This window comes from Protopterus annectens, chromosome 4.part1 (genome assembly GCF_019279795.1).
Source record: "Protopterus annectens isolate FY-2018-M chromosome 4.part1, PAN1.0, whole genome shotgun sequence".
NCBI classification, from domain to species: Eukaryota; Metazoa; Chordata; order Ceratodontiformes; family Protopteridae; genus Protopterus; species Protopterus annectens.
Window position 1 is genome coordinate 447224973 of NC_056734.1, and position 144179 is coordinate 447369151.

Sequence of the window (144179 nt, forward strand, 5' to 3'; positions counted from 1 at the left end):
TCTGTCAACCATCTGTTTCCATGATGACAAATATTGCACCCCCTTAGAATGACACCAGAACCTAAGCCAATTACTAAATTCAGTCATCTTTTGCTCATATTGTGGCATTATCCTTGGAGAAGGTAAAATGCTGCTCAATGCTAGCCTCATACCATCCCTGGGCACTCCAAGAGCTCCACAATGTCTCTCGTCATATAGTCTAGAGAAGTATATCTCATGTCATTTACACTTTCATGGACTATGACTAAGTTATACTGGTGCTTGTTGTCCAATGGCTTGAGTGTGCATTTAAAGTTGTGGATCCTGTCCTTGATAAGCAACTAGCTGTGACTTTCTCCTTACTCAGCCAAGTGAGAGGGACATCAGTGTTTCTCACAATGAAGTGTCCAATGACTAGAATGTTGGATTCTGTGGTGGCTTGCCTTATGGGCTTAGAAGTAGAGGCTCCATGAGATGTGGATGTATGTGCTGATGTGGATTATTGTTTTGAAAGAGTGCGTTTGGGGTTGCGGATGGTGTTTGTTATGTGTACTTCATCTAGAAGGTCTTTGGATTTAGGGAGATTACATTTAAATGCTTCAGCATGTGTGGGTCTATGTGTCTGCTTTGAATTTCGTGTGATGGGTGCAGTGTGTGTGCTACTGACAACCTGATTGATATTAGGAGTGCTTTTATGTGAGGGCTTTGCCTCTAGTGACATTTAACTACATCTCTCACATACCATATCAGTTTGTTTGAGAATTAACTGGTTGTCAGTAAACATGAGGCAATTTCTACATTGCCTCAGGATGTCCATATCCACCAAGCTGGTAAAGGAGATAATGGGAAAGTTCATATCCATGGCAACAAACCCTTTTTTATTGATTAGACAGCTGGAGTGAGAATATAAAGTAATGTTACGAGTATCTGGTTTGCAACTCTGGGGGCAGTGCTTGTCACTGCAAACTAGTTGTCCTGTGTGCAACTAGGTATTGGTGAAATTTCAATGGTGCTTTTACAGGAAGAATGTCAGCTGAAGGTTTCTGTGGCTATACAGGGTGCTGCAAAACACTTGAGGGGAAAATTATTAAGTAGAACCTGATGATTTATGGATAAATACTTAGGCAGATATTCTGAAGTTAGAAGCAAACCAAACAGTACTTACTGAAAAGAAGGAATTAGCTTGTCAGAAATGATGAAAAGAGAGGAGTCACCTGAATGGCTACTGCCTGACTGCAACTATTGTTGGTGTCACCACAGCTTCACTCTGCTGGCATCCAATGCTCCTTTGCTTCTTCTCTCATCAGAAGCAAATCCGTAGCACTAATCCCAAGATGAGAAGGAGGCCACAGCTTGCTTGATGATCCACAGTCTTGTTCTAGGTGATGTAAGGGTCTGTAAGCTTCTTGTAGCCTTTTCCTGGTAGATGCCTTGAATAGCAACCAGACTAATCAGAAAGGCCAAGCACAGACACTCACTTCACAACCAGAAAGAGTCATGAATCTATGCACTCTGCTCATTCTCTCACCAGGAGTAAAATATAAGGACAAACTTCAAACTGGCACCTATGAAGCCATTATTAGGCTTTCTGGTGATTAGCAGTATCCAAGAAATAATGTTCCTATGCTCCTACTCTCATCAGAAGCACTAATCTCAAGATGACTACTGAGAGGCAGAATGTGGACTCTCTAGTAATTCGTGGTCTTACAGCAGATGATGCAGATTTTAAAGGTAGAATGGAAAAAGGGTTTAATATCCTAAGAGCTGCAGTGTGCATGAAGCAGTTAGATATGAAAGAGGAGGTAACTTAAGCTTTAAGCTCCATTCTAAGTGGAGAGCCACTAATTTTAAGCCAGATAGATAGATTGGAAGAGGTGGGAACTTTGTGTTCTGATAATATGGAATACAGTGGGATGGCCAATAAATTTATATAGTTGAATGGGAGTGATTGCACAGAATGATAATGTTGTGCTTACTTACAATAGCCAATGAAAGAGGAGAGGAAGTGGGATATGTTGTCAAATTAACACAAGGGGCAGGCAACTAAAAAGACAGTTGAGTTTAAAAACACAACAGCATCAGGGTGGGAGAGTGGGGAAAACTTAATTTCTGTGTGACTCACAAGAGACACAGCTGCGGTCTCTTTCCTAGTTTAAACATGTAATTAAAAACAGAATACAAGTAAAGCACAGTATGTAGAAAATAAATCACAATATTCAAAATAGAAGAAGGCAATAAAGTCCTGACACATGCTGTTTTGAGGCACTGCCATTCTTCTGCATCTCCTCATATTTCCTTTTCTTTGTCTTGAGATGTTAGAGCCCTAAGTAATGCTTTGAACTGCTGTGTTCTCTCTCCAGTCAACTTCCAGGTCTTCAGCCTGATCTCTGTCCACATTGCGCCTTCTCAGATGACTGCTTGCAGCTGATTCTGGCAGTCAGTGGTTTATGGTGTGGGCTGACTGTTTCACTGGGAATTACTCTGCAATCACTGATTTTATCCCACTGTGCTTTCCTTACTATGAGGAAGTCTACCTGAGTTGCATGTTGGCCACTCTTGCATGTGATCTTGGGACTGCCTGTCTTACTGAACCATGTGTTAGCCATCATCAAGATAATTGCCAGGCAGAAGGCTAGAATGGCCTCTCCTTCTTTACTCCTGTTGCCCCAGCCATATGGACCTAGGCAGTCCTCATATCCTATTCTGTCTGTTCTGATATGTGCAATCAGGTCACCCATTATCAACAGCAATTCATGTTGCTCTACTTTATCTAATAGGTTCTGCAACTCTTGTTTGAATGCACTCTTTTCCTCACTATCGCAACCCTGCTGTGGGACATAGACTGGGATTATGAATACTGCCCTATCATTTCTGGTGGTTTAAACCTTGGCTCTAGATGACCCCATGTTCAAAAAATGGGAAAAAGGGTTGTTGATGGATGGATGGATTGCACTGCAGTTTGACAGCCATGAGTCTGTCACTAATTCTGATGACATCTCTCACTGTCTTCTGAAGCATCCTCCTTACAATTCCCACACCATTTCTAATCTGTCCTCCTCCTCCTAAATAGTACACTCTAGGTTCCAAGCCAAGTGGATATGCTGCACTGCCCTTCCATTTTGTCTCCTGGATACATAGGATATCCAGCCTCTCCCTTATCATCATGACATCCACTTTTAAGCTTTAGCCTATCAGTGAACCTACATTAAATATAACAATTTGTATTTCATGCTTGTTAGATTGATTGGTTTTATGTCCAGTTTTCACCCAACAGAGCTATCCCAGGTAACCCAAGCTGGGCAACTGGACACAGGCCAACCAGTAGCTTATTGACCCAGGGCTGCTGAGCATTATAGTAGGTACACACTGGCCAATAGGAGCACGTATGACCCTCCCTCCATTAGCATGGGTCCTTGGCATAGATCAGAGTAGGCCAGTTCCTCAAACCACTTATCACTGACAAATATCCATGCCGATTTGTCAACATAAGTCAACATGACGGAATAACTTAGAGCCATCATTTTACACCACTGAGTGGCTAACCCTGCCATGGTGCACAGTCTGTGACCTGTCTTCTCCTATTTTGAGGATACTGAGCACGACATTAGATGCCCAGAGCTATTGGTCCAATCAACTATCTCCCCCTATAAGGCACCATGTAGAGTCCGTGCTGCTGCTCACAACTCCATTCTTAGGTGAGTTTGAGATGGAAACCCTTAGCCTGTGATTTAGGGCATCAAATTCCAAGCACTAATTAGACATACTGGGCCTTCCGGGAATGTGTGTGTTTTAAGCTGATTGCAGATGTTAACTCTGCTGATGGTCACAACAGATCAGCACAGGTCCATGCACAGGGCACTGAAATAATTCTGCCTGCCTACATGCATGCATGAGTACATATATGAAAGCCCAAACCATTTCACATGTGAGGATGGCCAGACATGGTTGCCCAGCACTGCAGACCAAACTCAACAACATAGAAGAGTTCCTTGAGTCATTGTTTGGAGAAAGAAAACAGATCCTGATACCCACTGCAATTCTTTGGATGGAGATGTACCCATGGCCAGTGAGATTCAAAGTCCACATGATCTCATCTGAGGTAAAGTAACATCAGTCACAGCCATGAACACATTGTGCAACAAAATCTGCAGGAGCTTTGTACCTAGATCCAGTACTGAGCAACTGCCTGCAATACTTGGTTACCTGCCTTTGTCAGTTAGCACCATCCCTCAGTGAACAACATGTCCAGCTCCCCTAATCACCCAGAAATGCCATACACTCACTTCTTCATTCTCACTCCCTCCTTTTACCAATGTGCTCATTGCTGATGTCTGTCACTGTGCAACTCTCCACCTATGCAAATGATGATAAGTGTGTCCTGCTGCCCCTACTGCTGTTTATGTTTGTTAGGTAATATCTGATGTGCATTGTGGTCAATGAATGCACTGTACAGCAAAGACTAGGTGCTTTATTTCATCCTTCAGTTCTAATCTTTGTTTGCCTACACTGGCACATAGTTGTTGACCAGGTAGCATCTCTTTGCCAGTGTTGCAGGGTATTGGGCCTGTCTCTGCCTTGCATGCTCTTATAGATTCATAGTTTCATAGATGAGTACTAGGCTAGCTACCCTTGTGGGGCATTTTAAGCCTAACTGCTTTCCCTTTCTGTGCTTGAAATAACGTAGCCCATTTAGTTATAGACTGGCTTTACCCATCCCACTGTTGATAATTACATATTATCCATAATGAGAATAACTGGAATCATACTATAGATAATTTGAGGGTATTTATGCATGAGATAAAGTGCTTAGCAGCAGTCTCTGTCCATTAGTAATACAGGGTGTAGTCCTGGAGTACATTTTCTGTTACCCATCCATAGATTAAAGATGTGCTTGAATAAAGACAGGGATGAACTTTGTTTTATGTGGGTGGTGAGTCTGTTCCATAGCAGTGGTATCCACTATGATATATACCTGCCCCTCTAAACCATTCTGTTGATGTTGCAGAAGAGGTTTAGATTTATAGACTGAGTACTTCTAATGTCATTTGACTTGCTGATGTGCAGTAAACCCATCAGTAATGGGTCAGAGGATGTTTAGAAAAACATCAATGAATATAATGCCATCTTTGGCGTGTATCTGTCCAGACACATTTAGCAAGTGGAACAGCCACAAAGATCTTCTCTGGCAGTGGGGGGGGGGGGGGGGGCAGTAAATTGCTGTAGCTGCCTGCATACCACCATATTGTACAGTGTTGTAGGGACAATAAATATTTTGCTGCAGGCCTCTGAAGCATACTGCAGTACACTACCAGATGAATTAAAGCAGTGGAAGGAATCCATCAACAGTCCAAGCACCCTTTCAATGATATTCAGGGATCTGAGATACTGTGCAGTTTTATGTAATTTCAGCTGTGTTGTATGGGTAATGTATCACTGTCATGAGCTACGCCTCTAGGGAAAATCTAGCATTGCCAATTAGATGTCACTCTGCAGAAATTACTCGTCTAGGCTGGACACATGCTAAGTATGGGAAATATGAGAACTTCCTCGATTGTGCATAAAGCCTGGCAGGTGATGAAGTGGAAAACATTCTAGTTGACATACCAATATTTATGTGGGTCAGATGAGGCCTAGATGGTAATGGGGTACAGACAGTGGCCCCTAGAACTTCTGGGGAACAAGCTATTATACTAAATGCCCACAGGTGGTATTTATCCCCTATAGAGACTGTGGGGTTCACTTTATAATTTCGAAATACTGAAATACCGAATTTCAGTATTTCAAAATCACAAAGTCGAAAACTGAAAATCGCGGAAGTGCATAATCGTGAATTTGAATATCTTGAATTTGTGGTTATGGCTTACTGTACGTGACTTGCACTGTTGGGAGTGTATCGTGTATGGATGTAGGTGCAATTGAAGGTGAATGTTTTGTAAGGGTTATGTGTGGGAGTTTGAGTGTGTCTGAATGTGTGGATGTATGTATATGTGTGATGTTTTTTGTGTGTGTGTGTGTGTGTGTGTGTGTGTGTGTGTGTGTGTGTGTGTGTGTGTGTGTGAAGAACTGTGAAATGTGTGGGTGTGCATTTCCTTTTTGTGTCTGTGCGATCTCGGAGTTAGTATATATAAGTAGGGGGGTGGGGGGGCACAGCCCCCCACATGGTGGGTGCAGGGGGGGCTTGCCCCCTTTTTTCATGTAGTGTAGGTTTGTTTGTTTGTGTTTTTGTGTTTGTGTATGTTTTGTTTGTTGTAGTGTGGGTTGGACGATGTATGTGTTGTGTGGTGTATGGTTTATATGTGTTCGTGATTGTGTGCTTCGCGATTGTGTGCTGTCGGGATTATGGGTGTTCAACTTTATGATTTCGTAATACTGAAATTCAGTATTTCAGTATTTCAAAATTATAAAGTGAATCCAGCCTGTGGGGAATACATATTCCTCCACACTCTGCATCATTTATCAAGGAACTGGCTTAGTATTTATGAGGCAGATACTAGTGATGCACCCACTGTGTCCTTTGAAGCAAGGATATTCAATGTTACATGTACCACATTGTCAACAGTGAATGGTATTCCAATAAATTTACTGGATTCCATATGAGCATGGCACATGTCTACAGTCTCCTGTATGATCCCTATGTCCATGTGATAGTGTTTGACTATGTTCCTGTCATAGAAGTGATGGCATGTTATTCACTATCAGATCCATCTAAGACATATGGGACAAAAATGAACACCAGCATGGAAAATGACCAAAAGAATTGTCCACAGCATATACTGTTCAGCTAGCACAGATGTTGTTTATCGTATCTTAGAATAGTCTCTGTCTCTGTTCACCAAAAAATGATTGTGTACAAATTTGGTTCCCAACATGGCACAATGCACAATGTTTATATATTTCAGATACACCATTATACAGTTTATCCTCAGCTGCAATTGCAGTCTGCCTTATTCCCCTGTTGTCGGGTACTGTTGCTCATTTCCATATCATTATACTGTCATTTGCATACAACACTGGCCATGCTATTTTCCAGAGTAGTAGAACAGCTTTACTAGTTTACTTGTGTCTTTGACTCAGCCCCACCCTGCATGTCACTGCTCACTGTAAAAGCAGGCCCAATGCATTGTACTATTTGTTTACGAATCCTGGCCTGTCTCTGTATGGATATATTCACACTAACACATATCAATTATTTATGATTTTGTAAAAAATAAATCAGCTATTATCACAAGCGCATTAGATACAGGAGACTGCCTTAAGCAGGATTAGTAATAATGTAGTCAGCAGTATATTATAAATTGTGGAAATTCAAGTGTATGATATAGTAAGAATTTAATTATGCTGCCTTTTGTTAATTTTTTTTCTATTAGGACTATAACAGGTGATACCTTTTTCTGTAGTAGCTTGAATTTTACATTTGAGCAAGTCTTAAAGACACAATATTTTATTTGATTCATTGTTATTAATTATAACACCTAATACGTATTAAAAATGCCTGCTTATGAGAATATTTTTCTTCTCTCCATTTCCTTTTCTTTTCTTTCTTTCTTTCCTTTTTCTTTCCTGCCTTCCTTCTTTCTTTCTTTTAATTTTGGACACTTCATCAGGTCATTTGGTAGAAAGGTACATAATATGCCAGACAGACCCTATGTATGCTTAACAAATAAATACAACAGAAAAGCAGATGCTCTGTAAGATAACAATGAGTTCCTATGGAAAATTCTGCTAAAGTAAATATCTTTGCCTGAAGATTATTAATAGAAAGGCAATATATCAGAGGATGAAATCAGTTTCAAGGATAACTCAGATGTCAAAAGCAAACAAATATCTACAGAATGTAGATGCCATTGAAATTCGTACCAAATAGACAAGTTGTGCCAACATTCCATTTCAAAAGTAGAACACTATTTAATTGAGATGCGCACAAAGGAATGAAACAGAAAATTATCAGAACGTCTGCACACAGAGAATATGAATACATGATGAAAATAGACCTTTTTTGGTTTAATTTAAGTGTCTGAACTATGGAAAGTCAAATGAGACATAAAGACCCATTTCAGCCATAGCTGAGATATATGCTCACAAGTATTCTATAGGCTATCATAGACCTACCAGGAATGCAACAAATTAGTCTGAACTACAACAGAGTTATAGCTAGTCAAAGGGAGGTATCTCTGTGCTATGCACTGTCTATTGCCAGTTATACAAAAGAGATGCAAAGATGTACAATATCTAAAACAAGTTGTATGTTAAAAACAATTTTCAGGATTTAAGGATATAAAGGATAACACAAAGGGCACAGACTGCAAAAAAGAAGAACTACATCTAAATAAATATTGTATCAGCCAAACGAGTTTTAAGAATTAAAGCATTATTAGGCAGTAGATCTGCTAACTGTTGGGAAAGACAATTAAATGACAGCAGAAGTGAGAGAAAAAATGAGGTATAGCAGGAGGATTATTTAAAATGGTTAAGAACAGCGAGTATAGATCACTGTAAAAGGAAGCAGAAGTGAAAACAGAAAAGTGAAACAGCAGGCTAATGTAAAAAAAAAAAAAACAATTCCTCAGAGAAGGAATGGGCTGTAAACAAAATGAAATATGTTAATAAAAAGGTTGAAGCATGTGAGTGAGAAAAGTGCTAAAATACTATCATTACCAAGTGGTAAGGCAAGTTAGGAGTCCCAAAAAGAATATAATAATTCATTAATAAAGTGAATACTGGGTTGAATCTATCTATCTATCTATCTATCTATCTATCTATCTATCTATCTATCTATCTATCTATCTATCTATCTATCTATCTATCTATCTATCCATCCATCCATATATCTATCTGGCTATCTGGCTATCCATCCATATGTCTATCTATCTATCTATCTATCTATCTATCTATCTATCTATCTATCTATCTATCTATCTATCTATCCATCCATCTATCTATCTATCTGGCTATCTGGCTATCTATCCATCCATATGTCTATCTATCTACCTATCTATCTATCTATCTATCTATCTATCTATCTATCTATCTATCTATTTATCTATCTATCCATAGCATATGTTGACCATGGTAGAACACTGATCCAGGTAGACTATTTTCAGGCTCAGCCTGAAAAAAAGTGAGTATAAAGTAACACTAGACAAAAAAGTAGTTTATAGTGTAGATGAAGAGTGCAGATACAGTAATAAACATGCAAAAGCATTACAGCAGTATCATACAAGTCAGTCTAACATTGAATGTCTAATGCTATATCCAGCATGCAAATACATTTTAACAGTGAAGTAAACATCTGTTTAAGAAAATATAACAGTATATGCAGCTCTATTTCTAGAGTTACTGTAGGTTAATCTGTGCTATAGTGACAAATAGTATGACAAAGTGAATGGTTAGAGCCAGGTAGAAGTGCAAGTGAAATACAATAGAGACACGTGAGTGCAGTGTGGGTCAGGAATGAGTGGGGATTGGGATAGAGAGATAGTGTGCAGGGTGGTAGAAGATAGATGAGAGAGATAGGGGTTAACTGAGAGAGATAGGGGTTAATATATTGTGGCACTAACAGGTGAATCTAAGGAGGTAGGACAGAGTGAGCATAGCTGACTTACAAAGTTAAGTAATACCTTGTGGAGAAAAGCATTTGCAGGCAGCACTTTTGTGTAACAAATTACTCAGCTGATATGTAAGTTTTTTATTTGAAGATTGTAAAATTATTGTTCTTAAAATGTTTTGTAACAATTCGGAGAGATTTTCTCCCTGAAAATGGGTTTCTGCCCAGTCGGACTTTCACGGTAATTAAATATCAATAAATAAATAAGCAAGTCTGGGGACGGACATGCCAACTCTTAGGTTTCTGAGGTAATATTACTGAGAAACTGTAGTCAATAAATGGAGTTTTATAAGTGTGGTCAACAGGGAGAGAGAGAGAGAAGAAAGTGATGTATGGTTCTTGGATGTGGTTTTTCATGCACTTAATTATTAATTTATCCAAAAAAAATCCTCCTACAAAGTTTTATGTCAAAATACTTTAAAGTGATGAATGTTAGTATTCCATCTCTGTGTAACATCAAATCATTCCCTTGTTGTGGGGTCAAGGAGTGAGAATGAATGGCTGTTGTTCGTGAATTTTCTTATTGATGTGTGGGTTATTTAAGGACCATAAAAAGACTTTCGGCTTTGCCCTGTTAGGGGTCCCCACAGCGGAACTCCAGTCTGCTCATGATTGGCAGTGGATTTTTACGGTGCCGAGTTGCCAGCCCAATGCCCAACCTTCAACGAAGGCATGCCCATTCACACTCACACTTACCTGCATGTCTTTAACATCACTCGACTGCAGGGAGGACATGCAGACTCCACACAGAAGGTGCTCCAGCCAAGAATCGAACGGGAGAACCTCTTGCTGTGAGGCGACAACGGTAACCGCTGCACCACTGACCATTAGCTTTGTAAATGTTAGTTAGTATTGGAATGTTTGTTGAATTACTCTATGGGACACTGGGGGGGCAGTTTCAGGATGCTTTAACTGCATTTGAGTATGCAAAACTGCTGGTCTGATGTGTCAGAGATAACTAACCATATTGCTATTCTTAGTAACTCATTATGATGTTCATGTTGAAAAGCCAGCAGAATGAAATGACAGACTATTAGACAGCAGTCTATAAGCTGTATGGGTTCTGTTTTGAAACATTTGATATTAAAGACGTGACAGGCTCCATTTGTGACATCAGTATCTCTTTTGCATGCAACAGTTTTGCTTCTGGGGTCACACAGTAAGACGAATTCATTCAAAACTACAACATACTGTTAAGTGTAGACATGTGATGGTCAACATTTGTATTCATATGTAGAAATGGGACAATAACAGAACTAAGTATAATAAAGAGAAGATGTTTTTCCCGGTAGATAACATGGATAACTTTGAATTAAATACAAGAACTCAAAACATGTATAGATATTTTTGCAGCATCAATCACCCCCCTCCCCCCCCCCATGTTCGAGGCAAGACCTAACACCTCTAAATTTATGTATATATCATTTTCACATTCACAAAACACTGGGCAAAGAAAAAAGTCCACATAACAGTGAATTGCCCACATTTTGCTTTTTTATGACTGAGCATGTCATTCTCAAGATGTGAAGAAATAATCATGTATACATGCAATAGCTAATGCTATCTTTTACAAAGAACGTGAGAAATCTGTCTCATGATAAAATAGATCAGTTTTGTAATTACTCCCATTGTTATTAGATTTATTAGATATATCTGCATACTGCTCCTGTTTTGAATGGTATCGACTGATGAAATGGTCATAGAGAAATGCATCTTCTGCTTACAATCAGTTTAAATTTCAAAGAAAAAAATTGTTGTTTCATTTTATTGTGTTAATTCCATACCTGAAAGTACATGGCAAGTTGTAATTCTATTGTATTATTTTTTTCGAAGAAGCAAAATCAGTAATGTTTGCATTAGAATATAGATAATGGCCACTTAGGTAACATGTCCTTATTTGTAAATATTGGACTTGATATTAAACAGGCAATATTATGTAACATTTCAGGAAACTGATAACACTATTGTTTAGTTACTTATCAACCACTATAATGCAAAAGTGAAAGAGAATTTTTACTACACTGCCATTTCATTAAGCAATAAAAGCCTCAAGTAGCATTAAGTTAAGAGACAATGAATTATTCCCTGAAGCCAAATGATGCTTAGCTGTGCTTTGTACAGCATAAACATGAGATCATAATTAAGTTATTAATGGCCCCTTTATTATTGTCTTGCTGATTAGATTCACAATTTTGCAAATAAGAACACTAAAATAATGTAATTATAAGAAACACAAAACCATGTTAATATGAGGATGCAATGGCAAAACTCTACACCACAGTTTCATTAAAACTGAATGGACATCATTGTAGAAAATTAAATTTGATGAAGTGAAAAAATAAAGACTACGTTGAGAATAGCATAAAGAAAAAAAAATAGTTGTTGGGACACCTTCACCAAAAAATGTAATGTCAATTCACTTTCAGAAAAAATATAGATACTTCTCTTTCATTTCAATCACTGTTACATTTATTTGTATGCTTTACTAGTTATTTCGCACTCACTGACTCCTTCATTGCTAGACTCTATGCTTTTGTGTACTATTTTTTTGTTTTGCAGCTGTCACATCTTTTGTACAAGCTTAAGAGAAAACAGTTATAAAAAGTGTACCGTTAGGCGAATGACTAGTACAACTTCCCTAGCTGAGTTATTCTTTAAAATAATGTTTTTTTTAATGACAATACACACTAATAAATGCAAAATCACATTATTCAAGGTTGCACAGAAGGAAGCAGCCTTATTTTAAGAAATCTAAGAGAAAAGGAGTATATGCCTACCTGAATGAATCTTTTAAGCCCAATATTTTCATTCTGTGCACTGTGGGGCATTATCGGATTCCATAGCTATAAACCAATGTAACCAGAGAATGCCTGATATGCCCATTTCTGTTCATCTATGGCAGACCATGCAATTTTAATTAAACACCTAAAATAATACATTTCTGAGAGCAGCGTGAAAGTAGAAAAATCTTACTATGTTAGATGTTAAAAAGTTGCTGTTGAAGAAAGATAGTTCCAACAGGAGTAGGAGCAACAGGGCTAATAAAAAAGAATTTACAATCATGCGTTAATGTGTTATGAATACACATAATCCCACATGAACTGAAGAATGAGACAGTTCTGGGCACAATGCAGCTGCTGAGAGGAGCACTTCTTTGGCTAACATCAAAGACTGAAACAATACTAACATCATGAGCTCTAATTGTACCCTGATTTTGATATGTGGTTCATTCCTGTCATGGCATTAGACACTCAAAACAGCTGGAGAAATTAAACCAATGGAAACAAAGGAGTAAGATGCATTCCAACGATGTGCTACCCAACTAAGATGTGAAATACAGAATAATCTCTGAATGGAAAGATGGATATGTGGTCCAAATGGGGGCAGGGAATCAGCAAGAAAAGGAGAGTAGTAATGCTGGACTGAATTCATCCTTGAGTCTTGGTGAGCATTTTAAATGGTGAGCCCTGTTTTTACAAAATCTTGCCAAAATGGCATTGATATATTGATTGTTTATATACAGTGGAAAATATCGATAAAAAAAGTAAAAATAAAATTAAAAAAGGAAGTCCATGTGCACATGTCCCAGGAAAAACAAAGAGTGCCCACTCTTGGGGTATGCACCAGTGCCAGGACTGCAAAAAAAAGGAAATGTAGAATCCTTAGAACATGGAAACATTGCTGCCACAGAGCAGTGTAAGTCAAAGGCCATGTATGTCTCCCCATGGTAAAAAAAGTAGTATACAAAAAACAAATACACTGATATGACAAGCAGGAGGTACTGAGACAATAAAGTGGAATGTTCAGGACAAGGATAGGATTATATTTTGTTACTTTTATCCAAAAAAAAAAAAAAAAAAAAAAAAAACACTTCCAAACAAAGGCTACTGATCAAAGAAATTAGAGGAAAGAAAATATTTGCAAGAGACAAATGGTTAACATTCACAGACAGTAATTTAAAATACTTAATGGACTGGATCAGAATAAAACATTATATAGATGCAGAAATATTTAGCCACCTGGAAACAGAAGTGACAGAGGAAATGTGGCAAGATAAGGATCAAAAAACAGAGGTTATTAAAAGATATAAAAATGAAACATGGACATTTATTTATTTATTTGTCAGTTCATTAATGGGAAAGTCTAACTGAGCATAAATCCCATTTTCAGCGGAGTTCCAGGGAAAAGCTCCATAACACAATTCAACTTGTATGCATATGGAGTGGTATTTGTAGTCATTAACACAAATACATTAGGGAACTCAAGGGCAAGCACAGAGAGGTGCAGCTGAGCAGTGATTTATAAAAGCAATTTACACCAACTCAGTGTCCTCTAATTTAGTTATGCAAATGAACAGCTAACAAGATGGTTAATGAGAAGTGATATAACTGTTCTTATGATAATTAATATTTTATGTCATTTGCAGTTCATAGTCACTTATTTCCACTTTCTAGCACTTGTAGATGAGGTATAAAATGCATCACAGTGACAATGATTAGTTGCTTTCACACATATCTTGCCCAAACATCCATAGGTTCTTATTGTTTGTATTACTGATGTCAGGCTATAATGGATTGGAAAAGAAATTAGATATATTGTAGCATGTGAACACATACAATCATAAGCCATAACAATGATCATTTTACACTATCAGCAAGTAAAAGTAATTGGTTCACTCTATCTACATCTAGCAAATCATGCCAGTTTCTTTTTAACTGTGGTCAAACAACAACAGGCATAACGTTTCATATTCATAAATTACAGGCACTTCATAGATGGTGCATGCATCAAAAGTGTAATGTTAATTTGAAATGGCCATTGTAATGCATACAACTTGCTTCACAAATGCATACTAGTTTGATGAAGCCAGATTAGTGTCTGTTTAACTCGATCATGACTGCATAATCAGTAACTCTCATCTACAGACTACCCTCAGACCTGGCCATTTAAGGTACTTTGCTGATTTGGTACACCTCAGATGTCAGACTGTGATTAAAAAGGCCATATTAATGCATTCCAACTTTATTTCATACCAGTAGTGACCACAGTAAATAACATCAACTTTGTTTCACATAAATGCACATTAGTACTGCAAAAGCTGATATGACTAAACTGCTCATGTGACAGCTAATTTTACCTGCTGACAGCCTCTGTACTCAGCCCTTATAGCCATTCTGTTGACTGTATAACAATAGAAAACAGTGACCACAGTAAAATATTCCAATTGTGTTGCATACAAAGAGTAGTCACGGTAAAAAATTCCAATTAACTTTACACAAGTGCACACTACTGCAGCAAAATCCAATTAATGACTGTTTAACTTAACCAAAGCAAAGTCAGACAGTTTTATCAATAAATAATCTCCATATTCAGCAACTCTGTTCCCTTTGTTGACTATTTATACCTCAGTTTTCTAATTATAATAACATAAGAGTAAAAATTGGGCACAGTAATATATTGTAAACTTACACACACTCACATACTCAAACACACAGGCACATACACACACACACACACACACACACACACACACACACGCACACACGCACACATGCACACACAAAAAAAAAGACCACCTACAAAGCATATCTGTATTGACTGAGTACAACAGACTGTGATCAGATTTATTTATTTATTTTCATTTGTTGACTGGGTAGGTGGTCTGGTATATTGACCCTTTCAGTCATGACCCAGGCTCACGAGGAGCACAGAAAATACCCATTGATTCAATTAAACAATTGTGAGTACTATGTAGTAGTGACAGTACAATTACATTAAAAAAACTGCAAGGCAAACATTTAGCAATTATAAACAACACAGGAATGTATATCAATAACTAGTATACAATATTTAAATTGCTAAGCTTACTTATAATATTCACAAATGAATAGTGGTTACCACCATCTCTGAAACATTTGATGGTAGATTCATTACTGAGGTAATAACGCTGGAAATTTTTGAAGAGTTTAATTGCTGAGAGTGCTTTAATTTATTTTTGAAGATGATTTTAGGACATGAAAGAATAAATACATAATAACTCAGTATTATATTTTCTGTAAGACAGTGCAACCCATCACAGCCCCCCTTACACACAAACCCAAAAGCTATGACCACAAAATACAGCTACTTTATTGATTGTTTACCATAAAATGTCTGATTGTGATCAAGCAAATAAAAATATAAAAAAATAGCATCAGAAAAATATTTTAGCATGTTAATGTCAGATGCATACTCTGAAACTGCAACACCCCCTACATGTGCACTTGCATGCACACACACACACACACACACACACACACACACACACACACACACACACACACACACACATACAGACACACACACACACATCGAGACTCACACACCTACATTTTAATTTACTCATCTGTATTAAAATAAAAAAATCCTATCCACTACAGATGGTTGGCAGTAGCAGCTAAACATGACCGCAATAACACATCACACAATAGTGTAGTTTATTATTTTATTAAAAAGTGTTCAAGTTAGAAAAACTCACTAGTTTTTTTATTCTCAGGCAGCCTCAGTTACTAGTCAACTGATGTAGCCCAAATCAATAGGAAATAACTGATCTCTGCTAAATCCAACTTCCCAACTACACCCACTGAAGTACCATTTCTTTACTATTCAAACAGCAGAATGCCTGTAATCAGACATAAGCATCTTATTCTCTGTTGTGGAGAAATAACTTAACTGAGTATTCCAATATGTTTTTGTAAAAATCATGAAAGCTACATGAGCTACTGTGCATGCACGAAGTTCTGAGACTTGAAATGGGAAAGTCAACATTTTTAAATAGAAATAAAAAAAAATAAAATAATTTTATTCTCTATTGCAGAGCAAATATTAATGCATGAAATCTGCACAAGTTACTGTGAACAATTTGTACACAAACTGGCTCCCCACTTAAGCACCATGTTCAATAATAGCCTCGCATCAGGCTTTGTGCCCACTGATTGGCATACAGCAATAGTTATCCCACTCCACAAAGGGGGAGCCACCACTGATCCTGGGAACTATCGACCTATTAGCCTGACGAGCCTGGTCTGCAAGGCCATGGAACATATCCTCATGGAACGCATAAACAAAGACATTGGTAACCTCAAAACTCTGGATCCCACCTAGTTTGGGTTTGTGAAAGGCAGATCATGCCTCTTGAACCTGATCAACTTCTTTGAGGCAGTCACCAAAACCGTAGATGAGGGTAAGGTGGTTCATACAGCCTATCTTGACCTCAACAAGGCTTTCAACACCATCTCCCATTCTGGAATTATAGCTAAACTCACTAAACTAGGTATAAATCCCTACATCACAAGATGGGTTGCTCACTGACAGAACACACACTGTAAAAGTGGCAGACTCCAAATCTGACCTCAAAGCAGTGACAAGTGGAGTACCACAGGGTTCCGTCCTGGGACCTCTCCTGTTTGGTATCTACTTCTCTGAAGTACAGACTAACACAGAAGGCCTCTGGCTAACGAAGTTCGCAGATGACTGAAAACTAGGAGCCATAGTCACATCCCCAAATGATGTGGACATCCTACAGAAGGGCCTCGCTGAGACAGATGCCTGGTGTCAGAGCCATGACCTCAAGCTCAATGCCAAAAAGTGCAGTGTCATCCCCTTTAGAAAAAACTCTGTACCCATGAACTACCACATAGACAGCAATCTACTTAGCACCAAATGTGTGATAAGAGACCTTGGGACCCAGGTGGACAGTAGTCTCTCCTTTGATAGTCACATCGCCACAGTAGTCAGAAAGTCCTTCTACATGGCACACCTCATCATAAAAGGGTTCTCATCCAGGAAAAAAAGAGGTAATTGTTCCCCTCTACTCGACACTCATTAGACCCATTATAGAGTACAATGCCCCTTTTGGAGTGTACCTCACAAGACATCTGCAGCAGCTGGAAAGGCCATAGAAGTACCTCACAAAGAGGATTACTGGCCTCAAACAGATGCCTTGCACTGACCGCCTCAAAAATCTCCAGCTTTACTCTGTAGCATATCGCCTACTCTGAGGTGATCTCTGCCTAACATATAAAGCTATGTCAAACCAAGAGCTGTTGGACATGCTACACCTAAAGAAATCCCAATCCCTCTGAGCTACATGCTCTAGGGACCTAAACCTTGTCACCACAATAAACAGGACATGCTGGAGGGATAGATTCCTGTCCCAGAGACTTTCCATACTCTTGAACAGGCTACCCATCTATGTCAAGGAAAGTTATTCATTAGTACTCTTCAAGAAAAATCTTGATGAGTGGATGGGAAATAGGAAATACACCCTGGGGATCACTTCTGTCTCTGCTCGACAGTGGCACAGGAAAATAACTTTCTTGGGTGGCGTAAGCCAGGGAACCTTGTTGGCTAGGCTTACATAGGCCCTTGGAACGATAGCCTAGTACCTACCTATGAACCTATGTGACAAGGATGATCTCTGAGGAAGAAACCTATCTTTATGAAAGTGAAATACTGGGCAATATCTTTTTTGCCTGGGGCTATCCCCAGGATCTAGTACAAAGTGTAAGAACTGAGGGTAGAAGGGAAAAGACAAAAAGGTATTTTCCACCCGTTACTGAATGGGGAGTACAACAACTTGGCTGTAAACAATGACCGAGTGAGTGGAGATAAATCTAGTTATAAGTTGACATTTATTGCCACCTACACCCCTGATTGTGATCATATTTATGAAATACTAAAAAAGAACTGGATTTTTTTTTCATGTTATCAGGAAATGTAAAAACTTTTCAGGGAAGCTGTCAAAATAGTCTTCAAAAGAGGAAGGGACATCCAGGAAATATTAGAGAATGGAGAGGGTGGTAGTTTGCATAAGATGAATGGTAAGAATGGTACCCACAAATGTGAATGTTGCAGTTTATGCAAGTGCATATTAGAAGGTAAGGAGGTCATTGTTAATGGTATTTACATCCAAACTGGATTTTTTTTTTTGTAATTGTAACAGCACTTGTATTATTTATTTGGCCACCTGTAAACAATGTAAGGGGTTCTATACTGGGAAGACCCAGCAAAGTTTCAAAGACCATATATATGAACATATTAATGACATCAGGAAATAGAACCTTAATGCACTTTCTAAACATGTGGGTGAAAATTTAGAGCATTCATTTGGATTTATGGGTTTGGAAGTAGTGAATAAAATTGTTAGAGATGGCCCATGGACTGACACGATTGAATATAAGGAATTAAGATGGCAAATAAGATTAAATGCCTGTTTGCCACCTGGACTTAATGAATATGTCTCAATTGCTAGTCTTTTGAAGCTTTGTTCTTATATTGTATAAACAGTTTTTTAAGTTTGTGATTTTTAACAAGATGCGTAAATGTTGGAAATTTGTTTGGTTAAGTGCATTTTTAACCAGAACTTCAACTCTATTGGTCTTTGTATAGCATGTGTTTTTTTTGGGGGGGAGAGGAAAGTTTGGTATTTAATTGAATTTTGTGCAATAATGCTTTGTTTCTGAAGAAGTCTTGTGTTATATACAGATGAAAGCACTAAAACTTTGATATTAAACTTGGATCGTCTAGTATCCTGTGTGGTTGCTTCCAGCTTGTTTTTGTGTATGGATCACCAGTTTGTTTTGCTATAATGTTTACTTTTCTATACCCACACTAGCTAGCATTATTACTTACACATTCAATATCTACTCATGAAGTCTATTTACAAGTTCATAATCTTACAACACATGCCACAATGCTTTATGTTATAGCCTACTATAGGTACAAATAACACAAAGTTCCCTTGGGATAGTTTGAATACTATGAGTATCATCATCATGAGTATATTAAATGCAATTAATGAACTAATGATATAGAGACATGCGTGAATGGGCGTACCTTCATTGAAGGTTGTGCGTCAGGGCTGGTAACTCGGCACGTAAAAATCAACTACCAATCATTAGCGGACCGGAGTTCCGCTGTGGTGACCCCTAACCGGAAAAAGCCGAAACAACAACTAGCAATAAGATTGGGCTACTAAGAGTATTTCCTTTACTAAAGACTAAGAAATGTATGTTTCTGTGGATTTCTGGCTCAAGTGAAGTTGTTTTATTGCATAGATCAAAGAGTGATATGGTTGTTTGTTGCAACAGCATTTCCATAATATTTATTAAAATAGTTCTATAACATGTACAATATTTATATAACTTTGGACTATCCCTTAAGCTTAAGTAGCTACAATGTTGACTTCTTCAGGCTATAAATAGCTGACACTATCATGTGGAGCAGTGTGTCTCATGGTTAATTATGACATTGACGAGATATAAAGTAACTGGATATATCAGAATTGCTTGATTTTGTCTTCTATATAAACAGCACACAAACTGAATATTTCTTTTGTGAAAGAACTTTTCAAAGAATAAGAATTTGTATAAGCTTTAGAGCTGATAAACAGATGTGTACTTTCAAAGGTTTTACGCATATTCTCACAAAATGTATTCTGTCTCTTGACTTACAGGACTGACTAGTTCCTGGATGACAGAACAGTTGCACAGGACTCACAAGCAACAATAAGCCATTGGACATGGGAGGGTTCACACTTCACACGTGTTAAATAATGCAAGGAAGCATGTTTATAAAGTGTAAAAAATTACAAAGTAAAACGAACTGCTGAATAATAAAATGTGTACACTGTAATTTCTATTCTTTACTATTAATCTGTTTGCTTAACATGGCACTGTTTGTAGACAAATGCTGTTATGATTTCAAATGCATTTCTATATTTTGTCTAGTGACATGTAAATCTTTAAATGGAATACATTTATCCAGTCCCTGGATGGTTTGCTCTAGTAGTGTCACTAGCCTAAGTCACTATTGAAGAGTCTCATTTTGTTTTTCTGGCCATTACAAAGTACACCAGACATTCTGATCACAGAAGCCTAGAGCAGTTCATATTCTGATGGCAGATGATCGAGCCGCATTATAATTTCTTGATGCTTGTCTCACAGGCTGAACAGCTATTCCTTCTCTTAACACTGAAAGACAGCAAAAATGTCAAGAAGTCTAGCTACAATTCTCTTAAAAGGTTTTATAGGATCTTAATGATTATTTTTCTCCTGGCCTTGGATAAAATATTGTACTAGAGCTTAAAGGACTGTATGGGTGTTTCATGAGCAATATAGCTGCCCCTTTACCACCAAACTAAGTGTTCTTCCTCCTCAATCATGCCAGCTTGGAGTTAAGAATAACTTAGTTCTCCATTCACAAAAGAGAGTGCAGAACTGTTGAATGCATCATTCAGAACATGTTATGGACTTTTATTCTAGTGCTTACATGTTGCAAAGTAACCTAGACTCATTTATGTGCAAATCGCATCTTTCCTTTAGGGCTACTTTGGTATATAGTGACCAGATGTTGTAAGTTTCTTTACAAATCTCTGAATAACACATATATAAATAATAAAGTCATTGTGTCTGAATACTGATCTCATGGAGATTATTACAACAATAGAATAGCTGACAGATGTTGTATGGAAGATATCTGGTTTTGGTAGGTGTGGTTTGGAGGTAAAAACTTGGCATTAAATAAGTAATGACAGTAGTATGATATAATCATCTAATAATCACTACTTATTGAATACTGAATACATTAAAGTTTAAAACATAACATCTGCAAAATAAGCATAGTTCAAAGATGGACTCAGTAATGTGATTCAGCTTTTATTTCTTACAAAAGGACATCAGCAAATTTTGTGGTACCACTAGAATTTTCAAATACAGAAATACAAGTTCTGGGAGGCTGTATAATTTTTTCTGTGTGTATTAATGAGGTATGCAACAGAAACAAACAAAAAAGAAAATATAATGGCTGTGCTCACATTATTAATTTTTTCACCTTGAGCAATGCACTAAAACTTGAACAATAGTACATGGCATCACTATCATGAATATGCATTTTGAATGGGCTATACTTTTTTAAAACAAACAAGATATACACACACAAACACACATACAGAAAATACTGGATATAAATGTTGCAAATAGTTGTAATGTAGATGCTGTAAAGTTTTGGTTGTGTTCTGGAAAATCTGAGTTTAAATAAATAGTAGCTTGGACACCAGTAGGGGCTGGAAGGGGAGGGGGAGCAGCTATTGCTGCTGCACTGTGCTGAGGACAGATAGGCAGTTCTAACTTATAATATGAATGATGCCTATCAGGAGTCCCATGAAACTCAAACCTGCAAGTTGCACAGTAAGTTGAGGAGAATTTAGAGTACAGAGAGATGCCTCCCCTTAGAGGGCAGCACATAACAAAGCTTGAAAGAGTTGCCATAGAAGAGGGGAGATGCATTGCCTGGGGAAGAGGTAGATCACCAGGAAGTTGGCCCCTCCCTACCTTCTGACTTTCAACTAGAAGCAGATTCCTCGGCAGGTAGGAATGGGCCATAGGGCTTTCACCCACCTTGTAGATTCCCAACACTTGCTACTAAGAAAGGAAACAGACCAGTTTAATGCAGATAGAGGAGCCATCAGACATAGTCCTGTGGGGAATAAAAAAAAAATAGCAACATAGACTCAGACCAGAAGTGAGTATTATTTTTTTTTTTAATTATGCAACAGCATTAAGCATTTTGGTAGATGATAATCCAAATGCTTTTCCTTTGCACATGACAGCATGCCTATGCCAGATACAGAGGAGTAGCAGGACCTGATGACAATTTTTGAGATGCAGGAAGTCCTTATGAACTGAAGAAAACTGCTGATAAAGTTCGGGAGTGCAAACAAGAAGAAAGATAATTTCTCATAAATGTGCTACACAAGACTTAGGGCCTTAGCAACAAATTGTGAGTTTATCGGCATCAGCAAAGAAACACTAACTCAAATCATAATCTTGTAACAGTGGAAACATAAAGAGGATGATCTCTGCTGAGCTAAAAAAGACACTAGACTTGCTATGAAATTTTGCCAAGTTATTTGATTTCTCTAGTTTTCCAAGGAATGTTTGTTTCATTGATATTCCTGCTAAGAGTGACTTTTTAATGGGGGGGGGGGGGGGTAATCCTCCTTCTTCAATTTGTGCAACCTTGGAGTTTATTGTATAAAGTGAGAGTCAGCAAGTATGGCCCCAGTTCATTCAGGAAAGAAAAAGTTGTTCCAGTAGAATTATTGATGAAACAGCCCATGATCTCATCTGATAACTAGACTGGTGGGCTGGAACCTGTTGATTTTCAGTCAGAACTTTGATAATAGTCATAAGAAATATGACTTCACAACATAGCAATGCAATTTAAATAAAGTCGCATCTTTTCAAGACATGAAAGATGCAAAGGAAAATAATACATGTTTTAAAGTGTACATAAAACTATTATACAACAACCCCCCATTAATATTCAAAACCGTGCACACTGATTGGTCAGCGTGTACGTTGTAAATCAGAGTTATAGTAATGGAAAAAGATCCAGTCCCCCGGGCTTTTTCCATTACTATAGCTCTTTTTTTACAGCAACGGAGAATGCAAGATCTACGTTGCTTCACACTGTCTCGCTATGTTAAACGAGTTTAACATAACGAGACAGCTTTAAAAAAAGCAACGGAGATTTTCCGTTGCTTTTTTTAAAGCTGTCTCGTTATGTTAAACTCTTTTAACATAGCAAGACAGTTTGTAAAAAGCAACAGAGATCTTGCTTTCTCCGTTGCTTTTTTCAAAACTGTCTCGCTATGGTAAATGGGTTTAACATAGCGAGACAGCTATGGTAAATGGGTTTAACATAGCGAGACAGAGATTCTCTGTTGCTTTTTTTAAAGCTGTCTCACTATGTTAAACCCATTTAACATAGCAAAACAGTTTGTAAAAAGCAACGGAGATCTTGCTTTCTCCGTTGCTTTTGCCCACAGCTCTGATGTACTGCGTAGGCATATGCATGCGCAGTACATCAGAACTGCCGCAGAATACCAGATAGCTGCAGAAGGGCAGCAGGAGGCATTATACAATGCCATTATTTAAGAAAAGTAATTATTTTTTTTCTTAAATAATGTCATTGTATAATAGCAATAACCCACTTCTGGGTGTGGGTAATGCTGGATTTACCCACGGTTGGCTTTGTTTGGCCACTCGGGCTTCACCCTCATGACCAAACCACATCAACGGTGGGTAAATCCAGTATTACCCACACCCAGGCGTGGGTTATTGCTATAATATCAGATATAGAGAAGGCAAACTACACTCAGTACAACATAACGAAAGCCAATGCAAGTACCTGAAACAGCAGCTATAGCACTGACTCAGGTATTAAGGGTCGTCTTTATGGTATATTTGGTTGATAATAGAAGGAAACAATAAGCCTATCTAGATAACTTTTCAGTACATTCAACAGTTTGCCCCCCCCCCTTCACCTCTTTCCTTTTCCTGTTTGTTTCTGGAGTCTATCACCCTAAGTATGTACTGTTGGTACATTGTAGATAGAATTAACACTCCCAGGTGTTTCACTCCTGCTTTGTTATTGTGACACGACTCACTGCAGAGGGGAGGACAAGGAGGTGTATGGCCATTTAGATAGGATTTTACAATATCAGAACATTATTAATTAATACTATCATTTCCATGACAGTACATTTCTGTAGTTCCTGAATATGAAAGCACAACATAAGAAAGGACATGCATACTATAAATCACTAAACACACAACTACTATTATAACTCTCAGTAGCTAAAAGAATAGTTCATACACGGTTACTAGGCTAATGGCCCTAGAGCCCTTACAAGCCTAGCCATATTTATCCTGAGTTGCCCCTATATTCAATGGTTAAGTGAGTGAAGCTCACAGAGGTAAAGGTCTATGGTAGTTAATACCGACTTTCTCTGTCCAGGAAGGATATGAGTGCCAGCCCATGAGTGAATCTGCAGTCACCCATCCATTGATACAGATTGCATTTGAAGAGGGTCAGGAAGGGGCTTTGTTTCATGTGAATTAAAAGCTTGTTCCAGAGACGTAGCAGTTTCTGCAAGCTGTATCTATCTGTCCAGCATGATCTGTTCATTCCAGAGGCTAGGATAAGATCCCTGGAGTATGTGACTCTCATGCAGTTTGATTTACAAATATGTAGCATTTGCATCAGTGTCAGTTCAGAGACTGCCCTGTAATCCAGACACAGGCCAACCCTTAGCAATCTGTAGGAGACAGAATACAGTGACAGGGCTTTCAGTATTTCCATGTAAGACTTGTTTTGTGTACCCTATAATTTCTTGGTGAAATACCTCTGTCGTCTTGCCAATTGTTCCAGGTGTCTGGTGAGGTACATGCAAAAGGGGGCATTTTACTCCATTATTGGTCTGATGAGGGCCGAATATAATGGAATTATAACATCTTTAGATTTACATGTGATATTGTTAATTATAAGATGTACCATATAGAAGGATTTCCTTACTACTGTGGATACTTGGTGATCAAAGTTCAGATTGCGATCATCCCAAATACCGAGATTATGTATCACTGGGTCTACACTTAGGGGGATGCTGTATATAATGTAAATAGCAAGGATGTCAGCTTTCCCAAAGGGAATAATAATGTATTTTTTTTGCATTTAGCTTTAATCTGTGGCTTTGGCACCAATCATTTGTCTGCATTAACCCTGTCTGCAGTAAATTAACATCACTGTGGGACTCAATGATTATTCACAATTTGCAATCAGTAGTGAACTTAGTCAGCCACAGGCCATCCAAGTTTTTCTGGACTTCTGAGAAATAAATTCCAAACAGTAAGAGGCTCAGTACAGCAGTCTATCGTATGCTACTGGTGACTGGTCTTTTGCTACAGGTGAAGTCTCCCACAGTATGTGTCCTGTTGGTGAGCCAGTTGGCTACACATCTGGTAATGTAAGGGTTAATTCCCAACTGGGAGGGTTTCTGTATAATACCTGAGTGGGGAATGGTGTCAAATTCCTTGGCTAGGTCAAGGTAGGTGGTATGCACTGTCTTTCTCTCAATAAGGGCCTTTGTAGGTTTCTCAAAGAAGTCAACCCTATTTAACAGACATAGTCTATCTTTCATGAATCTTAACAGGATTGGTTCCAGAGTTTGGAGATTACCTATGTCCTTGTTAATAAGATCCAACATGATTCTTTCCATGGCCTTGCAGATGAGGCTAGTCATGTTTATGGGTCTATAATTCCCACGGTTGGTTGATGCTCCCCTTTCATGCAGAGGAATTATTATTGATGTCCTCCATTCCATCAGAACACAGCCAGTTCGCAGGCTGAAATTAAACAGGGAGCCAAGTAGGCCTGCAAGATCATGTTTTAAGTTGTTTAAAAGGCCAATTGGGATGTTGACTGGTCCCACTGATGCTGCGTTTTTGGCCTTGGAGAGCACTGAGGTGATCTGCTCTCTTCAGATAATAGGCTGAGGAATGGTGGCAGGTGTACTTTGGGGGATGATTGGAGGGGAAGGGGGGTGAAGTTTGCTCCAAATCTGTCAGCTCGCAGGTTGGCCATTATTTCTGGTTGATTATGGGCTGTGCCATCCACAAACAATTCAGTGCATAGGTGGGTATTCCCTTTTAGATTTTGGACGTAGTTAAAAAATGCCTTGTGATTATCCTTAGCTAGAGAGACTGTTTTTGCGTCATAATTTGCTATGGGGGACTTGGCAAGATCTCTAATTAGTTTGTTTAAGCTAGAGAGGGATTTCTTCCTCTGCTGAGTGAGTTCCCTCTGGTTTCTGGATATTAATTTGTTTCCTCTTGTTGTATAGCCTGTTTATACTAGGGGTCCACCAGGGTAGCTTATTTTTTTGGTAAGACCTGGTTTTAATCTAGTCAAGTACAGCCGATTCTATACAACTGCTTATGTGGTTATACAAGGCATTGGTGTACACCTCTGCATAGGAGTCTGTGTTATCTGCATTTGAGAGGGCATTGAAACTTCTTATACCAAAACTTAGTAGGAAGTAATTTGTCGTTGAAAAATTCTTAAGTGTTTTTGAGCTTGATGGGGTAACTGTTCTTATAATTACATCAAACCAGACTGATTTATCGTCCAATCTTAACAAAGAAGACATTACACAGTGGGGGTAAAATGCTCTCCCATGTTAGTAAGTACTATGTCCAGGACATTTGAGCTTCTTGTGGGTGTGCTAACTAGCTGTTACAGTGGGATCCCTTTTAAATCTTGAAATAGATCGACTTTCAGTATCTCGAGACCAAAATTTCAGAAATGCAGTTAATCAAAACTGTACTTTACCACATTTTATATGATTGAATCTGCTGTTGGGATGGTGTGTTGTGGTTTGAGTTTGTGGTGCATTCTTGTCTGTGAGTCAGATATGGCAGATGACCAGTGGCTGCGTATGGAGATTCAGGTAATTTGGAAGCGTTTAAGGGTTTTGGGTAGGGTTTTTATGTTTTAGTGTTGTGGGAAGTTTTGGGTGTTGGATGGGTTAGATGGGTGAGTAAGTGTGTGTGTGTGTGTGTGTGTGTGTGTGTGTGTGTGTGTGTGTGTGTGTGTGTGTGTGTGTGTTACTGTTGAAGGTGGTGTATTTTTTGAATGTGCAGTATGTGTGTTTTTCACGTGTATGTGTAATGGTGTGTGAAATACGAGTAGGGGTAGTTTTTTTGTGTATTTTGTGGTACTGTGACCTCGAAGTTGGATATATAAGTAGCGGGTGCCCCCCTACATGGGGGTTGCAGGGTGGCTTGCCCCCCTGCTTATGCTTAGCTTTTTGTAGGTTTGTGTGTTTAGTGTTTTAGTTAAGGTTTAGGGGGAGGTGGTGTTTGTGTTTTTGTGGTGGAGGCTATATTAAAAAACTGAATGTCTCATGCTGAAAATTTGGTATTATGAATTTTCGGTATAGTGTCATTTTTATAAATATTTCAGTATAGTGGGTAGGGTTTTTATATTTTAGTGTTGTGGGAAGTTTTGGGTTTTGGATGGGTTAGATGGGTGAGTATGTGTGTGTGTGTGTGTGTGTTTGTGTGTGTGTGTGTGTGTGTGTGTGTGTGTGTGTGTGTGTGTGTGTGTGTGTGTGTTACTGTTGAAGGTGGTGTATTTTTTGAATGTGCAGTATGTGTGTTTTTCATGTATATGCGTGATGGTGTGTGAAATACAAGTAGGGGTAGTTTTTCTTGTGTATTTTGTGGTATTGTGACCTCGAAGTTGGTATATATAAGTAGCGGGTGCACCCCTACATGGGGGGGGTGCAGGGTGGCTTGCCCCCTTGCTTATGCTTAGCTTTTTGTAGGTTTGTGTGTTTAGTGTTTTAGTTAAGGTTTAGGGGGAGGTGGTGTTTGTGCTTTTGTGGTGGAGGTTATAGTAAAAAACTGAATGTCTCATGCTGAAAATTTGGTATTATGAATTTTCGGTATAGCGTCATTTTTATAAATATTTTGGTATAGTGGATGTTCGGTATTTATGTCTCAAGATACTGAAAGTCAGTATATCAGTATTTCAAGATTTAAAAGTAGACCAATTACAATGCATTTGCTTTGTCAAAGTCCATGAACTTCTGAGCCAGCATGTTTATGGACATGTATGTTTCCCAGTCAATGATAGCATAATTAAAATCACCCATGAATAAAGTGTTTGGCTGTATGACAAGTGACTCAAGTAAGTCCAGGTATGCGGTATGCTTTTCCTGTTTCATGGTAGGGGGGGTCTATAGCTAGCTATGATGTAGCAGAGGGCTTTAGCTATTGTTAATTAGACATGGAGTAGCTCAAGAGAGTCATATTGTTTGACAAGTCTTGAGATGTACTTTATTTTAGTTATTTATTTAACATTTATTTACTGAGAAAGTCCGACTTGGAACAAAGCCAATTTTCAATGGAGACCCAGGGAGAAATGCTCCAGGTCCATGTCTCTGAGACATAGGAGGAAACTGGAGCAAACCCACACGAACGCAGGGAGGACATGTAGACTCTGCACAGAAGGCACTCCAGCCAAGAATCAAACCAGAGAACTTCTTGCTGTGAGGTGACAATGCTACCATTGCACCACTGTGCTATCCAAATATTATCCTAATCTTACTTAGATCATACTTATCCTTAATGAAGATGGATACACCTCCTCCTTTGATTCTTTCACACTCAGTTTGTGGTCTGAACATATGGAAGGTATTGTAGCCCTACACAGCTAGGGTGCTTTCTGTACCTTTGAACCATGTCTCAGTGACTGCACAGACATCAGCATCTTCCAAAGTGAGGATTGCTTCCAGGGAGTGCAGTTTCTTGTTCAGACTCCTAGAAATAAGCAGCAGTGCCTTGAGTTTATCTACAGTGGATTTTTGTTATGTTGGGAGGTTGGTTATTTTGACACTGCCTAAAAAAAGGCACAAAAGGGGTGGCTAGTGCCTTTGCCAGTATCCAAAAGAATACAGGCGACAGGTGCAGACCATTTCTGGCAAAACAGCTTGGCCTGTCAACCATGTCTTCCCAGCCTGACAGATATTGGATCCCCTTGGCCTGACATAGAAACTAAGCCAATTGTTAAAGTCAATCAATTTTTATTTGTATTGTTGCATCATCCCTGGAGAAGGTAGAATACTGCTTAAGGCTCATACCTACATGTGACGCATAATCTAAGAGCTCAGTCGTGTCTCTCTTCATGTAGTGCAGTGAGGTATGTCTCAAGTCATTCACCCCCACATGGACTATGACACAGTTGTACCATTTCCTGTGACTGAGTGACTTGAGTACTTGAGTGACTTGATGGATCCTGGCACCTGACAGGCAGATAACCATAACCCACTCCTTATCCAGCCTGGTGAAAGGAACATCTGTGTGTTTCACTATGGAGTCACTTATGATCAATACATTAGGTTTTGTGGTGCTACACTTTATGGGCTTATTGTTGAGAAACCGGTGTGTGTGTGTGTGTGTGTGTGTGTGTGTGTGTGTGTGTGTGTGTGTGTGTGTGTGTGTGTGTGTTTGTGTGTGTGTGTGTGTGTGTGTGTGTGTGTGTGTGTGTGTGTGTGTGTGTGTGTGTGTGTGTGTTATTTATTATGTGTTGTAGTTGTTTTTTGCATTGTTATGTGTGTAAATGGTTTCCATTTGGGAGGCCTCTGATCTTTTGGTAAGTTACTAATGAGTACCTCCGCATATGTGGTTTATTTGTCGTGTATTTAGTATGGGAAGTGTGTGTGTGCTGACAACTTGTTTGGCATTTGTTTTGTCCTTATTTGAGAGTTTTGCCTCCAGTTTCATAGTGTAACTACATCTGTCATGTAAAGTATTTGTTTCAGGAGTAAGTGGTTGTCAGTATATATTGCCTCAGGATGCCCATGTCTATCAGGCTGGACAGAGAGATGATGGGAAATTGCCACTCCATGATAGCAGGCTCTTACTTTATGTTTTTTTTTATTAGGGAAGGGAATGGGTTAACGTGACAGGACTGTGCTGGTGGTGGCGGGACTTCAAGAGGGACCTATAGTTTGTATAGGCTAAGGCTGATTAATAAGATAATGCTGCTTGGTACGCAACTGAGTTGCTCCTAGAGCAGCAGAAAAGCTTGGAAGGGTTTCACTGACATCTGCTTAGGGAAAACTGAGCTTCTAGGCTTTTACATCTATACAAGGGCATGGCTAACTGCCTCTGAGTAAAGAGCAGCACTACGTAAAAGTGAGGCTTAAATATGAGGAAAGAGAAACAAGTTTTAAGCTAACTATCAATCAGGAAAGCACACAATAAGCCTTCCACCACCAATCCCCAACTCAAACAGGTCAGATTAGCATGCTTGTGGCACAAATTGTGTAGAAAACATCTTCTTAATGGAGAATTTCTTGTTTGGAGCCCAAGTCTAACAAGACCACAAAACTACCTACAACCGCCATACGACTAATAGATATAATTGAATACATTGCAATTAATACTTAAACAGCAGTGGACAGTACAGTTTTTTTTTTTGCAATAAAGTGCAAAACTAACAGCAAACAGCTTAAGAAACTGTTAAGGTACAGTCACAGTATATAAGAGAATTGCAAAAAATACTTATTTATGTCCTTTCAGTAGTGGATTGCTCCAGGTGAAAGCAGATTGTCAGCAATCAGTAGCAAATTCACCAAAAGATGAGCAGCATCCATTGATGAATTCCTAATGATCAATAAAACAAGGGTTCACCAAGAGATGTCCCTCTTGGGTCTGCATAATTTGCCTGTTGAGATATCGACCCAGGCAGAACATTTACAAGATCACTGACAAATTTACTAAGAGGGAGAAGTGAGATGTGGAAGGTGTTTCTGGGTCAAATCAATGGGACCTCTTTTTGGCAAACAGACTTCTGATGTTCTACAGCTATACACTGAAGCTCCCACTTCATTGAGTATGGGCAGTTACCTCAGGGGGTGATGGTTTACAGCAATGTGGCTCTTTACATTTGGCAAGACCACTATAGAGGCAAAAAGTTATTTCTAAATTCAGACAACCAGGCTGTAGTACAGATTCTCCAAAGAGAGTCCAATCTGTTGTGAGACTACCTGTACTTCTTAACTTGAATATCAATTTAACTTTTTTAGTTAAACATGTCCCTGGTATCCCAAACAACATAGCTGATAGCTTATCACATCTCCAGTATTCCAGGTTCTGACCCCTGGCACCCGAGGCCCAACAATTACCCACACCAGCTCCACCACAGGTTTGGCTGCTTGGAGATGATTAAGGGCAATCCTCATGTGCAGTTTATGAGCCATGAATACCAGGTGAGCCTATGCATCTGCCTGTGTACAAATTCAAGGATTTTTATTTGCAACTGCCAGTTAACAGAAGTTGGATATTAGATGTCTTTATATGATACATTTTATTCAAATGCTTACTACAAGATTCCCCCATTTCTTTACACATTCAAATTCCTGCCCTTGGCTGGTTCATCAAATGTCTAAGGCTGCCTAATTTAGCTAATCACTGGTTGATTGAAAGATTATGGATAGGATGGAGTCACATGCAGGATGAACACAAGGATGTGCGATGCTCCACAAGGGTCACTTACTGTGTGTAGTGATTAAAGTGGTAATGTTATTGGTCAATGATTTTTCACTCTTTTGTCAATGGGCAACATTATTTATGTGTCTTTTTGTGGGGGGCTTTAGAGTCAGCAAATTACTGCACTACTCTGCATAGGGATGATGTGGCAGTAACATAGTTTTTGGTAATAATATGAATAAAGAAATTCAAAGCTGACCAAAGGGATTAGGCCAACAAGTATTGGTGCAACATTCAGATATTTTGACATTAAGCCCAGTACCCTTGACTACAGTAAATTAACACCTGGTAAGAGAAGCACCTTCAAGAGATTCAGTTTTCAGATTGCCTTTGACACTTCACAAGCTAATGTGATGTTGCAGAAAGCCTTGGTAAGTCAAGGCATTACACAAAAAGGTTTTAGTTTACACTCTCTTAGAATAGGTAGAGCGTCAGATGTAGCCAGGGAAGGGAAACCTATGGAATTAAATAAACATGCTGGCAGATGGAAGTCAGATGCCTTTTTGAATTATGTTAGATGATTCTATTCATCATCATCATTATTATTATTATTCCCCATTTATGAATCTATTTATTATTATTTTTCTTTCCCATATAGGTCTCCACCTGTCCGTGATCATAGTCCACTCCTTCATCAACAAAGCAGCATCCTGAGTGACTATCAGGCCTAAAGGATTGAACTTCAGCATTGATCCAGCCCAATGGGAAATACTATGGTAAGGCTTACCAGGTCTGTCTTGGCTATAGCTCTTTCTACTCACTGGGGGATGCTTAACTCTATCCGAGTGCTGGATGCTTAAATAATCCGTCTAGATGGCAATGACGTATGCTACATTCCCAAATGCATATTGCTAGGTAAAATGTTGGCAGATTTAGATTTACTACATAAAAAAATTCCAGGCACTGAAATAGCTCGGTCAGCCACTATTCCTAGATTATGCTGGAGGGATGCTTATGAGCCTCCTGCCACAGAAATTATCAGGGAATTTTCATATTGGTGGATATCCAGAGCAGCATCACAAACTGGGTTTCTACTAGTTGAGCACCCTGACTTAAATAGACTTGACACAATTTTTTACCATCCTGATGGCCTCCGCTTTAATGAACTAGGCTGTGATCTGTTTAATTTACAGTGGCATTCTATGCACAACACTATTTATAAAAAAAAAAAAAAGCTAAAGAAGGGCAGAATAAGAAGTCATCAGCATTGCAATGAGCTGAAAGGGTGTGGGGGAGGTAACAGCATTCTACACATGCTGGTGCATGATGTCTGATGTGTCCTCACCCCCCTCCCAGGTTTTTCACAGCCACAGTTAATTTGTACCCTACCATAGTTAGAGAAGTTGGATTTGTAAAATCATTATTCATGGTAAGCAGAGGAAACACTGTACACCACCCTGTTGTTGGAAAAATGTCTGGCATGGGTGAGTGGATGTCAACTGGTATAGTTCAGTTGTTTGTTATTAAACAGGAATTTGTATGGTTTGAGTATAAGTGGATGCAAACATATTCATTGTTTTTTTTTTTTTGTATTACATTACTGAATAAAATGGTCACAAAGGCTAATGTCTGTGTTAATTTTGTTCAGGAAGGTCTTCTGGAGTTGGCAGACAACATTTTGCAAGCTGATAGGCTCCATTGACTCAGGGAAACAAGTTGTTTATCTTTATCTTTCGGCTGCTCCCATTAGGGGTCGCCACAGCAGATCATCTGTTTATATGTATATATGGGAATATATCTGTATATATGTATATATCTGTATATATGGGAATTTATATAAGGATCTAGCCTACTGTTTAGTTTTATTATTGCTGTAAATTCCTTGCCAAGTAGAAAAAAACATTCCTTTCTTACTGCTGTAACTGCTGTGCATTTTTCTTACATATTTTCTGTTATCTCATTGTAAATACTGCATTCTTCACTTTCAGAAATTACATACTATTTCCTTCAGCAGTTCAACAGTATCCCGTGTTTGTTTCTTACTTTCCTGCTGCTACCATTATTTTTGCCTGTGCCTGTCTCACTTCCTGTTTGCCTAGCTTTTATCTTGTGCTTGGCTGTCTGCCTATTGTCACTGCAGACACAGGTGTCCTATTGTGTGTACTCGTATTTCTTTTTTACCGTACCCTAGCTTTGTTCTAGCTAGTCAGTTGTCCTCATCTCATTTTATTAATTCCTCTCGTTTATATTTTACTTGTGATTGCCTTTACCATTCTCTTTATTTCTTCTGCCTTTTGTCCTATCTTTAACACCATATTGCTGGCCATTTACATTCTGTCTGTGTTCCTATACTCTGCAATTTATTTTTCTTGATCTATTTTCTCCACAATATCACCCACCTCTTTCTTCATTCTACTTTTAGCCATGGCAGAAAGGCAATGCTACAACATGTTAATTTTCTGGACTCTACTTATTTTCATTGTTATATAGGCTGTATTATTTGGGAACCATACTTACTGACATTGCCTGGTTTGACCCTGCTATGGTTAACCTGACTACTCTTGGCTTTGCTTCACTTCCTTAGCCTACTCTCAATCCCCACCCTCCTTCCCTTATTCTACATTTGTAACAGACTCTAAGGTAACCAGCCAATGCAGTTACACTATTGGCATAATAACATCCCATCACAAAAAGCTACATACCAGCACCACAGCTCCTGACCTTCTTAACAAAACATACAACAACTTCATGTTATCAAATCAATACAGCATAAATTCCTCCACACTGTGTTGCAGCTAAATTCAGGCTCCCACACTTACCTGTTTTGTAATGAAAAAAGTTCATCAGTGATAATTCACAATCCAGCATTTACCTCCTATCCAGCACATTAGCTATATCAATCCATCTGCATAACTATTCTGCCTTCAATCTTCACAGTACTAACTCTATACTACTGTGTGCATATTTAATTGATTAAAAGCCTAGTGAGTGCATATTTAATTGATTAAATGCTAAGCCTTCATCAATGAGTTATTAGTGGGGAATGGTGTACTTTAAGTTAGAATAAGAAGGTGTTGTTTCCCTTCTGGTCCATTGTTTAAGGTGGATTCTGAGCCTCCCTGCTAGTCTGCCCCAACTCATACCTGGGGATTATAGTCCAGATTCCTGCAATTTTACTATGAAGTTATTATTTTGCATTATAAGTATGAATTATAGCTTAAAGCCAATATATGGTCTGCTGTCCTACTGAGCCTATTAATAGTGTCTTGCTACTTTATAATGTCACAGTGCTACTAGCTTAAAAGTGATTCCAATAGCTTTTTTCAAAAATAAGGGCATGAATATAAGCTACTTTATTAATTGTGTCTTCATGTAAAGCTATTTTGTTTGTTTATTTGTCATAACTACCTGCTATGTGCTAACTCTTTTTTCTCTCCTCCACATTTGTCTCTCTTTCTCCCTAAAGTACCCTGCTCTCCATTGCACTGTTCCTCATATAGTCTCTAAGAACCTACCTGCCTACCTGGTGACAAAGGATCCTATCCAAACACCTGCAGTCTCATCTAACAGCCTTATATTTCCTGCACCCTCTCTCAAGGAAGAAAATAAGTATGTGGTTGTCTAAGTCCTGTTTGTAAAGCTGACTTCCGTCCACTATTGCTTTAGGGGTTCTAAAGTATGCTATGAGTCTGAACAGCCAGAAACCTTTACCCCACCTATCTACCCTGTATCCAACAAACCTCTTCTACTTTATAATAACTCCCTTTACTAGCTATCACTCCTTCCCTTGTTCTAAACCAGCTAGCTCCCTTGCATACTTTCCTGCAATACTAGATCTTATCCCATCCGCTATCTCCTGCTTATCCCTCTGTATTTCTTCTGTAATTACACTACATCTCTTAAGTCCTAGACCTGCTCTTATTTTCTCACTTACCCTTTACTTCAACTGTCTACACCCACCTGTTTTTTTTCTCATAGACTCCTGATTTATCTCTAATCTTTCCCACTCCTGACTTACCTAACTTATCTTCAGTTACCAGCATTGCTGATAGTTTCTTCTCTAGCTTTTCCTTCACTTGTCTCTACCCGCTCCGTTCGCCCTACGGGCTCACTCCACTCCCCTACCCTACCCCCAAATCTCACCCACCCACAGAGGTCCTACTCTTATACCATCTAACCACACCTCTTCCCTCTTCCACCAATCATAAACCCTTCACCATTGGCCATTTAACTCCAATTCCCTCCTTTCACTTACCACTCCCTTTCTCTCCCACCACACACTCCGCCTATTCCTTTCCACACATAGTATACCTCTGAGCCTATAACAGGAACCTAACAACTTACCCTTCCAGATGTATAAGCAACCCACCCCAACCCTCTTACAGAGGTTACTCATACTTACACTTCTACCACCTCTAAGTTTAGCTTACCTGCTAACCTCCTATGAACATCCATTATATCCACACCTTCTCTACCCCAATAAGCTATCTACCTCTCTTTCTCTACCTATTTTCACTAACCATGTTAACATAACATCTACTAACAAAATACCATAAGATAGCCCACATTAGATATGACTATCCCAATCCCAGAAAATCTCTAACTCTATATAGTAAATTCCAAAATCCAAGACCTCAAACAATACTCCTCTCTTTAAAAGATGGAGCCATTCACCCAAACCCCAGCCCAACAACTGCTACTACCAATCAACTCCTCAACCCCAACCCCTCTACTATCCATCCCCTTACCAAACCACTGAACTCACTCTTATTAGCTCACCTCAACATACGTAGCATTAATAACAAAGTTGCACAAATCCATGCTCTCTTGGAAGTCTACTCCTTTGACATTCTTTGTTTAACAGAAACTTGGTTAAAACCTGTAACTAAAGACAATGAAGTAATCCCACTCAGTTATATTTTGCGACTTGACCGTGCAGCCAAGAAGGGCGGTGGGGTAGCTATCCTATTTAAATCTGGGTTATAGATTACTACCTACAACTATAAACCACCTCAAGACTGTAACGCTGAAATTATTATTACCAAGTTTCAACTTTACACATTCAAATCCATTTATATTATCTGTATCTATCTTCCTCCTGGTAATAACATTGCCACCATAGAAAATATATTTTGTTGGTTATCTCAAAACTTACCCCAAGAAACCATAATCCTAGGTGATTTTAACATTGACTGGAAGTGTTGTAGCAGTAGCCATCCAACCAGCCTTATCAACCTGTTTTTTTTTTTTTTTTTCAAACCATTACCTCTCCTACCAGGATAAGCAAGCCTAATAAGAAAGAAAGTACCTTAGATTGGATTCTCATAAATAATCATCCCCAGACATATGAAGCTGGAACCCTCACTGATGATGTAAGTGACCACTCACTAACCTATATCATCAGGCTTAAAACCAATCTACCTAATCCAACCATATTTAGGACAATTAGAACCAAGAAAAAACGTCAATCCCAATCTCTTCCAAAGAGAACTAAGAGCATGTAACTGGTCTCCCTTAAAATACCTCACACTGGAGGAAGCTGTTAATTACTTTAATTCTAACTTCCTAGCCATACTAGACCACCATGCACCAACCCACTCTATCAGAATGAGAACTAAATCTGCCCCATGGCTTTCAAAAGAAAAAAGGCAAAAAAATCCATCTCAGAAATAAATACTGGAATAAATCTCATTTAATTAAAAACCCAGTAGACCAACAAAACTTCAGACAGCTGAGAAACAAAACTAAAAAAGCTATACTGCCTGACAAAAGAAACTACTACCTACAATTCCAGCAGACTCACCATAATAACCACAAAAGTTCTGGGCGAGTATTAATCAATTATTACACCCAGGTTAATCCATCACACCAAACCCACAAGGCACAGACCAGGAGAATCCCAAGCAGACTGCTAATGCCTTTAATACCTTTTTCACTGAGGCCATTCAAACTCTTGCCAGTCAGTTATCTACTCAGAACTTAACTATATCCAACTCTAACTCTAACCCACCCCCTATATTTCTCTTCCAGCCAGTCCCAACAACATATATTCTTACCCTTATCCAAACACTGAAACCATGCACTCCTTCAGCAGACCAACTACCCGTTGAATATCTACAAAAGGCAGCCAAATCCATTGCCTATCCCATTTCCATTCTCATCAATAGAACCATCAGTGAAGGACACATCCCTAGAATATGGAAAGTTTCCCATATTATCCCCCTTTATAAGGGTGGAAACTCTACTGAACTCTCCAATTACTGTCCCATAGCCCTACTTTCTCCCATAGCAAAGATCATGGAAAAATGCATCCACATACAATTGCTAGACCACCTAATTCAAAATAACTTACTTTCCAACTCTAAACATGGTTTCAGACCTTTCCACAGCACTACTGCTGCCCTCCTTTCCTTTACTGACAGTATTAATAAAAAATGTAACCTCAATATGCTTTCCTCTGCACTGTTTATAAATCTGTCCAAGGCTTTCGATATGGTAAATCACCAGATACTTATAAATATCCTGAAATCTCTGTCACTAGATACCTTAGCCATAAAATGGTTCCAATCCTATTTGGATAGTGGTGGATAATGGTGGATCCCCCCTTGTGGAGTGGGATAACTGTAGCTGTGTGCCACTCAGTGGGCACAAAACCTGAGGTGAGGCTATGATTAAACATGACACTTAGGTGAGGTGCCAGTTCATATTGTAGTTCATGTAGTACACAGCCCGGGATGTCATCTGGTCCCATGGATGCTGTATTCTTAGGTTTGTAGAGTGTGTTTTTTTACCTGTGTGGCCGTTATTACCGGAATTTGGCAATCTTCCGGTATTGAGATGGGCCATTTATGAGGTGAGTGAGGGGTGAAGTTGGCACTGAATCGATCTGCCAGGATATTGGCAATATCCTTGGGATCAGTATATTTAATGCCATTCTGTTTTGGATCAGAGCAGTTCTGAGTATTGCCATTTAGATTCTTGACATAGTTATAGAATGCCTTGTTGTTGTCCTTGGAATCTTTGGCAATTTTATTTTCGTAACTAGCTTTGGAGGATTTTATGAGGGATCTCAATTTCTTACTGAGGCTGGTAAGGAAGTTTTTTGCATCCTGGAATTTTCCTCTTTTCTACAAAAGTTTCTTCCTTTTGTTGTAAAGTTTGTTTATGGCAGGGGACCACCAGATTGGCTTCTTTTTTTTGGATGAGAGCATCTTGGTTCTATTTGGGATGGCACGATTTATGCATGAGTGGATGTGCTCGTACAGTGCTTTAGTGTAGGATTCAGCAGTTGAACTTTCAGCTCCCGTCTGCATGGGTATCATGAAGTTTGTCACCTCTGACTTGAGTAGCATGAAGTTGGCTTTGGAGAAGTTTTTTATGGAGGTTTCCTTACTGGGTGGTGGGGGTGGGATGTGGATGTTAAAGGTGATTAGCTTATGGTCAGACGTGACTAACGAGGGGGTGACCATAGGTGTGGAGCATCGATTTCCCATGTTGGTAATGACCAGGTCTAGGATATTGGAGCCCCTGGTGGGACTATGGATTAGTTGATCCAGGGCGTTGGAATTTATGAATTCCAAGAACCGTTGGGCAAAGGTGTTGGTACATGAGTAGCTTTCCCAGTTAATGGCAGGGTAGTTAAAATCAGCCAGTATTAGGGTGTTTGGTTCTATCTTAATATTTTCCAGTATGTTTAGAAAGGTATAGTGAGAATCTTGGGGTATGGTGGGGGATCTGTAGCAAGCTACAGTTTGGATTGTAGTCTTACCTAGTGTTAGTTCCACCTGGAGAATTTCAGGCGCATTGTGTTGGCAACTAGCCTGGTGGTGTGAATATCCTTGGTGAATACTGGCACTCCTCCACCTTTAGTGTTTCGGTCCTGCTTTGGTGGCCGAAAAGTGTGGTAAGAGTTGTAGCCTGGTATTGCAGGGGTGCTCTCTGGAGCCTTGAACCAGGTCTCAGTTACTGCACAGATATCGATGTTCTCCATTTTTAGGAGTGCCTCGAGAGAGTGAATTTTGAGGTTTAGACTTCTAGCATTGAGTAGCATTACCTTCAGATTTTGCATGCTTGTGCCTGTTATGGTGGTGGTTTTGTTCTTTGAACTTTGCCTAAAAAAGGCACTATAGAGGTGGCAAGAGCCTTAGCCGGTAACCTGAATCCCAGGGGCGACAGGTGCAGACCATCTCTGGCAAAGAATCATGGTCTGTCAATCATGTCATCCCAGGCAGACAGATACTGGATCCCCTTTGAATGACATCAGAAGCTTAGCCAATTCTTGAATTCTATCTACCCATCTAACCATTCTATCTACCCATCTGCCTGTTAATATTGGTGTCCCTCAAGGGTCCATATTAGGACCTCTCCTGTTTTCTATATTTATCAACGACCTTCACCTAGCAATCCCCCAAGCTACATGCATACAATATGCAGATGATACCACACTTATATGCTCAGCCACATCTATATCTGAACTTCACTCCCTTACCCAAAATGTGTTTAACACAGTTGAACAATAGTTTACACAGCGCTGTCTCCTTCTGAACCCCCAAAAAACTAAACTCCTCCTTTTTACTCCTACTTGTAAGTCCCCCCCAATAGACTCCACAGTAACATCCAGTAATGGTACTCTCATATCCCCAGATCCAACTACCAAACTACTAGGTATCACCATAGATAACAACCTTAACTTCGTCACCCATATTAACAATACTCTAAAATCTGTTAATATTAAAATAGGCTCTCTCTCTACAGGATCAAACCCTTCATCTCTCCTGCAGCTAGATTAACTATTGCTCACACCCATCTAATTTCTAATCTCCTCTATGCCTCTCCCATATATACTAATCTCTCTAAAAGCAACCTTAATAAAATGGAAAACTCCTACAATAACATAGCCAGATTTGCTACAGGTAACCCTTTCAGAACCCACCACTGTTTTAATCTAAAGCAGCTAGGATGGCTTGAATTACAAACTCACCTTAAATTCCACCAACTAACCATTGCCCATAAAACTGTTTACCAGCCTACCAATACCCTTGTACTATCTACCCTCATTACCCCCTACAACAATCTAAAGACCTTATGATCACCACATAAATGTCTTGTAAATATTTGTAAATCAAACAACAGGGCTGAGGACTCTCTATTCTCTAATAGTGTTGGAAAATCCTGGAACCTTCTTTCTAGCGAACTTTCTTCTTTTCCCTCTATATCACTCTTTAAAACCAAACTGAAACTTTTCCTCAGAACACACTGGTTGTGCCCTTGTACTAAACCTGACTGATCAACTAGCTCTTCTTATTTGGTTCAACCAACCTTCTTCTTCTCAGTAATCAAGTTCCTTTTCTTAATAACAACTTACCTTGTCCTTCTAGATACTATTACTTACATCTTCAGAATCTCATTAAGGGGACTACTTTTATTAATATATTGGATAATTCAGCTCCTACTTTTTCTTTATGACTACTTATATACTAATATATTGTATAATTCAGCTGCCATCTTTTTCTTTATGATGTATTGCAACTACATTTTGTATTGTACTAATTGTATCTGTATATTTTACACTGTGTTATGAACGAATGACCTCTTTGATTATTCTCTGTACTATACCTGCAATGTTCATTGTATACATTAATTTTTGTATATGTGATTTTGTTTTGTTTCCTCGGAGCTTATCTCCCCGGGCCTCTACTGAAAATGGACATATATCCCGTTAGACTAGCCCGGTCAACAAATGTAAAATAATAAATAAATAAATAAAATAAAAATATACTGACTTTGAATACCTTTACACCACCTTCCACTCAGAATCTGTTTTTATCAACTACTCTTACCAAATTTTCCAACAACGAAACTATAGAATACTACCTATACAGCTAATCATTCCATGTATTTTTCTTCTTGCACACACTGCTTCTTGCCATCACTGATTAGCATACCATCCTAAAAATGTTCACCCTTCACACTCATCGCCCTCCATCATCAACCACCATCCATTTTACATGATGTCTTAACTTTATAATTCTCAATAAATACATTACCTAAAGATCAGATATCAATTCTTCATGTTCACACACTGGTACTTGCACTCATCCCCACTTTGCTGAACACCTACTAGTCCCTTCCCCACAGTCCCTACAATCCTTATAAGACTGCAACGTTCTGAGATACACATCAGTCCTGATTCCAACCAAATGCAAAGCACTCTGTCCAGCACTAACAGTCAAAAACAAACAAACAAAAAAACAAGCAAAATAAATAAATAATAGAATAAATTCAACCAGACCCTAGAATATAACTTCAGGCCTAAACAGTACTGACCTAAAGATACAAAGTCTTTGTAATACAATATTGGAACTCCATTCATGTATAGCATATCACACCCCTGATATCCTAATATTCACAGGAATCTGGCTAAATCCAGCTATTAAAAATGAGAACATTCTACCACAAGGGTACACTGTCTTAAGGCCTGAGCATAACACAAAACATGTTGAGGTATGTGACAATGTGAGGTATTGCCAACTGTGCCAGGCAGAATAAGACAGCGCATGTGTAACATATGCCAGCACAAATAGCTGGGGTTTTGTAAATAATTTTGTCATTTGACTGTCACAATGACTTCCATAGATGGTTGTACTGGAAATGTATCAACAGTGTTGTACCTGACTGAATGTATATGTTTGGACAGGCAATTCTGAAGGGAAAGCATGGAAGTAAGTTTTTGAAATTGTTCTGTGGTTTTTGGGTACTGCAACAGATCTTGGCAAGGCTCTGGGTGTGTGTTGTGCCAAATTCAAGTGAGCAAATGCAATGTCATTCTATAACTAGCACTGAGAGGATGGGGCTCTCACAGCAGCTTGTTTTGTTTTCTATGGAACCTCATATAAAGATCTATGGCAGTTATCACAGCCAGGTCAGTTGAGTTAGTTGAGTTGATTTCAGTTTAGTTAGTTGGAAGTTCATTAATTTGCCTTGTGGAAGTAAGCATTTCAGCATCTAAATTTTGCCTTGCTGTATTAAGTTAGCTAGGGAACAGTTTTTCTTTAGTAAGTCAAGAAATACAGTGAGATTAGTTAAGTCATGATTTCCTGCATCTGTTTGAATCTGTCCAACAATATTATTTTTATCTCTCCTGTGATTGAAACTCTGGTGTTTATCATACTTAGATATTTCATATTCTCGTGTTTCCTACTGTATTATTTATTATTAAATATTTTTATACCTTTCATTGTGGATGGTCTTTTAGAGAATACTTTTAAAATATTGAGAGTATTTGTGCTTATTTTAGTGCGGTGCCAGAATAATAGTGCAGCAGTTAACATTGTCACCTAACAGCAAGAGGTTCTCAGGTTCAGTTCTCAGCTGGGTTACCTGTTGTGTGGAGTCTGCATGTCCTCCTTGTGTTCATGTGGGTTTCCTCTGGGTGCTCCAATTTCTCCCACATTCCAAAGAAATGCATCTGGAGCATTTCTCCCTGGGTCTCCACTAAAAATAGGCTCTGTCCTAGTAGCGATTTCCTGGTCAGCAAATGTTAAATAAATAAATATTGACCCCTTGGCCACTCCAAAAAGCCTTTCTGGTTTGGTTACACTTTACCATTTATATTAGTAAGGATATTCCTCAATATAATTGGATGCTATTGTAAGAAACTGGGAGTAGTTGACTAGTGGCAGCAAGGTTACCTTATATTCTGGGCAGAAGGGGTACAGCTATTAAATCTGTACCAGCCTTTCCCAGGATTGTGTGTGTGTGTGTGTGTGTGTGTGTGTGTGTGTGTGTGTGTGTGTGTGTGTGTGTGTGTGTGTGTGTGTGTGTGTGTGTGTGCATGTGTGCGTGCGTGTGCACACGTGTGTGTCTGTGTGTGTGTGTGTGTGTGTGTGTGTGTGTGTGTGTGTGTGTGTGTGTGTGTGTGTGTGTGTGTGTGTGTGTGTGTGTGTGTGTGTGTGTGTGTGTGTGTGTGTGTGTGTGTGTGTGTGTGTGTGTGTGTGTGTGTGTGTGAAAATCAAATACCCAGGTGTGGGTCTGTCAGCTACATGGAACTGGGAAACAATGTTTCAAAGTGAGTTTTGTTAGGGATCTGGAGAGACAGAGAGTCCAGTCCCAGGTCTGGAGCATATTCTCTGTGTGCTCTTGGGAGAAATTGTGTTTGGTGCAGAGAGCTGCATTTGAAAATACTGTGTTAATCCATTCCTGTTTTTAGTGACCATCTCTCACCAGTGTCAGTGGTGAGGACTGAGGCTCCTTGATACTGGCCTGGGGTAAAGAGAGGATGTCTGTCATAAGTTGCAGCAGTCATGTATCAACATGCAGTACAAATCCAAAGATATCTATATGATGTCTATCTTCTTTAATGATGAACTTCTAATTGGCCTCCTTAAATTAGCACAAACAAATTTGCATCATATCCCTATATATTCCACCAAAAATAATCTACAGACTCTTGAGGATTTTATGCCCTGTTTTTCCAGAAACATTCCTGTGAAAATATTTATTTATTTACTTACATTTATTAATTAGAGTAGAGCACCAAACACAAATGTCCAATTTCAGCCTCATTCCAGAATGCATCTCTGGTGCACTTATGGAACTTCTATAATTTACCTAGTTGATAAATACACCAACCAGAATTAACAAGGCCTAACGCACCTTCACAACTATAGAATATACTCTTACCTCTAATCTGGACAAAATTCAAAAGGAAGGTATCACCGCTGCTACCCTAATTATCGTTACATCACGATTCACTAAACAATGCAGTACTGCCCCTGCTTTTACCACAACAGTCTAGTGTATAATTTAACAAACTTTAATTCTGAAGCTTTCATATCCAACCTACAGTAATATGGCTGGTACTCACTAAGGTACTTCTCTTTAGACAAAGCAGTTGAAAGCATCAGCAGTATCTTCCTAACTATTCTGAATGCAAAAGCACCATAAAAAAGTTTTGCATCTAGCCCCTTAGCTTATTAGGCCAAAAAAGCATCTATTGAAAAAAAGATTTAAAGCATGTAAGCAGCGGCAGACCAATAAAATCTACTACATCCACCAAAACTATAGACATTTATGTAATAAAGTCAAAATCCTAGTAAACATGGCAACATTGACTACTATAGGATACAAAATAAACACCCAAACTAACCTTAAATGTTTCTGTGTATCTATTAACAAACTCCTAAAATCAGTAAAACCTTCCCAGCACAATCCATTGCCATAGGCAAATGATACAAAACTTGTAGCAGCCACATTTAATACCTACCACATTAATGCAGCTTCATCTTTGGTCAAAAATGTATCTACAACTACTGATAGCACACTTAAACCTACATACTATCCTATGTTCATCCTTTCAACCAATCTCTACAGCAACAATTAAAAAAATGCTGCAGAGACTGAAGCCAGCTACCCTAAAAGCAGACAATATACCTAGAGAATACAGGAAGCTGTTAGAAGAAGCACAAAGTGGTCATTTTCAGCCAGTCAAACACCTTGAAAATAACCATCAGAGACCTACATGGCATTATTTCTGACCAAACCATAGTAAAACAACTGCCACTCTTCTCTTTTAACACACATGGTAACAGCAATAAAGTTGTCTTTGCAATCTTCCTAGACCTTTCAAAAGCATTTGACAGAGTCTTCCACCCCTGCCGGCTCCAAACCTACAAAGACCTCTGCCTTATCTGATGACATCCTCTGGAATTCATTAGCTACCTTGGTGAGAGAAGCCAATGCATCAAATGACTAACCACATTCTCAGCTTTTCTCCCTGTGAACATCTGCATTCCTCAGGGATCTATACTTTGACCTTTATTAATGAATATATTCATTAATAAGTTACACACACACTACCACACCACTCTGCTGCTATTCTACACACCATAGATTCTACTCTCATTTGCAGTCATTTCCTACAATGAGCTTCAATCAGTTGCTCAAGCTTCACACTCTTCTACTGAGTATCAGCTGCAAAAAACTGACCTAATACACAGTGTTTAAAAGACTTCTTCTTCTTTCCCAAAACCTCATCCCCTGACCCAATTAATTTTGGTGTACTATCCTCAAAGAATATAAAACTAGATATAGTCTGAAATTCCAAGCTACTAGGTGACACTATTTACAATAATCATTGATTTGACCTACATATCAGTAATACCATTTATAAAAACACAACAAATAGTAGGGACCCTGCACCAAGCCAGGTATTACCTGACTTAACATGCCAGAAAATCACCTGGCACTGCCTACCTGCTTCCCAGTATACCTTATGCACCTCCAATATTCATTAGTCTACAGTCTACACCGTTATATAGACTGACTCCATGCTATTATAAAATAACGAATGTTACTACTGCTCTCCCCAATATAAGGTAGCACTATATTGTGGCTAACATTTGTACACTTTACTGCCTACCAGCACTCAAAGTGACCACTCACAGCACCACTGCTCAACTCTCCCACCAAAGAGCTACACTCCCAAGACAAATACCTTGCCATTCAACACAATGTTCATAACACATTTATTGTTGCACTGTGCTCCTATATAATGTGACCAAATTCTGGAACCTGACTTCCCTTTCTCTCAGGCAAATTAAGAACTCTTCTACTTTTAAGAAGCCCCTGCACACTCACATTCTAAACATTTGGTTATGCCACTGTTCTTTCACCCCTGGCTAGTCTTTTCTACAACATCCTCCTTCTCCCACATTTCCATGAAACTGCTTTACAATAATTTAAAATGTATAAGCATCGTATCCTGCATGTACCAGACAAAAAGAATATTTTTTTGTTTCATTTAACATTTGTTTACTGGGAAAGTCCAACTTGGATCAAAGCCAATTGTCAGCAGCAGCCCAGGGAGAAACACTCCAGATGCATGTCTTTACAACATGGGAGGAAAGTGGAGCACCCAGAGAAAACACAGGCAGTACATGCAGACTCTGAATAGAAGGCACCTCAAACAAGAATTGAACTGGAGAACCACTTGCTGTGAGGCAACAACAACTGCTGCACCACGGTTTGCAGTAATGCCTTAGAAAATAAAGCTCACTTAAGCACGACATAATATACATTGTATATGTTGTGCATACCCTCCTCAGTCTATGCATCATATTAATACTAACAGATCTTGTGTTATTAGACTTATATATTAGGGTACAGTATTCTGCAGAAATGCACAGTGTTTACATTTCTGTGTGCAATAAATTATTATATTTGCAGTTTATGTTACTGTGCACTTTACAGTGTTTTCTGGATTATTATTATTATTATTTTTACGACTACTATTTGCTTATGAATTGTTTTGGAGTTTCTCTCCTCACGCCTTTCCTGTAAAGGGGTCTTGCATGGCCCAGTCAAACTTTCTCAGTAAACAAATACAAATACATATACAAGTAAACAAATACATAAATCTGGTAATAGTGTTGCTGCTATTATGCTGAACAACTCTTTCAATAGAGTTTTACTTTATTTCCCCAAAACAATAGTGAAACTATAAAAACAGTGTACTGCAATATGAATAAAATAATTTACTTCATGAACAACATGCATTCAAACTACATATAATGTCCCCCCATTTTTTTTTTACCTTTATTATGTATGTCTGAATGAAGTCCGTACCAGACTTGAGGAAAAGGTAATTAAAATGAACTCAAGCATGGCCATACAAAAGCCTGATGGTTCCTTAGAAAATTAAGAATTAAAAGACAATCTTATTTTTATGCTATATTGTGAAAATACACTCTTTCATTGAATGTAATTGTAAGACATGTATGTGCTTATATACCATGCATTTCAAACCTAGCACTACGTGCAAACATTGCTAAGTTTTATAGACTAGAAGAAATCATATGTCATTCCCATTATGTCAATTATGTTGCTATACAATAATTTGAAATGCATAAACCACTTACCCTGCATGCATCAGGTTTTGGTTTAGAATAGTGCTTCAGTGAATACAGGGTTAATACAAAAGAGGCCTATTACAACCAACATAAAATGCAATGAAGAAAGTGCAAGCAGCAAACAGATGCATCTGTCAATGGTGCTATAACAGGCATGACAAGCCATCTGCTTCTGCAATGCACATCACTAGAATTTCATCCAGAGGGGAGGAAACTTTGGAATAATTAGACTGTTATAATAACTACTGTTTAAGCTTAAAGAATGATTCTTCAATACCAGTATCTTCTCATGTGACCTGAAGGCAAATGTTAGAGGTAGATGACAGAAATAATAAAAAAGTGGTAATGTTTGCATTAATCAAATCCTAGAAAACACAGCAATAAAATATCCATTGGAGCTTCATTTATTGTTATTTCATTTGCTTAGTTTTATTGCATTGTGTAACACAGTACCTTATATTTCATAGTGCATGTGTGCCCACACTGACAAGCAGTGCATTCATTACTGGAAGTTGCATTATGGCCTTTCTTTAAGGTCAAGCACTTGACTATATGTCACTGTAGTTTCTCTGTCTCTTAAATGCCAATGTCTCATTAGCATAGAAAGCAACATGCAAAGACATATGTAATATGTAAAAACAGCGCAACTGATATCCATAACAATTGTTGTACTGAATATTGTAGCACAAATATTCAGTATCAAACCTTTTTTGTACAAAAGAGTTTCCAGTCTATCATTATTTTGGATTGAAACTGTGGTGTTCTGCGATGAATAAAAGCCTGGGGTACAAGAACACACGTTGGTAGAGTAAAACAAAACTAACATCCAGTACACTTCTCTCATAATCATAGAAATTATGTGGTATGTTTGTCCACAGCAAAACTCTGAATTACTTATTTAGGGATTCCATTAAATATAATTCTGGTTGTAATGAAGCTGTGTGGTTTCCAATAAGCACAATATTACTCCTATCTACAGCTTGTTTTTACAGTGCAAATTAATAACACAGGCTATAAGACAATTTTGACACTGAAATTATGCTCAGTTACTTTCTATACTTCATATTTCTGAGAAGAATATGAATGCAGGAGTTCCTTTGCTTAATAGAAATGACTCATAATCTCTCTAGAGATTTTAGGAATCTGCCGCACTGTGGAAAAGAGAATTTAAATTACATAACCTTTGAACTAAAGTACAATATTGTGACAAGAAATAGAACAGCATTTCTGCAAACTATACTGCCACATGCTATGAAAGGTTTGGCCTTCATTTATCACATAAGTAGGATTTGCCTAATTAAGCATATCAAGTAGTCAAAATATTATTAAAGTGCATTATTCATAAGAAAAAAATAAAGTGATATTACAGTGCAAAACTAATAGAAAGATGAACTTAATTAAGTATTCCATAATGACTTTACAGAGGAAGAAAGCCTCAGAAGTACTGTTAAATGGCTGAGGTTTTGATTAATAAATTAATATATGTGCATAACTAGTACAAAAAGATGACTCTCGGTATGTTTGTTGCTATTGTACTTGAGGACAACAGCTTCAGCTAAGGATACTATTATCTTGCAGGTACATATTTGTTATTGGGGGGATGAGAGCATATCCTGGGCCAAAATATAATATGCAAATTTCCATTACTTGAAGATAGATGTCACCATTGCAATCTGTAAGAAATGGGCCATTGGTTCCAGTTTAGTAACACAACCACTTTCCTAATATAGGTTCATAAGTAACTATAGGCTAGCTGTCCTTGCAGGCCATTTTAAGTCTAGAAAATTTCCCTTTTTGTACTCAAAATAACATATCCCATTTAATTATAGACTAGCCTTCCCCATCCCATCATTGATAGTTATGTTACTCCTAATGAGAATAACTGGGATCACACCGTAAATAATTTCAGGTACCCAAGCATGGGGTAAAACATGTAGGAGCTGCATCTGTCCATAATCTATACAAGGGTCAGTCCTGGGGTAAATTTTCTGTTTCACATCCATGGATCTAAGTTGCAATTGAATATGGACAAGGATGAACTTTGTTTTATGTGGATGGTGAGTCTGTTCCAGCTGAACGGTATCCTCTGTGCGATATACCTGTCCCTCCAAACCATTCTGCTGATGTTGTGATTAGGTAATCTTATCTTTAAAATACTAACACAGACCTACTGTCCTCTTCCTTAAAAGAATGCTTGAAGTCCAAACTGTTCCCTTAAGTGAAGATACGAAACCTCAATCACACTTGCTTGATCTAGATTCGGACTTGCTGATGGAGGAAAATACTTGCTTAAATTGGATCTGCCATGTGGAATTCATTACTCACAGACATAAGAATTCTGAAACATTAGGATCATTTGAAAAACAGTCCCTGTGAAAGAAGCAAACTAAATGTTTCTGTGACACTGACAGCTACAATTCAATTCTGCTATATAATGCTGCTTAACTAACAGCTTGCAGAGCCATTACATACTGTAAATATAATTTCCAACCTCTGTGGCCTTTCCAGTTGGTGCAGATGTTTGGAGAGGTACATACCAAATGGGGCATAATGCTCAATTATAGGTCTAATGAGGGAGGAGTACAGAGAGATAATAACACCCTTTTTTCTGGATGCAATCCCTTTACTTATGAGATGAACCAAGTAAAAGGCTTTTCTGACCACTGCCGCCATATGATGGTCGAATATGAGATTGTTATCAACCTGAGTACCCAGGTTTCTCACCATGGGTAGTGTGCTTAGGGGGTTGCCATTGATGTGGTAATCAGTAGGGGCCGTGTTTTTGCCGAATGATATAATACATTTTTTTGCATTTAAATTAAGGCCATGACTTTGGCACCAGTTATTTGTAGCTGTGAGACCCTCTTGCAGTATGTTAATGTCATTTGGGGAGTCAATGACAGTGCCCAACGTGCAGTCATCCACAAACTTGGACAGCCCCAGGCCCTTGGTCTTTGCCTGGACCTCTGAGAAGTAGATACCAAATAGTAGGGGTCCCAGGACAGATCCCTGGGGGGCACCACTAGTGACAGGTCTGCTGTCAGAGGTGATGGTGCTATTTTGACCTTGTGGACCCTATCTGTGAGCCAGGTGGCCACCCATCTGATGAAATAGGGATTAACACTAAGTTGCGCTAGCTTTTCAATGATGCCCGAGTGGGGGATTGTGGCAAAGGCCTTGGCCAGGTCAAGAAAAACTGTATGTACTGACTTTCCCTCATCCAGGGCCTTGGTGACAGTCTCAAAGAAGTCAAGTAGGTTCAATAGGCAAGACCTAGGTAAGACCTGCCCCCGATGAATCCAAATTGGGTGGGCTCGAGTGTTTGGAGATTGCCTATGTCCTTGTTTATGAGATCCATAATAATATGCTCCATGGCTTTACAGATCAGACTTGTCAAGCTAATGGGGTGATAGTTTCATTGATCAGTAATGGCACCACCTTTGTGCAAGGGGATGACAATGGTGGTTCTCTGCTCTGCTGGAATGAAGTCTGTAATTAGGCTGTGGTTGAACAGGGTGCTCCGTGGCAAAGCTAGTTCTTGCTGGAGATGATGCAGAATACAGCCTGGGATATTATCAAGTCCCATGGAAGCTGTGTTCTTTGCCTTGGATAGGGCCTTTAACACTTATTCTATGGAGGTATGAGGTGTGGGACAAGTATCGGGGATGTCGACTGGGCCTTTGGGGGGTGATAAAGGGGTGAGGTTTGTGCTGAACCTATCAGCTAGCAGGCTGGTTAAGTTGGCAGGATCAGTGTAAGTGGTACCATTAAATATTAATTCAGAACAAACTTGGGCGTTGCCATGGAGGTTCCTAATGTAACTGAAGAAGGACTTGTGGTTTCCCTTTGTTTCAGAGGCTAGTTTCAACTCATAATTGGCTTTGGAATTTTTCACTAGTGATCTAATTTGCTTGTTGAGGCAGAGGATGGAGATTTTCCAGTTTGGAATTTGTTCCTTTTTACCCTTGGACAACAGTTTCTTCCTTTACTTGTAAAGCCTGTTGATAGAGGATGTCCACCAGACAGGTTTGTGTTTCCTTGAGGAGCAGGCAAACTGACAACAACAATAGTGATTTATTTTTTATGATTTATTTATGTTATCTACTTTCTGGAGCTTTTCTCCTCAGATCTCTTCTGAAAATGGGCACACGGCCAGTCAGACCAACCTGGTCAACAAATGTCAAATAAATAAATAAAATAAATAAATAAAATTAATGCTGAATATACAGTTTTTCTATAAAATAACTTTTTTTTGCTTTCTGATGTGATTTGCTGTTTTTGAGTGACTTTAACTTATGTGCTGTGAACATGTGTCTCCCAATAATGTAGAACCCAGCAGGAAACAAGTGATTAGATGCACCTGTTGGAAGATATTAAAAGAAATGACTGTAGCCCCTCAGGTCAAAGATGTTTCCCTGTCAGTGTTGGGGGCATATTGATAGGGAAGACAGTATTGCTTGGAAGACGAGTTTGTCTCTCACCACAGAGGGAAAATTGCTGAAAGAGACAAAGACATATTTACCTCTTGATAGAGAATTGCTTGAAAAAAATATTGCCTGTTTGTATAGAAGAGAAGGTATTTGTAGGATTGGAGACAACTATTATTTCAAATCGCTACTTTCTGGAAGTAGAAACGTATAGAATCAATGAAAGACGTGAAATTTCTGTTTCTAAATGTAGTTTTGCTTTGTTTGGTCTTGTCTTATTACAATAAATCAAGTGAACAGAATTTCAGATATCCACCTTCAACATGTTTTATACTTTCCTCTCTATCTGCCTGTATCGTAGCATCTTGTGCCAACAATGATGCTGTGTAAATATTATTGGAAATAGTACTTTGTTATAATGTGTTAAAATGTCTTGTAAATATTGCTTTAAATATTCTGTACAGAAAATGTTGTGTTGCTCTTTCAGAAAAAAAGGACATTCTTCTCTATTACATAGCGAATATCCATTAAAGAATCCTGGCAGTAAGCAATTGCATTGTGAGCATAATATATAAAAAAGGAGGCTGCTCTCCTGGATATCTAAGCAGTTGAACTCTCAGCACAGGGGATGTTCTGCCTATAACAACAGCTTTATGAAGAGTACTGTGGAAGTGAAGAAAAGAGAAACTTGAAGGAGCCTGAGATACTGTGGAGATATTCTGCCAAGATTCCATTCGGGGAAAGCTACCTGAATTTATACTGGAAATTGACCTAAATGTATTGGACAGATTGCAGAGTCTGCATGTTATTTCACTTCAAGTCCTGAAGAATTTGCATCACTGGACTGTTATTTTGCCTTCTTGTTTACTTCAAATCCACTGCTTTATTGACAAAGTTCAATAAGCATGTTACACTTTTCCCTTTGGAGAAGCATTTAACAAAATGCCTCCATATTTCTGTACTCAGCTTGAATTACCATATTTGTATAATAACTTGTGAAGGACAGGATTAAGAATGCATCCCTGATTTTAGAAATTACTCCTACCACTCCATGACATGAGTAAATAGCTTTGCATGCTTATATGTGTGTGTTTGTGTTTGCTACCTTATATATATATATATTTTTTTTTACAACAATGTCCAGTAATTCTTTTTTCTCGTTTGTTATCCAGGTTAAACTGCAAAGTACAAGTGTTTCCTTTTTAGAGCTACCCTGGAGTATTGCCCAGTAATTTGCAATACTCAATGTCAAGCAGTATGTAAGTGGAAAATGATGGAATCAGCAACAGTGATATAGAGAAAAACTCATTAACATTAGCCTTAGCATTCTTTGTTGTACTGCAGTGTACCCCGTGTAGGTTTGAGACAAAACCTCATCTCTGTTAATTGGCCCTTTTTCAAATGACATATCAATTGCTATGTCATCTGTGCACCTTGCTAAATTAGTGCATTCCTAGCCCCACGCGCCATTCTCAGAAATAAAGAAAAACATCACTGATGAGATGCATGTGTATGTCCCAGTCATTAGAAACACATGGACTGTTTACCCTATGTATCTCTGCCTCATCATTCCAATATCTGATCATGTATTACCAGTGGGTGTTCGTGCTCCCTGGCAAAGACATTTCATGTGATGTTTGCAACTTTTTTTTCCACCCTAGTTGAAAATGGAATTATGTTTGGCAATTCATTCTTGGATTCTATTCCTGTTTTTGATTGCTGTAGGTCTTCAGTTTGGCTGTTGCAATTATGACCAGCATTTTCTGTAAAGCAATTACTCACATGAGCTCCAATGAGCTATTCATCGTATATTTTCAAATCCTCATTTCTTCTTATCATTCACCTCGTTTTTTACATGTCATTGATATGGGCTTTACTGATATATTTAAAATGCAATGGTCACTTTTGGCAGCACCTTTGTTTTAGAATTAATTTCACTTTGAATTATACTCCTAATGTTACAATTACTAGAGTTTTATTTTTTCAAACAAAACAAAACAAAACAAAAAAAGATGATACTGTTGGAACATTGAGGTAATTGATTATATAATTTTTCTGCATAACTGCAACCACGAAAAATATGCTGTGGTAAGCATTGGGCAATGGTTTACATAGAATGGCAAAGCATTGTGGGTATGTAAAGTAACTTACCTCTTTAGAAAAGCAGCTTTTTGCTTGCACTGTTGTTTCTCTGCTACACCATCACACATGCTATTATTTAGTGTGAGTTGTACTACCTGAAAAAAATCTGTGACAGCTTTCCTTTCTGGGATGCAAGAAACTACTGCTGCTGCATTTACTATTTAAATACAGTAATGTATACATTAATTTAGATAGTGAAGCATTATGGATTCAGTTCTTTGTTATGACAATGATTTTCATTTCTGAGAAAAAAATTCAAGGGGACAGCCACATTAACAAAACAAAATTCAAAACAGCTCACTGTTTGCAAAAAATGTATAATTTGGTATTGCATATGGTAAGGAGCTTATATCCACCTCCAAAGGTATATTATTTAGACCTTTATCAGAGTGTGACCAATGCACTTCAGCATAGGATTATATTTTAATATACACCCATTGCACACCAATTTACTTTCTTTCTCCAAGACTTTCAATGATAAGCTCTTTTTGTCTCTCTTTGTAAGATTTCTGCAAATCACATAACATTTTCTTGCCTTCTTTCAGATGCTTTTAAATAGTCTGCATTTTTAGCACATGCTTAAAAGGACTTAATTTCAGTCTGCAAATAGTTGATAAAATATTGGAAACCACTATTATTTGTTTTCTTTTTTGTAATAATAAATGTCTATAACTGCTCTTCTCAGCCCAGCCATATCCTTACAATGCAAACTCAGTACCTAACTGGAAGATATTTATCATCTAAGATTCAGGAACATTCTTTCTTAAGAAATAGAAAGGGGGAAAATACATAAGCATGTAAAGAAGAAAGGAAAGAAAGAATATATGTTTAAAATTTGAAGCTGTTTATGACAATTTAGAGAAACAGAGAGAGAAAAATAAGTCATGTTGAAGGCAATTTGATTATGTATTGTTGGGGGTCTATAATTTCAGAATCCAGTTCACTAAACTACTGAAATAACCATGCAGAAAAAGTTATCTTATTTATTGTAATGGTAAGGAGAAGAAATGCAAACCAAGACTTTATATTCCAGTTTTTATGGGTGAAAATTCAATTGGTTATGCTGAGTAATTTCACAATTCTGACATCTACATTAAAGTGTATTTTTTTCCAAACTCTTCTTACGATTATAAATCACTACTTAACAATCCATTATCATGGCAGCAATTCCTTTGGGGAAGATTGACCTTGTTCGTACTTAAGACAAAAGGATGCCTGCCACAAACTCACATTTTCTCTGCTGCTTTTATCCATATTTACATTGGCATAATTTGATTAATTCCTGAGAAAAGTACTTGAATTCATGTTCCATGTTTAGGAGGTCCCACTAAGTATGCAATACTCTATGCAGCTTATGAATGCATAGTTATTGCAATGCATGTAACTACCTGTTTATGTAAATGAGGGCCAGTGCTGATAAACTGTGGGCAAATTTGCAGTTACAGAACCAGTATTTCAAATTATGTTTGAAAAGTGTAAAATAAGTACTCCGCTTTATATGGCATGGAAAACTGTTCCATAGAAGCGGTATTCTCTGTGATACATACCTATCCCTCCAGCATGTTCGGCTAATTTTGAGAAAGATTGCCATCTCTTGATAGGTGTTTATGATATAATTTATATTGTTTTTGTGTAATAGGTCTGCTAGAATAGGGTCTGTTGAGGTTCTATACACAAGGCAGAGGTCACCTCTCAATAGTCCATATAATACCAAACAGAGAGACAAGGCTTTGACTCAGTCTGTATAGTTTTTATAATTTAGGCCATTGATTTTTTTTTAGTGAGAAAGTGTTGTGTTTGTTCCGGCTGTGATAAGAGTTTGGACAGGTACATACCAAAAGGGGCATGAAACTCAGTGATCAGCCTAATGAGTGCAGAGTAGAGTGGAAAAATTACATTCCTGGACTGGATGCCTTGTGTTTATAAATATGCTGTGTATTTAAAAATGATTTATTTTTATCCGCAGATATGTGGTGATCAAAGTATACTTCGTTGTCAACAGAGGTTCACATATCTCTACATGGCATCAGTTTTCTGGGCGGAGGTGTTTTTAATATGATAGTTTCAAGGGAAGTCAAATTTGCCAATTGATACAATTATACATTTCTTAGCATTTAGGTTTAGTCCATGGTTTTAACACAGGTCCTCTTGTAGAATCCTGGTATCTGAGGAGTTTATGATGCTGCTAAGTTTGCAGTCATCTGCAGTCTTGGTCAGTCACAAACTCTTAACAATAACCTCCAAGAAGCAAACACCAATGAGGAATGTCCTAAGGACTTGACACTTTGGCACTCTGCTAGTGACAGGTCTTTTGGAGGTGTTAGAGCTGCATACCCTTATGTATTGGGTTCTATTTCATGTCTATATTAAGTGATCAAATGATTAGGTGATGGAACACCTAATCATCGACCATGTAATATCGAAAGCAAAAAACAGGGAACGGACAATTTAACGCAGGGAAAGATTTCCCTTGGCCGTTCACTAGATTTTGCCATTTTCTCCACTGTAGAGTGATCTTGGAGTTGCTATATTTAGTTCAGGGGTGTGTAGGGGGCACAGCCCCCTATGTCAGGGGGGTGCACTTACTTTGGCTGTAAAGTAGTTTTTTTTTTATTTTGGCTGACGGTAATGTTTCCCGGCGGCGTTCGCTATTTTGTAGTTCGATATTACGTGGTCAATGTTTAGGTGTTCGATCACCTAATCATTCGATCACATACTAGAGACCCTTCTATTTCTGAGCCTTTGTGAGCTTATTTGCTGTCCAACAAATCACACACAGGGAGAGTTTATTAATAATGCCTGAGTATGGGATGGCATCAAATGGCTTCGCAATGTCCAGATAAGTATATGCATGCATGCACTAATTTGCCTTCATTCATTGCCTCAGTGACTTTTTTCAAAGACATTAACAGTTTAAGTAGGCAGGACCCACCCTTTAAACTAAACTGGGTTAGGTTGAGAGTCTGTAGGTTACCTATAACCAGAAGCATAGTTGGCTTATCCAGTGCCCGGAGCAATCCTATGATCTGGTACTCCTTAACATGAGGAATGAGGAGCCAGGCAGCCAGCTAGGTCCTGCTTCTCACCCCCACCACTCGTTATGACAGATTAATAAAAAAAAAAATGCCTACTGTCTGGTATCTGGTGCTCCCAAAATGCAGGAGACAATAAGAACCTGTTTCTGCTCCCTGCCATCAACTCTCTCCCTGCTTTCACCTATATCCCTATTTATTAGTTACATAACAATCCTTTCCATAGCCTTACAGATGAGAATGTTCGGGCTTGTTTGTCTATAATTACCTTTGTGCAAGGAAATAGTTGCTATCCCATATTCATCTACACAAAGTTTGTTTTGAGGCTGATATTGAATAGCCTCTGTAGGGGTTCCTACAAGTCATGTTTTAGGCTGAACAGTAGGTAGCCTGGTATGTTATCCAGCCACATAGTGTTCTTGGCCTTAGATAATGCCTTTAGAATATGCTCTTGGGAGACTTTGGTGGGGGGGGTGATAGGTGGGAATATTTGTTCTGAGAATATTAGAAGGAAGAGGCAGGTTAAGCTAGAGCTGAATTTGCCTACTAGTAGATTTGCTATCTGCTCTAGATCTGAGTATCTGATATTATTTTCACTTAGCTCTGTGCAGTTTTTGAGATTTCTAACACAGTGAAGAAGACTTTGTGGTTATCTTTCACTTGGGTGGCTATTTGTAGATCATATTTGCCTTTGCTTGATTTGATCAGTTTCTGTAGCTCCTTGTTTAGTTTAACAGCAGTGTTATGAGCTTCTTGCAAATTTGATTTATTTTGTGTGCTATGAGTTTTTTCTTTTATTATAGTTCTTGTTTATATTAGGCTTCCACCATAGGGGTTTATTTTTAATTTGGTGTTGTATTTGTTTCTGAAGAAGAAAGATACATTAATGGAACTCTGTTCACATGCAAAGAATTTGCCACAAAGGATTCATTGTAAGTAACAAGATCACTGTGGTGGAAGGGGCTTTAGAATTTAGCCAGGTCATCACTCAGTTTCAAGAAATTAGCTTTTGCATAGTCTCTGAATACTGAGCTATTGGGGGATGTTTCCAGCTATGGTCTTATGGTGAATGTGACTGACTTGTGGTCCAATATGACCAGGAAGGAGGTTACAATTTGTGTGGAGCACAGCTGTCTTCTATTGGTAAGAACCAATCCAGGGTTTTATAACCCTTGATTTAAGCGTGGACTAACCGGTCTAGAGAGTTTGTATTGATGATCCAGAAATCTCAGGGAATATATGTATCAGGACAAATATTTCTCACACTTTAAAGAGCGGTAGTTGAGCTATCCTAGGATGATGGCGTTTGGGTTCATACATGGGAACACCATACTGGATAGGTAGGAGATGTGGGCCAAGGGGGGGTGTCGCTTGTCCCTCTCTAACATAGGTGACGAACAGGTGGGGTAGTTCGTTTAGATGCTTTATTACATAGTAATATATCAGGGTGGATAACAGCATCATAAAATGCAAACAGACTGATTAACTGACAGACCTTACAGACATATATGCTTACATCTCAACAGCTTACTACAAAATGGCAGTCAAGCTCACAAATGCCCAGTATTTATACACTTGTGCAAGTCCAAAGATAGCTTCTTAAAGATGTATACACACACATTAATCTACATCCTCCCTCTTAAAAGATTGCCCCTAGTTTTAAATAACATTGGAGTTAGACATGCATTACTATAGACATTAGAAACAAACACAATGTTCATGTCTAAGTTGTCATGTATCTATAACATGGTGTGGAGATACAACAGAATCTAGTAACATACCAATCTGGACTGGGGTTAGCAACAGTGGCAGTCTTCAGTGAACAAGTCATATCAAGAACTTTGGGATTCATCACAGGAATGGGAATATTCTCTGGAACTTCTTCTGGAACTAGAACATTGGACAACTTACTCTGAGATAAAGAATCTTATTCACAGGCTATGTGCTGTGGTATAGGCTCAGACACCGGCATCAAATGTTTCCGATTCCACCTAAACTCTACTCCTTGTGATTCCACAATGTATGATCTCGGCTCTGAGCAAATATTATTTACGACTCCAATTTGATCATAACCTTTGGAAATGTGCATCCTTAACACTTCTCCATCTCATAATGGATTGAGCTGTTTTCTGGTCTTATTGTAGTAGAACTTGTGGGTTAAATGCTTCTTCAACCGATTGGTTTTCACTGACCTGTTGTTCTTGACATATGGAACCAACAACTGACTACTAATTAGTTATGTGGTTCTGATTTACATTGACAGAAGTCTCTGGGCAGGTGAACCAATATATTTATCATGAGGATTTTTTCTGAGATTCAAGAGATTCAGGAAAACATCACTGTTGTCTCATTTTGACTTCTCTAATACTGTTTTGCACTTTGAACTGCACATTCTGCCAAACCATTTGACTGCAGATACTCTCGGCTACTTGTGACATGAGTAAAGTCTTACTCTTTGGTAAATCTTTTAAATTTTTGGCTTGTAAACTGTGTGCCATTGTCAGAAATACTTTGTGCAGACTACCATGGACTGCAAAATGATGCTTCATCTTAGTAATGACAGTACTGGATGCTAGATTAGGAAGTAGGTCAATCTTGAAGCAATTTGAATAAGAATATACTACCACCAAATAATGTTAACCATTCCATTCGAAAATGTTGGTAGCTAATGTTGACCAAGGTAGTTCAAGAATCTGGTTTAGTTGACGTGGTTCTTTCTGTTGATGTGACTTAGTACTGCTACACACAGAACAAGATAATTGTACTCTCTCAATATCTTGTGACATAGAAGGCCAAACTACTAGATCTCTCGCTCTTCTTTTGGTAGAGTCTGCTTCTGGGTAACCACGATGCAAGATAGTAATGTACTCTTGTTGCAAGACTTTGGAACAATTACTTTCATACTTTTCATAATGATACTATTATCAGGCAAAATCTCATCTCTGTATGGAAAATAAGGTTGCACTTCTTGAGGTAAACTAGATTGTACTGACTGCCATCCTTGACTAATAAAGTGGTTGAGCATCTGTAAAACTGGATCTGTGGCTGTATGATCTCTCAGCTCATCAAGATGTGTGGAAGAAAAGTTTCTCACTTCCATGACTTCAAAATGAAGGTTCTCATTCTCATGCTCTTCAGTGGTGTTTCTGGGCAATCTGGACTATGCATCAGCAAGATAAAGAAGTTTGCCTTTCTTGTAGACAAGAGTGAAATTATACTTTTGCAATCTGAACACCATGTGTTGCAATCTGGCTGGAGCTGAATGCATAGGCTTTCTCAAAATAGTGACTAGAGGTTGGTGGTCTGTTTTGATCTGGATAGGTCTACCATAAACATAATCATGGAACTTTGAACATACAAACACAATTGCCAAAAGTTCTTTCTCAATATGAGCATGCTGCAATTCAGTTTGGGTAAGAGTTCTCGATGCATACACAGCAAGTTCATCTGGAATGAACTTGGCTAGGTAGTTAACTTGCGCAGAAAATGTTGCAGGGCTTGAACATTGTCTGGAGCTGCCATCTCAAGAATGGATGTTTGCTTGGAAGGGTCTGATCATAGGCCTGAATTGTCAAATAAATGACCAACATAAGTGACTTCAAATAACCTGAATATGTATTTCTGTGGATTGAGCTTAAGATTCACTTAACGTGCTCTTTCCAGAACTTTTCTGAGGTTTCTGTCATGCTCAACTTCACCATTAGCTCCTACTAGTATGTTGTCTACTATAATAACCCAAGGATCCCCAGACAAATTAGCTCCATTGCATGCTGAAAGACTTTACTTGCAGAATTTATCCCAAATGACATTCTCAAAAATCTGTACTTTTCAAACGGAGTACTGAAAGTAGTTAGCAATGAGGATTTCTTGTCAACCAAAATTTACATCTAAGACAGAAAAAACAGTGACATTTGGCATAAGAGCAGTGACTTCTTTGACCGTGTGCATTGGATGATGAGATCTTTTTAGTGCTTTATTCAAATCTCATGGATCAATACAGATTGCAATGTCATCTGAGCTTTTCTTATGAGCTACTACCATGGAAGATACCCACTCATTTGGTTAATCTACTGAACAAATTACACCTTGATGAACCATTTTATCTATCTCAGCTTTGACTCTGTTCTGCATAGCTATTGGAACTTTCTGGGCTGGCCTGATAATTGGACTTACATCTAGGTCTAACTTCATGGAGTACACAACTGGAAGCTTTCCTAGTTTGTCTTCGAAAAGATCAGCATAGGTAGAAAAAATATGTTGGGCAAAGTTAGAATAGTGGTCTTTCAAGCTAACATGATGGACTTCCTTATTAAATGAAATCAACCTTAATAATGACTGGATGTGCCTCTTGACCACATAAAATAACAAGTCGTAAATTTTCCTAGCAGACTAACATGAAAGCACTACTGAGCCTTCAGTCTGACTCTTTTCACCATCATAAGTAACAAGCTTTGCACGCTTTGCCAAATTAAGCTTTTCACCATTACATACTCTAGCAAATGTTTCTGCTAACATAACATTGCACTTGAGACCTGTGTCAAATTTGAGCTCTATGGGTTTTCCATTTATCCGAACAGTACAAAATGCTTCATTCTTTGTCCATAAATCTACTTTGTTGACTGTTTCATTAAGCACTGACACACCATCAACATAAAAAGTATGTGATGTAGGGTCACAGCTTTCTAATTTATCAACTTGTTTCTTGAAATGTTCCTTTTCAATAAAAGAACATGTGCCTTTTGATTTACAAAACCTCTTGAAATGATTCCACTTATTGCATTTGTGACATTGTTGACCAAAAGCTAAACATTTTTACTTTTTAGATTCATGATTTTCATCACAGTTACAACTGGCAATGAAACTAGTTTGTGGCCCATGCTTTGAGTTTTGTGAATCACTCTTATGCTTCACTGAGACTGTGAGAACTCTGGAATTTTCTGGAAAGCTCTGTGATTTACCAGTGAGTACTGCATGAGCTACAGATGCTGCCATGTGCTTGGGTCTGTTTCTTTAAACCACATACTGCATACTATCAACATGAGCTCCAGAAGTTACTGGAAGCATGCCTTTCTCATTTGTAAGTATATTTGTGGGCTTTTCTGTGAGCTTGTATATCTGACAAATCTCTATGGCCTTATTCATAGTTAAATCACTGTCATGAAGCAAAGTCTTTCTCACAGCATCATCATTAATACCACACACAAGTCTTTCTCTTATCAACTCATCCCTTAAATCACGAAATCTGTACATTTTAGCCTTATTTCTCAAATCAGTTATACATGCTGCAAAAGTTTCACCAGACTTCTGATTCCTAGTGTTAAATGCTTTTCCATTGTAATGTTTGTCTAGGGGTTACATGTTTCTCTAAATTTACATTTTAAGCACTCAGTGTCCTCCCTTGACTCAGCTGGTACAACAATATGATGATTTCCCTCCCCTCTCCTGCAACAATAGCAGGTGCATACTGTTAAGAGAAAAAGTTTTAAAAACATACTGTTATTTGTCTTTTTCCTCATCTTACAAAGTGAACATGTTATTTGTTGGGATATGCCTATCAAAGATGGGCCTCATCTGTGAACAAAATGCAGCATTGCTTATAAATCTGAATGATATTTGTTTTCTGCATTTCAGAATAAAGAGATAGCTTGGTGAAGCCTGGGATAAGGACACACGGCCAAGTAAGAGTTAATTTACTGAGGCAGGCTGTGTGTCCTGGAAAATTTGAGCTACCATTGTTGAACTGAACATTCTGTACTTCTTGAACATTCTGTACTAACTGTTGGTTTGAGGTGATTTGTGATAAACATGTTTATCCTATATGTTTTTCATAGCCAACTGTCAACGGTCAGAAATGTAACAAAAGGTTGTTTTGCTTGCAGTATAAAAGTTGATGTCAGTAAACAAGTTGACCAGAGGAGATCATCTTGGCCAACATGCTGTGTAATCTGGTTAGCTGCTAATAAAGAAGATTTTTCATCACCTGAGGCAGATGCGACTCGTTTGAATTTTTCTTCTGACATTTTGGTCCTTCGGACCGGAAACCTCTATGAAGATACGGATCAGACCGACAGAGAGACCGAAAAATCTGTGCAGGTGAGGGTTTCTCATCTTAAGATTCCCTCGACTGAAAGCCCTCCGACTGATTTGTCATTGAAAGGAGGCCGGCCGATCTCTGATCCCTATCTGAGGGACGGTTTCTGAACGAAAAGGGGAAACGGAGTCTCATCTGGTTCAGGTAGGATGAAAAATACATTTTCTTTTAATTTAATTTAACCTTGTCGACAAGGGTTTTATTTTTAGTTAAGGGTGGGTAGGATTACTTGTTAAGATTCTTTTGTTAGGATCACCCATTAAGATAGCCCCATTTTATAATAAGCCCTGTAAAATAACTTTGATACAGTCCTAAAATAAGAAATCTAGGGGAAACATGGGTTCGAGTTGCTGCAAGTGTAAGAGTGATGCCTGTTTAAATGTTGATGCTAAGTATATGAAAGGTTTAAACAAAAATAATGTTAAATTTTTGAAAAAGTGGAAGTTGAAATATGATTTCGATGGTACTCTGAATAAGAATGCCTGTGCAAAATTGGTTAGAGATTTGAAAAGAGATGCCGGAACTAGAACTAAAAAGCAAAGACAATTGGGATTTCCCCAAGCACAAAAATGGTTAGAAGAAGCAAATAAACGAGCTATAAAAGAAAAACAGTGCCAGGAAAAAGAAAAAATAAATCAAAAGGGATCACTGGTGCCAAGTGGAAAAGTAGCTTTATTTTTAGATAAGGAGGATGAGCATACAGTTTTTGCGGTACAAAGGCAGGCAACTTCCCCACCGTATGGGGAAATTGCTGCTGCCATACTGGCGGAACCTCCTCAATATCAGTCTGAAGATGTGGGATCTGTACAGCAGGTTGGGTTATTGGCTGCTCAAGGAAATGTTGTGACCCCTCCAATTTACCCGCAAATTCCCGTAGTACCCAAGGTTGCCTTGCAACAGGTAGACCAACCTATGCAGTTAAGGTCAGGACCAGCAGGGCAAGGACATTGGGCCATTAAACTTTCTAACTACTCAGAAGCTCTTCCCTTAATACAAGTTGCAAACCCACAAGCAGGGGATGTTGGACAAGAGCCAACTATTTTAGTTTATCGTCCCTGGGCTAGAGAGGATATAAAACGAGCTACAGATGGTATTCTTCATCCCAAGGTTAATTTTCAAAAGTTTTCTGAGGACATAGTTGGTATGCATTTAAGTTGTCATCTAAATGGTTTAGAAGTAGAACAAGTAGTGCGACAAATCCTGGGTCCAGATTGGCACTTAGTTTGTGGTACTTGGACATGTAAGGCAGATGATGGCACTACATTAAAGCATAATTCTGGGGTGTTAGACACGCGAGTCACTGATCTGTTAAAGAGAATTTCTGATAAGTGGCATCCAAGAGCAGATTGGACAGTAATAAATCAGTGCATCCAAAATGATGATGAATCTATAGATCACTATATTGTAAGATTGACTGAAGTGTTCAATAACTATTGTGGAATGATGATTCCACAGGATCAGACCAATGATAGTCCGTATGAACAGCAATTGAAAAATGCTTTTCTTAAAGGTTGTAGGGCTCTGATAAATAGTTTTATAACTAAGCATATGGTAGATCATAGAACATGTAGACTGCAACCTTTGTTTGAATATGCACGGCATGCTGAGTGACATTTCAATTTAAAAAAGAAAAAGAAAGTACAAGTGTTAGCAGTAGGGGATAATGGTGGTATATTCTTGGTACAGGACCAAAGGGGACAAGGATGCCGTGGTGGCGTAAAAAAATGTGGGGGCCTGAAATGGGACATGTTAAATAAACCGGGTGGACATTCAGAGGAATATGAGGGGAGGTTAAAACGTGGAGAATGTTTTAAGTGCGGTAGACGTGGGCACTTCACTGCCGACTGTGAAGAGTGGCAACATCCCCCACAGCTTACGAACAAGGGCTCCACATGACTATATGATAGTAAAGGAAGGCGCCAAATTCATTATTGTGATTATTGTAGAGAAGAAGAAAGTGAGAATGATTGTGATGATGATGAGGCAGACACTCTCTGCGATGAATGTCAGAACACTCAGAAGGAAGGGTGGGATTGTGACTGTGAAGTCATAAACCTGGCAAATTTGGGTATTGCTATGCATCTAGATCAAACACCCATGATAGAGTTTTTGGTTGAGGGACAGAAAGTGGAGTTTTTATGTAATTCAGGTGCATCGCGTACACTTTTGGGTCCAGCAGTTCTGCCCCAAACTGTGAGATGGACGAGTTTGTCTTTGTGAAAGCGGCAAATGAGAAAATCTATAAGGAACCACTGTCTCATCCTCTATTGTTCACAGATCCGCAAACAAACCAAACTGTTAGGTGTAGGGTAATTATATCAAAAGTTTGTCCAGTTAATTTGCTGGGAAGAGATTTGATGCATTTGTTTGGAATAGCAGCAATTCCCACACCTAAAGGCATTGAGGCAAAAAGGTTAGCAGATGGCTTGGTGGTACAAGGAGTACAAGACTTGTTTTACTGGTATAGCCAGGACTTGATTTCAAATGGGCCGGGGAGGGTTGATACAGACTTGATCAACCTAGCTTTAAGTAAATCTAGGAGCGGGTCACCGCAGGTTGCGGCGCACTTACATTGTACAATGTTCTACAGAAAGGCCCCTGGTCCGGATAAAGAATTTGAAAAAGAATTCTTTAAGCACAAACGTGCAAGGATCATTTTGAATGATATGTTTTGGGATACGCAAGGTAATACAGTAGTGACCTGTACTTTGACCAAGGAAATGAGTTCTTTATATTGCTCAGGTTATAGCCCACATATTTCAATTACTAAAGCGGTGGGGACACATTGGGTAGATTTGGCGAAAAAGGTAATGAATTGGGACACAATGTCCGAAAGTCAATTGAAAGATCAACAGATACAGGTACAAAGATTAAATTGGGTGACTTGGGCACAACCAAGTGTGCACTTCAGGGATGACAAAACAAAAAGGGCATGACAAATCCTCCTAACTCAAGAGGAAGATAGTGCGTTAAGTGCCTTACCTATAGATTTATGGTCAAAAGGTAAAGGGGATGTAGGACTGATGAAAACAGCAGGTGAAGTTTGTATACCTCCAAAGTCAGGTTTTAGACCTCATAAGCACCAATACCCGCTAAGTAAACAAGCAGAGGAAGGAATTAAGCCAGTCATTGAGCAGCTAAAACAGGTAGGAATTCTTGTTGAATGCCAAGATTCACCCTGCAATACTCCGTTGTTTCCTGTAAAGAAACCGGATGGGTCATGGAGGTTGGTTCAGGATTTACAAGCAGTTAATTCAGCTGTGATCCCAAGAGCACCGGTAGTCCCTGACCTCTATACATTACTTAATGATTTACTACCTCAGCACAGATATTTTTCTGTCATAGATATAAGCACTGCTTTTTTCTCCATACCACTACATAAGGAGAGTAGATTTTGGTTTGCATTCACTTATCAAGGTAAAAGATACACCTACACCAGATTGCCACAGGGTTATTGTGAGAGTCCGACAATATTCGCACAAGAAATGGCTGCAAATTTAGCTCAGTTTGTTCCCCCAGAGGGAAGCCAGGTTCTGTTGTATGTAGATGATATTTTGTTGGCCTCACCCATGCTGGAAGGTTGTAAAAGGGATACCCTTACCCTTCTTAGTTTTTTAGCTGAGCAAGGGCATAAGGTAAATAAAGAAAAGTTACAATTTTGGAAAGCACAAGTAAAGTACTTGGGTTATTTAATTTTGCAGGCAGGTAGACAATTGGAGAACAAAAGAAAACAAGCAATTCTTGAGGCACCTATGCCTATGACTAAGTGGGGAGATGATGTCCTTTTTAGGTGTGACTAATTTTTGTAGAAGTTGGATCCCTAACTATGCTGAGGAAGTAGGGCCATTGACCGCACTGATCTATGACACTCCCATGGCAGCTAAAAATGATATACAGTGGACAAATATGGCAATACAGGCATTTAATAGAATTAAGCAATTGATAGCAGGATCCTCTGTTTTGGGTTTTCCGAACTATTCTAAGCCGTTTATACAAATGGTTGATTGTAAGGGAGGATATATGACTTCGGTTCTGGTACAAGTACATGGGGATAAACAGAGACCAATAGCTTTCTACTCCTCCAGATTAGATCCTGTTGCAAGGGCATTGCTGCATTGTGTTCAAGCTGTAGTGGCAGCTGCCATGGCAGTACAAGCCTCAGCATCATTAGTTTTGTTTTACCCATTGCAATTGCGGGTTCCACATTCAGTAGCTACTATACTTTTGCAAGATAAGATAATCTTTTTATCTCCTAGTCGACATTTGTCATGTATGACAGTGCTGCTGACACAGCCTCATATGACCATAGAAAGATGTACTACTCTTAATCCGCCGACACTTTTGCCGACTCCAGAAGAAGGTACTCCACATGTTTGTTTAGAGAGCATTCATGACAAAGTGCTTCCCCAACCAGGTTTAACAGATATTCTGTTGGTAGATTCTGATCTCATTTTGTTTGTAGATGGATCAGCAAAGAAGGACACTGTAGAAAAAATACTAGTAGGGTATGCTGTCACCACAGAAACTGAAGTTTTGGAGGCAAAAAGATTGTCAAACATTTATTCTGCACAAGCAGCTGAGTTGGTGGCTTTGACTCGAGCTTGTACCTTAGGGGAGGGTAAAAAAGTGGCAATTTATACAGATAGTCAATATGCTTTCTCCACTGTACATGTTTTCGCTCAACAATGGAAGACTAGGGGAATGGTTACTGCGACAGGCAAACCAATAAATCACAGAGATTTAATTTTACAGTTGTTAGATGCAGTGCTACTACCACTTCAGATAGCTATATGTAAATGTTCCGCACATACCAACAGAAAAGATCCTGTCTCCAGGGGAAATGCACTTGCTGATATGGCTGCAAAAAAGGCAGCTCAAGAAAATGATTTGCTTTTACATGACAATGATTTAGAGCCCGGACACCTCTTAGACTTAGAGACACTAAAAGTAATGCAAACATTGACAACACAGAAGGAAAAATGTCATTGGGTAAAATATGGTATCACTCAACAGATGGCAAAATGGTATTACCCTCAAACCTTTTTAGGTATGCGGCATTGGTTAGCCATGGACCTGCCCATGTAGGAGTACAGACGATGATTCAAATAGTGTCTAAGGTGTTTTGGTGTAAAGGGTTTTCAACTTATGCAAAGCAATTCTGTTTATCTTGTTTATTATGTGCAAAGTATCATGCTCAGGGGGGAGTTAAGAAGTCTCAGCAGGCATTCCCTACCCCTCCATATCCATTCCACACAGTCTGTATGGACTTTATTGAATTGACAAAAAAAGTTTTAAAAACATACTGTTATTTGTCTTTTTCCTCTTCTTGCAAAGTGAACATGTTATTTGTTGGGATATGCCTATCAAAGATGGGCCTCATCTGTGAACAAAATGCAGCATTGCTTATAAACCTGAATGATATTTGTTTTCTGCATTTCAGAATAAAGAGATAGCTTGGTGTAGCTTGGGATAAGGACACACGGCCGAGTAAGAGTTAATTTACTGAGGCAGGCTGTGTGTCCTGGAAAATTTGAGCTACCATTGTTGAACTGAACATTCTGTACTTCTTAAACATTCTGTACTAACTGTTGGTTTGAGGTGATTTGTGATAAACATGTTTATCCTATATGTTTTTCATAGCCAACTGTCAACGGTCAGAAATGTAACAAAAAGTTGTTTTGCTTGCAATATAAAAGTTGATGTCAGTAAACAAGTTGACCAGAGGAGATCATCTTGGCCAACATGCTGTGTAATCTGGTTAGCTGCTAATAAAGAAGATTTTTCATCACCTAAGGCAGATGCGACTCGTTTGACTTTTTCTTCTGACACATACACAAATGAACACTCCCTTTCAATGGCTTCTGACCCAGCTAAATTAAGTAGAATAAATGCCTTTGCATGACCATCTTTATCAGAAAATACAGCCTGTATGAAAATGTCATACTTTTGCTCAAACAATCTTCCGTTCTCTGCAATATTATTGTCAAACACAAGTGCACTGCTTTTTGAACTCCATCTGCCATGGCAACAAAGTATGCACAACCACACTGAAAATATGGCCCTTGTAATTATATAAGAACACACTGTGCTGTCAGAGCTCGTAATAACAGTCAAATTCACAATAAACTCTTCAAAATGCTGTACTTTGCAAAATATGCTCTGAAATGGCTGTATCTTGTGAAATAACTTTACTATAATACTGCACAAACATGCAAACACTTCATACAATTCTGATAACTCGGATATCTTTAATTAATGTGAAAAATACATGCTTAGTGAAAATGCAGTCATTTCCTTTTATTTTATTAATTTTATGCAATCTGGACCTCATTCCAAACATTTTCCATAGTAATGTGAATATTTTATTAATATCTGACATTTTGGTTTATTTAAATATCATTTAGAGTATTCTATATGCTTTGTTTCACATTTTCTGAATAAGAAATTATTTGAGCAGGTTTTAACATCTGATGTTCATTTATGACCTGTTTTGCAAATTATAAATGCAGTAGGGATGATCAGCTCCTGTATATTCCTCTAGTACCAACTGGATACCTCTCGAGTTGGGAGGGTGGCCTAATGGTTAAGGTGTTTGCCTTACAAACACCAGGTGCAGGGTTTGAGTCTCACAAGGGATAATTGGCTAGGCTTACAATGGCTCACAAGGGCAGTTAGCCTAGTACTAACCTATGACTCAAACTGTTTAAACTGGAACTCTTTCTGGCAGCAAGTCGTTTTAGCCATGCATCTTCTGACACCATGTCCATTTAGACATTCCACTTCTGACACCATGTCACTCAACCCTCTCTATCATAGAGGATGAACAGGTGGGGTAGTTCATTTAGGCACTTTATTACATACAAACACATCAGGATGGATAGCAGCATCATGAAATGTAAATGAACTGATGAACAGACAGACCTAACAGACATACATACTTACATCTCAACATCTTACCACAAAATGGTGGTCAGGATTGCACGTGCTCAGTATTTATACACTTGTGCAAGCCCTGAGATAGCTTCTTAAAGATACATACATACACATTGATCTGCAGGGGACAGAGAAGGGGCCGTGTAGTAAGCTATATTATGATAAGATGTTATGTTTATAGTAAACTGGACATGGGGGAGTTCCAGGTCATTATCTGTTCAACAGATACAGAAGTGAGATTTTTTAAAAATTACTTACTATTATCTGAATTCTGTTTAGCTATGCTGGAATATTGAGAAGAATGTCATTGCCTCAAACAGGCACAATTGGGGCAAACAAAGTTTTAGCCAATATATGGAAGTCATGGGGGATGAGGTGCAGACCACCCACAGCAAAGCAGTCAGGATCATCTATCATCTCCTCCCAAACTGATATATATATTGTACCTTTTTTGAATAACACCAAACGTTGAGCCAATTATTGAAGACAATTATATTTGCTTTATATTGTGGCATCATTCTTTGTGATGGCAGAATACTGCCAAGGCTAGATTCATACCTGCCTCAGACACATATTCCAGGAGCTCCATCAGGTCTCTCTTTATATAGTCCTGGGAGGTACATCTCAAGTCATTTACACCCAAATGTACAATGACTGTGTCATATGTGTATATTTTGTATATGACTTGAGTGATGTAGTGAATCCTGGTGCATGATAGACAACTGACCATGGCCCTCTGCTTGCACAGCCTAGTGAGTCATGCATTGATATGTCTTATTATGGAGTCAACTATAGCTAGGATATTGGATTGTGCAGTGCTTTGCCTTATGGGCGTTTGATTTGAGACAATGTAACTCTTGGATCTTTAATTCATAGTGAGTTCTAAGGGTACTTGTTTTTTAGGTAAAATTTAGTTGGTCTTTGTGACTCAATAGGTTACTTTTAAGAGCCTCAGCACATGTGGGTGTATGTGTTTGATATGAATTGCATATGGTTGGTTTAGTATGGTGATGTGTGGTAGTGACAAACCTGCTTGTTATTTCTAATAGCTAAAAGGAGCCACTTTTGTGATTTTAAGTATTTTCTTCTGATTTTTTGTTAAGTTTTACTGCTTTGCCACCTACTTCTTGCATTTCCCGGCTTGTTAAAGTTTATATCTGTAACAGTAACAGTACTTGGAACACATCTAGAGCCTGTTTACTGCATTTCCTGTGTTGCACTTAATTTAAAATAGTTTTTTTCTCTAAAAACTGCATTTTACCTGATTTTGGCCTAGCACTCAAGTGTGGGGTCATTTATTGCACTGTTGTGATTATTTTTGCTGCTTGTGTATCTCTGTTACCTTTAAACTACAACAAAAAGAAAAAAAAAAAAAATCTTGCTTTTTTCCCACTTTCTGAAAGTTAAGAAAGTTCAGATACAGATTTGCTGTTCTGAACTGTTTGGAAGTTTCTAGAAGGCCAGTGCTTACTTGGGCTAAAGGGAAGTCTCTGTGTTCACCAGTGGGAGTGGTTAACACTAAACAGCCTGCCTGTCCCTGGAGGAGTGGTTACTGCCTAGAAGCTGTAGTTTTATTGGCCATTTTGGGTCAATTCTAAACTCCTTGATCTCTCTCTCTCTTAAAACCCTACAACTCTCTTTTTGTGCAGTTTTGCACACTAAGCAGCATCGGGCAGCGCCTCCTAAACAGGTTTAAACTATTCCAGGCTCCACAAAGTCTGCTCTTCACTTTTTCCCTTAGAACTGTTCAAACTCTCAAAGTAATCACTCTATTCTCTTTCTAAAGCCCTGCACTTGCTCAGCTCTTATAAGGAAACACTAACTAAAGCACTACACCCTCCTTGACTTCTCATAAGTATTAGGCTCCCGATTGGTCCTTCCTGATCAAGTGAAAAATCAGTTCCCTTCACTAATCTGATCAGTAAAATAACAGTTCCCTATACTAATCTGGTATGTCCAAGGGTCAGTTTCAAGGTTACTCTCCAGTCCAGCTGGTGAATCTGGGAATTTTGAGGCAATGTTACAATTGCCTTATGTACACAGACAACCCTCTCCTCCTTCCAACAAACTCTAATACATGTGAGAGATGCAGTTACACAGCCAAACTGGAGGCAGAGCTCTCTCAACCCAAGACTGGCACAGTCAGTCAGGAGGAAAAGGTAACCACCCACACCACAAATCCAGTCTCACACAGACCTATTGCATCTGCATACCCAACACATAAACACACAAAAACATACTCGGAGGGTGTAAATAAAAATCTGCCTAAACAGCAAAGACCTCCTAAGTAGACATCCAAGCAACAGCCACCCCTCAACAATACCCATGAATCACATATCTCACAAAATCAGTGTGCCTCACAGTCACAGCCCTTAAGGCCAAACAACACACCAAATACACTTGTTATAGGAGACCCTATTGTCCAGCACACTGATGTCCCGCTCACCAGACTGAACAATGAGAAGGTCACTGTAAGCTGCCTGTTGGGTGCCAGGATCTGCCACATAACGCAAGCACACAGGTCACTCCAAAGCAAGTACAAGTATGACTCCGTCATTGTCCATGCTGGTGTGAATGACCTGAGACGTACCTCCCTGGACTACATGAAAAGAGACATAGAGGAGCTCTCTGACCATGTAGCCCAGGCTGGTATGACCCTGACCTTGAGTAGTCTTGCCCTCACCAAGAATGATGCCACAGTATAAAGACAAAATGATCAGTTTCAACAATTGGCTAAAGTATTGGTGTCATTCAAAGAGGATCCAGTGTCTGTCAGCCTGGGATGACATGCTCGACAAGCCACGTTGCTTCGCTAGGGATGGCTTGCACCTGTCACCCTTAGGCTTTTGTATACTGGCCAAGGCTCTTGCCACCCCCATAGTGCCTTTTTTAGGCAAGGCTCAAAGGACAAACCCACCTCCATAGACAACCCAAGGATAAAAAAACTAAAGGTAATGCTACTCAATTCCAGAAGTCTAAACCTCAAGATGCATGCACTCGAGGCTCTCCTCAGTATGGAGAAAGTCGATGTCTGTGCAGTAACAGAAACCTGGTTCAAGGCTCCTGAGAGCACCCCAGCACTACCAGGTTATAACTCATAACATGCATTTTGGCCCCAAAACTCGGACCGAAGCACAAAAGGAGGGGGAGTATCTATATTCATCAAAGATACCTACAACTCCAGGTTAGTGGCACTGCACAAAGCATCGGAAACCATCCATGTGCAACTAACAGCGGGCAAAACTGCCTTTCAGTTTGTAGCCTGCTACAGAACACCCTCCCTATTACAGGAACCCCACTTGGCATTCCTGAGAACACTGGAGAATATGAAGGTCTCTCCAAACACTATGTTATTGGGTGACTTCAACTACCCAAACATTGACTGGGAAAACTACTCAAGGCCAAACACCCTCGCCCAACGGTTCCTTGAATTTATAAACTCTAATGCAATGGAACAACTGGTCACCACTCCCACAAGAGGGAACAACATATTGGACCTGGTCATCACCAACATGGGGACTCTATGTTCCACACCAGAGGTAAACCCCTCATTGGAAAGATCAGACCATAAACAAATTTCCCTGGACATCCATATCCCGTTCCCAACCCCAACCAAGGAAATCACTGTAAAGAACTTCTCAAAAGCCAACTTTGCACTTCTCAGGACTGAGGTGGAATCCTTCAAAGCCCTCGGGCCAGAGGATAATACAGCCCAATCCACAGAATCCTTTACAAATGCATTCTATGAGCACCTGCAGGAATGCATGGATCGTGCTATCCCAAATAAAACCAAGACTCACTCCTCCAAAAACAGGAGACTGGTCTGGTGGACCCCGGACATAAATAAGCTATACAACAGAAGGAGGAAGCTACTACATGACAGAGCAAAATCCCAAAAAGAGAAGGCATCTCTGATCAGTATTAGCAAGAAACTTCGATCCCTCATAAAATCATCAAAGGCCAGTTTCAAAAGAAACATTGCCCTAGACACTAAAGATAATCACAAGGCCTTCTTTAGTTATGTCAGGAATATGAGTGGAAACTCCCAGATATGCTCTGAATTGTTGCATAACGGTACAAAATATACCGATCCTACAGATGTAGCCAACATCCTGGCAGACAGATTCAGCGCAAACTCCCCCCCCTTCCCCCCCAAAGGAGCAAATGCCTATCCCAACTGAACGTTACCTCCCTGACATCACAGATGCACAGGTGAAAGCTTCCCTCTCCAAAGCAAAAAACACAGCATCTATGGGACCGGACGGTGTCCCAGGCTGTGTCTTACATGAGCTCCAAGAAGAACTGAACCCTCACATTAAGTCACTGTTCAAACTTAGCCTTACTACAGGATATGTACCCAAAGAATGGCATACAGCTACAGTGGTCCCACTCCACAAAGGTGGTGCCACAACGGACCCCGGGAACTATCGCCCCATAAGCCTGACTAGTCTGGTCTGTAAAGCTATGGAGCGTATTATCATGGAACTCATAAACAAAGACATTGGGAGCCACCAGACACTGGACCCTACCCAATTCAGCTTTGTTAAGGGCAGATCTTGCCTCTTAAACCTAGTTGATTTCTTTGAAACAGTTACCAAAGCCATAGATGAGGGCAAGGTAGTCCACACAGCCTACCTGGACCTTGCAAAAGCCTTCGACACAATACCCCACTCGGGTATCATAAATAAGCTTACCAGCTTAAATATCATCCCCTATATCACAAGATGGGTTGCAAACTGGCTCAGAGATAGAACCCACATGGTCAGAATCGCAGGTGCCATGTCCGAATCCAAACCAGTTACAAGTGGCATCCCACAGGGCTCAGTTCTGGGACGTCTCTTGTTCGGTATATACTTCTCTGAGGTTCAGGTTAACACGGGGGGATTATGGCTGACAAAGTTCACAGATGACTGCAAACTGGGAGCCATAATCGAAACTCCAGCTGACACAAGCATCCTCCAAAAGGGTCGCACAGAGATGGATGCTTGGTGCCAGAGCCATGGCCTCAAGCTAAATGCTAAAAAGTGCATAGTCATCCCCTTTGGGAAAAACAAGGTGCCCACAAATTACCACAGAGGTGGTAATCCATTAAGTACAGAAGAAGTAATTAGAGATTTGGGGACCAACGTAGACAGTAATCTCTCCTTTGATAATCACGTTGCCAAAGTGGTTAGAAAGACCTTCTATATAGCCCACCTTATCATGAAAGGGTTCGCATCTAGATCAAGAGAGGTCATTGTGCCCCTCTACTCATCACTCATCAGGCCCATAATTGAATACAATGCCCCTTTTGGGATGTACCTTACCCGACACCTGCAGCAATTGGAGAGACCCCAAAAGTACCTCACCAAGAGGATCATGGGCTACAAACAGATGTCCTATGCAGCTTGACTAAAGAAACTCCAGCTCTACTCAGTTGCTTACCGCCTACTCAGAGGCAATCTATGCCTGACGTACAAAGCCATGTCAAACCCAGAATTAATGGACATGCTCCACCTCAAAAAATCCAAGTCCCTTAGAGCTACACGCTCCAGGGACTTAAAGCTCAGCACAAAAATAAATAGGACATGCTGGAGAGACAGATTCATTTCCCAGAGGCTCCCCTCACTCTGGAATAGAATCCCAATTCATGTTAGACACAGCCCCTCGCTGACCCTCTTCAAGCGAAATCTGGACGCGTGGATGGGAAATCACAAATTCACCCCTGGGATCTCTTCTGTGTCCCTGCTAGACAGAGGCACAGTAAACTAATCTTAAAAGGGTACCTTCTGTGACCTACTTTACAGAGGCACAGTAGGCTAATCAAATAGGGAGGCAGAAGCCAAATACACTCTGGCTAGGCTTATAAATGCCCTAGGGCAGATAGCCTAGTATCTACCTATGAACCTATGAACCTATGTGAGAGTTTTGCCTCCATTAACATTATATAGCTACATTTCACACATACTTAGTGTCAATTTGTTTAAGTTGTAGGCAGTTGTCAGTAAGCATGATACAGTTGCTACATTGTTTCAGAATGTCTATTTCAACCAGGCTGAATACAGAAATGGGTGAAAAGTGCAAATCCAAGGTTACATTTGCTTACTAATGTGGACTGAAGGGGGATTAATGCCTAAGAGATTGGGAGCCAATTTACTGAAGTACTATCTGTCGCGAATGAAGTGTAGTCCAAAGACCTAACATCTACGTCTAAACAAAAAAAACAATGCACCTCATTGTGCAAGCCAGATGCTCTTTGGGCAGCTACTAACTATTAAGTAGACTTGGAATTTGAAAAGAAGTCAGACGGAGAGAGTCAAGGTTCTAAGTGCCTGGGTCTATACAGTGCACTGTTTAATGTGGCTGTGTGGGTAACTAATAACATTGGAGAAAAGGTAGAAATATTCAAACAAGCCCACTGGCTAATAGCAAAATAGAACCAAATGGTTTTATAGCAATCAGAGGTCTAGAGATTGCTAGGCTCTTTTTCTATTCTCACTAGAGTACAAATAAAGCCAAATCATAGTCAAATTGCAATAATACTAAATATAATTATAATAAATATAAAAATAAGTGCAGAGCTATCATGGCAACTCTGTAAGAATTCAAAAAGGACTTATTTGAGAAATTCAAGACTGATAGTTAGTCAAATCTGGTGTAAAGTTGCCTCAATCAGTAATGTGGTTGCTTAGTTATTGAGCAGCTCTTTGCAAATGAGCACATTAAGTGACTCAACACTGGGCACTTCCACTGAGTTATTTATAACACTTTTATTTTACTCACTGTGTGTGAGGTATTAAGTAGAATTTTTTACAATTGTTAAGAATCTGGTTGGGTTTGTTTGTTCTGATTTCCTGCTAGGAGTGCATCATATAACTTGTTTGTATTTAAAAGCATTCTCTAGAGTCTCCTTGATCCTTTATCTCTTTAAACATTTCTGCAGTGTTTCTACCTAAGTAGTGTTGGTAGTGTAGCATTGTCCATATTCAGGCTTGTGTTTTGGGACTAGTTGTTTGTTAGTAGAGGCTGTGTCTCTGAGCACATGTCCCAGGCCATCATAGCTAGGCCAAGGTCAGTATAGCATTTCAGTGAGAGTGAATTTTTTGTGGTCATTGGCTGACTGGGGTTGCCTGGACTACACTTTGGAGTAAGCACCTCATTGGTTCTTTCAAGCTTTTTTTAAAGTTGTTTCAGGTTTCAACTTTGTTGCTTAAGAAGTTAACTTGTGACTGTTTCTGCCATTTCATACTGAGCTAATCGGAGGATGTAAGAGGAAGGGCTCTGAGCTAACTAATCTGTGATATATAACATTAAGTATCCTGTTTTTTGCTTATTTCTGAGTTATTTATAGCACTTTTATTTTACTCACTGTGTGTGAGGTATTAAGTACAATTGTCTACAATTGTTAAGCATCTGGTTGGGTTTGTTTGCTCTGATTTCCTGCTAGAAGTGTATCATATAACTTGTTTGCATTTAAAAGCATTCTCTAGAGTCTCATTGATCCTTTATCTGTTTAAACATTTCTGCAGTTTTTTTTACCTATGTAGTGTTGGCAGTGTAGCATTGTCCATATTCAGGCTTGTGATTTGGGCCTAGTTGTTTGTTAGTAGAGGTTGTGTGTCTGAGCACATGTCCCAGGCCATCATAGCTAAGGCAAGACCAGTATAGCATTTCAGTGAGAGTGAATTGTTTGTGGTCATTGGCTGATGGGGGCAGCTTGGACTATGCCTTGCTTGTGACTGTTTCTGCCATTTCACACTGAGCTAATCAGAGGAAGTCAGAGGAAAGGCTCTGAGCTAAATAATCTGTGATATATAACATTGAGTATCCTGTTTTTTGCTTATTTCTGAGTTATTTATAGCACTTTTATTTTACTCACTGTGTGTGAGGTATTAATTAGAATGTTTTACAATTGTTAAGCATCTGGTTGGGTTTGTTTGTTCTGATTTCCTGCTAGGAGTGTTTCATATAACTTGTTGGCATTTAAAAACATTCTCTAGAGTCTCCTTGATCCTTTATCTGTTTAAACATTTCTGCAGTTTTTTCTACCAAAGTAGTGTTAGTAGTGTAGCATTGTCCATATTCAGGCTTGTGTTTTAGGCCTAGTTGTTTGTTAGCAGAGGTTGTGTGTCTGAGCACATGTCCCAGGCCATCATAGCTTAGCCAAAGCCAGTATAGCATTTCAGTGAGAGTGAATTGTTTGTGGTCAGTGGCTGACTGGGGTTGCCTGGACTATGCCTTGGAGTAATCATATCATTGGTTTTTTCCAGCTTTTTTTAAAGTTGTTTCAGATGTCAACTTTGTTACTTAAGAAGTTAACTTGTGACTGTTTCTGCCATTTCACACTGAGCTAATCAGAGGAAGTCAGAGGAAGGGCTCTGAGCTAACTATTCTGTGATATATAACATTAAGTATCCTGTTTTTTGCTTATTTCTGAGTTATTTATAGCACTTTTATTTTACTCACTGTGTGTGAGGTATTAAGTAGAATTTTCTACAGTTCTGGTTGGGTTTGTTTTTCCTGATTTCCGGCTAGGAGTGTATCATATAACTTGCTTGAATTTAAAAGCATTCTCTAGAGTCTCATTGATCCTTTATCAGTTTAAACATTTCTGCAGTTTTTTCTACCTAAGTAGTGTTGGTAGTGTAGCACTGTCCATATTCAGGCTTGTGTTTTGGGCCTAGTTGTTTGTTAGTAGAGGCTGTGTGTCTGAGCACTTGTCCCAGGCCATCATAGTTTAACCAAGGTCATTACAGCATTTCAGTGAGAGTGAATTGTTTGTGGTCATTGGCTGACTGGAGTCGCCTGGACTACGCCTTGGAGGAAGCACCTCATTGGTTTTTTCAAGCTTTTTTTAAATTTGTTTCAAGTTAAGAAGTTAACTTGTGACTGTTTCTGCCATTTCACCCTGAGCTAATCGGAGGAAGTTGGCGGAAGGGCTCTGAGCTAACTAATCTGTGATATATAACATTAAGTATCCAGTTTTTTGCTTATTTCTGAGTTATTTATAGCACTTTTATTTTTCTCACTGTGTGTGAGGTATTAAGTAGAATTTCCTACAATTGTTAATAATCTGGTTGGGTTTGTTTGTTCTGATTTCCTGCTAGGACTGCATCATATAACTTGTTTGCATTTAAAAGCACTTTCTAGAGTCTCCTTGATCCTTTATCTGTTTAAACATTTCTGCAGTTTTTTCTACTTAAGTAGTGTTGGTAGTGTAGCAATGCCCATATTCACGCTTGTGTTTTGGACCTAGTTGTTTGTTAGTAGAGGCTGTGTGTCTGAGCACATGTCCCAGGCCATCATAGTTTAGCCAAGGTCAGTGTAGCATTTCAGTGAGAGTAAATTGTTTGTGGTCATTGGCTGACTGGGGTCGCCTGGACTACACTTTGGAGTAAGCACCTCATTGGTTCTTTCAAGCTTTTTTTAAGTTGTTTCAGGTTTCAACTTTGTTACTTAAGAAGTTAACTTGTGGCTGTTTCTGCCATTTCAGACTGAGCTAATCGGAGGAAGTTGGAGGAAGGGCTCTGAGTTAACTAATCTGTGATATATAACATTAAGTATCCTGTTTTCTGCTTATTTCTGAGTTATTTATAGCACTTTTATTTTACTCACTGTGTGTGAGGTATTAAGTAGAACTTTCTACAGTTATGGTTGGGTTTGTTTGTTCTGATTTCCTGCTAGGACTGTATTATATAACTTGTTTGCATTTAAAAGCATTCTCTAGAGTCTCATTGATCCTTTATCTGTTTAAACATTTCTGAAGTTTTTTCTACCTACATAGAGTTGGTAGTGTAGCATAGTCCATATTCTGGCTTGTGTTTTGGGCCTAGTTGTTTGTTAGTAGAGGCTGTGTGCCTGAGCACATGTCCCAAGCCATCATAGTTTAGCCAAGGTCAGTATAGCATTTCAGTGAGAGTGAATTGTTTGTGGTCATTGGCTGACTGGGGTCTACTAGACTATGCCTTGGAGTAAGCACCTCATTGGTTCTTTCAAGCTTTTTTTAAAGTTGCTTCAGGTTTCAACTTTGTTACTTAATAAGTTAACTTGTGACTGTTTCTGCCATTTCACACTGAGCTAATTGGAGGTTGTTGGAGGAAGGGCTCTGAGCTAACTATTCTGTGATATATAACATTAAGTATCCTGTTTTTTGCTTATTTCTGATTTATTTATATCACTTTTATTTTACTCACTGTGTGTGAGGTATTAAGTAGAATGTTTTACAGTTCTGGTTGGGTTTGTTTGTTCTGATTTCCTGCTAGGAGTGTATCATATAACTTTTTTGCATTTAAAAGCTTTCTCTAGAGTATCTGTTTAAACATTTCTGCAATTTTTTCTACCTAAGTAGTGTTGGTAGTGTAGCATTGTCGATATTCAGGCTTGTGTTTTGGGCCTAGTTGTTTATTAGTATAGGCTGTGTGTCTGAGCACATGTCCCAAGCCATCATAGTTTAGCCAAGGTCAGTATAGCATTTCAGTATATTGAATTGTTTGTGGTCATTGGCTGACTGGGGTCGCTTGGACTATGCCTTGGAGTAAGCACCTCATTGGTTCTTTCAAGCTTTTTTTAAAGTTGTTTCAGGTTTCAACTTTGTTACTTAAGAAGTTAACTTGTGGATGTTTCTACCATTTTACACTGAGATAATCGGAGGAAGTCGGAGGAAGGGCTCTGAGTTAACTAATCTGTGATATATAACATTAAGTATCCTGTTTTCTGCTTATTTCTGAGTTATTTATAGCACTTTTATTTTACTCACTGTGTGTGAGGTATTAAGTAGAACTTTCTACAGTTCTGGTTGGGTTTGTTTGTTCTGATTTCTGCTAGGACTGTATTATATAACTTGTTTGCATTTAAAAGCATTCTCTAAAGTCTCATTGATCCTTTATCTGTTTAAACATTTCTGAAGTTTTTTCTACCTACATAGTGTTGGTAGTGTAGCATAGTCCATATTCTGGCTTGTGTTTTGGGCCTAGTTATTTGTTAGTAGAGGCTGTGTGTCTGAGCACATGTCCCAGGTCATCATAGTTTAGCTGTGGTCAGTATAGCATTTCAGTGAGAGTGAATTGTCTGTGGTCATCGGCTGACTGGGGTCGCCTGGACTATGCCCTGGAGTAAGCACCTCATTGGTTCTTTCAAGCTTTTTATAAAGTTGTTTCAGGTTTCAACTTTGTTACTTAAGAAGTTAACTTGTGACTGTGTCTGCCATTTCACACTGAGCTAATCGGAGGAAGTTGGAGGAAGGGCTCTGAGCTAACTAATCTGTGATATATAACATTGAGTATCCTGTTTTTTGCTTATTTCTGAGTTATTTATAGCACTTTTATTTTACTCTGTGTGTGAGGTATTAAGTAGAATTTCATACAGTTTTTAAGCATCTGGTTGGGTTTGTTTGCTCTGATTTCCTGCTAGGAGTGTATCATATAACTTGTTTAAATTTAAATCATTTTCTGGGGTCTCCTTGACCCTTTATCTTTTTAAACATTTCTGCTGTTTTTTCTACCTAAGTAGTGTTGGAAGTGTAGCATTGTCCATAATCAGGCTTCTGTTTTAGGCCTAGTTGTTTGTTAGTAGAGGTTGTGTGTCTGAGCACATGTCCCAGGCCATCATAGCTTAGCCAAAGCCAGTATAGCATTTCAGTGAGAGTGAATTGTTTGCGGTCAGTGGCTGACTGGGGTTGCCTGGACTATGCCTTGGAGTAATCATATCATTGGTTCTTTCCAGCTTTTTTTAAAGTTGTTTCAGATGTCAACTTTGTTACTTAAGAAGTTAACTTGTGACTGTTTCTGTCATTTCACACTGAGCTAATCGGAGGAAGTCGGAGGAAGGGCTCTGAGCTAACTATTCTGTGATATATAACATTAAGTATCCTGTTTTTTGCTTATTTCTGAGTTATTTATAGCACTTTTGTTTTACTCACTGTGTGTGAGGTATTAAGTAGAATTTTCTACAGTTCTGGTTGGGTTTGTTTTTCCTGATTTCCGGCTAGGAGTGTATCATATAACCTGCTTGAATTTTAAAGCATTCTCTAGAGTCTCATTGATCCTTTATCAGTTTAAACATTTCTGCAGTTTTTTCTACCTAAGTAGTGTTGGTAGTGTAGCATTGTCCATATTCAGGCTAGTGTTTTGGGCCTAGTTGTTTTTTAGTAGAGGCTGTGTGTCTGAGCACATGTCCCAGGTCATCATAGTTTAGCTGTGGTCAGTATAGCATTTCAGTGAGAGTGAATTGTCTGTGGTCATCGGCTGACTGGGGTCGCCTGGACTATGCCCTGGAGTAAGCACCTCATTGGTTCTTTCAAGCTTTTTATAAAGTTGTTTCAGGTTTCAACTTTGTTACTTAAGAAGTTAACTTGTGACTGTGTCTGCCATTTCACACTGAGCTAATCGGAGGAAGTCGGAGGAAGGGCTCTGAGCTAACTAATCTGTGATATATAACATTGAGTATCCTGTTTTTTGCTTATTTCTGAGTTATTTATAGCACTTTTATTTTACTCTCTGTGTGTGAGGTATTAATTAGAATGTTCTACAATTGTTAAGCATCTGGTTGGGTTTGTTTGTTCTGATTTCCTGCTAGGAGTGTTTCATATAACTTGTTTGCATTTAAAAACATTCTCTGGCGTCTCCTTGATCCTTTATCTGTTTAAACATTTCTGCAGTTTTTTTCTACCTAAGTAGTGTTAGTAGTGTAGCATTGTCCATATTCAGGCTTGTGTTTTAGGCCTAGTTGTTTGTTAGTAGAGGTTGTGTGTCTGAGCACATGTCCCAGGCCATCATAGCTTAGCCAAAGCCAGTATAGCATTTCAGTGAGAGTGAATTGTTTGCGGTCAGTGGCTGACTGGGGTTGCCTGGACTATGCCTTGGAGTAATCATATCATTGGTTCTTTCCAGCTTTTTTTAAAGTTGTTTCAGATGTCAACTTTGTTACTTAAGAAGTTAACTTGTGACTGTTTCTGCCATTTCACACTGAGCTAATCAGAGGAAGTCAGAGGAAGGGCTCTGAGCTAACTATTCTGTGATATATAACATTAAGTATCTTGTTTTTTGCTTATTTCTGAGTTATTTATAGCACTTTTATTTTACTCACTGTGTGTGAGGTATTAAGTAGAATTTTCTACAGTTCTGGTTGGGTTTGTTTTTCCTGATTTCCGGCTAGGAGTGTATCATATAACTTGCTTGAATTTAAAAGCATTCTCTAGAGTCTCATTGATCCTTTATCAGTTTAAACATTTCTGCAGTTTTTTCTACCTAAGTAGTGTTGGTAGTGTAGCACTGTCCATATTCAGGCTTGTGTTTTGGGCCTAGTTGTTTGTTAGTAGAGGCTGTGTGTCTGAGCACTTGTCCCAGGCCATCATAGTTTAACCAAGGTCATTACAGCATTTCAGTGAGAGTGAATTGTTTGTGGTCATTGGCTGACTGGAGTCGCCTGGACTACGCCTTGGAGGAAGCACCTCATTGGTTTTTTCAAGCTTTTTTTAAAATTGTTTCAAGTTAAGAAGTTAACTTGTGACTGTTTCTGCCATTTCACCCTGAGCTAATCGGAGGAAGTTGGCGGAAGGGCTCTGAGCTAACTAATCTGTGATATATAACATTAAGTATCCAGTTTTTTGCTTATTTCTGAGTTATTTATAGCACTTTTATTTTTCTCACTGTGTGTGAGGTATTAAGTAGAATTTCCTACAATTGTTAATAATCTGGTTGGGTTTGTTTGTTCTGATTTCCTGCTAGGACTGCATCATATAACTTGTTTGCATTTAAAAGCACTTTCTAGAGTCTCCTTGATCCTTTATCTGTTTAAACATTTCTGCAGTTTTTTCTACTTAAGTAGTGTTGGTAGTGTAGCAATGCCCATATTCACGCTTGTGTTTTGGACCTAGTTGTTTGTTAGTAGAGGCTGTGTGTCTGAGCACATGTCCCAGGCCATCATAGTTTAGCCAAGGTCAGTGTAGCATTTCAGTGAGAGTAAATTGTTTGTGGTCATTGGCTGACTGGGGTCGCCTGGACTACACTTTGGAGTAAGCACCTCATTGGTTCTTTCAAGCTTTTTTTAAGTTGTTTCAGGTTTCAACTTTGTTACTTAAGAAGTTAACTTGTGGCTGTTTCTGCCATTTCAGACTGAGCTAATCGGAGGAAGTTGGAGGAAGGGCTCTGAGTTAACTAATCTGTGATATATAACATTAAGTATCCTGTTTTCTGCTTATTTCTGAGTTATTTATAGCACTTTTATTTTACTCACTGTGTGTGAGGTATTAAGTAGAACTTTCTACAGTTATGGTTGGGTTTGTTTGTTCTGATTTCCTGCTAGGACTGTATTATATAACTTGTTTGCATTTAAAAGCATTCTCTAGAGTCTCATTGATCCTTTATCTGTTTAAACATTTCTGAAGTTTTTCTACCTACATAGAGTTGGTAGTGTAGCATAGTCCATATTCTGGCTTGTGTTTTGGGCCTAGTTGTTTGTTAGTAGAGGCTGTGTGCCTGAGCACATGTCCCAAGCCATCATAGTTTAGCCAAGGTCAGTATAGCATTTCAGTGAGAGTGAATTGTTTGTGGTCATTGGCTGACTGGGGTCTACTAGACTATGCCTTGGAGTAAGCACATCATTGGTTCTTTCAAGCTTTTTAAAGTTGCTTCAGGTTTCAACTTTGTTACTTAATAAGTTAACTTGTGACTGTTTCTGCCATTTCACACTGAGCTAATTGGAGGTTGTTGGAGGAAGGGCTCTGAGCTAACTATTCTGTGATATATAACATTAAGTATCCTGTTTTTTGCTTATTTCTGATTTATTTATATCACTTTTATTTTACTCACTGTGTGTGAGGTATTAAGTAGAATGTTTTACAGTTCTGGTTGGGTTTGTTTGTTCTGATTTCCTGCTAGGAGTGTATCATATAACTTTTTTGCATTTAAAAGCTTTCTCTAGAGTATCTGTTTAAACATTTCTGCAATTTTTTCTACCTAAGTAGTGTTGGTAGTGTAGCATTGTCGATATTCAGGCTTGTGTTTTGGGCCTAGTTGTTTATTAGTATAGGCTGTGTGTCTGAGCACATGTCCCAAGCCATCATAGTTTAGCCAAGGTCAGTATAGCATTTCAGTATATTGAATTGTTTGTGGTCATTGGCTGACTGGGGTCGCTTGGACTATGCCTTGGAGTAAGCACCTCATTGGTTCTTTCAAGCTTTTTTTAAAGTTGTTTCAGGTTTCAACTTTGTTACTTAAGAAGTTAACTTGTGGATGTTTCTACCATTTTACACTGAGATAATCGGAGGAAGTCGGAGGAAGGGCTCTGAGTTAACTAATCTGTGATATATAACATTAAGTATCCTGTTTTCTACTTATTTCTGAGTTATTTATAGCACTTTTATTTTACTCACTGTGTGTGAGGTATTAAGTAGAACTTTCTACAGTTCTGGTTGGGTTTGTTTGTTCTGATTTCTGCTAGGACTGTATTATATAACTTGTTTGCATTTAAAAGCATTCTCTAAAGTCTCATTGATCCTTTATCTGTTTAAACATTTCTGAAGTTTTTTCTACCTACATAGTGTTGGTAGTGTAGCATAGTCCATATTCTGGCTTGTGTTTTGGGCCTAGTTATTTGTTAGTAGAGGCTGTGTGTCTGAGCACATGTCCCAGGTCATCATAGTTTAGCTGTGGTCAGTATAGCATTTCAGTGAGAGTGAATTGTCTGTGGTCATCGGCTGACTGGGGTCGCCTGGACTATGCCCTGGAGTAAGCACCTCATTGGTTCTTTCAAGCTTTTTATAAAGTTGTTTCAGGTTTCAACTTTGTTACTTAAGAAGTTAACTTGTGACTGTGTCTGCCATTTCACACTGAGCTAATCGGAGGAAGTCGGAGGAAGGGCTCTGAGCTAACTAATCTGTGATATATAACATTGAGTATCCTGTTTTTTGCTTATTTCTGAGTTATTTATAGCACTTTTATTTTACTCTCTGTGTGTGAGGTATTAATTAGAATGTTCTACAATTGTTAAGCATCTGGTTGGGTTTGTTTGTTCTGATTTCCTGCTAGGAGTGTTTCATATAACTTGTTTGCATTTAAAAACATTCTCTGGCGTCTCCTTGATCCTTTATCTGTTTAAACATTTCTGCAGTTTTTTTCTACCTAAGTAGTGTTAGTAGTGTAGCATTGTCCATATTCAGGCTTGTGTTTTAGGCCTAGTTGTTTGTTAGTAGAGGTTGTGTGTCTGAGCACATGTCCCAGGCCATCATAGCTTAGCCAAAGCCAGTATAGCATTTCAGTGAGAGTGAATTGTTTGCGGTCAGTGGCTGACTGGGGTTGCCTGGACTATGCCTTGGAGTAATCATATCATTGGTTCTTTCCAGCTTTTTTTAAAGTTGTTTCAGATGTCAACTTTGTTACTTAAGAAGTTAACTTGTGACTGTTTCTGTCATTTCACACTGAGCTAATCGGAGGAAGTCGGAGGAAGGGCTCTGAGCTAACTATTCTGTGATATATAACATTAAGTATCCTGTTTTTTGCTTATTTCTGAGTTATTTATAGCACTTTTGTTTTACTCACTGTGTGTGAGGTATTAAGTAGAATTTTCTACAGTTCTGGTTGGGTTTGTTTTTCCTGATTTCCGGCTAGGAGTGTATCATATAACCTGCTTGAATTTTAAAGCATTCTCTAGAGTCTCATTGATCCTTTATCAGTTTAAACATTTCTGCAGTTTTTTCTACCTAAGTAGTGTTGGTAGTGTAGCATTGTCCATATTCAGGCTAGTGTTTTGGGCCTAGTTGTTTTTTAGTAGAGGCTGTGTGTCTGTGCACATGTCCCAGGCCATCATAGTTTAACCAAGGTCAGTATAGCATTTCAGTGAGAGTGGATTGTTTGTGGTCATTGGCTGACTGGGGTCACCTGGACTACGCCTTGGAGGAAGCACCTCATTGGTTCCTTCAAGCTTTTTTTAAAGTTGTTTCAAGTTAAGAAGTTAACTTGTGACTGTTTCTGCCATTTTACCCTGAGCAAATTGGAGGAAGTTGGCAGAAGGGCTCTGAGCTAACTAATCTGTGACATATAATATTAAGTATCCAGTTTTTTGCTTATTTCTGAGTTATTTATAGCACTTTTATTTTTCTCACTGTGTGTGAGGTATTAAGTAGAATTTTCTACAATTGTTAATAATCTGGTTGGGTTTGTTTGTTCTGATTTCCTGCTAGGACTGCATCATATAACTTGTTTGCATTTAAAAGCACTTTCTAGAGTCTCCTTGATCCTTTATCTGTTTAAACATTTCTGCAGTTTTTTCTACTTAAGTAGTGTTGGTAGTGTAGCAATGTCCATATTCACCCTTGTGTTTTGGACCTAGTTGTTTGTTAGTAGAGGCTGTGTGTCTGAGCACATGTCCCAGGCCATCATAGTTTAGCCAAGGTCAGTGTAGCATTTCAGTGAGAGTAAATTGTTTGTGATCATTGGCTGACTGGGGTCGCCTGGACTACACTTTGGAGTAAGCACCTCATTGGTTCTTTCAAGCTTTTTTTAAGTTGTTTCAGGTTTCAACTTTGTTACTTAAGAAGTTAACTTGTGGCTGTTTCTGCCATTTCACATTGAGCTAATCAGAGGAAGTTGGAGGAAGGGCTCTGAGTTAACTAATCTGTGATATATAACATTAAGTATCCTGTTTTCTGCTTATTTCTGAGTTATTTATAGCACTTTTATTTTACTCACTGTGTGTGAGGTATTAAGTAGAACTTTCTACAGTTATGGTTGGGTTTGTTTGTTCTGATTTCCTGCTAGGACTGTATTATATAACTTGTTTGCATTTAAAAGCATTCTCTAGAGTCTCATTGATCCTTTATCTGTTTAAACATTTCTGAAGTTTTTTCTACCTACATAGAGTTGGTAGCGTAGCATAGTCCATATTCTGGCTTGTGTTTTGGGCCTAGTTGTTTGTTAGTAGAGGCTGTGTGCCTGAGCACATGTCCCAAGCCATCATAGTTTAGCCAAGGTCAGTATAGCATTTCAGTGAGAGTGAATTGTTTGTGGTAATTGGCTGACTGGGGTCTACTAGACTATGCCTTGGAGTAAGCACCTCATTGGTTCTTTCAAGCTTTTTTTAAAGTTGCTTCAGGTTTCAACTTTGTTACTTAATAAGTTAACTTGTGATTGTTTCTGCCATTTCACACTGAGCTAATTGGAGGAAGTTGGAGGAAGGGCTCTGAGCTAACTATTCTGTGATATATAACATTAAGTATCCTGTTTTTTGCTTATTTCTGATTTATTTATATCACTTTTATTTTACTCACTGTGTGTGAGGTATTAAGTAGAATTTTTTACAGTTCTGGTTGGGTTTGTTTGTTCTGATTTCCTGCTAGGAGTGTATCATATAACTTGTTTGCATTTAAAAGCTTTCTCTAGAGTCTCTGTTTAAACATTTCTGCAAATTTTTCTACCTAAGTAGTGTTGGTAGTGTAGCATTGTCGATATTCAGGCTTGTGTTTTAGGCCTAGTTGTTTATTAGTATAAGCTGTGTGTCTGAGCACATGTCCCAAGCCATCATAGTTTAGCCAAGGTCAGTATAGCATTTCAGTATATTGAATTGTTTGTGGTCATTGGCTGACTGGGGTCGCTTGGACTATGCCTTGGAGTAAGCACCTCATTGGTTCTTTCAAGCTTTTTTTAAAGTTGTTTCAGGTTTCAACTTTGTTACTTAAGAAGTTAACTTGTGGATGTTTCTACCATTTTACACTGAGCTAATCGGAAGAAGTCGGAGGAAGGGCTCTGAGTTAACTAATCTGTGATATATAACATTAAGTATCCTGTTTTCTGCTTATTTCTGAGTTATTTATAGCACTTTTATTTTACTCACTGTGTGTGAGGTATTAAGTAGAACTTTCTACAGTTCTGGTTGGGTTTGTTTGTTCTGATTTCTGCTAGGACTGTATTATATAACTTGCTTGCATTTAAAAGCATTCTCTAGAGTCTCATTGATCCTTTATCTGTTTAAACATTTCTGAAGTTTTTTCTACCTACATAGTGTTGGTAGTGTAGCATAGTCCATATTCTGGCTTGTGTTTTGGGCCTAGTTATTTGTTAGTAGAGGCTGTGTGTCTGAGCACATGTCCCAGGTCATCATAGTTTAGCTGAGGTCAGTATAGCATTTCAGTGAGAGTGAATTGTCTGTGGTCATCGGCTGACTGGGGTCGCCTGGACTATGCCCTGGAGTAAGCACCTCATTGGTTCTTTCAAGCTTTTTATAAAGTTGTTTCAGGTTTCAACTTTGTTACTTAAGAAGTTAACTTGTGACTGTGTCTGCCATTTCACACTGAGCTAATCGGAGGAAGTCGGAGGAAGGGCTCTGAGCTAACTAATCTGTGATATATAACATTGAGTATCCTGTTTTTTGCTTATTTCTGAGTTATTTATAGCACTTTTATTTTACTCACTGTTTGTGAGGTATTAATTAGAATGTTCTACAGTTGTTAAGCATCTGGTTGGGTTTGTTTGTTCTGATTTCCTGCTAGGAGTGTTTCATATAACTTGTTTGCATTTAAAAACATTCTCTAGCGTCTCCTTGATTCTTTATCTGTTTAAACATTTCTGCAGTTTTTTCTATCTAAGTAGTGTTAGTAGTGTAGCATTGTCCATATTCAGGCTTGTGTTTTAGGCCTAGTTGTTGGTTAGTAGAGGTTGTGTGTCTGTGCACATGTCCCAGGCCATCATAGCTTAGCCAAAGCCAGTATAGCATTTCAGTGAGAGTGAATTGTTTGTGGTCAGTGGCTGACTGGGGTTGCCTGGACTATGCCTTGGAGTAATCATATCATTGGTTCTTTCCAGCTTTTTTTAAAGTTGTTTCAGATGTCAACTTTGTTACTTAAGAAGTTAACTTGTTACTGTTTCTGTCATTTCACACTGAGCTAATCGGAGGAAGTCAGAGGAAGGGCTCTGAACTAACTATTCTGTGATATATAACATTAAGTATCCTGTTTTTTGCTTATTTCTGAGTTATTTATAGCACTTTTATTTTACTCACTGTGTGAGGTATTAAGTAGAATTTTCTACAGTTCTGGTTGGATTTGTTTTACCTGATTTCCGGCTAGGAGTGTATCATATAACCTGCTTGAATTTAAAAGCATTCTCTAGAGTCTCATTGATCCTTTATCAGTTTAAACATTTCTGCAGTTTTTTCTACCTGAGTAGTGTTGGTAGGGTAGTATTGTCCATATTCAGGCTAGTGTTTTGGGCCTAGTTGTTTGTTAGTAGAGGCTGTGTGTCTGAGCACATGTCCCAGGCCATCATAGTTTAACCAAGGTCAGTATAGCATTTCAGTGAGAGTGAATTGTTTGTGGTCATTGGCTGACTGGGGTCGCCTGGACTATGCCTTGGAAGAAGCACCTCATTGATTCCTTCAAGCTTTTTTTAAAGTTGTTTCAAGTTAAGAAGTTAACTTGTGACTGTTTCTGCCATTTCACCCTGAGCTAATTGGAGGAAGTTGGCGGAAGGGCTCTGAGCTAACTAATCTGTGATATATAATATTAAGTATCCAGTTTTTTGCTTATTTCTGAGTTATTTATAGCACTTTTATTTTTCTCACTGTGTGTGAGGTATTAAGTAGAATTTTCTACAATTGTTAATAATCTGGTTGGGTTTGTTTGTTCTGATTTCCTGCTAGGACTGTATCATATAACTTGTTTGCATTTAAAAGCACTTTCTAGAGTCTCCTTGATCCTTTATCTGTTTAAACATTTCTGCAGTTTTTTCTACTTAAGTAGTGTTGTTAGTGTAGCAATGTCCATATTCACGCTTGTGTTTTGGACCTAGTTGTTTGTTAGTAGAGGCTGTGTGTCTGAGCACATGTCCCAGGCAATCATAGTTACCCAAGGTCAGTGTAGCATTTCAGTGAGAGTAAATTGTTTGTGGTCATTGGCTGACTGGGGTCGCCTGGACTACACTTTGGAGTAAGCACCTCATTGGTTCTTTCAAGCTTTTTTAAGTTGTTTCAGGTTTCAACTTTGTTACTTAAGAAGTTAACTTGTGGCTGTTTCTGCCATTTCACACTGAGCTAATCGGAGGAAGTCGGAGGAAGGGCTCTGAGTTAACTAATCTGTGATATATAACATTAAGTATCCTGTTTTCTGCTTATTTCTGAGTTATTTATAGCACTTTTATTTTAGTCACTGTGTGTGAGGTATTACATAGAATTTTCTACAATTGTTAAGCGTCTGGTTGGGTTTGTTTGTTCTGGTTTCCTGCTAGGACTGTATCATATAACTTGTTTGCATTTAAAAGCATTTTCTAGAGTCTCCTTGATCCTTTATCTGTTTAAACATTTCTGCAGTTTTTTCTACCTAAGTAGTGTTGGTAGTATAACATTGTCCATATTCAGGCTTGTGTTTTGGGCCTTGTTGTTTGTTAGTAGAGGCTGTGTGTCTGAGCACATTTCCCAGGCCATCATAGCTTAGCCAAAGCCAGTATAGCATTTCGGTGAGAGTGAATTGTTTGTGGTCAATGACTTCCTGGGGTTGCCTGTACTATGGCTTGGAGGAAGCACCTCATTGGTTCTTTCAAGCTTTTTTTTAAAGTTCTTTCAGGTTTTTTAAAGTTCTTTCAGGTTTCAACTTTGTTACTTAAGAAGTTAACTTGAGACTGTTTCTGCCATTTCACACTGAGCTAATTGGAGGAAGTCAGAGGAAGGGCACTGAGCTAACTAATCTGTGAGTTATAACATTAAGTATCCTGTTTTTTGCTTATTTCTGAGTTATTTATAGCACTTTTATTTTAATCACTGCGTGTGCGGTATTAAGGAGATTTTTCTGCAATTGTTAAGCATCTGGTTGGGTTTGTTTGTTCTGATTTGTGTTTCCAAGCCTCCCTCCCTCTTGGTATCCTGTTTTTATACTTGGTGGCTTTGCAGTTGTCCACCTCTACTGTAAATTTTATTTGGGACACTCCTCCTAGTCTAGTGTCATTACCTCATTCTACCTATTCCAGGGAGAACATTTGATAAGGCCAACCCAGTTAGCTTCTGCTCCTCTTTTCCCCTTTCCACTTTACAAAAAAAAAAAATATATATATATATATTCTAAGCTTGTTTCCTGCCTTTCCTATAAGTTGTCTACTCCATACAGATTTGCTGTATCCAGGACTGTTTGTATGCTTCTGAGCCCAAAGCTTTTCTGTGCTGGAGGGAAGCCTTCTAGCTTGATTTTGTTTCTTATAACTAGTCAGTTTTCTAGTTTCAGCACTCAAATCTATTTCTTTAAGCTCGGCACTTGTTCAGAACTCATTGTAAGCACTTAATAAACTACAAATTACTACAGCACTCAACTTTCCTCACTTGTCTAGAGGAAAACAGTTTTTTAGTACTTAATAAATAAGCACCTATCCAGGCATGTCTAAGGGTCAGCTCCAGGTGTTTTCTCCTGTCTACCTGATGAATCTGGGCATCTTGGGGCAATGCAGCAATTGCCTCATGTACACAGACAACCCTCTCCTCTTACCACCCAACACTACAACCTGTGAGAGATGCACTTATATAACCAAACTGGAAGCAAAGCTCTCTTCACCCAGGACTGGACTAGACAGTCAAGAGGAGAAGGTAAACACTGCACCACACCGCACTCATTACATAGTCCCTCAAAACCTGCACCACCAAAACACACATACATAGAAACACAAAACACACACCTAATTTGCGGAGGCTGTCATAAAAAATCTATCCAAGCAACAGGGTCCTCCAAAAGCAGAAATGCAAGCAACCTCCACCCCTCCCCAACACAACCCAAATGACACATAGCCCACAAACTCAGTGTGCCCCTTAACCACAGCCCATAAGGCATAACAATGTACCCAACATTCTAGTCATAGGTGACTCTATAGTCAGACACACTGATGTTCCACTCACCAGGCTAAACAAGGAGAAAGTTACTGTCAACTGCCTGTCAGGTGCCAGGACCCGATATATAATGCATGCACTCAGGTCACTCCACAGCAAGTACAAATATGACTCTGACATTGTCCATGTTGGTGTGAATGACCTGAGCCATACCTCCCTGGACTACATGAAAAGAGACATGGAGGAGCTTTCTGATCTTGTAGCCCAGGCAGGTATGACCCTAGCTTGAGTAGCATCCTGCCATCACCCAGAATGTTACCACAGTACAATGACAAAATGATTGACTTCAACAATTGGCTAAGCTTTTGGGGTCATTCTAAGGGGATCCAGTATCTGTCTGCCTGGGATGACATGATCGACAAACCACAATGCTTTGCCAGAGATGGCCTTTACCTGTCGCCTTTGGGATTCCAGATACTGGATAAGGCTCTTGCCACCCCTATAGTGACTTTTTTAAGCAAGATTCAAATGACAAATTCCCCACCGTAACAGGTACAAGCAAGCAAAATCTGAGGGTAATGCTACTTAATGCTAGAAGTCTAAACCTCAAAATGCACTCACTCGAGGCACTCCTTAAAAGGGAGAACATCGACATCTGTGCAGTGACAGAGACCTGCATTACCAGGTTATAATTCATACCACATCTTTCAGCCACCTAACCTGGACCGAAACACTAAAGGCAGAGGCGTGGTTATATTCATTAAGGATATCCACACCTCCAGGCTAGTTGCTTAGCATAATTCATCTGAGATTATCCAAGTGCAACTAACTCTGGGCAAGACCGCAATGCAAAACTGTAGCTTGCTACAGATCCCCCACCATGTCCCAGGATTCCCACTCCTCATTTCTTGATGGACTGGAAAATATTAGGGTACAACCTAACACCCTAATAATGGGAGATTTCAACTACCCCACCATTAACTGGGAAAACTACTCATGTACCAACTCTTTTGCTCAACGTTTTCAGGAATTCATAAATTCCAATGCCTTGGATCAACTTATCCACACCCCCACCAGGGGCAGTAATATCCTAGACCTGGTCATTACCAACATGGGCAACAAGTGTTCCACACCAGAGGTCAATTTCTCATTGGTCAGATCCGACCACAAGCAAATCACCCTAGACATCCACATCCCACCCCCACCCCCCCATTAGGGAAACCACCGTAATAAATTTCTCCAAAGCAAATTTCACGCTACTTAAGACAGAAGTGGCAATCTTCACGACACCCATGCTGACAAACAATAGAGATGCGACTGCTGAATCCTATACAATTGCACTTTATAAGCACTTACACAAGTGCATGGATCTTGCAATCCCTAACAGAACCAAGATGCTATCCTCCAAAAAAAGGAAGCCAATCTGGTGGTCCCCTTCTATAAACAAACTACAACAGAAGAAAGAAACTGTTGCAAAAAGGAGTAAAATCTCATGATTGGAGGAACTCTGTGGTTTGCCTTAGTAAGAAGCTGAGATCTCTCATAAAATCCTCCAAAGCTAGTTACAAAAACAAAATCGCCACTGATTCTAAAGACAACCACAAAGCATTCTATAGCTATGTCAAAATTCTCAATGGCAACACTCAGATCTGCTCTGAGTTACAGCACAATGGGACTAAATATACAGAACCAACTGATATTGCCAACATCCTGGCAAATAAGATCAGTGCTAACTTTACCCCACTCTCACCCCCTAAAGGGCCCATCTCTATACCGGAAGAATGCAAAGTTCCTGTAATCATGGCTGCACAGGTACAAACCACACTCTCCAAAGTCAAGAACACAGCATCCATGGGACCTGACAACATCCCAGGTTGCGTTCTACACAAACTACAGAACGAACTGGCATCCCACGTAAGTACCATGCGCAATCATAGCCTCATCTCAGGCTTTGTGCCCACTGAATGGTGCACAGTGTTGGTTATCTCACTCCACAAAGGGGGAATCACCACGGACCCCGGGAACTACCGCCCCATTAGCCTGATGAGCCTGGTCTGCAAGGCTATGGAATGTATCATCATGGAACTTATAAACAGTGACATTGGTAATTTCCAAACTCTGGACCCTACCCAGTTCGGGTTTGTAAAAGGCAGATCATGTCTCCTAAACTTGATAGACTTCTTTGAAGTGGTCACCAAAGCCATAGATGAGGGTAAGGTGGTTCACACAGCCTATCTAGATCTCACCAAGGCTTTCAACACCATCCCCCACTCTGGAATTATAGACAAACTCACTAAACTAGGTATAAATTCCTATGTCACAAGATGGGTTGCCAACTGGCTCACTGACAGAACCCACACTGTGAAAGTAGCAGACTCTAAATTCAACTTCAGACTAGTGACAAGTGGAGTACCACAGGGTTCAGTCCTAGGTCCTCTCCTGTTTGCTATCTATTTCTGTAAAGTACAGGCTAACACAGAAGGTCTTTGGCTAACAAAGTTCGGAGATGACTGCAAACTAGGAGCCATAATCAAAACTCCTAATGATGTGGACATCCTACAAAAGGGCCTCACTGAGACAGATGCCTGGTGTCAATGCCATGGCCTCAAGCTCAATGCCAAAAAGTGCATTGTCATCCTTTTTGGTAAATACTCTGTACCCATGAACTACCACATAGACGGTAGTCTACTTAACACCAAAAGTGTGATAAGAGACCTTGGGACACAGGAGGACAGTAGTCTCTCCTTTGATAATCACATTACCACAGTAGTCAGGAAATCCTTCTATGTGGCACACCTCATCACAAAAGGTTTCTCATGCAGGAAAAAAGAGGTCATTGTTCCCCTATACTCATCACTCATTAGACTCAATATAGAGCACAATGCCCTTGTTGGTATGTACCTCACAAGACATCTACAACAACTGGAAAGGCCACAAAAATACCTCATGAACAGGATTACTGGACTCAAACAGATGCCCTATGCAGACCGTCTCAAATAAATCCAGCTTTATTCTGTCACATATCGCCTACTCAGAGGTCATCTCTGCCTTACATACAAAGCTATGTCAAACCCAGAGCTGTTGGACATGCTCCACTTAAAGAAATCCCAATCCCTCTGAGCTACATGCTCTAGGGACCTAAACCTTGTCACCACAATAAACAGAACATGCTGGAGGGATAGATTCCTGTCCCAGAGACTTCCGATACTCTGGAACAAACTACCTATCTATATCAAACAAAGCTCCTCATTAGCATTCTTCAAGAAAAATCTTGCTGATTGGATGGGAGATAGAAAATTCACCCCGGGGATCACTTCTGTGGCTCTGCTTGACAGGGGCACAGGAAAATAATTTTCTTGGGTGGCAAAAGCCAAGATACCATTTGGCTAGGCTTATATAGGCCCTAGGGCCAATAGCCTAATACCTACCTATGAACCTATGAACCTATGAACATGTGTGATGTGGGTGGGTTTAGAAAATAGTAATTTTTACCATGATGGAAGCATTTTTTGCGAGTGAGATTCAATCTCACTTTGATAAATCAGTTGAGATACCGTGTGATATGTTTAAATTTAGTTAATGTTGATTTAACTTTTGAAATCAATTTGCATCTACACATCTCATAAATGAAGTTTGGGAACACACCAATTTGTCCAGGGACATATTCAGTTGATGGTCAGGTAGGAATAGTAATGGGAGTTAAGATGGCAGTAAAAGAAAGTTAGTGTGGTGGGGATGGAAGGGTTAAAATGGGAAAGTAGGAGGGTTGGGAGGAAATTAGGTAAGTGTAAGGAGGGGCTCAACTGGTTTTGTGTGAGTGTAACTGGGTAAGGGATCAGATTTTGGAGTGAACTTGCTATGACAAGTGTTATGTCCGATATGACCTGTAGGTATTTCGGAGAACAGGTAAGCCTCGGGTAATAGTGGGGCATGGTGGTACTGGGTCAGTGATTTAATGTTTTTTTTTTTCCATTCTTTCTTTTGTTTTGGCTCTGTTCTTGAGCATGGTGGCTGAGAGCTATGATATGGACTGGGCTGAGACATTCCTATGTTAAAGGATTATGATGTCTGAGTGGTGCTAGATAGTTTCTGTAGTTTGTTTTCTCTGTAGTTCAGATGCTGGCTTCATTTGGGTAAGCATGACAGTGGACTCACTTTTTGCTTTGTTGATAGAGTTTTTAGGGTCTTTCTGCATTGCTGTATACCTTAGTGAGAAAGGGTTGTGAATTCTGATTGTGTGAAAGGGGACTGACAGGTGGACTGGCTATCAGATGGGTGGCATGTTGCAGTGACTCTTGCATGATGGAGATTGTTTATTATTGGGCCACTGTATGAGTCATCTGGCAGTTGGTGGGGTGAAAGAAGTTGAAAGTGGTCCTGGTGGTGAATGGTACAATGTGCTAAACCCTCCACTGCTGTGACCTAGAACAAATCACTTATTTGGGTATTGCTATCATCGCTGGGCAAGTCACATGGTTCACGAGTTGTGGAAATGCCCACAAGTGACAGCTGTTACTCGTACATACATGCAGTATGATTAATGGTGGGGGCTAGGGACACTGTGGAGGGTGTTGTGATTATCAAAGCGTTTACTACAAGTTTTTTTTTTTTTAAAAAAGAAAATAAAGAACGAAAATACAAACCTCATGTTATTTGTGTGATTGAGTATCTAGGGCTGACTTTCTGAAGTGTAGTCTGCACTGTAGGCAATGGTGTGAGGTGCAGCAGAAAGGCATGCTTGGTGGTAAAAATTGCACCCAGCCTGCAGGAATGGGTTGTGGATGAGAAAATGGCTGCAAGTAATGGCCCTTGGTCTCACATGTGCTTAGCATGATCAACAGCTGAGGGAGACTATGCGGGTGAGTGGTGACTTACTGGGGGAGTGGGTTTCAGTAAACAAGGGCAGAAAGGTTAGCCACAAATTGCATAGCCTTCAGAAATTAATACTAACACAAATCTTTTATTATGGTAGTAGTTAGTGGATGGTAAGGCTTTACATGAGTTGTCTGTAAGCAAGGTTGTACCCCATCCCTATTTGGTGCCTTGGCTCCCGGTTGTGAGGCTTTGTTCAGATTCGTGTGGAATGTTGCTCTCCTAACAGGGTGGAAGGCTAGCCCCCTTTCTACTTACACAATGTCACATTAAAGGTAGATCCATAAAGGGGAGTGGTAACAGGATTAGGTAATAAAATAAAAATGAACAATAGATACATTTAAGTAATTTAATAAAACAAAGCTTTCGCGTTTCCCCTTCTTGAGTGTATGAAAAGTGAATACAAAATCAACTATTTATACATTAAAGACTTGACAGAACCCATCAATCAGAATACTAAAATAATTAAATATTTAATTATTTTATTAACCAATTAAAAATCAGTTAATGCAACATCATCTGTTTCTTCTGTAGAACAGGTTTTAAACTAACTGACCCATTTAAACCTCGTAAACTATCTGCATTCAGCTCTAAAATCCATACAAGTTCAATGTTTTCTAAGTTATTATTTATACTCCCCCCTCTTATATTTTTATCCAGGGTTTTAATTACTCTAAATCTAAACTGGTGTTTAATCCCCTTTTCATATACATGCTTAGCTAAAGCATCTGTTAATAAATTCCTATTAGTAGCGGTCTTATGTTCTATGATGCACTCCTTTAGCATCCTGGAACATTTTCCTACATAAAATGCTGAACACACTAGGCAGGTGGCAAGATAAACTATATGAGTTGGGGTACAACTAGCATAAGTAGTAAATCTATAACATTTTTGAGTAGTAGGATGTATGAATGTAGAATCCATAGCAATATCCTTGCAACAACTACACCCATAACAAGGAAAAGTACCCCTCCTTGTACTAACTTGCCTACTACCCACCTTTTTTAGCTCATTATAACAGAGTCTAGATTTTAAATTCCTTTCATTTCTGTAGGTAAATCTAGGATGATCGCATAAAATATTTCTTAATTCAGACATAGTTAAATGTACTATTTTCTATATCTTGTGTCCTGTTGTTATACGTCAAGATATTTCTTAGCCTATTCTCAATATCAGTTTGTCTGGGAGTATTATTCACCTCATTTTCATATTCAGAATATTTAAAATAGGGAGCTGTAATCCCATCTCTCTCACATAAAATCCCTTCCATCACTTGCTGTACCATCTCCTGTGGGTAGCCCCTGTTCATAAATAATTATTTAATTATTTTAGTTTTCTGATTGGTAGGTTGTGTCAAGTCTTTAATGTATAAAAAGTTGATTTTGTATTCACTGTTCATACACTGAAGGAGAGGAAACCGGAAAGCTTTGTTTTATTAAATTACTTAAATGTATCTATTGTTCATTTTTATTTTATTGACTTTGGATTAACGGACGTGGTCTACTGCCGTTTTTGTTCCTTTATTGGCTGTTTGTGTGTGATCTTGAACTGCAGGCATTTTTGCTCTTCTATTATGACACAACCTACATTTGTATCAACCAAATCATATGCCATGGTGGCAAATAATGAAGATACAGTTACTGGATGTTCTTTGAGTAAACTGTTAGGCAGGAACAACAATACACTATTGGCCTTTATGGACAAAACTCGCCCCAACCAAATGGGAGCCATTGACCATGGGTCAGTGGAGGTGAGTAAGCTTTTGACAACATTAGAGAAAAAGGTACAAACATATATGAGGCTCCAGTGGCAACGGCTACATTTTCATGCTTATCTGGATCTGGGGATTGTACCCAGAGGCCTGAGGATATTAAAAATGCCAGTTATATGAACATGTATACAGAATTACTTGCAAAATGGCATCAACTGAATCTGAAGTTAAGTGCCTATTACATGTTATTAATGAACGACTATTTCTCCCCTGTGGAGTCTGAGTTACTAACTGAGATCACTAGATTGCAAAATGAAATTACTGACAGTCCTGCTTTCAATATTGTAACTTTAAGCTATCAGAATATGCTTGATAGACTAACTAAATTGGAGAACAATCTTGAAAATATGAAGAAACGTAAATTGGTTAGAGATCTAAATGACTTTAAAAATGGCCAGATTTTCTCTTGGCCGATTGATACATCCAATAATGTAATAAAAAAGTTACAAAGAGAGCTTTAGACCGGCTGGATAGCTTTAGTGGTGAAAAGATTGATATGACCAATCATGGAGAGACTTGCAGGCAAGGGAACTAACCACTGCCACTGAATTCTAATCATGTCATTGGTGGCCCATCAGCAAATGAGACACAGAGAATTTAGGCTGCAAGCGAATCATTGGGGCTGCAAGTAGAGTCACTCATTGGTGCTAGGCAGATTATATGTAACCAATCAGAGTGCTCCCAGAGTCTACAAGACATTCAACAGTCGCAGATCACTGAGGCAAGCTCTTTAAACAATGCTACATCCAAGAACACAGGTGTCAGTATGATAACAAAGCAGAAAGAAGATTTTTTAAAGTTAACCAAGGCTGTGGTGTTGAAGCTACCTGAGAAAGTGGAGCAAAGATCCAGGTTGGATTCGAGAGGGAGGTCAGGACAACATTCACAGTCACTCAAACGGAAGAACAACAGTCCTCAGGGCTACAAGAAAATGATGCAACCAAAATAGGCACTGTAATGGGGAATATTTTGAATGTATCAAAATATTCATTAACCATGGAGGTTAAAAATATTCTTGAAAAAGGTCTGCAATTTATACCCAATGGGACTAATAGGGTTTCAGATGCACTTATTGATTTAAAGTTGTTCATAAGAAATTTAAATTTAAAATTATTATTTAAAGATGTTGGTTCAAATTGTGTTAGCAAATGTAAAAGATCAAGCACATTTATTCCTTTTAGCCTACCTATTATTTCTGCTTTTCATGATTTATGTGAAGCAGAAATTAGGCGGTCTTATATTAAAACTCGGCCACAGAAGTTTTTTAATCTGTCTAAGAGTGAAAATGAAGCTCTCAGAAAGTTGGAGTGTGAACATGGATTAATTATTAAGCAAGCAGATAAGGGAGGGGCGATTGTCTTGTTTAATAAGGAGGATTATATGAACAGTATATATGTTTTTTAAATAATGATGCAACATTTTTAAGAATTGATTTTGGGCGTGTAAGAAAGTGCATCTCTGGCATAAACATAGCACTTTATGAGATGCAGTTACAAAATGACATAACAATTGATTTTTATAATTGTTTTACTGTGTCTATTCCTATTTTACCATTTATTTATGGACTACCAAAGATCCATAAATCTATAACCCACCCTCTCATGAGACCTATAGTCTCTGGGAGGGGCTGGATAACTGAGCCATTTTCAATTTATGTGCAAGAGAAGTTGAGTAAATATTTTTCTACTTGTAGAAGATATATTAAGGATTCAGCAGATTTTTTGAGACAGCTAGCTGCTTGGTTTAAAGACTATAAATGTACTTATTTCCTATTTGTGTGCTTAGACATTAAGTCCCTTTTCACAGTGATACCCAATCAATATGGGATAGAAGCGATACGAGAATTTCTCAATCTAGAAACTAGTGTAACACATAGTGAAATAAAGACTATTTGTTCCATTATAGAAATTATCTTAACTAATAATATCTTTTTATTTGATGGGGTACCATATTTACAGACATTAGGGGTGGCCATGGGAACTCCCATGGCCAACACCTATGCTAATTTAGTACTCAATCAATGGGAAATGGAGTACATTTATAGTAATGATGGCTTTATCAATTCTCATGTGCTTTTCTACAAATGTTTTGTTGATGACTGTTTTTGCTGTGGAACGGAGATGAGATAGGCTTGAAGGATTTTGTAGAATATTTAAACCATACTACTAATTTTCTAAGTTTTGAAATGACATACTCAACTCATTTGATCCATTATTTAGATATTACCCTAGAGAAAAAGGATGATGCCATAAAAAACTAGTGTATATAAAAAATCAGTACATGCAAATAGATACACACATGGGACTAGCATGCATGCTGCGCATGTTTTTAAGGGCACAGTAAAAAGCCAGTTTTCTAGAATAAGTCAGTTAAATACTGAAGAGGATTCAAATAGACGACAAATGAATGAGTTGGCCATTGAATTTATGAACAGGGGCTACCCACAGGAGATTGTACAGCAAGTGATGGAAAGGGTTTTATGTGAGAGAGATGGGATTACAGCTCCCTATTTTAAATATTCTGAATATGACAATGAGGTGAATAATACTCCCAGACAAACTGATATTGAGAATAGGCTAAGATGTATCTTGACGTATAACAACAGGACACAAGATATAGAAAATATTATTAAGAAGTATTGTAGTGTACTTTTAACTATGTCTGAATTAAGAAATGTTTTATACGATCATCCTGGATTTACTTACAGGAATGAAAGTAATTTAAAATCTAGACTCTGTTATAATGAGTTAAAAAAGGTGGCCAGTGGGCAAGTTATTACAAGGAGGGGTACTTTTCCTTGTTATGGGTGTAGTTGTTGCAAGGATATTGCTACGGATTCTGCATTCATACATCCTACTACTCAAAAATGTTATAGATTTACTACTTATGCCAGTTGTACCACAACTCATATAGTTTATCTTGCCACCTGCATAGTGTGTTCAGCATTTTATGTAGGAAAATGTTCCAGAATGCTAAAGGAGTGCATCATAGAACATAAGTCCGCTGTTAATACGAACTTAGAAACAAATGCTTTGGCTAAACATGTATATGAAAGGGGGATTAAACACCAGTTTAGATTTAGAGTAATTAAAACCTTCAATAAAAATATAGGAGAGGGGGAATATAAATAATAACTTAGAAAACATTGAACTTTTATGGATTTTAGAGCTGAGTGCAGATAGTTTACCAGGTTTAAATGGGGCAGTAAATTTAAATCCTGTTCTACAGAAGAAACAGATGATGTTGCATTAATTGATTTTTAATTGGTTAATAAAATAATTAAATATTTAATTATTTTAGTAATCTTCGAGTATACCATGAATGCCTGGGTTTAAATAAGATGAGAATTTCAACGACAAGGTGAATGAACTGATTTATTAATAAAAAATAAATAAAATAAAATGATTTAGCGCTTTCATCTAAAATCATAGACATCATCAGAATCCACAGTATGATGACCTGACAGTTTAAATACTCAACTCATCCAATCATTTCACAGTGTTGGATTAATGAATAATTAATTACTAATTAATTCATATGACATCATATCCTGCATACATCCAGGTAAATAAATAAAAACATGATAGACCAAATGATTATGCCACACAATGTACTGATGTTAGAAAGTAGAACCATTCTGTAATAGAATTAACGAGCTTTAAACTTCCTCAAACTCTAGCTTGTAATACTGGCTTGATGGAAATGTATTGATTGATTCCTGGTGGTATGGTAGCATTTAGAAGTATCTGCCATCCCACTTCTTTTTCACCTAACAATACCTTCAAATTGGCTCCTCTATTGGACTGGTTCAAAACTTCCAATAAGGCAAATTTGAAAGTAGAACATCCCATACTGTCCCTAATATGCCCATATAAAGCATTATTAGCATCTTCACTCCTGATGGCATAGAGATGAGCGTAAATCCTGTCTTTAAGATGCCTCCCAGTTTGACCCACATAAAAACTGGGGCGTACACTTAGCAAAATAGACGTTTTTAGTTTGACAGTTCCCTTTCCTAAAATAAATACAGGTGTGATTTTTATTACTAACCACTAAAGACATGTCTTCCAAAATTGCATGACATTGATTACAATGTCCACATTTTTTGTGCCACCCTTACCATTATGAGTATATGATCTAATACCTTGAAATTTATTTTTGAAATTGTTCCCTATTCTATGTGTGAATCTTGGCTCATCTCCCACTAAGGAAAAAACTTCCTCATCACATCTAAGAAAGTTCCAATTATTCCTGATAATCTTTTTTACATATCTAGTGTGGTCATTATATGGCAGAATGCAAGCCCTACTATAATCATTAACTGCTGTAGTTGTCACTGGGGGATTCTCACTTCTGATATCCACCCCTAACAGGTGTTTACATTTTTTACCCCACTCACTGCTGATGTATGTTATAGCATCTTCCACTACAGTAGGTGGTTAGCCTCTTTCCCTGAACATAGTAGCTATGTATTCGAGTTCATGTATCATGTCCTGATGTTCCGAGGTCATGCATACATACACGTATACATTGTCCTTTGATAATATTTTTCTTAAGCCTGACAGCTACTGTACTCTAAATAGGAGTTACTAAATGTATCCTTCCTATAGATTCGGTATTTGAACCCACTAGTGGTCAGGGAAATGTGTGTGTCCAAATAAGAAATACCATCCCTACTAACATGATGTGTAAATTTTAGGAAGGAACTGGATGTGTTGAGGTATTCTATAAAGGTCTCAATTTCTGTGATATTTCCATCCCATAAAATGAAAACATCATCCAGGTATCGAGCATAACATCTGATGTTATGTTATACCTGTGATACCTGTTGTTGAAAATAACCTCATTTTCCCAATCCAATAACACCACGTTGGCATAAAGTGGAGCACTGGCGGCTCCCATAGCCACTCCCTTACTTTGCCTGTAATATTCTCCTTCCAAAAAAATGAAATTATAGTCCAGTACTATACTCATAAATTCACTTATGAGGGAGATCTTTTACCACTCAAGGTCACAATATCTTCTTATGCTGCTGACAAATCTCTCCATCCCTTCATCACGGGGGATGCATGAAAATAAATCAACCACATCTATGGTGACCAATGTCAGATTGGATTTCCATAAGAAAGGAGTCAGTCTACCTATAAAATCCCAAGAATCTCTGACTATGTGATCCACTTTCCCATAAATGGATTTTAACCAACAACCTACTACTTTCCCGAAAGGAAAAGTCTTAGACTTGTTCCCCAAAATAATAGGTCGGAATGGGGGATGGAACATGTCTTTATGGATCTTGGGAATTCCTACCATGGTAGCTAAAATAGGATGTTCCACTTTTAGAAATTTATATAATTCCCCATCAATTCGGTCCTCTACAAAGTATTCTTCCAAAAGGGCATAAATACGTTGGTATGCTATGTTCACTTCATTAATTGAAGACACCTCGTATTTGTCAGAATCCTGTATAATAAGTTGCATCTCATTCAGATAATCATTGGTCTCAAACAAAACAACTCCTCCTCCCTTATCTGGCGGCATAATTCTGATATTAGGATTATTACATAATGTACACATAGTGTCATACTCTTCCTTACTTAAGTTGTGGTGTATTGCTAGATGTCTGCTGTCGTCCAAATATCTATACAACTGGTCCACAACTACTTTCTCAAAACTAGCCAGAGTTGGATGTAAGGGAGGGGTGAACACACTTTTCCTACGAAGGGGTGTATGAGACAAGGGCTCCTTAGCCCCATTAAAATGCACAGATAGATTTAACTTCCTTAAAAATATTTTAAATTTAATTATGTTAACCACTCTGTTGAAACTGGTGTTGGGTACAATTTTATACCCTTCCTGAATAATGCAAAATATTTGTTGGTTACCAGTAGGGGAGTATAGTTGTAAATATAGAAATTCCCCTGCCCATATTTACTATCATTGTACTTGATGATACTATCTTTATTTGAACCATCTACCAGCTCCCCCTGTACCCTCTGTTTGTGTGGGTGGTTGATGTGTCCATCTATTTTCCCCTCCCATTTCATTGTAGTCCCCCCAATATGCTTCTTTCCTTAAAAAAAGACTTGAATTCATCCAGCCGATACCTAGACTCCCTGACTGGTGCGCCAGGGTTTTTAGCTGTATCGTTCTGAATCCTTTTCATGTTATTTTTCTTATTCCAAATATAAGCATTCCCCTCTTTGTACTGTAACAAATCCCTTTTTAATTTGTCACATTTTCTCATAAATGTCTTATGAACATTAGTATCTGCAAACTTGAATTGCTTTTCATATAGCGTGCTCCACTGGTCAAACAATAAATCACACGTGATACAGGTATTTAAACTATCAACCTCCTTTAACAATTTGGAAAGTTTACTATTATTGCACTTCATAATGAATTTCATAAAACTTATAACAAAACCATCAAATAATGCCGTACATTCTTTTAACATGTCATCACATAAATCAATACCCATAGGCCTTTTGAAAAAATGAAGTCCCGTAGGGACAATTTTTAGTTCAATCCAATGACTCAAGTATGAATTTTCTAATTGTATGATTTTAATAATATTCAATTGTTTCCCAAAATTGAATATCATGTCCTTTAAAGTTCTACCTTGGTCCTGAGGGGAAACCTCCTTATACAAAAGTATGGATTCAGTGAACTGAAAGTTATTGGTTTTGAAATAACCATCCAAATCTTTAACATTTCCCTGCATACAGTCCATTATCTTGCTAGAATGCATTGAATTAGAATTGGGAACAGTACCTTGTTGGATGGTGTTAGCAACAACAGAATACGTTCTCTTGGGAACAAATCTTTTCGGTTTGGCACCAGATATAAAAATCTCATCCTCCGTACTGTTGCCTTGCCCAACAGAAACTGCTCATACGGTCTCCTGCCATCGTTCTTGGCCCGCAACTGCACCATAAGAGGATTTGGGATTAGGACAGCCAATGCTGGGACTGGAATTGGCACCAAGCACATGCCCTGTCATGGGAGTTCCTTCACTGTCGCCCAAAATACATGTAGACATCAAACACTCACTACTCAGATCACCTGATATGGTAGGTTGACTGCACATCTCAATGAGTCTCGTCAACTCCCCTTTAATGATATCCATCTCCGACTGAAGCTTATGTATTTCGTCCCTTCGAACGGGTGAAAAAATGAAAGGTAATTCATCTAAAGAATTCATGGTGAATGAAAGACAACTAATGAAAAAAAAACGTTCCTCGTAGTACAACTCTATCAGCAGAACCAAAACAACTACGAGTATACCATGAATGCCTGGGTTTAAATAAGACGAGAATTTCAATGACAAGGTGAATGAACTAATTTATTAATAAAAAAATGAATAAAATAAAATGGTTTAGCGCTTTCATCTAAAATCATAGACTTCATCAGAACCCAAAGTATGGTGACCTGACAGTTTAAATACTCAACTCATCCAATCATTTCACAGTGTTGGATTAATGAATAATTAATTACAACCTTCAACGAAGGTACACCCATTCACGCATGTCTCCACACAGAAGACGCTCTAGCTGAGAATCAAACAGGACAATGTCTTGCTGTGAGGCGACAACGTGACTGCAGCACCATCACCGCAGTATGATGTTTTCATTTTATGGGATGGAAATATCACAGAAATTGAGACCTTTATAGAATACCTCAATACATCCAGTTCCTTCCTAAAATTTACACATCATGTTAGTAGGGATGGTATTTCTTATTTGGACACACACATTTCCCTGACCACTAGTGGGTTCAAATCCCGAATCTATATAGAAGGATACATTTAGTAACTCCTATTTAGAGTACAGTAGCTGTCATCCCCTCAGGCTTAAGAAAAATATTATCAAAGGACACTACATCAGGACATGATACATGAACTCGAATACATAGGTACTATGTTCAGGGAAAGGGGCTACCCACCTACTGTAGTGGAAGATGCTATAACATACGTCAGCAGTGAGTGGGGTAAAAAATGTAAACCCCTGTTAGAGGTGGATATCGGAAGTGAGAATCCCCCAGTGACAACTACAGCAGTTAATGATTATAGTAGGGCTTGCTTTCTGCCATATAATGACCACACTAAACATGTAAAAAAGATTATCAGGAATAATTGGAAGATTTTAGATGTGATGAGGAAGTTTTTTCCTTAGTGGGAGATGAGCCAAGATTCACACATAGAATAGGGAACAATTTGAAAAAGAAATTTCAAGGTATTAGATCATATACTCATAATGGTAAGGGTGGCACAAAAAAATGTGGACATTGAAATCAGTGTCATGCAATTTTGGAAGGCATGTCTTTAGTGGTTAGTAATAAAAATCGCACCTGTATTTATTTTAGGAAAGGGAACTGTCAAACTAAAAATGTCATCTATTTTGCTAAGTGTACACGATTCCCCAGTTTTTATGTGGGTCAAACTGGGAGGCATCTTAAAGACAGGATTTACGATCATCTCTATGCCATCAGGAGAGAGGATGCTAATAATGCTTTATATAGGCATATTAGGGACAGTATGGGATGTTGTACTTTCAAATTTGCCTTATTGGAAGTTTTGAACCAGTCCAATAGAGGAGGCAATTTGAAGGTATTGATAGGTGAAAAAGAAGTGAGATGGCAGATACTTCTAAATGCTACCATACCACCGGGAATCAATTAATACATTTCCATCAAGCCGGTATTACAAGCTAGAGTTTGAGGAAGTTTAAAGCTCGTTAATTCTATTACAGAATGGTTCTACTTTCTAGCATCATTTTTATTATACATTTCATTGTGAGGCATAATCATTTGGTCTATCATGTTTTTATTTATTTACCTGGATGTATGCAGGATATGATGTCATATGAATTAATTAGTAATTAATTATTCATTAATCCAACACTGTGAAATGATTGGATGAGTTGAGTATTTAAACTGTCAGGTCATCATACTGTGGATTCTGATGATGTCTATGATTTTAGATGAAAGCGCTAAATCATTTTATTTTATTTATTTTTTATTAATAAATCAGTTAATTCACCTGGTCGTTGAAATTCTCGTTTTATTTAAACCCAGGCATTCATGGTATACCCATAGTTGTTTTGGTTCTGCTGATAGAGTTGTACTACAAGGAGCGTTTGTTTTTCATTATTTTAGTAATCTGATTGGTAGGTTGTGTCAAGTCTTTACTTTATAAAAAGTTTATTTTGTATTCACTGTTCATACACTGAAGAAGGGGGAAACCTGAAAGCTCTGTTTTATTAAATTACTTAAACGTATCTAATGTTCATTTTTATTATATTGGCTTTAGATTAATGGACATGGTCTACTGCAGTTTCTTTTCCTTTATTAACAGGATTAAGTACGCAGGATGGTGATAGCTTTCTCACTCATTATGAAAGCTGCCTTTTATCCCAACCTAATAATAAAAAAAAAAAAAACAGATGAAGCTTTGTTGTACTTATTTTACTGCAGTTGACTATATGGAGTGGTATAATTAATTAACTGAGATACAGTGCTCTGTTTGTGGTGGGACAGGGTGGAGAAAAGTGCATAACTCTTGCCTTATGTTATTATTGTGTGTACTGAGCAAAATAACGATTTGAAGCTTGTCCGAAGCTTTTTACTAGGGTGGAGGTGGTTTATTGGTGTGATAGGTTTCTTGCTTGGGTGTATTGGGGATACACTATATGGGCATTAGGGAGGACAGAGTGTGTGTGTGTGTGTGTGTGTGTGTGTGTGTGTGTGTGTGTGTGTGTGTGTGTGTGTGTGTGTGTGTCTGTGTGTGTTTTTTTATACAAAGTTCTTATGGTTGTTTTTTGTTGAGGATGGCAGAAGCAGAGTTTGCGTCAGAGATGGGCAGCCATTGTGAGTCCTCAGCAACAGAAGATCCAGTCGAAGGCAGGGGCAGTAAGCACAGAGTTTGCATCAGTCAGTGGCTCAAAGGAAGTGGACTCGAGAGGTGATGGATACTGCTGTGGTGAAAGTTCTGGCCACTGGGGCGGTGCTCAATGAGGTCACATGTAATGATACATTGGTAGGTGCTCCTTTTGGAATGTCAGATTTGGTGCTGTTTTGAAGTAATGTCTGGACAGGTGAGGATGAGGTACATCAGGAGCAGGGTGAAGCAGGTGTTTAGGTTTGATTATATTGAGTTTGGGGTCATCAACAGGTGGGATGAAGTCACAACAGCATGAGGTTGTGTCGGACTTTGGGATCTGGCTGGGTGATTGGTTAGCCAAGCAGGCCCTGGGGCAAGGGGGTTGGGTCTTTCAGCATCATTGTATGCCTTAGTGAGAAAGGGTTGTGAATTCTGGTTGCATGGAAGGAGACTGACCAGTGGATTGGCTATCTGATGGGTGGCGTGTTGCAGTGAGTCTTCGGTGGCAGAGATTGTTTGGCATTGGACCACTGTCTGAGTCATTTAGCATAATGCTTTTAGTTAAAGGAAAGATCTGGAAGGGTGAGCATGTCGATACTTTGAAGTAAATGATGTAGATGAGGTTCAACATCTGATGAAATAAGAAGCCACAAACAATAAAGACTTTTGGCGACTTTAGCGGCCTTGGAGCAGAGGTGGATAGGTAGACTGTGGCCAAGGACATGGGACAACTGGGAGTTAGGTTTCATTTATTACATGGCTGTTTGGTTGGAGCAGGATAGTGCCTTGGCCTTACCACTCTTGGCTAATTTTCTCACGATCAGTGTGGCACAATGTCTGTGGGTGGGCAATGCTGAGTTGTAGTATGATCAGAGGTTTTGAATGCAGAAAGCAGTGTATCAGACATGCATTGGGATGTGAGACATCCTGACATTTGGCTAATCACTATGGTAGATAGCCTTAGAGCTGTGAGCAGGGTGGTTAAGGTGGGGGGATTGGGATGAGGGTATGCTGGGCCTTTAATGCGAGGTTGCTCGTGGATGGCGTGTAGATTTTCACACATCTGTTTGAAGTGTGCAGGTATGCATTCAGCTGTGCAGGTGGCAGATGAGAAGGCATGTTGGTTAATGTGAGTTTACAGGAACCTGGATCAGGTGGGTTACCTTTATTGTTTCTTGGATTTCAGAGTAGTTGGAGCAAGGGGAATTTTGGAGGCAGGAGGGTGCCCTTTTATGAGTCAAACGGAAGACTGGGGGACACATTTTCTCATTAATGTACAGGTATTGTAAAGCTACTTATGCAATTTCCTGATTCAGCAGTTGCAGTCAAATTGATGGGTTTTCTGAGGGATTTTCTATTAAATCAGGGGTGGGAAGGGAGGAGTCAACTTGTAGGAATCTGTGTTCCTTGCAAGTGAAGGAAGTTTTTTTGGAAGGCTTGGTGGAGAAGGAATGGGGGGGGGGGTAGGTTACTGGGTCTGTTTGATATTCTTCATTTTAACAGTTTTAAGGTTTCTCCATGGTGTTGGTTCCTAGGAATCCAGCAGGGAATTTCATTTGATTCACCGTTGGTCTTATCCTGAGGGGAATCCTGTGTATGATTTTATTTTGGGAGATGATGTAAAGTCAGTTATGCATCTTTGGATGATGCAGTGCAGGTCATTTGGGAGTTTACACATGGTTGGTGAAGGTAGATATTGACTCCAGGAAGAGTGCTGATGGGATGTTCTGTGGCCTGAGCTACTTTGTGAGGTTTAGCACTGCTCTCCATTGGATTTTACAGCAGTGGGAGGGCCTGCCAGGAGGCAGTACATTACCTTGATAATGTCTTACAAGTAGGTGTAGTGTTTGACGGAGCATTGGAATGTATGCAAGTGTTTTTGGGGATGTGTGAGGAACTGGATGTTCCATTGGCTAGGCAAAAGTTAGAAGCTTTTCTGGGATTGCTAGTGGATGCAGGCTATGGTGTGTTTTGTTTACCAGATGCAAAGGTAACATACTTGAAAGAAAGATTTGTTGGAGAAATCCAAGGACAAGGCGCAGATTAAGGAAGCCATGAACAGTCATTCCTTTTGTGGATTTGTGGCCTTTTTGTTGAATGGTGGGAAAAGCAAACACCATTGGGTGAGGGTTAATAAGTTGGTGCATGCTGATTTAGCATTATGGTTGTCTTTTTGGAACAGTTTAATTGTATGGCTTTTTGGCAGGTGGATTGGGTTGTTGAAGGGGATTTTTAATTGTTTATGGATGCTGTAGGTAGTATTGGGATGGGGGCACATTTTGGGGTAGTGGTTTGTGGCTCTCTGGTTGGCGGGATGGAAGGACAATTGGAGGAGGGATGTTGACTGGAATTAGTTCCAATTTGGCTGGTGTCAAAGGTCTAGCAGGAGAGGTTGTGGGGGGAGGGTTAATTTTTATTTAGACAATATGGCAGTGGTAAGAGCTGCTGGTGTTGCTATATGAGGTGTGCCAGGTTGGGTTGGAAGGATCAGATGTTGGGTACAGGAATCATGGGCTGCTTTTAAAAGGAAGGCATATGGTAGGGAATTGCAAGATTTTGTTAAATTTGTGTTGTGGCTGCCTCAGGAGGAAGGAGTTTGGTAGGAAGGATTGTTGTTCAGATATTTGGTTCAGGTTTGGGAACAAGGTAAGGTAGTTCATTCAGTCAAGGTGGACTTAGCTGTGATTACTATAGTTGCATGGTTGGAAGGGTTACGTGATGTTACTAAATTTTGGATTGTGGTTCATACATTGAAGGGTTGGGGTAGGGTAGATAGTGTAAAGACTGACAGACAATGGCCATTGACCGAACTTGTTTTGAAGTTTTGTTGTGGGGATTAGCATTTGTAAATGGAGATTATTTGGACTATATTTTGTGTGATATTCAATTTATGGATGTATTATGGAGTTCTTAGGGTGTAAGAGCTGTTTTGGTATCTATTTTGGGGGATGTTTCAGTGTTTGTTTTTTTTTTGGTTTTTTTTTTTTGGCTTCCATGCATATTTGATTGTGTAGATCTAAAACAGATCAGTTGGGGAAGGGCAGGCAGGTAGTATTGGGAAGGACAGGAATGATTGATTGTGTCCAGTGGGTTGGGCTAAGAGGTTGCTATTGTCTCATGTTGGGAGTCATCAGAATGTTGTTTTGATGGGTAGGGTACAAGGTAATGATGTGTAATCAGTTTGTGTATATGATGAGAGCTTTTCAGTGTTGGTTTTCTGGAAGAGAGGTTTTCCACTCATTCTTTGTGCCTTGGAATGGTATTAGATTTGACTCATTAAGAAGGTAGTTTGTTGGTCATCAAATGCTTTCTTTTCTTATATTAGATAATTGGTTAGGGTGACTAGCCTACTATTACATTAATTTTTAAGGAAAGGAAATCTCATTCTTGTCATTCTTATATCCATTGGGTAGCAAAAGGGGGGCTGTAATTGGGTAAGATGGCAAGCAATTGGGTTGGCAGTGTTTCAGGTGGCATTGGGCTCTTAGATTTCCAGTGGTACATTTGGCAGAAAACAATTTGGAAATAATTCTGAAGCTACAGTGGGTAGTTATGATAAGTGAGGCTCTGTTTATGTTAAAGAGGTTATACTCAGGTATGTGCATTTTGTGGTTAGAGGTAGTACCATGGTTATTTTGTCTTTGGACAGGTCTCATTGGTTTGTTAATTTTAGGCTAGTTAGGCAACTAGCTGCTTTGGGTATTTATGTGATAGGGCATTGGGAGGTCGGTGACAGGGATCCAGTTTGGTTCAGAGAGAAGGGGGTACACTTGAATGTTTTGGTTTGGACCTCTTTAATGTACACTTAGGTTTGTTTTTGGATGGCTGCTGAAGGTTTTGTAGTGAATGAGGAGGAACAGCCTGTGTCAGGCTGGTTGGCGGAGAAGAGGGGCAGGTTTGTCCCTCTTCTGTTGCTCCTCTGGTGTTAATGTTTAATTTAAAGAGTTATGGAATGAAAGTGAGTGATGGAACCCTGCTTGATAAGTAAGTGAGCAGAGATGAGAACACTGCTTGATAAGTAAAATTAAGTGAGCAGAGGTAAGGACGGTGCTTATTTGGTTAGGGTGAGCAAGGTTATGCTGCCCTAGTAAATGGTTATATGAATATTCATGCTGTGATCAATAAATTAAAATATTGTTTGATAAGCTTATGTTTATGGAAGTTTAATAAAGGTCATCAAATATCATTTGGTGTGATGTGTTTATTGAATGGGACCAGGACAATGAAGGTAAAATGTTTTCACTTTCAGATGTTGTTGAACACATTAGCATAGATTCAATTGTCTACATTAAGTACACAATATGTATTCAATAAAATTCTTATCACATTTTTTGTGCTTTCTAGTCACACAGAAAGATTACACTAAGTGTACATGTAGGCTGCACTTTGGGGTTACCTTTATGAATCCCTGTCAATATTTAAAGCTGTAAGAGTATCAGAATGAAAACTAAAATTAGGAGAAAGAAGGTTTGCTTATGCTTGTGTTGTCTGTTCACATAGAAGAGTGTATACTTAGTGCACACTTTGTGTGGGCTTTATTGAATCTGGCCCATTGTCTTAAATTGTGTTCAGTGACCCCCATCCCATCCTCAGCCATTTAGGCACTCTCTCACTAAGTACTTAAAATGTATTCCAGAGTAGAAACAGAACAACTAAGCAAGTCATGATTAAACAAACATGCTTTGATATCCAAGAGCCATTAAAATGTTTAGCCACATTTTAAAAAGAGAAGAATGTTTATCGCTGTCTCTAGTATCTGTGGTGTATTTAATTAACTTAAGTGAATGTAATGAAGCAGGGGCTTCCTTCTGTAACTGCAGTGTTAGGATTTATCTCTAGATGAAATACGAAACACAATGTTTACTTTTAAACTTATTTTCTCTATATATTCAGGGAAAGAATCTTTTAGTGCTTGACATGGTACATAACATTTCACTGAAGGATCCTCTGCTCAGGTATTCTACTTAAATGGCAAAAAACACTGGAGTTTCCTAAACTCTCTTAAGCATAACAGACCCAAAGACACAGGCAGACAATGTTATGGTTCCTGTTGTGTAGACAGTGGGCTTTGCACAGATGGGTATGATTTTACAAAATAAAATTATATTGTCAGAGTGCTTTTGTTAGCCAAACATGAGCTTTCATGTGACAGCAAGAAAGTACTCTGAGTGCTTGTTTTCTGGGATAATTGCAAAACTATAAAACATTACTGTTAGTCATATAATTAGCAATATAAATAATATTGAATGTCTCTCAACATTTGCAGCTTATACAAATATCAGTTACAATTTTCTTTAACATCATTATCTAAAAGTTCACCTGATGCCAATGAATAGTTTGCAAGTAACTTGTTTTAAGAAATGTTAAGAATATATGGAATATACTGTTTCTTCATGATTTATGATGCAAACAAATAGCACCATATCCAGTACAGCATAGTATAAATAGACAGTGACAATATATGTTTGTCAGTCTTCGACCATGACATTTTATACTATGTCCCTCAATAGCATAGGTCTTTGTTTGGAAAACATAAATGTAAATATAGAAAAAAGCCACATAAAACGGCCAGGACTCTGACTAAACTCTGTTTTATTACAATGGTTAAGCGCTTTTCGTTTGTGCTTTTACAAACTTCATCAGACCCGGGGTCTGATGAAGTTTGTGAAAGCACAAATGAAAAGTGCTTAACCATTGTAATAAAACAGAGTTTAGTCTGAGTCCTGGCCATTTTATGTGTGCTTTTTCTACAGTTGGTCATGTTTTAGTGCTTTTTGAACTTGATAAATGTAAATATGAAAGCATGAATAAAAAGTGACAGTGATTAATAGGCTTGAATGAGTTAGATAAGCAACTGTTCAACACACTGAGCATGTGCTCAAAAAGCTGTCCAAATATCTACTAACAGACATTTTTTTCATTGAAAGTTCAGTTTGGATTCCCATGGGGAACAGTATAATTTGTATACCCTACTGGGGAGCAGGCACATTAGCAATCCTTGACTTTCTGATATTTTTTCCTTATTTATTATTGACCAATAGCAGTTGTACGTTCTAGGCCAATGACAGATGAACTTACAGACCTGTACTGTTTTTTCTCTTTTTTTACAGATTCAAATGTGGGTGTTGCCATCATATCTGATTTTAATGAAAGTCCGGGTCTCAAGTTCTTAAGGCTACTGGGTGATGCTGTTAGCTGTTTCTTTAACTTTAGAAGTAAGGTTGGAGCAACATAGTTTCTAAAAAATGATAAATCTCTAATGATCCATAGAGGGCATTATATTATATTATTACTGAACTACAATTTTTGAATACCTAAGCATCAAAACGAATGTTTCCAAAGATGAAAATAAGACCTTTCATGTGAGCTAAACAATGACTTTAGCTAGGATTCAGAGAACTTTTCCTGGTCTGTGAGAAATGCAGTTCAGATACATGAATAACAGTAATGAGGAAGGACTTTTTAATTTGCATGTTACTGAGTTGTGTGTTGCGTACCACTAGTGCGCATTGTGTTGGCACGGGCAACCCTCGCATTCACTCTGCCATATACATGCACACATTCAAACACACACACACACACACACACACACACACACACACACACACACACACACACACACACACACACACACACATCTATCAGCTGGAACTGATTTTACACAATGTCCCTGATTTTGCCTCTTATATTTGCCCTGCTCCTCATGAATTATGAATGATTACAGTCAGTCAATATTAGAGGATATTAGAGTTTCATACTTCTTGTTCAGAAAATTCTTTGTAATGCAAAACCTGGTGTTCTAGCAACTTTAGCACACTTAGAAGATTAACTGTTCCTGGGGTCTAGTATCCCCCTCTAACTATTACTGGCTTTATTTGTTAGCCTTAGTGAAGATGAAAAGTATGGCAGGCACCCCCCCAACGCATGCACAAACACAAACAGACAGTCTCAGGCATACATACTCAACATACCCAGGATCCCCTTCCCAGCAAATCTCTCTCATGGACATACTCACCCATTTGCCTCCACACACACATATAGACAAACAAATACATGGACAAGCACACACACTTTCTCACATGAGACCACTCACACCAATACAGACATGTGCAATGTCTGCCAAACACATACTGATGCTCACACACACACACACACACACACACACACACACACACACACACACACAAACACATATACCACCACTACTACTTCTAAGAAGACACTTAGCTGAAAATGTTTTGTACATTGTCATCCCCATTGATAAAAATGTTGGAACACAGAATTTTGGCCAATCCAGTTCATACAGCTGAGTGATTCTCAGAATCATTTGGCTGTGTAACTGCCCTACGTGGAGGTATTTCAGGAAGAAAGCACATGGCTAATTAGTTTAGGCTGCCCCCCAAACCCATCATTAAGATTTAGCATAGCTGCACCCACTGATCCCCTCATTAAGATTTAGCATGGCTGCACCCACTAAACCCCTCATTAAGATTTAGCATGTCTGCACCCACTGATCCCCTCATTAAGTTTTGGCATGGCTGCACCCACTAAACCCCTTGTTAAGATTTAGCATGGCTGCACCTACTGAGTCCCTCATTAAGATTTAGCATGGCTGCACCCACTGAGCCTCTCATTAAGATTTAGCATGGCTGCACCCACTAAACCCCTCATTAAGATTTAGCATGGCTGCACCCACTGATCCCCACATTAAGATTTAGCATGTCTGCACCCACTGAGCCCCTGATTAAGATTTAGCATGACTGTACCCACTGAACCCCACATTATGATTTAGCTTGGCTGCACTCACGGAAGTCTTCATTAAATTTTAGCATGGCTGCAGTCACTGAACCCCTTATTAAGAATTATCATGGCTACACCGACTAAACTCATGACTAAAATTTATCCTGGGTGCAGCCACTGAACCCCTTATTAATATTTAGCATGTCTGCACCCACTGAGCCCCTCATTAAGATTTAGCATGGCTGCAGCCACTGAGTCCCTCATTAAGATTTAGCATGGCTGCACACACTGATCCCCTCATTAAGTTTTGGCATGACTGCACCAACTAAACCTCTCATTAAGATTTAGCATGACTGCACCCGGTGATCCCCTCATTAAGTTTTGGCATGGCTGCACCCGCTAAACCCCTTGTTAAGATTTAGCATGGCTGCACCTACTGAGTCCCTCATTAAGATTTAGCATGGCTGCAGCCACTGAATCCCTCATTAAGATTTAGCATGGCTGCACCCAGTGATCCCCTCATTAAGTTTTGGCATGGCTGCACCCACTAAACCCCTTGTTAAGATTTAGCATGGCTGCACCTACTGAGTCCCTCATTAAGATTTTGCATGGCTGCACCCACTGATCCCCACATTAAGATTTAGCATGTCTGCACCCACTGAGCCCCTGATTAAGATTTAGCATGACTGTACCCACTGAACCCCACATTATGATTTAGCATGGCTGCACTCACGGAAGTCTTCATTAAATTTTAGCATGGCTGCAGTCACTGAACCCCTTATTAAGAATTATCATGGCTACACCGACTAAACTCATGACTAAAATTTATCCTGGGTGCAGCCACTGAACCCCTTATTAATATTTAGCATGTCTGCACCCACTGAGCCCCTCATTAAGATTTAGCATGGCTGCAGCCACTGAGTCCCTCATTAAGATTTAGCATGGCTGCACACACTGATCCCCTCATTAAGTTTTGGCATGACTGCACCAACTAAACCTCTCATTAAGATTTAGCATGACTGCACCCGGTGATCCCCTCATTAAGTTTTGGCATGGCTGCACCCGCTAAACCCCTTGTTAAGATTTAGCATGGCTGCACCTACTGAGTCCCTCATTAAGATTTAGCATGGCTGCAGCCACTGAATCCCTCATTATGATTTAGCATGGCTGCACCCAGTGATCCCCTCATTAAGTTTTGGCATGGCTGCACCCACTAAACCCCTTGTTAAGATTTAGCATGGCTGCACCTACTGAGTCCCTCATTAAGATTTTGCATGGCTGCAGCCACTGAACCACTCATTAAGACTTAGCATGGCTGCACACACTGATCCCCTCATTAAGATTTAGCATGGCTGCACCCACTGAGCCTCTCATTAAGATTTAGCAGGGCTGCAGCCACTGAACCCCTCATTAAGACTTAGCATGGCTGCACACACTGATCCCCTCATTAAGTTTTGGCATGACTGCACCCACTAAAACTCTCATTAAGATTTAGCATGGCTGCACCCAGTGATCCCCTCATTACGTTTTGGCATGGCTGCACCCACTAAACCCCTTGTTAAGATTTAGCATGGCTGCACCTACTGAGTCCCTCATTAATATTTAGCATGGTTGCACCCACTGAACCTCTCATTAAGATTTAGCATGGCTTCACCCACTGAATCCCTCATTAAGATTTAGCATGTCTGCACCCACTGAGCCCCTCATTAAGATTTAGCATAGATACACCCACTGAACCCCTCATTAAGATTTAGCATGGCTACACCCACTGAGCCCCTCATTAAGATTTAGCATGGCTGCACCCACTGAGCCCCTCATTAGGATTTAGCATGGCTGTACCCTCTGAACCCTTCATTAAGATTTAGCATGGCTGTATAGACAGTGTACTGCAGGATTCTGCTGACCATGTTGAATTACTTGAGTGGACCTGTTTCTGAATCAGAAAGGGCCATGCCAGCAGTTTTCTGCCTGCCTGTGATAGGGACTGCTTCTTGTGGCATCCCTTTCTGAATCCCGTTCTTTATTGCTTTATAAAATAATAAAACAGACTACTGCCATGTGCTCTCTTTTCAATGGTTAAAGTTGATGAGAAAACAAGTTTTCTGATCCATAGCTTTAAAATCATGTCTACTAATCACTGACACAACATTTAATATATCTAGTAAATCAAGTAATAATTATATGAACTCACATATCAAACTTTACATTCAGTAGTTAAATCCAATAAGACAAATTAGACATCTTATACACAACGGGCGGCCACGGTGGTGCAGTGGTTAGCATTGCTGCCTCACAGCAAGAGGTTCTCCGGTTCGATCCTCGGCTGGGGTGCCTTCTGTGCGGAGTCTGCATGTCCTCCCTGTGGTCGCGTGGGTTTCCTCCGGGTGCTCCGGTTTCCTCCCACATCCCAAAGACATGCTGCAGGTGGATTGGACACTCTAAATTGGCCCTAGGTGTGCATGTGAGTGTGCCTTCTGTGGAAGGTTGGGCGCCGGGCTGGCAACTCGACACCGTAAAACTCCACTGCCATTCAATGTGCGGACAAGGCGATCTGCTGTGGCAACCCCTAACCGGGAAAAAGCCGAAAGAAGAAGAAGAAGACATCTTATACACAACATTAAAATCGTATCTACTAATCAGTGCTAACACAGTTGAGACTGTATAACCATACTGGAAAAAAGTAATACACAAGTTAAAAGACCCTGTGCATCAATCATGCTTAATAAGAATGTCACTGTCCAGTTAAACTGAAGTAAGACATTCTGGCAGAGTACAGTCGTACTGCATGAAAATTAAATCCTGTCCATCAATTACTGCTAAAACATATGACTTATCCTAGCGGACAGAAGAAAGTCAATATGCCAATTTAAAGTCTTATCCACAAATGGTTTAACAAGAAAGGGGTTACCTAATCAAACTGAAGAAAATAGATCTGAGGAAGTGAAACAATTGTAAACAAGCTTAAGGTTCTTCCACTGTCCACCAAGTATTTCTAATAACATCTGTTGTCCATCAAACTGAAGAAAGTCAACTAGGGTTTGAAAATCATTCTCAGAGCAGAGTATTAGAAGACTGTGAAAGATCCCCCACACACATGAAATAAGAAGACAATAAAAGAAACATGAATGCATAACGGAAAACCTCAGTATTGTAAATATTTCATCATGTCAAAATAATTCACGAGTAGCTTATTGTTTAAGTCATTTGTTTGTAGTAAGCCATATCTTATGATAAGATTATATTCTTCCCTACAAATAATATTTGACATATTTGGATGCAGGTCATGTCTGGGTGCTTTATGCATGACAATAAACATAGCAACTGTTCATCCTCCTTATGTTGTTTTTGTAAATATTCATTAACAGGGATAATGCTTACCCTGTTTCTGATATCTGATGAGATGTTCCAGGGCTTTGACTCTGATCCTTCCACACCTCTGTCCAGTGTAGAATAAGGGACATGAACACTTTAGGACATATATGACCCCCATGGTGTCATGGTTATATTGTTGTAAACATGGCAAATCTGTCATTAATCTTCTAGCTGTTACACTGATTCCCAAGTACCAAGAATACAAGTTAACCACTTTAACATCCTTGTTAGTGTCCAAGAAAAACAGACAGAATAAATTTCTGTTTGAGATTTATGAGTCTGCAGGGATATGGTGCTCACAGAAACTCATCATACAGTAGTGGTGCAGTGGTTAGCATTGTCACCTCACAGTAAGAGGTTCTCTTGTTCAATCCTCAGTTGGGGTGCCTTCTGTTTGGAGTCTGCATGTCCTCCCTGTGGTTGATGGGTTTCCTCTGGGTGCTCCGGTTTCCTCCCAAATCCCAAAGACATGCTGTAGGTGGACTGGACACTCTAAATTGGCCCTAGGTATGAGTGTGTGTGTGCCTTCCGTGGAAGTTGGGTGCTGGGCTGGCAACTCGACACCATAAAAAACTCTACTGCCAATCATGAGCAGACAGGTGATCCACTGTTGTGACCCCTAACCAGGAAAAGCCAAAAGAAGAAATAGTTAATCTCAATGTTTTTTGCTGATAGTTCTGTTTATTTTCCTCTACTAAAAGTGTCTGATAACAAAGTAGTACATTGTCAGCCATTCACTTGGCCAGTTTTACATTATTTCTTACCTTGAATCTCCATTCTTGATCCCAGCCTTCTGTTTGCTTCTGTTATTTGTCGTCTTCTAAAGGACCTTTTGATTCTTAGTCCCACTATTCTGCTTGACTGTGTTAATAAATTGTTGAGCTAGTCTCTGTCAAGCAGTTAGTTGGTGAGTTATTGTGGTACCTTAGAGTATTCATTAGTGCTATTGCACATCTTGAAGACACATATAAATTGCATATGAGGGAGTTATTGCTTTAAATGTCTTAGATGTAGACCGTCAGAGGATAAGGAACTGTCATCTATGTTTTTTTTGCACATGGTGGAATTTATTCAACTATTCTTAATGTAAAATTTTACATCAAATAGTCGGTCATCTCTCCAAGTGGCCTGTTACACTAAATGAGAAAATAACATTTTTCATATCAGGCAGTTCTTGTCCATCCATCTTTACCACGTCTTTATCTTCAGTGCAAGCTGACACTAAAAAATTAAAATGAAATGAATTCCTCTGTCATTAAATACAATGGCACCCTGCTTATTCATAAATATTTCCTCTTACTAGACCCTGATTTTCATAATACAGCCTTAACTTGAGGGTAAAAAGACACTTTTGAATGTAATTAATGATGCAGTCTTTCGATCATCTCAGCAATTTATTTAATGTTGTTTTTTCAGCAAAGTTTATTTTTAAAGTTTACAAGTCATGAAAAGAACAAAATATGTAAAAAGTGATTAATACGAAACAAAATTAGCTTAATTTTACGGAACAGTACTAAAACTGACATGCTGCAATAGCAGCTATAAAAGCACAAAATTGTTCTCAAGAAAAGAAAAGTAAAATATAGTGGTGCTTGCATTTTTGAAACATTTCATATATATCATCAAAAGGAAAAGCATTTTTAGAAGTTCTAGTGCAGGTTCCTGTGCAGCTGAACACATCACAATAAAAAAGAGGGAGAGAGAGAGAGAGAGAGAGAGAGAGAGAGTGTGTGCGTGTGTGTGTGTTTGTGTGAGTGTGTTGTGTTTCTGTATTGCCAGTGTTAGCTTATTTGATGTTGCATAAACAAAAGAAAAATTAAGAAAAACACACAGCAGGTTAGATTAAGATCAGGAAATATGTTTAGCTGACATTTAGGAAATTGTATCAAAATTCTTTTATACCTATATCTCCCATCATGAATGTTTTCTTCTACAAATTACTCACCGCAAATGATCTCAGTGGTCAAGACAGAGATTTGGAATATTTTCCTCTGCAATGACAACAAAAATTTGAATATTGATTCTTCTGGTGATGGGTTTATCTAGAAATTAGAACAGATTGACCATCAAAATCCATATTACTTAAGGGGAAGGGATTGGGCTAGGCCCTGTTGGTGATCATGTTTGATAGAAAAAGATGGTACACACCTGTGGGCCATTGTGTATATCGAAATTATGCTAATAGATAACAAGCTGCATGTGTCTGAACACACTGTGGGGCATAACTTCAATGCATGCCTGTCTTTCAAGTACAGTAATGCTACATTCTGTTCAGTATGCATCACATGTGTCCTGCTGTAACTGACTCTCATTTTATATGTCAATGAAGGAAAACTGGTAGACCTTAAGGGGACATCCAACAAGTTTCATGAACAGGAACAGGGATGTATGTGCACATTGCATGTTTTCTCCTGGGGAGATACAAGGGTACAAAGTTATCGAAGCACAATATACTAGGCCTTCCTCCTCTTGTTAAATTTCATCTCATGAGAGTCATGTAAAATGATTTGCCCTTAATGTATATAGGCATTTTTATGAACAAAATGTTCAAAACACACATTTTATAGTACTGGATTTCAGAAAAGTTATTTACCTTTGTTTTACTCATCACAAAATGGAGAATGCAAAACACTTTAGTTTCCAGAGAATGCGTGTTTCATTTAGCCAAATGAAGGGTGACCTCCCACTTTCTTATATAAATTGACAGAAATCAAAAGACAAGCAAAGACACTTGCTAAAAATATATTTTAAATTACTCTTGGGCATTGTTTTCTTGAAGTTTGTGATTTAATAGGTTCTTTCTTAAGGATAGGTGGTAGGGTGAGAATTCAGTAGACAGACAATTAGTAGTGTTCTATCATACAGCAGAAGGAGTCACAGGCTTGTTTGAATTTAGGGTGATGAAATGAATGGACCAAAAATATCTAATGAAAAGTATTAATTACTAAGGGCAATTCACATGGGATTAGTAGTTTTTTTCTCCTAATAGTATGGCTAATTCTGTTATTTTTTTGTAATTTGAGTCATCAAGTAAGATTTTAATATCATATATGAGCACAAGTTTACATAATATGATGTTGCAGCATATCTTTTATAACCTCATCTCTGGAGTACATATCACAGGACTATTTATTCTGCAAAATATAGGAAAAATGCTCATGCATCAGAAAAGTACAATTTTAAATTAAGCTTTATTGAGTACATTTTTCCTGTAAATAGAGCTATCAGCTCCTCTACATTTTGAATAATTATGTTTCTCCTTGTCAATTTGTGGGTAGTAGATGTAACAACTTAAATGAGGATTGTGATATCACATCTATACAGAACTACAGTAAACACACACACATACACACACACACACCCACACACACACACACACACACACACACACACACACACACACACACACACATACACACACACACACACACACACACACACACACACACACTGAATGATGTATAATGGTCAGAATTTAATCAGTCATTTAAAGCCTTTGGGAAGTAAGAAGTGAAACATAATCTGTAAAATAGAATTTAGGTAACATTTTAAATATTAGCAATATTGTAATTTCCTCAAGCTTTCAGAAGCTCTTTAAACGTCCAAAATACTGTAGAACATGCTTTATAGCCCTATAAGCAGCTGGTCATGTTTCTGGTAAGGAGCTGCCATTAAAGAAATGGCACCCTTTGATCAAAGCATGCATGTGCATAATCTACCTGTCATAGCATGTATGCATGCGTACCATGCATGTTCACATGACAAGGGGGGGATGTTAGTACACTCATGTCTGGGCTGGAATTTATTACAAATTAAATGTTGTGGTTTCTGCAAAAGGGAAGTTAAAAATCTATAACATCTGTGGAGTCTGATGTTGCAGAGTGCACCAAAGCACAGTTCTTTGGTTGCCATACCTTTACAAGAGCTGCAGTGAAACATACTGAAGTCTAGCCACTAAATACTATTTGCTTCCAGAAGATATAAAGGCTTAATAGTAATTATTACAGGTAGATTATTTTAGGGTGTTTCATGAAGGTAATGACATTTATGAGTATTGATTGTTTACATTGTTCAGATTAATTTTCTTTGCAAAATCTCCTCTGTCTCAAATATTCCTTGAACCTGCTTCAGTGATAACCTGTATTACCTTATATGCAATATTTTATATTATAGGTTCATAGGTAAGCACTAGACAAACTGCCTTTACAAGTTATTTTAAGACTAACCAATTTCTCTTTTTGTGCTGGAAATAACCTATTTCATCTGGTTATAGATCAGCCCTACCCATTACAGGGTCTATATTTATATGTTACCCATAATGAGAATAATTGGGAAAATAACATATATCATTTGAAGGGACCCATGCATGGGATAAAGCATTTAGGAGCTATCTGCTCCATTAGTAGCACAGGGGGCAGTCCTGGGGTAAACTGTCTGTCTCACATTCATAGATCTAAGCTGCACTTGAAAATGGGCAGGGATGAAATGTGTTTTATGTGGATGCAGAGTTTGTTCTATAGCAGCGGTATCTTCTGTGAAATGTGCCTGTCCCTCCAAACAATTCTGTTGATGTGGAGATGAGGTTTAGATCCCTAGATTGAGTATTTCTGATACCATTTGACTTGCTGATGTGCAGTAAATCCACAGGGGGTAATCCCCAGTTTATTTAGCTTTTCTACTATGCCTGAGTGGGGAATTGTGTCAAAAACTTTGGTCAGGTCGAAGTATGTGGTGTGTAACATTTTGTCTTCATCCATTTCTTTGGTGACCTTCTAAAAAAAATCCACCAGGTTGAGTAAGCATGACCTGACCTTGATGAATCCACAATGATGGCTTGGTGGTTAATTACTGTGACTATGGTGTATAGGGTCCTGGGTTCGAGACCTGCATGGTTGTTTATTTCTCCACAAATATGGAGCCACAATGGACCCCAGGAACTATCACCCGATAAGCCTGACTAGCTTGGTCTGCAAAGCTATGGAGCGCATCATCATGGATCTCATTAACAGAGACATTGGGAACCTCCAAACACTGGACCCTACCCAGTTTGGCTTTGTTAAGGACAGATCATGCCTCCTAAACCTGGTGGACTTCTTTGAGACAGTTACCAAGGCTATAGATGAGGGAAATGTGGTCCACACAGCCTACCTAGACCTTGCAAAGGCCTTCGGCACCATTCCCCACTTAGGTATTATAGACAAGCTCACCAGCCTTAACATAGACCCCTACATCATGAGATGAGTTGCCAACTGGCTCACGGACAGAACCCACATGGTAAAAGTTGCGAGAGCTAGATCTGACTCTAAACCGGTCACAAGTGGCATTCCCCATGGCTCATTCCTGGGACCCCTCCTGTTCGGCATATACTTCTTAGAGGTACAGTCAAGCACAGGAGGACTATGGCTGACCAAGTTCACAGGTGACTGCAATCTAGGGGCTATAATTGATTCTCCAACTGACACAAACATCCTCCAAAAGGGTCTCACTGAGATAGATACCTGGTGTCAAATCCATGGCCTCAAGCTAAAGGCCAAAAAAGCACATAGTCATCCCCTTTGGAAAAAGCAAAGTACCCACAAACTACCACATAGGTGGTAGCCCCCTAAATATGGAAGACGTAATAAGGGATCTGGGGACCCAAGTAGATAGTAACCTCTCCTTTAATAATCACATTGCCAAAGTGGTTAGAAAATCCTTCTATATGGCCCACCTAATCACAAAAGGCTTCGCATCCAGATCGAAAGAGATCATTGGGCCCCTCTATACATCACTCATCAGACCCATCATAGAGTACAATGCCCCATTTGGGATGTACCTTACAAGACCCCTGCAACAACTGGAAAGACCACAAAAGTACCTCACCAAGAGGATCACTGGCCTCAAGCAGATGCCCTATGCAGCTCGACTGAAGAAACTCCAGCTGTATTCGGTTGCATACCGCCTACTCAGAGGTGATCTCTGCCTGACATACAAGGCCATGTCCAGCCCAGAATTGATGGACATGCTCCACCTAAAGAAAACCATATCCCCAGGGATCTAAACCTCACCACAACAATAAATAGGACATGCTGGAGGGATAGATTCCTGTCCCAGAGACTTCTCATGCTCTGGAACAAGATTCCAATCTATATTAGGCAGAGCTCTTTGCTAACCCTCTTCAAAAGAACCTTGACGAGTGGATGGGAAACAGAAAGTTTACCCCAGGGATCACTTCAGTGGCTCTGCTGGACAGAGGCTCAGGGAATTAATCTAAGGGAGTGGCAAAAGCCAACACATTCCAGCTAGGCTTATAAATGCCTTCGGGCAGATAGCCTAGTACCTACCTATGAACCTGTGAACCTATGAGACAGGTCCAGCATTTGCAGGTTCTCTATGTAATGGCTGATTAATTCCATGGTATGTCTTTCCATAGCTTTGCACATGAGGCTGGTCAGACTTGTGGGTCTGAAACTGCCTGGGTCTGTGGAAGGTCCTCCCTTATGCAGGGGGATGACTGTAGCTGTTCTCCATTCATTTGGTATAAAACCTGTATGGAAGCTGAGACAGAACAGTGTTGTTAGGGTTGTGGCTAAATTATGCTTCATGCTATTTAAGATATATCCAGGGATATTGTCAGGACTCACTGATGCAGTAATCTTAGCTTTTGATAGCACTTTTTAGACTTGTGCTATGTGGAGGTAAGCTAGTTTCAGATATATCTTGAGGGATAGCTGGAGGGGAGAGAGGGGTAAAGTTAGAGCTAAACTTATCAGCAAGTAGGCTCTCTATATCTTCAGCCTTTGTGTAGGTAACATCATTCACAATCACATTACTGCATTGTGCTTTTGAGATTAACAAAATAATTACAAAATGTCTCATGATTGTCTTTGGTGTGGGTAGCTATTTTAGCCTCAAACTTGGCTTTGGTAGATTTTATTATGCTTCTAAGCTGCTTGTTTATTTCCATGACAAGGGTTCTAACATTATGGGAATTAGTATTTTTAGCTTTGGTCAAAATAATTTTCCTTTTATTCTAAAGCTTATTGATATTATGGTTTCACCATATGGGTTTGTTCCTGGGGTTTGCCCTACACTTGTTCTATGTGGTACATCTGCATCTATGCAACTGTTTGCTTGCTGGTATGGTGTGGTGGTGTACATTTCTACTTACTCAGTAGAGATAACTGGGTTTGGTGGGGATTTGAAGCTTGCCAATGTATCACTTAGGAGAAGGTAGTTTGTCTTAAAGAACAAGGTACCTTGGGTGGAAGGGGTCTCTGGTTTCAGTTTTATTGCAAAGGGTCTGCTTTATGTTTAGACCTAACAAGTCATGAAGATATGCATGGGATGGTGCAAGATACTTCCATATTGGTAAAGACAAGATCCAAGACGTTATTCCCCCCTAGTGGGTACTCTGACTAATTGTTCCTGGTTATTTGAATTGACACTGTCCAGGAATCTCTGGGCTTATGCAATAGTGGTGATATAGGTTTCCCTGTCTATAGTTAGATAGTTTACATCACCTAAGAAAATGGTACTGGGTTTAATACTGATTGATTCTAGTTCCTGCGGATAGACTTTGAGGTTTTCTTTTATCATCAAAGAAGTTGTATAACTAGCTAATGTATGGTACAGAACCTTTCTGATGGTTATTTGGACATGAAGAAGCTCTAGTGTTTCATGCTGCTTTTACCTATGTTTATGTGAGTCTCTTCTGGATGTAAATTGATATACCTCCATATGTTTCCCCTTCTTCACCGTGACTGGTCTAAACATGTGGAAGGTGTTATAGTCCTGCACAGCCAGAGTGCTGTCTATTATTTTAAACCATGCCTCAGTCACTACACAGACATCAATGTCTTCCAAGTTAAGAAATGTTTGCAGGGAGTATAGTTTCTTGTTCAGGTTCCTAGCATTAATCAGCAACACCTTCATATTCTCCTTTGCTTGTTTTGTTATATTGGTAGGTTTATCAGGTAGGCATTACCTAAAAAGACACTATGGGTGTAGACAATGTCTTTTCCAATAATCAAAACCCTAGAGGGGAGAGATGCAGTCCATCCCTGGCATAGCAGCAGGTCTGTCGATCATATATTCCCAGGCTGACAAATATTGGACTGCCTTTGAATGACACCAAAATCGAAGAAACTATTGAAGTCAATTATTCTTTGCTCATATCGCAGCAGCATCATTGGAGAAGGTAGAAAGCTGCTCAGTGCTTGGTTCATACATGCCTTGGACACATAGTCATGTGACACATATAATCCATGGAGGTGCACCTCAAGTCACTGACATTGGTGTGAACTATGACAGAGTCATACTGGTACTTGTGGTTTAAGGACTTGAGTGCATGAGTGCTTTGATGGATCCTGGCACCAGACATGCAACTAACCATTACTCCTTCCTTGCTCAGCCTGGTAAAAAAGCATGTCTGTATGTCTTAAAATGGAATTACTTATAACAAGAATATGTGGCTGGGTTTATGCCTGCCTTGAGAGCTCAGCATCTGTGACTTTGAGACTCATTCTGCTATGTGAGGAAAAAGGCTTAAAATGCTGAGTGTGCTTTGTGGTTGTGTTGTGTTTTAGAGGTCTTTGAGGTTTAGGCAAGTTAATCTTTAGAACCTCAGCATATGATGGATTATGTGTATTGTGATGGCCTTGGAGAGTTGTGATTTGTGATGTACTGCTGATGATTTTGATGTATAAGTCAAAGTCAGAGTCAACAGTCAAAGTAAACTTTATTGTCAATCAGATATATGCAGCAGTGCAGGCTGAACAAAATTACATTGCTTTGGTCCCCGTGCAAGACATAACAGTGAACACATAGTTTGTATGACAGTAAGACTAATGCACATACAGTAATAATTAAAATATTAGCAACACACTAGATTACCACAATTGGACAGGAAGACATTAGTATTATACTAGTAGTTATTGCAAAGACTATGACTTCACATTGTGATTGCTTAGATATTGCACTTTATCAGTTGTAGTATGATATGTTCTGATGTTCTTATTGCACATGTATGGAGTATGCAGAAGAAATCAGGCTAACTATACCAGTTATTGAAGCAATTTGCCAGAGTGATTACTATAGATGATACTTCATAGCAAGTGGCATATTGATCTGATTATTCGCTGTCATGCCTGGCATTCAAGTTTATCAGCCTTATGGACAGAGGGAAGAAGCTCCAATTCAGTCTATATGTTTTGCAGTGTAAGGTGTGATACAGCCTGCCTGAGGAAAGGTGGAAGTACATGCCATGGCAGGGTGAGTAAGTTTACCGCATGTGAGATTTTTGCCTCCAAAGTTATTATATATGTACATTTCTCACACACTATGTTATACTGTTTGAATAACAGATGATAATCAGACAGCATGAGACAATTTTCACACTGTCTTAAGATACCCATCTCAATTGGCTTTATAGAGAAGTTGTGAGGAAGTGCTGGTCTGTGATACCAACAGGAATGACTCTGGGAGCAGGGGTGACAATAAGTGCTTGGAGTTCAGTTTTAGAATAATGTTTGGGTAGATGTGCTACTAAGCATTTAAATTTTGATGGAAAACAACTAGCCTGGAAACCTTCTTCTGCCTCCAGCAAAAAACAGTAAACTAATTATAGTAGAAAAACTCACTAATTTGATACTAAAAAGCGCAAACAGTATCTACACTCACTATTAAGTAACTTTATTGTCGATCTTTTAGCCTGGTGAGTAGTTTACGGGAGAGACTTCTGAAAATTATACCCGTGTGCTTATTATCAGCCGCCAATAAACAGGGAGGGGGAGGGAATTATGTCATCAAATTATCATAAAGGGCAGGCAACAACAGATACACTGGGTTTAAGAATGCAACTACAGTAGGGTGAATGAGAGGGAAAAACAATTAGTCCCTTAGCTCTGAGCTGACTGGCCTGGAACTGACCCAATGCAAAAACAAGTCCTCGACTAGCTTAACATACACTCAGTACACAAGAATGAAAAGAGAGTTTAATAACAACAGTTAGATCACTTAAAGAGCAAAAATGCTAAAGCAGATAGAGACTGTTAAAATGAATTTAAAATCAGATCAAGAAATGAAACCGCATATCTGTCTTTCTCTCTCTAGTAGAACTATAACAATATCATAATATTTATTGGCTATAAATATTGAATAATTGATTCATTTGTTTCTGCTTTAGTTTTGGAGTCATTCTTAGTGCTACAGGTTTAGTTGCTAATTTACCAAGTTGGAAGTGTGATTGGTATGGCTGCATGAATTATAACCAAATGAAGCAGAATTTTCCAAACAGGTTTAATATTAGATTTTTGAAGCAAACTCCGTCGACTGTACTGTTGTCAAACACAGAAGTTCGAAAACGGTACTATCGAACACCAAAAGCCAACCTAGGAACGGGTTTTAACATGGTTTGTGATAGGGGAGAGGTTTGTAGTTCGGCAATAACACTGAACACCTATCTCGACCCATGTTAAAACCATTCCTAGGTTGGCTTTTGGTGTTCCATATTAACGTTTTCGAACTTCCGTGTTCGACAACAATACAGTCAAAGGAGTTTGCTTCGAAAATCTAATTGTAAACCTCCAAACATGATATATTGAACTGGTTCTCAGGTTCTATAATATTTTTTTTTTTTACAGGAGACAATGCCACCTTGTAGTGACTGTATGGGAAACCCTCTATTAAAATATTGTACCTGTAAGAGTGCAAAGGATACGAAATAATCACTTCTTCAAATAAAACAAATGTTTTTGTACCTTTTGAGGTTCTGCATCTTCAGACATACACTATAAGACCCTCAGGTAGGAAAATAATGTTTCATTGCATTCTGGAATAACAGGTCCCAAAATGTTGCTGCAAAAAGATCACTGGCTTTATGTAACAGACTTTACAGTTTGTTAGACCTAACTGTGCTGAAAATGCTTTGTGTTTGTTTTTGGTTTATGAGCTTGGAGAAGATAGAGTAAGGTTAGCTTTTTGTGATTTTTCAGTGTTTTCTGTGTTTTGACAATTTTAGTGCCCTCTGCATATGTGTGTGTGTGTGTGTGTGTGTGTGTGTGTGTATCTGTATATATATATATATATATATATATATATATATATATATATATATATATATATATATATATATATTGAAAATGTAGGGGCTTGCTCATTAGAGGTACGGGGAGGGCTTACTGCAAAAAAATATATATATATTTTGAGCATTGTGCAACATTAGGGGATGCATCAATTTTCAGTTTCCAACCTACTGGTGGTTTAGCTGTTTAGGTTGCAATTAATTACATGGCATTTGAAATTTTGTGCAATTAATTGTTCGAAGCCTTCCAATTCCCCCACACATTTCTCTGAAATGAGTCTTGGTGAAATGCTATTACAAAAAGGGTACACTTTCTGAATTCTCATTTTGCTTGTTAAAAATAATGATGAAACTGTTCTAAACACATGATTGAAAGCTCTTTAATTTCAGATCTGTTTATTGACAAATATTTACTGGTTATCCTTTCTGCTATTGTTTAATCATTGCAAAGCAGACTAACAGCACCAACCCATTCAGCTGTTGCTAGTTAAAATGCACAGGAAAGTAAAGCTGTACAAAACAAAATTTATTGAGTTGTGCGATCATTTCAGAATGTAGCTTAATGACACGAACACTGTAAACATTTGGTAGAAAATAAGGGATTTCTGCTATCATGGAAGTTGCTTACTTCCTGTTTTTTTCTTCTTATATGAATATGCCACTGGCAACAGACTGGAAGGCTGCAACATGCAATTATAACTTTAGATACAGAATGAATTGTTAGAACAGATGGCCTGTCTATAAAATGAGGCAATATTATGTAGTCATACGTATTTTCATATAAATAAATAATGAAGAAAACATACAGTAACTATAAACTGAAGCAAAGGTAGCATTATACTCATGATTGTGTTTTGATGTCTTCCCTAAGGTTACAGTAAATCTTAAATATATACATGGTGCACTTTTTTGTTGTTTTGTCAGCTCTTTTACATTCTCAGTCAAGAATTCTTCTTATATGAAATCATTTGCAAAAAAGTGTCTTATCTGTTTCATTAGGATAACACATATTCCTTCTTCTTCAGCTACTGCCATTTCAAATTGTGCTGTACAGATTAAGTTACCGTCTACGGAATATTAAACATTTACGATAATGCAATATACAACCTGTTTTAAGGCTATATGGGCATGTCATAAATGAGTTGTAAAAAAAGACTGTTCCTATATAGAGTACTAACTGAGCAATGATCACTCGAGTACCTAATAACCTCCATATACTAAAATGGACGCTGTTGTACAATTAATATTTCATTCTCCTGCTTGTCTCTCTCTCTCGCTTTCTCTTTTACACAATCACATTTTCAAAAAATTCTCAGTACCACAAAAATAAATTAATAAACAAATAAAGAAAAAAGAATTTGTCAATGCAAAGTTATATTAGAAATCCCATATAGATCATTGTGAGATTCATAGTATAAAGTACCTTATTCAAGGTATTAGAAATCAGGGAATTAAGGGCACAGATAGGAATTTTGGAATTACACGCTACCTTCCAGAATGTGGCCTTCACTTCTGCAAAAAAATGTAGATCCCCTAAAACCAGTCAGTGCATGTTTCTAGACTGCACCCTCTTTTTGAATACCTTCGAAGGAAAAGAAAGGCTTAAAGCAGCAAGCTCAATAAATTATTTTAAATGTGTATGCCTTTGCATAAGTGGCACATGCCTGGCTACTTTTATGCTTGCGAAATAGTATCATATCCACAAGGGTGTCACCTAGTCTTGTATCTTTGGTGACAACCAGAGTATATTCCTCCAATAGGTAATGCCCAAGAGACAAAACACTGTGTCCATACAGGACTAAATCCCACGATGAGCCACAAATTCCATTGGCATAGCCAGTTAACATAACACCACTGTTATATGACTTGTATGCATGTGTGTGTGTGTGTTTGTGTGTGTGTGTGTTAAAAATAATGCTGTTAAAACAAAATTCACCTGAGTATTTTTCTTTCATTAACATTTACTTATTATTTTTATTTAGTTCACAGATAAAATAGTTAAGGTAATAAATGTTCATTAAATAGCAGCTTTTGCCTCTATAGTGTTTCCATTAATGTATATATACATATGTCTAAATATTCAGTCTATCTCTGTTTCTGACAAGTCACATCTATGTTGTAAGCCCCTCCCTAAAAAATAATGAAAACATAAAAACCAGGTTGCTATTATGTTACCACACTATTACATGGTGTACTGTCATTTCATTTTACACTATGTGTTTTGTCTACACTCCATCTCTGTTATGTATCTCATCATCCTTCCTTTTGCAATATTTTCGCATGAAAGTCTTACCTGCTGTCACAGTCCAACAAAATCTTGGGTAGGATTCTATTTTATTGCATGGACTCTGCACTCCTCAACCCCTTGTTTTAAACATTTTAGAATCATGCAATGAGTCACTGTTATTTTTGGGAATTTTTGTTTCAGTTTTTCTACTATACCATACTTCTCATCTATTCACACAGTATATTCCTGGAGATTCATTAACAAGCATGTACACGTTACCTAAGCAACATTGCATAAATTATACAATTCCAGCCCCTCCTTTCTTAAACAAGAAACATCTTTATTAAACCATCACTTATGACATAAGCAATCATACATTTATATAAATGAAAACAAATCACACCAACACAATCCTAGTTGCAAGCATTTTACATCACAAACCATACTGACACACTTGCATTTGTAAACATTATACATCACTTATAATCTACCCAATCATTTTCAGTCAAACGTTACATAGCTCACTTAACTCCTAGCTTCTTTTAAACCTCATTCTTCACGTGTATGCATACCTCTCAACCTGGAAACATCAAAAATCTGGACAAGGCCCATGAAAAATAGGTACAAATCTGTATGCTGATTAACATCTAATAATTACGTAACCCCACCCACTCCAATGGAATTGTGGGATACCAACTTTCGAACACAAACTGAAGAACAGACAGCCAAAACATGGCACTAGAATCCCCCTGCAGCCATTCCAATGTCCTATTACCTGGCTATTTCACCCCATTTACCATAAACACTAATGTATGCATACTGCTTTACTTCTACAATGATTATTTGGATTTTATTTTTACATTTTGCAGCACGCCAGTGCACAAACACTAACAGACATCCGATAAACAAAGCAATACTGTCTCACAATGAAAATAGACTTGGTCTATTCCCTAAGGAATTTCCAGGAGAACTTTATTATTCAATCATCCCTATTTTAAAAAGGTTAATGGTGAAAGAGCCTTCTCATGAAGAGTCCCAGCTCCCTGGAACAAACTACAGCTGAAACAAGGTATCAAGATACTCTTAGCAAGTTTAAAAAGTCCTTTTCTGAGCTCTTCATTCCATAGGAATATTAGCAGAAACATTCATGCACTACTAATGGTTCATTTCCTGTTATAAATGTTTTAAGGATAATGGATAAACTCTTTAAAAGGCTAAACATTATAAAAATGCTTATAGTGTCTCAGCTATTTTCCTTTGCCAGTTAACTCTTCCAAGTTCCTACTCTTATGCTCTGTTCTTAGTGTGTAGGCCTGTCTGTAAATTTCTGTTTTTTAATCACTTTAATTTGAGTCTTTTATTCAAGGAAATTCAATATTGAACAATTAATAAGCAATTTTATGTAGCCAAAATACATTGCACCTCATGTAAACTGATAAAACCTAAAGTAAAAAATGTATAAGAACACTCTACTCAACTTTATAAAAACTATATAATAAGTATATATAAACTTTCTAACATTTTGTAACTATGTAAACTTAACACTCTATCATATTTGAAGTGTATAACTTCAGTTGGCTTATAATGTTTATTGCCTCCAAGTACAGTTCTCAGCTGAAATACTTCTTTGGGCTAATCCTCCTCCTACTTAGTTACCATACAGTAAATAAATACATTTTTCATTTCTCCTAGCCAACAGGATTGGAACATATTAAAAAAAGCATTACCTCCTGCATGGATTATATTTATATTAAAATATTCAAATTATTCTAAAAGATGACTGAAACGAGAGAAGGCAAAACATTATTAAAAGCCTTATTAAAATGTTATTACCTAGGAAGGAATAAGAGAATGCTGGTAGAGGAGACAGAGAACAAGACTCAGAAGAATTGCCCTACACACACACACAGACACACACAGAGACACACACAGACACACACACACACAGACACACACACATAGACACACACAGACACACACAGACACACACACACACACACACACACACACACACACACACGCACACACACACACACACACACACACAGACATACACAGACAGACAGACACACACACACACACACACACACACACACACACACACACACACACACACACACACACACACACACACACACAGACACACACACACAGACACACACACATAGACAGACACACACACAGACACACACAGACACACACACACACACACACACACACACACACACACACACACACACACACACAGACACACACACACAGACACACAGACACACACAGACACACACACAGCTCATGGAATGTGACTAAGCCGGGGGTTGGCAGTTTAGAGGCTCTTTGCAAAAGGACACTCCCTTTTAGCATAAAATGACACCTACATCTCAAAAGATGCCATTTTTTTCTCTCTCTAACCCATCCATGCAAAACAGCTAAGAAGCCTACCTGATTGCTAGTCTCATAATTCATCTCCTAAATTAAATAGTCATTTTAAGAAAAAAATGCAGACTAGAGATCAGCATGCTCAGCATGACAAAGTGTTGTTATATAAAACAATGCAAGATCTGCTTATCAAGCGCATCCTGCCAGACTACTGTTCAGTAGCATGTCAGTATTCATTTCATGCTATGTTATACTGCATTTAAAAATCAATATACTCTTGCAGAAATACAAAGATTACCCTCCGTAAACTGATTTCATGAAAAAAGACACTCTGTGTCTGTAGAACAAAAGAGTGTGTGCAGCCACCAATAAATTAAAGCTAATAAGCACTGTCCTATTTTTTCAGGTTAGGCTACACCATAATTTCTAGAAGAAAACACTGTACTTGCACCTTTCTGAAGAGGGCGACTTCTCAGAGTTAACTAACATCAGCTAGTTAAGCTATATAGCCACAGGTTCCACATGGATATTGCAGCCTGTGATTCACTGCTTCTGTAAAGAAAGAGGACACTCCTGGACCAAACGTATCATTAACTACTAGTTCCCTAGTCTACACTGCTTTCAGTTCATCCACCTGCCCCATATCGCAACATACGTCTTGCTTTCAGAACCCTTTCACATACCTTCCATGGCCACATCATGGCCATGTAATATATGATCACTATACAAGCATTTATACAAGATGCATGGAATCAGGAATACCCAACAGGACTAAATCATCCGCCACAAGGAAGAGTAAACCTGTCTGGTGGACATCTGCAATAAACTCTATAATAAAAAGAAAAAAACTGCTGTCCAAGAGCAAAAAGCAGAAGGCGCCCAATCGGAAGTAATGTCTCCTTAGCCTGAACAAGCAAAGAAGAGCACTAGTGAAATACTTCAAAGCAAACTTCCGAGTCCATATTGGCCGCATCTACTACAGACTATCATAAGGCCTTCTTCACATATGTCTGCAACCTCAAAGGAAGCACCCAGATCTGTTCAGAACTGGTGGTCAAGGACACCACATATGCAAATGCCATAGATATAGCAAACTTGCTGGCTGACAGATTCAGCAATAACTTTACCCCTCTGTCCCCCACCATCAGTAAATCAGGACACCCACAGTACCTGGACCCTTCTTCTTATATCTGGGGAACAGATCATCACTGCTCTCTCAAAGGCAAAAATACACCCTCCATGGGACCCAATAACATATCAGGCTGCATCCTATGTGAACTCAGGCACCATTAGGCACCCTATTCAAGCAAAGCCAGAGTACTGGCTTCATCACAGCTAAGTGGAGGACAGCCACTGTCATCCCTTCACACAAAAGTGGACCATCCACCAATCCTTGAAATTATAGACCCATCAGCCTAACTAGCCTGATGTGCAAGACCATGAATGGATTATCATGGCCCTCATTAATAAGGACTTTGCAGCCTCCCAAAACTTGATCCCACACAGTTTAGTTTCAAGGGGAGGTCATGTCTGCTAAATTTGGTCGACTTCTTTGAGACAGTTACTAAAACCATGGATGAGGGGAAGACTGTGCACAGCGCCTACCTTGACCTGGCCAAAGTCTTTGATGCTACACTGACCGTAACAAGTGGCATGCCCCAGGGTTTGGTCTTGGGGCCTCTTATTTGGAATACACTTTTCTGAGGTGCAGGCCAAACCCAGTGGGCTATGTCTGCCCAATTTTGCAGAGGACTGCAAGCTAGGTGCTGTCATCAATTCCCCAAGTGATGTGGACATCCTCCAAGAGGGTCTCACTCAGACAAATGACTGATGCCAGAAACATGGCCTCAAGCTGAATACCAAAAAAAAAAAATGCATCATCATCCACTTTGGGGAGAGTGATGTCCCAACAAATTATCACATTAATAACATCATAAGCACCAGCCATTACAGTGTGTGCAATAGCCACAAACCATGACTCAAAATGAACAATGTGCTGCCATAAACTAAACTAAACACACCCTGGCTTCATAGGGAACATTGCTAAGTTACCATTATCCAATAATATAAAATCAAAATCACATTCAGATCATCATAAAGCTCTTATGCTCCGACTATACTCACGCCTAAATAGTTGTACTTAAAGGCAATGGGAAATTTAAACCCCCCCATGGTGAATAACAGTACAAAGAGGTTATGCAACAAGAGAAAGAAATTAATGCTAATAGAAGGTCCCAGTCTACTCACCTTAACAGCACCCCTAAGCAAACTACCAAAGAGCTTAAGGCATCATTAAGAAGCCAAAAGATAAATACAAAGATAAAGAAGCAACTGAAATGAAAAATAAATATGGATATTTTGTTCAGGAAGTTAATAGCCAACAATGCTCAAAGCTAATCCACAGTAATAGAACCCCCGTGACCTAAAGGAAACAGCTGATACCGTAACTGACAAGGTTGGTGAACGTTTTAGTCCACCAACAATTTTAAACTATTCCACAGATCAGGCCAAACCATCCTGTATAATTACTATAGAACATGTCCTCTTCGCCTTCTCAAAAGCAAACACCATCTTAGTCAAACTGGTATGACATCAGGGCACAAGCATTATCAGCTAAATATGGAGCATCCAAACCCCTAATTAACATCCTTCAACAACTGGTTACCATACTAAAGCCTGAAAAATAGTAATTATAAAGGCATTAAAACAAGAGACCTGACAATGGGCCATGGTAAAACATACATCCACAAGACTCACTACTCTCATATGTAAAGCTGTAGAACGCATAAGGTAAGAGAGAATCTGGACATAGAAAATCAACATTAGACCCTCATCAATTCAACTTTGTCAAAAGTAGGGACTGCCTCATCATCTTATTAAATTCCTATTCTCTATGCAGACAACACTGACGTAATTTTAATTTTAAACTTAAAAAAAAAAAGTCTTATGTTATGCAGCAGACGACAAACCAGTCGCTTGACAGAACCCACATGGTTAGGGTCAAAGGTGTCACTTCTGGGGACATAGGGCTCTCTTATGTGCCACATTTTCAAACCAACATTCATGGTACATAGATATCAAAGTTTGCAGATGCTATAAACTGTATGTTATATGCTCCCTAAATGACTTGTAACTGCTCAACTTGAGTTAGACCATGTTAACAATTGGTAGAAGGGCAACTGTCTCAAACTAAACATGAAAAAAATTCAGTAAAGATCATTTTTGCAAACAAATAATTCCACATCACACCATACAGGTGACACACTCTTCCAAACTGGACATTGTCGTAAAGGGTATAGGCAGAACTGTTGATAAATTCATTACATGGTGATCATCATATCAGAAATCTATCTGGCTCAACTAATTTCCGAAGGCACCTTCCCTTTTCTTTTGGCCATCACATATCCACAGTAGCTCCGAAATCCTTTTATCTTACCTTTGGAAATTAGTTGACTATCTCCTCCAGATCCACAAAGATATTAAGTTTCACAATTGTAACAACCTACTACTTACACTATGCTAAACTGTTAAATCTAAACTTTGCTAACACAGCATTTTTGCTATATTATATTTTCCTATCATCAAAACCAAGTATCAGTTAAATGTGGTCTTTGTATTATGTGCAAATATAAACACACAACATCCAACATGTATATGTAATGCGGACATGTGCACAGATACACAACACATAAATACACGTATCCACAATTGTCCCACGCTTACTGCTCGCGCTGCCTGCCTGCTGCTTGGAAAAATAAAACTGATATATTACTGCTGCCTGTAATTCCCATTTCTGCTGTATTCTTGCTCGCAGCCAGCCCAGCTTGGAAAAAAATAAAATGACTGATGAGCAACATTACTGCCATTAATGTTGCTGCCTGGTAAGGTTCAACTTCTCGCTGCTCAGTATTCCCGCTCGCAGCCAGCCGGAAATAGCCAGAAATAATGACGCGAGCTCCTTGAGCTCAATTCCGACTGGCTGGTAGCCCTGACAGTGCTGACGTCATCGCGCACGTGATGATGTCAGCTCCGACAGCACGATTTTTTAAAAAATAAAAAGAATGAAGCAAAAAAATTGGAAATGAAGGGGTGCCAATCGGGAATCGTGGCATCCCTTCATTTGGACCCCAAAACTCGGTAAATACCGAGTAATTCGGTGTGGTTGGGAGGTATGCGTGTATGTATTGTTCCCACAATTCCCATTTTTCCTATGTACTTTGTTTCTACCCTTTTCTAAAAATCTCAGTTCCACTTGTTTTTTCTATGTTACTATATTCACTACTTCTAACATAGTTGGTTTAGATTTTGATTTCCATTTTCTAGTAATTGCTTTTTTTGGAAGCCACCATAATTAGACACAGCAAGGCCTTACTATGTCTAGGCAATTCCGATCATAGCTCAGAAAAGTCATCTCCCTCATCACGCCGATCCACCCATCCAGCATCTCTGACAGTTTAATGTTAATTTGTTAATAGTTTGATTACTTTTATATAAATGTAAATTTGCCTATGTCACAAGTGATAATTCAATAGAAAACAAGCATGCACATGTTAAGCTAAGCCTACATGCTCGGCAATCATTGCACTGTAAGCAGCATTGCTGATGGAATATGCAAGACAACGAGCAGCGCTACAAGTTAAGCAGCATGTGTTCATGGCCAGAACACCTACTAGCAGCCATTTTGAGGTGCAGATAGGCTTGAACACACACACTGTTTACAACAGGTTCTACACATGCTGCTTAACCTCAGTAAGTGAACACATGCAGATGGCTCAATACAAGGCAAGGACAATTTGAAGTAAATAGATTAAGAGGCGAATGGAGCTTAAAGATGAAAGCATAGTTATATATCAATAGATTACTGTAAAAAACGTCACTTCTTATAATTATTGGTCACTATAGAGGAAATCATGGCCACTTAGGGACACGTCTACTTGATTTAAACAATGGAAATGGTAACAAAAGGAGATACGAGGGACACAGATACATTGAAACAAAGTGAATCCTTTTCAAAAGTAATAGATAAAGCTGAGAGGTGAGATAACATTACCAAGAAAACCAGATGCAGCAGGGGTCATTACATACACTGCAGGTAGTGCACTGGCTGCCCCTGTCCAAGACAGACATAGATGAAAGCCTTGGGGTAAATTTTTGGTTTCTCATCTAATTGTCCAAAAGACCAAACATAAACAGGATCATTGAGGAGCTCTGTTTTATATGAATTGGGAGTTTGTTCCAGAGGAGTGGCAACCTCTGGGAGACATATCTGTCTCTCTAGCATGTCCTGTTAATGTCGCAGGCTAGGTTAACATCCCTTACAGTGAATGACTCTTGTCCTATTTGATTTGTGGTTATGCAGCATTTCCATTAAGTCAGGGTTCAAGATTGCTCTGTAGGCCAGGCATAAGTCACCTCTAAGCAGTCCATACAATACAGAGTGCACTGAGAGGGTCTTCAGTCTGTCCATGTAGGTCATGTATTGTAGGCCCTGAATTTTCTTTGTTAGAAGCCTCTGAGGTCTCTCCAGCTGTTGCAGGTGTCTGATAAGGTACATACAGAAGGCAGCATTGTACTCTATTATTTGGCTGATGAAGGATGAGTGCGAGGAGTTATAACCTTCTTAGCTTTCGATGCTATACCCTTACTTATGAGATGTGCAATGTACAAAGCCTTCCTTACCACTGTGGACAAACGGCAATCAAAGTTAAAGTTGCTATCAGCTTGTGATCCCAAATCTCTCACCACTGGGTTTGAACTTAGTGGGATATTATTAGTATTGTAATTTGCAGGCATTTCTCCTTTGCAGAAGGGGGTGATAATGCATTTTTTGCACTGAGTTTGAGTGCGTGGCTTTGGCACCAATCATTTATCTTTGTGAACCCATTTTATAGAATGTTGACATCACTGAGGGGTTTTATGATTGGATGCAGTTTGCAGTCATCAGCAAACTTGGTAAGCCATATGCCATTTATTTTCACCTTGATTTCTGAGAAATACATTCCAAACAGTATAGGGCCCAGCACAGAACCATGTGGAACACCACTGGTAACAGGTCTTCTGGTAGAGGTGGAATCTCCAACTTTGATTATATATGTTCTGTAGGTGAGCCAGTTGACTACCCATCTAATGACATATGGATTAATCCCCAGCTGTGTAGGTTTCACAATAATGCCTGAGTTGGGGGATTGTGTCAAAGGCCTTGGCCAAGTCAAGATAGACAGTATATATTGTTTTGCCTTCATCTAGTGCTTTGATGACAGTCTTAAAGAAGTCCACCAGGTTTAACAGACATGATCTGCCCTTAATGAAGTCAAACTGAGTCAGGTCAAGAGTTTGAAGGTCACCTGTATCCTTATGATTCTCTCCATGGCCTTACAGACAAGGCTGGTTAGGCTTATGGGTCTATATTTTCCAGAGTCAATTGAAGGTCCCCCTTTGTGCAAGGGGATTATAGTTGCTGTTTTCCACTCTGCTGAGACAAAGCCAGTACTTAGACTGTGGTTGAAGAGAGTGCCCAGTGATTCGGTTAACTCCTGTTTTAGAATGTTTAGTAAACAGTCTGGGATGTTATTCGGTCCCATAGAGGCTGTATTTTTGGTCTTGGAGAGTGCGGATATGATTGCTCTTTTGTGATACTGGGTAGAGGAGTGGTGACCAGTATGCTTTGGGGTATGATTGGTGGGGACAGCGGGGTGATGTTTTCATCAAACCTGTCTGATTGCTGGTTGGCAATGTCCTCAGGTTCAGTATGAGTGGTACTAATAACACTACTAATTCAGCACAAAGCTGGGGCTTCTCTTTCAGATTTTTGATGTAGCTAAAGAATGCTGTGTAATTATCCTTAGCCAGGGATGATAATTTAGTTTTGTAATTAGCTTTAGAGGTCTTTACAACATGTCCAACTTGCTTGTTCAAGCTGTGGAGCGTGTTCTACTGCTGCGACCGTTCCATCTTATTCTTTGATAGCAGTTTCTTTTTCTTCTTTTATAACCTATTTATGCTAGATGTCCATTAGGATGGCTGATTTTTTTCATAAGAACCTTGTTTGGATCTCTTCAGGTACAGATGAGTCTTCTGAGTCTAAACATTTGTATAGGTGTTTATAAAGGGCATTTGTGAATACCTCAGTATATGAATCATTGCTGTCAGTGGAGGCAGGGGGGCTGAACCTATTTCTACCATCACGTAGCAAGCTATAGTTTGCTTTGAAGAACATTTTCAACCTTTTTGCTACTGAGGGGGGTCAGGTACAATCAGTACTTCAAATAAGAATGCTTTATAATCAGACTTTACCAGGGAGGGTCCCACACATGGGGTGGTGCAGTGATCTTCCATGTTGGTGAGTACCAGGTCAAGGACATTAGAGCCCCTTGTGGGGTGCAGTCTATCTGTTCCAGAACATTTGTGTTAACAAATTCCAGGAACCTTAGGATGAGTATGTTTGTGCTCATATATTTTTCCCAGTCGATGGAAGGATAGTTAAATTCACCCAAGATCACAGGGTTTGGCTGTATTGTGAGTGACTCAAGTAGGTCCAGGTAGGTAGTGTGGGTTCATAGTGGGGATCCTATAACTAACAATGACATGGAGGGGGTCTTTCCTACAATTAGTTGGACTTGGAGTAACTTTAGGCAGTCATACTGTTTAACCAGTCTTGAGGTACATATTTGTCTTTAATGAAGATCGATACACCTCCTCCTTTGGTTCTTTCATGTTCATTTTGCTGCCTGAATGTGAAGAAGACATTGTAGCCTTACATGGCTGGGGTACTCTCTGTGGCCTTGAACCATATCTCTGTGACTACACAGACATTGATATCTTCCAAAGTAAGGAGTGCTCTCAGTGAGTGCAGTTTTGGATTTAGATTCCTAGTATTAAGCAACATAACCTTGAGATTGTATCTTGAGGATATTTTTATGTTAGGAATTTTGTTCTTATGACATTGCCTAAAAAAGGTACTATGGGGGAGGCAAGTACCTTTGCCAGTAACAAAAAGCCAAGACATGACAGGTGAAAACCATCTCTGGCAAAGCAGCATGGTCTGTCGACCGTATCATCCCAGGCTAACAAATACTGGATCCCCTTTGATTGACACCAGAAGCTAAGCCAATTGTT